Source organism: Lathyrus oleraceus, chromosome 2 (assembly GCF_024323335.1).
Source record: "Lathyrus oleraceus cultivar Zhongwan6 chromosome 2, CAAS_Psat_ZW6_1.0, whole genome shotgun sequence".
Lineage (NCBI taxonomy): Eukaryota > Viridiplantae > Streptophyta > Magnoliopsida > Fabales > Fabaceae > Lathyrus > Lathyrus oleraceus.
Window position 1 is genome coordinate 94831319 of NC_066580.1, and position 144179 is coordinate 94975497.

The window sequence follows — 144179 nt, forward strand, 5'->3', positions numbered from 1 at the left end:
ATGAAGATCTGGCAAATGATGTAGCATTGCTGGGAAGACAGTTCAACAGTCTTTTGAAAAAGATGGATGTAAGGTCTAAGGCTAATGTCAAGAACATCTCATCTGACATCAGTAAATCCAACAATGCTGGAAGAAGAACTAGATCAGATGAAAAGCCCAAAGAAGGAAAAGGAGTTTAGTGCCATGAATGTGATGGGTATGGACACATTAGATGTGGAACCTACCTAAAGAAATAGAAGAAGAGTCTTGCTGCTAGTTGGTCTGATGAAAGTGAAACAGAAGAGTCTGCAAATCTTGTGACTGCCTTGACTGGAAGATGGGGTTCTGATGAAGACCCAAGTGATGATGAAGTGACCTTTGATGAGTTAGTCGCTACCTACAGAAAGTTGTGTCACAAAAGTGAAGAAGTGTGTTAACAAGCTGAAAGTCAGAAGAAAGTGATAGCACAATTGGAGAATGAGAAGGCAGAACATTTGGAAACCATCTCTAAGTTAAAAACTGAAGCAGTATTCTTGAATTCTAAACTGGATGAGATGACAAAGTATGTCAAAATGCTGAACAATGGAACTGACACATTAGACAAAATTCTCCAGACTGGACAAATGGCAGGAGACAAGTCTGGCATTCGGTTCAATGAATCTAAACCTGAGTGCAGTCACACTGGTAGCAAACCTAAATCCAAACCTAAGTGCACTCACACTGGTAGCAAACCAGAGATGTCACAGCATATGTCACAACATCATAAAGGAAGACAGCAGAAAGGGAAATATCAAAGATGGAGATGTCATTACTATTGAAAATTTGGCCACATAAAACCATCCTACTATAAGTTATATGGCCATCCTAGTCCTTCTCATCATCAACCTATACCCAAACATCACACTTCCTTCAGAGTTTCAGCCAAAGAAGACTGGTATTTTGACAGTGGATGCTCCAGACACATGACTGGAAATAAAAACCTACTAACTGGCCTTCATCCTCATGCCACCAGCTATGTAACCTTTGGTGATGGAGCAAAGAGTGAGATCAAGGGGATTGGTAAGCTTAACTGCCCTGGAGTTCCTAATTTTGACAATGTCCTACTTATTAAGGGACTGACTGCAAACCCAATAAGCATCACTCAACTATGTGACCAAGGTCTAACTGTAAACTTCATAAAAACTGAATGTATGATTACTAATAAAGAAAATGAAGTGATCATGAAAGGAGTTAGGTCTAAAGACAACTGCTATATGTGGAGTTCTCAAGAAACTGACTATTCCTCAATGTGTACTCTAGCCAAAGAAGAAGAAGTGAAGATATGGCATCAAAGATTGGGCCATCTGCATCTTAAAGGAATGAAGAGGATTATATCTGTTAAAGCTGTTAGAGGAACTCCCAACTTGAAGATTGATGAAGGAAGAGTTTGTGGGGAATGTCAGATTAGAAAACAGACAAAGATGTCACACCAGAAGCTTAGACATGACACCACTTCCAGAGTGCTGGAACTCCTCCATATGGATTTGATGGGACCCATGCAGGTGGAATGTCTTGGTGGGAAGAAGTATGCCTATGTAGTGGTGGATGACTTCTCCAGATACACCTGGGTCAATTTTACAAGAGAAAAATCTGATGTATTTGAAATCTTCAAAGATCTTTGTCTAAGACTTCAAAGAGAAAAGGAATGTTAAGTTATCAAAATAATAAGTGATCATGGGAAGGAATTTGAAAACAACAAATTTGCTGAATTATGTGCATCAGAAGGAATTAGCCATGAGTTCTCATCTCCCATTACTCCCCAGCAAAATGGTATGGTAGAAAGGAAAAATAGAACTCTCAAAGAATCAGCCAGAGCTGTGATTCATACCAAGAAATTGCCCTACCACTTTTGGGATGAAGCTATGAACACAACCTGCTATGTTCATAACAGAGTAACCTTGAAAAAAGGGACTCCTACTACCTTATATGAAGTCTGGAAAGGGAAAAGACCTACAGTCAAATACTTCCATGTGTTTGGTAGTAAATGTTATATCTTGACTGATCGTGAACAAAGAAGGAAGATGGAACCCAAAAGTGATAAAGGAATATTTCTGGGCTACTCAACAAACAACAAAGCATATAGAGTCTTTAATTCCAGAACAAAAGTAATGATGGAATCTATCAATGTTGTGGTTGATGATCAATAGACTGATGTCACAGACGATGTTGAGACATCTCTCAGACAAAAATGATGAGAGTGAACCTCCTCAAATTGAACCTGAAGCTGACAAAATCAACAAGGAACCCTCCATCAGAGTTCAGAAGGATCACCCTAAAGATCTCATTATAGGAGACCCAAATAAAGGGGTCATGACTAGATCAAGGGAAGTGATCTCACATGGGTGTTTTGTGTCCAAGATTGAGCCTAGGAATGTCAAGGAAGCCTTGACTGATGAGTTTTGGACCAATTCAAGAGGAATGAAGTATGGGAACTGGTTCCAAGACCTGAAGGAATAAATGTTATAGGAACAAAGTGGGTGTATAAGAATAAATCTGATGAACAAGGGGTGGTTACTAAAAATAAAGCAAGATTAGTAGCACAAGGATATACTCAATTTGAAGGAGTTGACTTTGATGAAACATTTGCCCTTATAGCTCGCCCTGAGTCCATTAGACTATTGCTTGGAGTGGCATGTATTCTGAAGTTCAAACTGTTCCAAATGGATGTAAAAAGCGCCTTCTTGAATGGCTACTTAAATGAGGAAGTTTATGTTGAACAACCTAAAGGATTTACAGATCCAAATCTTCTAAAGCATGTGTACAAGTTGAGGAAAGCCCTATATGGTTTGAAACAAGCTCCTAGGGCCTGGTATGAGAGACTCACAGTGTTCCTCACTAACAATGGATACAGGAGGGGAGGTATTGACAAAACCCTATTTATTAAGAATGAAGGAGGAAACTCATGGTGGCTCAAATATATGTGGATGATATTATGTTTGGTAGGATGTCAGATCAGATGGTTGAACGTTTTGTTAAACAAATGCAGTCTGAGTTTGAAATGAGCCTTGTTGGAGAGCTGACTTATTTTCTTGGGCTACAAGTCAAGCAGATGGAAGATTCTATCTTTCTATCTCAAAGCAAATATGCCAAAAACATTGTTAAGAAGTTTGGCGTGGAGAATGCAAGTCATAAAAGGACACCTGCTCCTACACATCTAAAAGTCTCCAAAGATGAAAATGGTGTTAGTGTAGATCAAAGTCTATATAGAAGCATGATAGGAAGTCTACTATATCTCACAGCAAGCAGACCTGACATTGCTTTTGTTGTAGGTGTTTATGCTAGGTATCAAGCTGAACCAAAAGTCAGTCACATAAACCAAGTGAAGAGGATACTGAAATATGTCAATGGCACTGTAAGACCCCAATTTTGACCCTAAGATCCCTCATGGCATCATAACATTGCATTTGCAAAGCCTCAAGGATCATAAGCATCTTGGTTCCCTTTACCTTTGGGTAGGACCTCTTGTGAGTGGTTTGAGATCACCAAGCATGCTTAAATTGTACATTATTGCTTTTCTTATTTTGTTTACTAACCAAAAGCACAAAAAATATGTCACTAACATCTTTTGTTTGTATCTTGAGCAATCACAAGGTCAAAAGCTTCAAGGAGACCATTGGTACAAAGATATGGTCAAAAGAAGAGGAAAGCAAGCATGGTAATAGTTCCCAAAGCTTCCCTCCATCAAATGTGCTTCCCTAGCATCTGAATTCATCATTTTGATCAAAGCAAGTCAAAGGGTTTGAGGTTTGTTCCCCAAAGAAACCCTAATTCATATGTGCACCACAATGCCTTGCTCTTGAAGCAACCTCAGCCCATGATCAAATACAATCAAGGGAAGTTCTTTAACTCATCATTTCATGCATATTTGAACTTATTTGAGTATCCTCAATCATCAATTCATCAAGATATGAGTCATGGACTTGAGAAGTTGATCAGTCAATTCATTTGATTATTTTGAAATACACTGAGACCTAACTTTTTATGTCTTGGTCAAATGGAGATGATCCCAAAAGCAAAAATATTCTTAAGGACAATATGAACAATTTTCATGTTCATCAAAAATTGATTTGAAGCTTGGAAGGTCATCTCCTATTCCAAGACATTATAGGTCATTTTGACTGAAACCCTAATTTTGGGTCAACTTCCCAAGGACATAACTCATTCATTTTTTATGATTTTGAGGTGGGATCAAATGAATTAGAAATCTTAAGATGTCTACTTCAAATGTTATGTTGAACAAAATTTCAAAATCTCAAAGGAAATACATGTGATAATGCAAAACATTATAGGTCACTTTGGACCAAATGCATTGAAAGGCAAAAAAGTCTAACTTCAAGTGCCCATAACTCTTTCATAAAAAATCCAAATGATGCAAACGTTAAGTCCATTTTGATTGTCTTGAAAATATATACAACTTTTATGTTAGAGGTTTTTTCATTTGAAGTTTTCATCATCAAAAAAGAGGGGCTTGAACATTGGCTAAAATTAGAAACTTTGCCTTTACATGTTTTGCACCTTGCACTTTAAATTCCAATTTCACCAATTTCCACACTTCAAATGGATTTTTGCCCAACATAACAATTGTTCCTTGCATCAAAACCTTTCCAACCATTACTCACATGCTCATAATTGGATTTGGAAAATGGCATTTTCGAAGAGGAGAAGTTTTAGGCATGATTATGCATAACATGTTGAAACTCATTATACAAGCTTGTGCATTGCCAATTCCACGACCATTTCAGCTCAGTTATGCTTCAGAGTGCATTTGGCATTGAATTTGGGCCTTTTGAATGATCATGCAAGCCCATGTAATGAATATCCAATTCCATGCACACGGCTTTGATCAAACTTACGTTGCCTTTCCATCTATAAATAAGAGCCTCACTCCATTCAAATTTCATCCATGAATCAACCTGAAATGCTGCTGAACTGAAAACCGAGCCACACCTAAAGGAACTATTCCAATTTTCTTCAATTTCTCAGATCTAAAATTCAACTAAATCAGGTTGAATTTCTAGATCTAAAGTTCCTAGACCTCTCTCTCATACTCTATTGATCTTCTATTTGGCCAAAGGAAGCAAGGAAGCAAGCTCAAATCTCCAGAATCCAAGGTTGTTCTTCAACTGGTTTTTTCTTCGAAACTCACCATTTATTGATCTATTTGCTTGGATATTGCGTTGGTTGAAGTCCTCTTCATAGAGGCAATTGTTTTGAGTGCTTAATTGTTGAAATCCATGAAGTTCACATGAACACCACAGAATTTCCATCTCCGATTTCTCTCAATATAGAGATCTAGAGTGGAATTGAGTGGTACAGGGATGATGTACATCATCTCAGCTTTCCAATGATGTATGGATCATGTATTTTGGTTAAGCTTTTGAAACCTGCAATTTCTGGACTTCGCCGGAGCTCGCCGGAGAAGACGGTGGTGTACACCACTGTCCACCTTTCCAGTTTGAATTTAGGCCGTTGATGATGATTTCCAGATTGAATCATGGCCTTCCATTGTTATGACTTATTTTAATGTTGTGTGTGGTGCTGTTGACTTGGACTCATGGTGAGCGCGCGCCTCTGGACCATTAGATGCGCCACGCCAATTAATGAAACCACATCCAACGCTTCCTGATTTTTCTTATTTCCTATTTTCTGATTTTTATTTCTTTTATTTCCATTATTTTCCAAAATTCATATCTTCTTCATTTTAAATCCAAAAAATATGGGACCAATTGCATTTTTCTCCAAATAATTTCTATTTTCTAATTTTGATTTTTAATATTTTTTATTTTGTCATTTGATATTTTTTGTGAATTTTCTCTTTTCTGGTTATTTTTAATTCATTTTAAATAGTTTTTGATATTCAAAAAATACAAAAAATATTTTTCTAACCTATTTGAATGATGATGAATCTATGAAAAATATTCTCATCAATTTTTTAATTGATTTGAGATTTATTTGAGATTTTAGTTCAATTAGGTTATTTTTATTCATTTTTAATTGATTAAAAATAGTTCCTGACTTTTAAAAATGCTGAAATTTTTTGTCAAACTTTGTTTGACCTTATTGAACTTAGGATAAATCACTTGGACCTTTCAAGGTTGATTTGAAGTGATTTTGAAGTTTGGCCTTTCTTTTATTTTTTATTCAAGTTTATTTTAATATTAAAAATGCCAAAAATATTTTGCTTATTGTTTGACCTCCAATCTTCATCTCATTTCTGATTTCTCATTGTTTGACTTTGACTTTCAATGTCATTTGGTCAACACACATGGATTGGTATATTTTATTTCACCTTATGCACTTTATTCTTTCCTTTTTCCTTTTTCATTATTCATCTCTTTCTTCTTCTTCTTCTTTTTCTTTTTTTGATCAATGAATTGAAGGTTGATAAGTTAGCATTGATTAGGGAGACTTAACCTTCCTTGATTCAAATCTAATTCATCTCGATCAATTGATCAAGTGAATGGCTTTGCATTAAGGATATGTTGTTTCCTAAATTATGCAAAAGACTTAAACCAATACAAGATCAATTCTCTTCTTCTTTTTGGCATGGCAAGTTGTTGGAACTTGGTTCACTAATCAAGACTTATAACTTGTGTTGTTGCCTACATTATTATTGACCGGCCTCAGATAGTTGTGACTTCTACATAAGTCCAATTACGATTGCTTAACATAGCGCTAAATTTGCCTTATGGCACACTAACTACTAACACTAACCATTAACAATTAACACTTACTTTTTGCTCTTTACTTTTAATGCAATTTACTATTCTTGCACATATTATCCATTTGCTTTTCCCTTTGCTCACTTGAGCACATGCTTATGTTAATGCCATTTGCCTTTTTGCTCACTTGAGCACATAATTGTGTATATACTATTGTGCTTGTGTTTTGTTTTGATTGTTGTGAACCAAATGCAAAGAATTGGACAAAATGGACTTAGATCTTAGGACTTTGCCTAAGCTAATGGAGTTTGAAGAGCAACTAGGCCTCATGCCTTTAGAATGCTTAAATGTCAAAGAGCAACTAGACCTCATGCCTTTAGAATGCTTAAAGCTTGAAGATGAACATTGAAAGGATCATATTCTAAACTCCCTCTTGTCCATTCTTTGATTGTATTATAGAACCTTTTGATGTGTGTTTTCTTGTGCTAGGAGTTCCAACTTGAGCTTAATTGAGGAACCATTACCATGAGCTTCCAAGAAAGAGAGATCCAAGATACATTGAGGAGTCTTTCCAAGAGTTCATTTGACTGTTGATTGCTTGAGTTTATGCTTATGTGATTGCTTATTCCAAAGGATGGGAGCTACTTGGATCATCAATATGATCTCAAGAGAGGAACTCCATTGTGGTTTTGTTTCTTATTCCTTACCTCTTACATGCTTAGGACTTTAGCCCTTCTTCTTCTTCTCTCCACTCTAACCCAAGCCAAAACTTTTGTGCAAACATCTAACACTTGTTTTCAACATTAGAAACCTAAGCCTTATGCTTTTGATTTTCAAACTTTCTTTTCATAATAATTATTTTGAATTGAATCTTTAAGTCAACTTTGACCATTTTGTATATACTTCTAATTGGTAAATATAACCTATTCAAATGTCTTTTTGGTGGTTTCAATGGCCACTTTCTAATCAAAACTTTTTCATAACCTTTAGCTATTAGGTTTGAGTTATCTTTGTGGTAGATGTAATACTCACTTATATCCTTAGTGATGGACAATGAGACTTCCATGCTTATTATAGGGTTAACCCCTTACTAGCATGTTGAAGCTCTCCTCACATGGTGGATTTGTGGTTTTAGGTTGAGTTTTCTCCCTTTGATAACAAAAGACCTTAAGGCTTTTGGATCAATCAATTCACCCACTCATTTTTTGAGATTTTTACCCCGAACTACGAGGTTTTGATCCTAATCTTTTTAAGATGGTACGTAGGCAATGGGTTTATCCATCCAAACACAAAAAATATAAATAACTTGTATATTCTCTTCTCATCTCTTCAATCATGTTTGCACAAACAAATTTTCATAAAACAACAACCTTACCACAAATATGAAAAGGGCTCCCTAGGAGTACCTAGGATGTTTTGGGTGCCTAACACCTTCCCATTGCATAACCACCCCCCTTACCCAGATCTCTGACTCTCTTTTACTAGTTTTTGATTCGATAAAACTTTTAGGTTTTTGTTCGCTTTCTAACCATTCCTTTGGATAAATAGAAGTGCGGTGGCGACTCGACTTGTATGATTTACCTTGGATTTAGTCAATATCTCTAATGGTAACGAATACCCCGCTACAGGCACCAGTGACTATGGGATGTTGTATACTCATGGTTCTGGATCTATGCTGACTGGATATTGTGATGCTGACTGGGCTGGAAGTGTTGATGATAGGAAAAGCACATCAGGAGGATGTTTCTTCTTGGGGAACAACTTGATATCATGGTTTAGTAAGAAACAAAATTGTGTGTCCCTATCCACTGCTGAAGCTGAATACATAGCAGCTAGGAGTAGTTGTTCTCAACTAGTTTGGATGAAACAAATGTTGACTGAATACAATGTCACACAAGATGTCATGACATTGTACTATGACAACCTGAGTGCTATAAATATTTCTAAGAATCCTATTCAGCACAGCATGACAAAGCACATTGATATTCGTCATCACTTTATTAAAGAACTAGTGGAAGAGAAAATTATAGCCTTGGAGCATGTTACTACTGAAATGAAATTAGCTGACATATTTACAAAGGCTTTGGATGCTAATCAATTTGAATGTTTAAGAGGGAAATTAGGGATTTGTATCCATGAGAATTTATAGCAATTAATTTGGAGTGGAAAAGGTAATAAAAATATTGTCTGCCCACTTAAAAGAAAGTGTCCTGTTTATGGTAAATCATTACCTAGTATTGGAACTATCATTTATAGCATTCTCACACGCAACCTCAGCTCAACCACTTCTTGGTATCAGAGCTATATCAGCTGAGATAAAAAGAAATCCAGAGAAATCACAAAGAGAACCCAAAAATTACATCATGGCATCAAACAAGACTTCCAAAAAAAACATCAAACATCAAATCATCAAGGCATCCATAATAGCATATCATCATAACAGGGGGACCATCTTCACCACAACTCAGTCAGAGGAGGTAGCATCTTCATCAGCTTCAGATCCAGAACTGCCACTTGATTTATCTTGAGATTCAGACCTCTCACTTGAGGTGTGGGCATCTGTTTCCTTGGCTTCACCAACATTATCCATGTCTCCTTGCTCCAAGCTATTAATCAGAACCTCCAAAGCTTATTTCCTAGCTTTAGCCACCCTAATCCCAGTCTCCAATTCCTTACAGGTCTCTTTCAGTTCAAAAATTAGGCCACCTTAAGAGGCAGGCTTCTTCATAGCAGATGTCATGACAATGTCATTGACATGACTGCCTTCAAATAACTTGTAATGAACTGACAATGGAGGTTTTCTTTTATTAGGGATATCACTTGTGTTCAGTATTCCAGGTTGCTGGCTTAGGATTATCCCACAAATTATTGAGGGAAAAGCAATGGGCAACTTCACTGCATTTGTGGAAGCATGTTTGACAATTTGTTCAAACATGAACCTTCCATAATCAAAATTAAGCTTGGTCCTAATATCAAATATGATCCTTCCAAGAGCATTAGAGATTATAGATATGTGATTTGTTGGTACCCAGTTTGCTGACCCTATCTTATGCAAGATAGCATATTTCACAGTTAATTTACCAGCAGAGAGATGTTTTTTGCTTGGCCACTCCTTGACCTGTCCAACTGTGATTTTCCTACATACCTCATTGTCTGTGGCCTCTAATTCAACAACACCTTTTGTTCCTCTTCCTAGGAACTTATTGATCACAGTAGGAGAGAACCTTACACACCTTCCTCTAACAAACACCTTACAAAACTCTTTGTTGTTCTTGTCAACAATGTCCTCAGGGATGTTCACCACAAACTCCTTAACAAGACCTTCAAAACATTGGGGTAACCCACTAACTGTTTTCATTAAACCAGCAGACTTGATCAGATCCATAACCTCCTTAACTTCCACAACATCCTTCCCCAGTTCTCTTTCCACAGCTACTCTCCTCTGTATTACAAATTTCCACTTGGCTGCACCATCTTCCAGATGGAAGGAAATGTTATTCAAATGCACAATAGCAACCTTAGCAGGAGATTTTCTAATAGTAGACCTTTTGATAGGAGAGATGTCTGGGACATCGTCTTCAACATCATCCTTTGAATCAAAGCTTTCTCTTACCTTTCTCTTCTTTACCTCCACTTTACTCCATGACTTTGAAGGGCCTGGGATGACTGATAGGGGAATCACTTCCAAAATGTCTTCATAAAGAAAATCCATGGATGGTGTTCTTGCTTTGTGCGCAGGTTTTGAACTAGAAGATGAAGGATGTTGTGACATCTTGTTGAGCTTGTGAAATAATTTTCGTTGCCCTAGCAGAGATGATCGATAAAGTTTAAGGAAGATGCTATCTCCTCTGACTGAGTTGTGGTGAAGATGGTCCCCCTGTTATGATGATATGCTGTTCTGGATGCCTTGATGATTTTGATGTTTGATGTTTTTTTTTGCAGTCTTGTTTGATGCCATGATGTAATTTTTGGGTTCTCTTTGTGATTTCTCTGGATTTCTTTTTATCTCAGTTGATATAGCTGTGTATAATTATGGTTTTGTAACACCTGACATTATGTTTTATCATTTTATATGTTATAACATTCTATGTGACATTCTCTGTTGGACTAATTGACATTTATTTTGTCTAATTGGTCTCTTTAGTCTATTTTGACTAAAAAGGGGGAGAATTTAATATGTGGAGAGCTACAGTTAATATGTAGAGGAGAGTTGTAGTTAATATGTGATGACAACTGATGTTGAACAAAATGATGTTCTGTGTTGTAAAGGTGACGTTGAAGGAGATGTCAGATGGGGTGATTCTGAATGTTACAGGTATTATTGAAGGAGATGTTTATGTTGAACAGACTTAGGGAAAGAAAAAGCACATATGTATTTAATGTGTGTTTACTAGTTGCTATTATAGCTAGTAATTGTGTGGTTATTACTTTTGCTGCTGCTTAACTGCTGATATGTTTTTTACTCTTGTGAACAAATGGACTGATATATGTTTTAGCCAAAATTTGCCAAAGGGGGAGTTTGTTGGTTCTTGTGTTGGAAGCAATTTTGGTAAAACCTAGAGTGTTCACAAGTTGTCACATGTGTTGTCTTGACATAAGACAACATGTACCTGCGGGATGTTTAAAATGTGATTATGCAGGATTTTACTGAGATGTCAGACCCGATGTCATGAAATCTGTATACAGAACATTCAGTCTAAATGTTATGTATTATGTGATTGCGTTTTTAATGCAAATCTGTGTATGATTGATGAGATGATTGAACACACTATCAATCAGTAATTACAACTAGATTGACTTATTTTCCAAAGAGATATAATCAACTGTCATGAGAAGATATGAATGGAAAATAGTTTTAGGGTTTTATGATGTTCAAGCCCAACCAATTGCTTATATATAAAGGACATGGAAAACCTGGTTTTATACACAAGAAATAACGAACGAAATATTGAGAGAGAATAAGGGTTTTAGTCTTATGTGGTCGTGTGAATTGTAAGCCATTCAATTCATCCATAGATGATTGAATTGGTCTGATTTTTTAGTTGTAATTTGTCCACTCTAAGCTTTGAAGCATGAGTGTGTGTTTACTTGATTGAAGCTTTTAAGTAGGATCAAGTATGTGTCTTTGAAGAGTGTCTTCTTCTCATTGTAATTCTTGTTTTATATCACTGTTGCGATTGAGGGGGAGTGAGTAGGATCTCATATCTAAGAGTTCTTAGGTAGAAGTCACACGGGTATAGATTAGGTGAAAATACTGTAACTTGAAGTTGTTTACTGAGAGTCTTTGAACTGATTCTGTTTAGTGGATTTCCTTCCTGGCTTGGTAGCCCCCAGACGTAGGTGAGTTTGCACCGAACTGGGTTAACAATTGCTTGTGTCTCTTGCATTACTGTTCTTTATCTTTTATCCTATTTGTATTATTCAGATATTAGTGTCGTGACATTACCTTCGACATCTCATATCTGATACCAGAATTTCAGATCAAACGGTATACAGAGGTATGATTGGATCTCTCTTATACTTAACTGCTTCTAGACCTGGTATTTTTCTTTAGTGTATATCTTTGTGCTAGATTCTAATCAGATCCTAGAGAGTCCCACTTAATTGATATTAAAAGGATCTTTAGATTTTTGAAAGACACTACTAATCTTAGTTTGTTTTATAGAAAATCCAAAGATCACTAGTTAGTATGTTATTGTGATATTGATCATGCTGAAGATAGACTATAAAGGAATAATACCAGTGGAAGTTGTCAATTTCTAACATATGCACCACTCAGATTCTCTGGATGAAAAGTCAGCTAGAAGATTATCAATTATATGAGAGTAATACTCATATTCTTTGTGATAATACTTTTGCATTTTTCTTATCAAAGAATCCTATTTTGCACTCCAGAGCTAAACACATTGAAATCAAACATCATTTTATAAGAGATTATGTTCAAAAGGGTGTAATTAATTTAAAATTTATAGATACAGACCATTAATGGGCTGGCATCTTTGAAAAACCCTTTGCTAAAGATAGATTTGTTTTTATTATGAAAAATCTTAAAATGGAACTTTGTCCAGAATAAAACAAAATCTTTTCAAGTGTGTAGCCTCTAAAGAGTAATGACTCTGAATCAGCTAGCCCTCTGAAGTTTGAAGGCTCTTTAGGTTAGAAGGTCCAAAGTTAGAGTCCTTATGGGACTTTCTATCTTTTGTACTCTGAGTTGAAAATTTTAATGGTGTAATCAAGCATTTTTGCATGGATATAAAGTAAGACAAACTTCATATGTTAAAGTCATCTAAAATGTTTGATGTGACTCTTTGGGATAATATTTCTTGGTTCAAGAGAAAATCTTTTCACTTACCTCCTTTTACTAGTTTGCGTGTGATTTTGAAAAACTTTATTTTTTTATCTGCTCTCTCTTTTCTTTTTAAAAAAATCAGCTTCTTTTGTATTATTTTGTTCTTCAATAAAAAAAATATTTCTCTCGTTTTTACTCCTTATTCTGCATTTTCTTTTTCTTTTGTTATTACGTCTTTAATTTTTTGTTAATGAAAAAGGGAGAGAAAATGATTATGATTTCAATATATCTTGTGACCCTAATATAACCCAAACATAGTTAAAATCATATTGATCATCATATATTTTTCTAAGTCTCAACTCAAGAGGAACTTACAAACCTCACTCTGAATAAACTAAGAAAATGTGATAAGTACTTAGAGAAAGCTTGTAAACCTTATTATGAATTTTAGCATACATATATGAATTGAATTTTTATTGAAGCCAAGACTATTTTGAATCTTAAAATCAATGGGAGTTTGTAAATCTCACTCTGTAGATTTAAGTTGAAGAAATAATTTTGAAAATATAAAACTCAGAAGGAGCTTATAAACCTATCTCTGAAGTTTTGTAAATATTTTTATCCAAGTAAAAATTAGTCATTAAAATACATGAATTTGTCATCATCAAAAAAAGGAAGATTGTTGAAACAAGATTGATTCTACAACTATCCTTGAGTTTTGATGATAACAAAATGTAGTGACCAATTTTGTACTCTAACCATTTTGCCAAGTGTGCAGTAAACTGGAAATAAACTCTGACTCTGAAGATGTCTAGATTCTGAACCAAAGGATAAAAGCGTGTGAATAATCAAGTCAACTCTTATGTATGAAGTCAGACTCTGATATTAAAGGCTCTAAAGTCTGGACGTCATCAATATCTGAATCAATGTCTTTAGACTCTGATAGATTCTGAACTCTAGAAATTTCACCACATATGCTAAAACATTATTTTAGAGTATTTTAATGGGTGAAGAGTTATTATGCATTATGCTAATCAAACATTAAATCAATAAGTACTTCTTGAAACAACTAGAAAAATCTTTTCTACCTTCCCAAGATTTTATGTTGTACCTACCTACTATACAATAAAGGTGTACCTCGAAGAAGGCACTAATCCTTTTTTCCAATGGATTGATAATTCCTATATGAAAAGGTCAAAGGATTTACATTAAATGAGGATGGATGATTAAAAAAGAAAAAGGCTTCAAAGATGAAACTTTGTAATGAAGAAGATCCATTAAAGAAAATCATTTATGCAAAAAATAAAAGAGAAAAGAGAAACTTTATTCTCAAGCACTTAAAGTTATTTATTTCATATCTTGCTTAAGCGTGAAACTCTCGTTCTAATTTTGTGCAAACTGCTTATCAAGAAGCAAACTCTATAAACATAAAACTTATTATTGTAACTCTGATTCCTAAAGCGACCAGGTTGGTCAGGCTTTTGAGAAGTCAATGATCGTCAAATTCATTAAGCGACCACTTGGGTTAGAACTCTTGCAAAATCAGTGACAGGTAATCCTTGATGATTAAATCTTCTTAAACGACTAGGTTGGTTCGGATCTTAAGGAGACAATGACCGTTAGATTTCTCAGGGGATCAGTTGGGTCAAAATTATTGAGAAATCAGTGACAAGTAGTCATTGTTGAGGATTAAATCTCCTTAAGTGACCAGGTTGATCAAGATCTTAAGGAGTAAGTGACCGTCAAATTTCTTAGGGTACCAGTTGGATCAAAATCTTAAGAAATCATTGTCATGTTGTCATTGCTCTTGCAATTAGTTTGGTTATTGGATTAGGTCCCTTCCTAAGGCGAAATCACTTTAACAAGTGGACTGGAGCTAACCTAGTTAACGGTGAACCATGATAAAAATCCTTGAGTACTTTATCATTATGTTCATTTTTTAAAGATTTTATTTTGGGTCGCAAAAAACTATCATACTAGAAATCTAATCTAAACCCCCTTTCTTGTGTTTCTTGCTCATTGAACTATATGCAGCTAAGATAATTTGAGTAGATGATATTCCATATGTCCTTTGGGAATACTAGACTACACCCAAATTAAAGATGGGTGAAACACCCTTTCAGCTTACCTACGAAACTGAAACTTTTATTTATATTAAAGTAAACGAGATTATCTAGAGGACAACATAACCCTTACTAGAGAAAGATGATACCCATGTAATCAAATAAGAAGTCAACCTTTTAGAAAAAAAGAAGACCATTTACCGCCCTGATGAGTGTTATTGTGAATCAAATAATTGCATTCATACATACAACAAGAAAATCTGACCTCAAAAGTTCCAACCTGAAGACCTTACGTTAAAGTGTCCCAATGTCGAAGGGTAACATGTTAGGGATGGGAAACTTGCAACCAACTGGGAAGAACCATACATAATAAAAGTTATTACGGGGAACAAAACATATATCCTATAAATCCTTACCATGGAACCAATCGCCAACATGGAATGCAACGCTCAAATGGTACTTTAGTTGAATACCACCCAGGTTGCCCAAACATGAAGTGATTATGTACCATCTGATGTAATGCTTTGAGATAAATAATACAATAACCTTTTGTTGAACTTTACAGGACCGTCTCCTGTAAGAAAGTTGGATCAAAGACGATTTTGTCACATAAATCCATATTTGGTACACCCCATTTGGTAGTTAGCCATTTCAGAGCGCAAATGGAGAAGCTTATGATACTTCAACCTCAAAGTGGACCTTCATATGAGAATAGGGAAGAAGAACTGACCTTTGGTTGGACACGGTTCCCATAGACGTCAAACTACACTATAATCCTTAACTCATATAAGGTGAATAAATGATGAAATAAAATCATGGAGAATAAAATGATGAAACAAAATTGTAGGCAAATAAATGATGAAATAAAATCATAAAAGACAAGGCGATTAAATGAAATCATGAACGACTAAGTGATAAAACTAAATTACGCAAGACAAAATAAAATCAAGACAAAACACTTAATTGAAGAAAAGGGCAAATCATTGTAATTTCATAACTTGTTCGATACAAATATAGTACAAGCCCGACAATTGTCTTTAAATTATAAAGACTCGTCATAAGAGCTATGAAGCTTCCTCCCCACATACAACAATTATTTTCCAGTCCACAACAATTATTGGACCATTCATGCAATTAAACTAATAAGAACCGACGTAAATCAGACAAACCTAGTTAATTAAGGATTTTTTTAAATCAAAATTTTAATATTTGTTCTAATTTTTCTTCTTCTTACAAAACAAGGTTGTTTTATACTATATTTTTTAGAAAATACGAATACAACTTCAAAATAAAAAATAAGTTCTAAAATTTAGAAAATAGTATAAAATATAACTAAGTTAAAGAGAATTATTTAAAAAATTAATATCCACGTAAAATTGATCTGGTCTATAATATTTTTTGACATTTTTTAAGTGTCTTGATTTTTTAAAAAACTTTTTAAAGATTAAATTATTCTCCATAACTCAATTTAATATCTATATAACTTTATTATCAATTTATATGTCTGAGTAATCTACTTGTATCAAAGTCAATTATAGTTTTCAAAGAATGACTCTTTGATCCAATAACCAACCCCCGACTATGTGACCTTGTCAGATCAATTGTCGAGATGATTTTTAATACATATCTTAACCAAGAGTTGAGTTACAAAATTGTACGACAATAATAAATTTTATTCTTTTAATTTCATATTGTTAATGGTGGTTGGATCTAATAGGATATAATAAATTCTCATCACTTAATTAATTGTAATTTATCCATTAATAAATATAAAATACTAAAACAATCAAATTTAATGTAACAAGTAATTCACATGTATCCATTTATTTTTCACTATTACAGGTAAAATAAATACAAAAAATAATTGAGTGTTCAAATTTCACCTCATTCACGCTAAAGTTTACGTTTAAACGAGTTGACCCCGACTATTTGAGATTTACTATTTATTGTATATTGAACATATTATTTTCTCTAAAATCTTGGTCTATAAAAATATATTTGACTTGTTTCCATATTCTCTCCACTATCATTATTCAATTACTTATATATTTTTACTTTAAAAAAATTATTTATTTAAAGCATACATTTTTATAAGGATAGACTTGAAATAATATTTTAAAAATTAAAATAGTATAATACAATTGTTAGTAGAAAATTGTATACTCATAAATGACTGAACTACATATATTTTATCTTTTATTTAAAATATTTATTTAGAGTAATTGATAAACACTTTTGTCTCTAAAATATAATCAAACTTATAATTCACTCATTTTTCCATTTTGTATTCATAATATTATAACTGTCTTATAAATTATAACATATTAAAGTAAAAATAATGGACAAAATACTACACAATTTTTACTAATTTTAATTTATTTAATAATTTCATATCAAAAATATCATTCAATAATATATAATTCACTTTTTAGTGACTTTTTATTTCAATAAAACAAAATTATGTGAATGATGCTTTTTAGAATATATTTTTATAAAATTTAAAAATAAATTTTTCAATAACAATAAAAAATATTTGATATAATATAAATAATACAACTTATTTTAATTATTTATCTCAATGATAAATAGCCTTTATTTTTACTTTTTCGTTAATAACACAGATAAAATTTTAAAAAAATTAGAAGAAATGAAAGTAATAAATAATAAAGGATAGAATAGAAACAAATCATTAATATTGTATTGGTAATTAATATTGTATTAGTAATGTAAAATAATTTATAGCTTGAGATTTTTTTAAGTGACTTTGAATTTAAGATAGAGGGAGTAATACTTAGAATAATGATAAATTTTTATTTAGTATTAATATATAATAGATATATATATAATACACAAACGCAATGTAGGTTAAATTTTACAATCATTTTATATTTCAAATGTATATAATATTCACTCTAAGATTAAATTGATAATTTCAATAATTATATTTAATTTATAAAACTATAAGACATTAAATTCTTTTATATTTATATTGGTAGTAGTTGGTGTTTTTCTTATGGTATTCAAACATGAAAATTATTAGAATATATATATATATATATATATATATATATATATATATATATATATATATATATATATATATATATATATATATATATATATATATATATATATATATATATATATATATATATATATATATTATATATATATATATATATATATATATATATATATATATATATATATATATATATATATATATATATATATATATATATATATATATATATATATATATATTGTAGTTTATGTGTGTGGGTAGGTGACTTGAAAATGCATGACTTTGGAATCATATTTAATACACAAAAGTGATAAATAATAAATTATGTATGATTTATTTAATATTAAAAAAAGAATCTTTTTATTTAAATTCAATCTTATATTAATTTTGATTTATCTTTTTATAAATTATTAGTTATATATAAAATTATAATTTAAATGTAAAATTCACATATTTAAATTAAATTAAATATTAAATTACTGATAAAAAATATTCATATTTGCTCTCCAGTTTAAGCAATATTTAATATGTTTCACTTTTATTCCAATTTAATTTTAAATTAAAAAAATTCTTAAGTTGGAGGGAAATTATGGATACTTAAATTGATGTCTAACTTTCAAATTTAAAATATTAATATTATGATATGAAAAACAGTTGTGTGTTGTATATGTGTTATATTTAGAAAAGAAACTAATTTGTTTAAACAAATAAATGTCAATCCATACTTTGTCCCTGCTATTTGAAGTGAAATCGGATGAAAAATTCATAAAAAACACAAAATTTCTCTTTTTTTATGAATTCTCTAGTTTTGATATTTCATTAAAATTATTTACCATTTTCTATGACATGTCATTGACACATTAACATTTATTTAATTTTTTACTTAGTATTGCTTCCATTTGACGATATATATTAATAAAATTAATTCAAACATAACATTTTAACTTAATGAGTTAAAATAAAATATTTTATATTTTCGAGCGTCTCATCATTAAATATGTGATCCTTGGTATTCCAAAAACCAATTTTATTCTATTTCACCATTGTTGAATAAATCAACAAGACTTTGACATTTTTGTTTTTGCATTAATTAATTGAATTTGAATGGTCTTTTTTATCTCAACAATTTTAAAAATTATAATAAAATAAGTTAAACTAAGTCAAACCAAAATTAAAATAAAAGAAGATAATAGTGACAAAACTTAGAAGTTTGTATGGTTGTAAAAAAATATGTAATTCTTTTTTGTGATTGAGGAATGTATCTTAAGTTTTAATATTGACATGTTAATTTTTAAATTTTTTATTTACAAAATGGTCAATTTGATGCATTTTTTGAACTAAACGGTTTTACAAAATCGACTTTGATTCTTTGGTTCGAATGGTTTTGGACGGTTCAGTATGATTTTTCCGGTTTTACTCCGGTTTTGACCCACTAACGATTTTGAAAAGTTGATCCAATTAGATTCATCTTCGGTTCCCAGTACAACCGTTTGAACCAGCCGGTTCGGTCCAGTTTTAAAAACATTGACGGAAAGTGATATTAGAATGCACTTATATACTTCTTTGTGTTTAAAAATTGAATGTGCATAATGTCCATTAATTGATAATTAATTCAATCCTTATATTAAAACTAAATGTGCATAATACACAATATATTAGAACCAAAATATAATATGTATTACAATCAAATAAAGCACATAACGTGCATTAAGTAGGAATATTCTTAAAACACATTTCAACACTTATAATGCATTACAATCTTAAATTTCCTCCAAAACCTTCCAATAAACGTCAACAAGTTAATTTTTCACCATCATAACTTCATTTTAAAAGCACAAGTCTCTAACTTAGGGCCTTCTTAAGTATGCATATTTTTATCTTTTAGTTTTTTATCAATACCAAATGGTTGATTTCTACTCAACTTGGGTCTTACAATGTTCATTCGTCTCTATATAGTCATAAATTTCTCACTAGTCACTAATGGAGTTTTAGTTTATTTTTTGTATAAGGTTCAGGAGCAACAATTTTCTATTTATGTGTAGTTTTCTTACATTCTCGAGCTCAACATTAGATGTTTGATTAATAATTTGAGAATATTGTTCTTCAAAAGTACTCATAAGCTCTTCAATAGTTGCATCATTCATGGTCGTTCCTAGCATTTGTAATTCAAACATCCTCGAGATTTGTATCTTTAACATTCTCAATGTTTACTCAAAGCATTTGAAACCTTTTCATTATTTGTATCTCATCCACCTTTGTTCCTTTATCAACATTCCTACCTTTTGTTATTGTTTTTTAATCTAAAACAAAAAAGTGATTAACTCAATGATACGCATACATAACGAGTTACAATCTATAGCAGTGAAACACTTATATATTACCTTTCTCTTTGAAGCATCATGCTCTTGTTTTTTTATTTGACATTTATTTGAGTTATGTCTAAATTTATCACACTTGGTGAACCTATAACCAATAACGTGTCTCCTCGTATAAGAATCAACTTTATCATGTTCTTTAAACCTTACTTTTCTAGTCCTACTTCAACCTTTCTCAAATATTCGTGGAAACATATCCTATGCATGACCATTAGGCCACATGCCCATCCCATTAATAGGACATACATTCAAACTATAACATACCACATATGAAACCCATGTGTAATAACCATCAACACATATTGTTTATCTAGTTTTACACAACTCACGATAACTATAACATATCTACATGGAATACCTGAATATTCCAAAAAGCATTATATACATGTTTTTTCTTCAATAATTAATGACTATTATACGAATGGTTAACCTACCATATCAAACCAATAATACATGTATGAATCCACTTACCACTCATTAAGACCTTTTTAGATAACCTTTTCTTAGGCATAAGCATATGTCTTTCATAGTGTTTCTATTTATCAAATATTTAAATTGACAACTACTATATCCATTAATTGATTCATAATCCACTCTCACATGATGACTATTTATTTGTCTCTGCCATTTCAAACATACCAATCTCTAATAGCATATTTAAATCCGACTAATGAGTTAAATTACATACATAATTTAAACTCGTATTTTTGTTAAATAATCTCCTTTAAACTTTTCATATTTAGGAAACCGTTCACTATCACTATCATATGAGTCTTAGCCTCTCAATTCTTCACTTGCATATTCACCATTTTTCATCTCCATAATAACTGGACTTAGAGTATGTTAGACGTTGTGCCAAGATCTAGAGAGTCGGTGAATAGATTCCGAGTTAAAAATTTGATAAAGAATAGTTTTAAAATTTTATGGCGCGAAAGCAAGTTACAAATATCCCGGATGAAAAATCGTTTAACCGAACCCACTATCAAAAAACTTGAATATGCATATTAAAGGCAACAGTGTGATAATGATTCACAAATCAATCAACAACAACTAATCACAACTAGTTGAATCCAAAGTAATGCATATAAGTCTATCTCCAATGATGATTCACACAAAAATACAAGTGAGATAATTCGTCGAACATTTAGTGTGTGATCAATAATGTTCAGAATTCTATGTGGTTTTGTTGTTCTAGAAATTCAATCACAGCCAAATGGTTTGTGATCTACACAACAACATTTATTACAAAATGTGTTGAAAATTATATTCCAAATAATATTGACCAAATGATCCATGTAATCAACAATTTGTAAACCAAAAATAAAAGGGATAAATAGATAGGGAGTACACAAGGATTGGTTTAGGAAGATCTCCAATCGACCTCGCTATGGGTACGCATGCCCTTACTTCGAATTCGAATTGAGATATTATATTATATTTTACTTCGTAAATGTGTAAATATAAGAGATGAATAATTTTAACCCTACAAACCCTAGGTTTGATGTTGGTTCTACCACCTCCGAAACCCTTGATCAAAGATTGATCAAGTAACTATTAATGTTGCTTCAATTTACCGTTCTCACACTACTTCTTTGAATGAAACCCCTTATTCTTCAAAGTTTTTACTAGGTCAAATTAATTGTAAGCGCACACTTGTTGAAACCCAAGATTTACGAATGCGATCCACCGTCTTAGGCTACTCCTTTGCCTAATAACCTATCATTCTGCAAAGACTTCACTAGGTCGAATCTGGATTGCGTGATATTATCCAAAACCTGTATGACCCCAATTTTGGCCCTAAGATCCCCCACGGTGTAACACCTCAAAATTTGCCCTCCTCTCTTGGGACTAGCTTAGCATATTGCATTTCATTTTTTAAGACATTAGGCATTACATCTTTGCATATCATGTGGAAACAATAAGCAAGTCATCCTCCTAGGTCTTTCTCAGAAGATGGAGAGGTTGAGAGATGCAAGCCTGAGGGTCTCATGAATTGATCACTAATCATTTAAGGTTTGTGCTTCAATCAGGGTTTTGGTTCCTCAAGGAGGTTGAGTATTATCTTGGTTGAAATGGTACATCACCATCATCCTGGTCTTATCATCACCAAGAGGTTCATTGTGCCTGATCAGATTCCTTGGGATTAGGGTTTTGACCTCTAGTCAACCCTAATCAGTTGCATTATGCCAATCAGGGTTTTTCAAGGAGATGAGGTCTTTATTGAGGTGGAGATCATCATATGATTTTATTGAGCTTGTATAAGCTAGGGTTTCATCTTGGTGCCATTTCATCAAGTGGTTGAGGTTCAAAATCATCTGTGCATGGCCAAGTCATCTATCAACTACAAAAGTCAACTGCAAGGTCAACTGTTGGATTTGGAGGTGGGAAGTGATTAGAAATACTTCATTCATGTTCAAACAAGTCTCATTTGACATTTCAAACATCAACATTGAAGAATTTAAAGTCAGGACAAAACTTTCCAAAAATAGAAAGTGACCTGTAATTTGAATTTGCCAAAAATGGAAAGGTTTTCAACTCAAGATTACATCATCAAGAAAGATTCAAATGAAATTTTGTTGAACATGAAAGTTGTATATCTTTCTCTCCCATTTCCAAAAAGTCCAAGATCAAGGATTTCTCATGTGTGGTTAAGGAGATATGATCAAAACTTGACAAAGTGTACATGGAGCTTCATATGGGCATAACTTCTCAACCAAAACTCCAATTCAAGTGGTTCTTTTTGCTAAATTCTCCTTTTAACCTCTAGTTTCAAAATCTTGCATCACATTACATCAATTATCATCACATGTTCATTTGCAAATTTTTGGATTTTTGGAGGGAAAGCATGTAGTTTAAAATTGGTGAATTATTTGAACTTTTGGCCATTACAAATGATTTCAAAAAAGCATTTTGAGTGAAATTGGATCCAAATTCGTACTGTTCACCATGCATTTTCATGCATAAGGGTGAAAAACTCAATTTGCCAAAACACTCCCTAACTCATCCATTTCATTAGCATTTGGTTTAAGGCTTAATTAAACATGATTAGTGGAGCATATATAAGCATAACCATAACTGTTTTTGAGATTAACACTCACAATTTTCAGATCTAGAAAAATTCATCAAACTTTTCTCTCAATTTTTCTCTCAAATTCTTCAAACAAATTCCATTTTCTTTGCTTAATTCATCATTCTGAAGCATCATTGATCATTATTGGACTTGGAACCAAGAGAATTCGTGCACATTGAAGCATCTTGAAGCTTGGAAACATTAATGGTGAAATCAAATTCTGTTGAATGCAAGCACGATTGAGCCTCGATCTCTCTTCCAATCAACCATACAAGCATTGTAGAAGAACATTGGAGCATTGCAAGGCTTGAATCCATCAAAATCCAAAGCTGCACTTCAAGAGGTCACAAAATTGATTCTCTTAATTCTCAATTATGCTATGCTAATGTTGTAGATCTTGTTGTTGTGATCATTCTGAGCTTCGAATCATTAATTTCCATGCATTATCGTGTTAGATATGATAGATTAAAGTTTTGATGATGAAATTTGTTTTGCTCGATTCACTTGATGTGTGATGATCCATGCTTAATCAATGCTTGATTCATGATCTGTGATGCTTATGCTATGTGTACATGTGCTTAATTTTAAGATCTGGAACATTTGTTCTTGATGATGATGAAGCTCCATTATTCTTGTGAGCTGCGCGAAGAAGATGAATTGCAGGGATTAGAGAACGGTTTTGATCCGTTTTTGGCCATGCTAAAGCGTTGCCTATTGTTTCCCTAGGGTTTAACGTGATTGGCGCATGAAAATGCCATGCCTGCGTTCCCATTGGCTGCCCCGCGCGTTTGACTTCGTTAACCAGCCAGCACATTAATGAAACGACTGCGTTTCATGTGCTGGCACCACTTTTTAAATTTTAATTAAATAATTCCTTTCATTTCATTTTAATTTGTTTCATTTGATTTCATTTCATTTTGCAACCTTCCAAAATTCATATCAAATCCAAAACACATCCAAAAATTATGGGATTTTTTGCATCATGATCCTGATTCTCTCTAGTGTTTTTTTTATCATTAAAATGAAAATTGTGCTTGGCTGATTAATTTTTGGTGTTAGAAAGTTTGAACATGTGTCCACATTTGACATTGCCTTGCTTCTTCATTTGTGAAATGCTTGATTCTTATCCAATGCTCATGAAATTTTGCATGCTATAACTAGACATCTTTCTGGATATTTTGGTGTTGAGTTTGCATTTTTATCATGTGCCATTGCTGTTTTATGATCATGTTGAGGTAGGTGTGACAATTTGTGTCACACCTTGTGATGTTCAACTTGATTGATGAATTTGCCATGCCAAATGAATTCCAAATGTCCTGATTTTTTGTATGAGGCTTGATATGAATGTTGTGAATGAGCATGATTTTTGTTGGAATTTTTGGGATCATTTCTGATTTAATTAATATTTTTCATTCTGGATGGTCACATTTGAGCTTTTACATTGCCTTGAACTTCATTTGTTTGTGAAATGCTTGTTCCTTATCCAATGAATGTGAAACTTTGCACACTATTTCTAGACATGTTGAATGGTGTTTTAGCTTTGGTTTGAGGTTTTTACCAATTACCATTTCTGTTTTAGGCTTATGCTAAGTTGGTGTGACATTTGGTGTCACACATGTGCTTGTTGTGCTTGTCTTGACTTATGCTATGTGATTGCCATGCCTAATGATGTCCAATGCCTCTAATTTTTGGTTTGATGGTCATGTTGTATGTTCTGTTTACTCATGAATTTTACCAAGGTTATTTGAATCATTTTTGATTTAATGTGCATTTGTTCATTCTGATGTCACAATGTGGTTACAATTTGCATACCTTGCCATGTTTGGTTCATGAAATGAATTTGGTAATTGATATTGATGTGAGACCTTTTGGATTGTTTCAAGATGTGTTTAAAGTTGATTCATGTTAAATTTCATGTTCTGTTTTGGATTTTTTCTCCATCTTTGACCCTAGGCCTTGACCTAGTGGTTGGTTGCTTACCTTTGAGCTTTGATTTCAGGTTTACACATTCAAGTTCCTTAGTTGTTGGTGCTCTATCACTTGAGCCTTTGATGTTTACTTTTGACTACTAACCTTGTGTGTTTTGTAGGGTTATTAACTCATTTGAGTTTGACTGGTTGGCTTATGCCTTTGCTCATTGGGTTTGACTGTTTGATATTCATGATTGTCTGTTTGTCTGTATAGTTGTACTGATTTGTCTGATGTTTCCACAGGTACATTAGTTGCTTTAAGTTCACTTTGAACTTGCTTTTGCTTGGTTGCTTAACCACTGAGGTATAACTCTCTGACTTCATGTAGTCTGGAAGATCTGTCCTGTTATGGGGGCAGGCACCTGTCTGAAGTCCTCCTTAAGAGGCAATGCTTGTGAATGTTTATTTTTTTGTGCCAAGCAGGAAAAGACCTCTTATGAGGCAATTGGCAGATAAAAGAGATGTGTAGTCCATCTCCTGCTATTCAGTGTGTCATCCACTTTGCTCACACACCTTGTGTTGATGCATTGTGGATATTAACCCAAGATCTTTGTTGTGTCAGTCATATGTGGAGAAGAGTTCCAACTTTCTGAACTCACCCTTTCGTTTGTCTGAAGCTCTCCCAGGCCAGGGATAAGAGTTGTGAGGTCTTACCCTCACTTCCCATTTCATATGCTTCACCCTAACTCTCAATGTTAGGGTTAAGAGCTAACTACACCCGATTCCAGTTGGCTTGTGTTTCACAGCCTAACCTTGCATGAGCCCAATTGATTGCATATAGTGTGTGTGATTGTTTATTGTGCTTGTATGTATTTGCCTGTGTTGTTTAGGATAGCTTGCTGCCTGTGCAAGTTAGATAGAAACCTCAACCTAGGACCATTGTGGATTGCATGATAACTATTAGGCTCGAGTTAGTCTCCCTTCTAGTTTGTCATTTCCCAGTCTCTAGTTAGGTTAGAAGTTTCTCCCCTGTTAAGGGGAACTACGTTGCCCTGATCCTCATACCAGATGAGGTACGTAGGCAGGAGATCGTACGAGATCTCTCCGGGCACCCTTTTTCTTTTTGTGTGTGTTTGCTTGACGGCTAGCAGGCTCGAGTACCAGACTCCCTGTTAGCTTGTTTGTTCAACTTCTTTGTTGCTTTTGACGACTCATCGTCCGGTTAACCTCTTGTTTTCTCGGAGTCTGACGTAAGTCCAGCGATTGGCAGTTGGTTTCCTGTGTGTGTTTGTTGGTTCGGAGTCTGATGTAAGTCCAGCAATTGGCATTCGGTTTCCATGTTTGCCTGTTTGTGTGGAGTCTGACGTAAGCCCAGCGATTGGCAGTCGGTTTCTTGTGTGTGTGTTTTGTTTCGGCGTGCGTGAGCCGAACTACGGTAGCTCTGATTCTCATTCCAGATGAGATACGTAGGCATAGGATGCGATATCCTAGCGAGCCCGTTCCACTCTTCTTCCACCTGTGTCTTATTCCAGTGTGTGTGTGCATTCTTTTGAGCAGTGTTTAGCAACCTTTCTTCTATCTTTTTGAGCGTGGATCCCGTCGAGTACGACGGATGCGTAGGGGTGCTAATACGTTCCCTTCGCATAACCGACTCCCGATCCCATCTCTCTTTGGTCGCGAGACCATGTCTTTTCCAGGTTTACTTCGAGCGTTTCTTTTCCCTCTTTTGGGATAAATAACGCACGGTGGCGGCTCTGTTTGTTTTGTTTTTCCCGCCGGTTGATTTTCGCGGATGCGACAGCTGGCGACTCTGCCGGGGACTTAGAAGTTGACCTCTGGCTGGTCCATCTTCCCTAAGCGAGTCTCTCCTAGCGCTCTCTAGGATAGTTTAGGTTGCTTTTATTGCTCTATTTACTGCATTTATGATTATTATATTGTGTATATATTTGCATAAATGTTTGCATGCATCATATTATCTTTGTGTTGTCTTCTGTACAGGTGATTCCTCTGAGTTAGGGGTGGGTGTTCTGAGTGGGGCTAAAACCCCGACCCGAGTATACACCTAGGATTAGTGTGGTCTCACGTTTCCTCACTTGCTTTATCAGCATGTTATTGCGACGTGACATACCACAAGCCGGACGAGGTTCTTCTGAGTGAGCTCTTCCGGGTGGAGTATTCCACTTTGGTTGGGTTATCTCTTTAGGGCTATTGACTTCGGTGACCATGCTTTCCCGGATCTTTGGTTTAGATGATCTTAAGAGAGCTACAACGGCACACCCGAAAGGGCAAACCCGTTGAGTATCTTTGCCCGATTGCTGAGACCATTATCCGCCTTAGGATGACCTGATTAGAATTCACCTGTGAGGGGAGGGTTGATTCTTGCAGATGCATGTTCTGATGGTGACTTTGATGGTGACTAATGGTTCAGTTATTGATCAGAGTTCTATTTATAAGTCAGATTTATGGATTTATTTCCAAGACGCCGGAGTTATGTCCGTGGTATTTATCAGTGGGGATCCATTTATTTCAGGATTCCCTGGGCTGGTTCAGAGGGTCTTATGGTTATTTGTTCAGAATACTTTCTGGTGATGATGGTGATCCGTTCCGTTTATTTCGGAACCCTAAGTCGGATTTGTGGTTACATATTCCCTCAGATGGTTGAGATCAGTTCAGAGACCGTAACTCAGTGCAGTAGATGTTCAGATGACTTGGAGGATGGCACAGTGCATTGCATTCATGCATCAACATCATTCACATTTTGCATTTATCTGCATCTAACACATGTTTATCCATATGCAGGGGACATTCTTGATCGAGATCCTGGTTGAGAGACTTCTTTGTTCCAGATATGAGGACTGGCTTGAAAGACGATGTTGTCTACAGTTTCTTCGACCCAGAGATTGGTGTGTTGAAGGATATGATAGCATTGATTACACCTGACCATGTGGGGTTGTTCCGTGACGCATACGGTGGTATTCTGAAGTTGGTTTTCAGGCTCACAGACAGTGATAGGAGCGCCATCCATACTCTTCTCCAGTTTTATGACCCTGGTTTGAGATGTTTCGTTTTCCCGGATTACCTGTTGGGACCTTTGATGGAAGACTATGTTAGCATCCTGGGTATCCAGATCAGAGATCAGATTCTATTCTATGTCACTAGGGGGGAATCTGATGCTGTTGAGATTTCTCGTGCTCTTTAGTTGAGCCCGGAGGTGACCAAGGGGGGTTTAAAGGAGAAGGGAAAGTTACCTGGTTTTCATCTGAGTTTCTTGGAGGCTAAAGCCAAGGAACATGCTGTTGTAGGTAATTGGAGGACCGTCTGTGCCTTGATTGCTGTGAGCATTTATGGGATCGTCATGTTTCCTAACCAGAAGAACTTTGTGGACATTAATGCTATCAGGTTATTTATGTAGAGGAATCCTATTCCTACTCTGGTTGGGGATGTCTATTACTCGGTCCATAATCGGAACGAGAAGCGGCGTGGGGGATTGATCAGATGTTGTGCTCAACTGTTGCACAAATGGTTTATGGGGTATCTGCCTTCCAGAGGTGTTTTTGTTTCTCTTGATCCTACGGTCAATTGGGCGACCAGATTGATGGGTTTGCGGGCCAAGGACATAGCTTGGACTCACAATGGTATGGCTGGACGAAACTTCATTTATAGTTGTGGGAGCTTTCCCAATGTGCCTCTTATAGGAGTTCAGGGTTGCATTAATTACAACCCGACGCTTCTTAGGAGACAAATGGGGTTTGCTATGGAGGTTCCTCCTCTCGAGTGTGAGATTCAAGAGTCTTTCTACTTCCCAGCTGAGGGTAATTTGTTACAGTTGAGGCAGGTGTCCGGGGCATGGCGAAATATCCAGAGGAAGGGCAAGGTTCCTTTTGGCAAGGTTAATAACAGGTCTCTTCCTCCATTTGATGATTGGCTTAGGAAGAGGATTGAGCTCACACATCTACCATTTCCTGGAGGTGATCCTTGGTGTCTAGTGATTGAGGGGCCACGTTCTTCTGTCAGCATGGAAGAGTTCCTTGAGATGAAGAAAGCCAGAGATCAGCTGCAAGCAGAGAAGACTGAGTTGGAGATGAGTGTTGCTAGGATTCAGATGGCTAATCAGGAAATCAAAGGGAGAATAGAAGACCAGGATAAGAGACATGCCATGGAAGTGAAGCGCTTTGAGATAGACACTGCCTATTACCGCAAGGTCAGCCAGGCTTTAGAGTCATCCACAAAGGAGCACGACATCACCAAGGAGAGGTTGGCTAGAGCTTCGTAGGTCATCGAAGATGAGAAGAGGAGACAAATCCTTGTGAGGGATCAGAGAGATGCCAGAGCCAAGGTCCTTGCTACAGAATGGGAAGCTGAGAAAGCGAAGATCATTGCCGAGAGAGATCACTATCTTGCTGAGAGGGATCATTACTTCAGACAGATGAAGATTCACCAGAAGGAGATAGGGAGATTGCAGCAGGAGAACACTGATCTTAGGTTCGCGGTGAAGTTTACCAAGATGGTTGATGATGCAGAGCCGTCTGTGGGACCTCCTTCAGTGTAGACCTTTCTTATTTGTGTTGGATTACCGTCAGGCCTGTTGACGGAATTCACTTGCTTGTAGTTTCTTTCTGTTTCTGGAGAATTGTATTTGATTGGTATCAGACTTGATGTATGACTCTTGCACATAGGTGTAACACCTCAAAATTTGCCCTCCTCTCTTGGGACTAGCTTAACATATTGCATTGCATTTTTTAGGACATTAGGCATTGCATCTTTGCATATCATGTGGCAACAATAAGCAAGTCATCCTCCTAGGTCTTGATCAGAAGATAAAGAGGTTAAGATGCAAGCTTGAAGGTCTCATTAAATTGATCACTAGCCATCTGAGGGTGTGTGCTTCAAATTAGGGTTTTTTGGTGCCTCAAGGAGATTGATCATCATCTTGGTTGAAATGGTACATCATCATCATCATGGTCTTAGCATCATCAAGAGGTTCATTGTGCTTGAGCATTTTCCTTGGGATTAGGGTTTTGACCTCTGGTCAACCCTAATCATCTGCATTGTGCCATTCAGGGCTTGTCAAGGAGATGAGGTCTTCATTGAGATGGGGATCATTCTATGGTTTCATTGAGCTTGTGGAAGCTAGGGTTTCATGTTTGAGCCATTTCATCAGGAGATTGAGGCTCAAGTTCAACAGTCAAGCTGAAATTCATCTATCAACTGGAAAAGTCAACCACAAGTCCACTGATGGATTTGATGGTGGGAGAGGGTTAGAAACACTTCATTCATGTCCAAACAAGTTTCATTTGACATTTCAAACATCAACATTGAAGAAAATAAAGTCAGATGAAAACTTTCCAAAAATAGAAAGTGACTTGTAATTCAAAATTGCCAAAAATGGAAAGGTTGTCTCCCCAAGATTACATGTCCAAAAATGCTTCAAATGAAATTTTGTCCAACATGAAAGTTGTAGATCTTGTTCTCACCTTTCCAAAAAGTCCAAGAACATTAATTTCTCATGTGTGGTTGGCAAGTTATGGATCAATCTTGGTCAAGAAAATTTGAATTTCAAAAGTGCATAACTTTCACACCAAAAGGCCAAATGGAGTGGGATTTTTTGCCACATTCTTCTTTTGTCATCTACTATCCAAATTACACATCATAACTCATGTATTTTGCTCACAAAAATATTGAACTTTTCATGTGACTTCCATTTGAAAATTGGAGGGAAAAAGGCAATTTGAAAATTAAGCATGGTATTCATTTCCAATCACTTGCATTTGGTCCTAAACAGCATTTGGAGTGTGTTTGGCTCAAAAAACGTGTACTGTAGCAAGGCATTGCATGCATGAAGGTGAATTGACCAATTTGCACATACACTTGCATTTTCATTAATCTTGCATTTTGGCTTAACCTTGATTAACAAAGATCATTAACAGCACATATATAACTCTAATCCTAACCGAATTCACCATTAACACATCATTTGAACCAGATCTAGATCCAAACACAAAATTGCACAAACTTTTTCTCTCCATTTTTCTTCAAAATTCTCCAAAAACCTTGCATTGATCTTGATATATCCTTGATCCATAAGCATTTTGGAGTGGAATTGAAGCAAGATCTCATCATTTTCGTGTTGTTTCAAGAACCGTCAAAGTAAGCTTCATCAATGGCAAATGCGAATTTGAGCTACGTCAAGCATCCTTGAGCCTCGATCCTTCTTCCATTCATCAACTTGAGCATTGAAGAACTTCTGTTTGCACATCACAAGGCCAGAAAACTCCAAATCCAGTTCTGCAATCTTTGAAGGTTAGGAATCAATCCTCATAATTCTTGTAATTGTGATGTGCATTTTGTAGATCTTTGATCCATGAGTACATTGAGCTTCGTGGTTTTGATTTTCATCAAGTATTGAGAAAGTTCTTGTGATTTTAAGTTTGATAGCCAAAACTTCTTCTGCTCGATCCGTTCATTATAGCAAGAATTAGGTTAAGTTGATGCTGGATTGTTGATGTGCATGGAAAGACGAGTCTAGTGATATATCCATTTTGCATTTCTGTGAAAAAATGTTCATGACCTGGAAATCTTTGATGAACATGATGAATATGTGAAGAACCCTAATATTTCATTTGCCAGATCGTGTTTGATCCGTGTTCTCGCCTGTTTGCATGTTTTTTATGTTTCTCGCCCCATGCACCCGTCATAACTTGCCACGTCGTTTAAATGAAACGACGCGTTTCATGTAGTGGGCGCTCAATTCAAATTTTGAGCCGGTTCGATCCTGCTCCAGCGCATTTTCATTTTAGGCTTTGGCATTTTCTTGTACCTTATGTTACCATGTTCATGTACCATTGTGCATTGCATTTTAATTTTTTCCACTCATTAGAAAATTCATAACTCCTAAAATATTTGTCCAAATGAGATGAGATTTTTTCCATAATGATCCTCAAGATCTCTACTATTTTTTGATTATTTTTACAAAAATTGTGCACGTGTGGATTTTAATGTGGCCTAGGGTTTATGTTTGCATGTCATTCCTTGCACCTTGCTTGCTATTTTGGTTGTGAAATGATGATGATTAATCCAATGGAGCTGAAATTTTTCATGTGTAAACTAGAGATCGTAATTGACATTTTGGCATTGAGTTTGCAATTTTTTCATTTCTGGTTTGTGAGATATGATCTGATCAATATAGGTGTGACAATGTGTGTCACACCATTTCTTGTCCAATTTGCTGATTTTATTTACCATGCCAAATAAATGTCAATTAATCTGATTGTTTGCATGTTGATACTTCTGGATGTTAGGATTGAGTGTGAATTTGTTTAGAATTTTTGAGTGCATTTCCAATTTGTTTGAGAATTTATTTTCTGTTTGACCATTTGTGGGCTTTTTGTGAGTCATGAACTTCTAAGATTTGTGAAATGATGGATGTTTATCCTATGGACTTGAAATTTTGTGGATTGATTCTAGACACTTTGAAGTTTGCCATGGCTTTGGTTTGATTCATTTATCATGTGTAGATTCTGTTTTGTGCTTGTGTGAAGTTGATGCATGATTTTGTGCCTCATTTGAGCTTGTTTTGCCTTGCCTTGCCTTATAGAATTTGGTTGCCTTGCTTCCACTTGTCCAATTGACTTGAATTTTGGTATGATGATCATGTTATGAGTGCTGTTTAGCCATGATTTTTCTTGGGATTTATTGGATTATTTTTGAGTGGATGTGAATTGATTCATTCTGTTTGGTTCAATGAGCTTTCAAATTGAATGTTTTGCCTTAGATGCCTTGTGAAATGAAATTGGTGTATGATATGAATGTGAGACAACTTGGACATTGTTCTAACTTGATTGAAATTGATTTGTGCCAATTTTCATGTTCTGTTTTGAATTATTTCTCCCTCATTGACCCTAGGCCTTGTCCTAGGGGTTTGCTTCTCATGTTTGAGCTTGGTTTGCAGGTTAAGAAGCATATGGCATTGAGGGAATTGATTCACATTGCTTGAGTTGACTAATTGGTCAATGTTGAACTAATCTTGAGTTTGTTTTGTAGGTGGCTTCTAAGTCATTTGAGTTGAGCTTGAGCTTTGCCTTGATGCATAGCTTGCTTGTCTGTTTGCTTGTGTACAGTTAACTGTGACTTGTAACTGTCTGTTTGACTGTTTGAGCTGTAAACTGACTGAGTTAGATTGTTTTCAGGTACATTAGTTGCTATAGTTCATTGTGAACTTGCTTTTAATGTTGCTTGGTTGCTTAACCAATTGAGGTAGAATTCTTTGACTTCATGTAGTCTGGAAGACCTGGCCTGTTACTTGGTCAGGCACCTGTCTGAAGTCCTCCTTAAGAGGCAATGCTTGTGATTGTTTATTTTTGTCCCCAAGCAGGAAAAGACCTTGGATAAGGCAATTGGCAGATACAAGAGATGTGCAATCCATCTCCTGCTATTCAGTTGAGTCATCCCTTTGCTCACACAACTGGTGTTGATGCATTGTGGATATTAACCCAAGATCCATGTTGAGTCAGTCATAAGTGTAGAAGGGTTCCAACTTTCTGAACCCACACTTCCTTTGTCTGAAGCTCTCCCTGGCCAGGGATAAGAGCTATGAGGCACACTCCTCACTTCCCATTTCATCTGCTTCACCCTAACTCTCAATGTTAGGGTTAAGAGCTAACATCACCCTGATACAGTTGGCTTGCTTTTGCAGCCTAACCCTTGTATGAGCCCACTTTGTCTGTATATAGTGTGTGCTAATTGTGTATGTTTGCTTTGCTTTGATTATGCTTGCCTGTGTTGCTTTGCCTGTTTAGGATTAGCTTGCTGCCTGTGCAAGTTAGATAGAAAACTTAACCTAGGACCATTGTGGAATACATGATAACTATTAGGCTCGAGTCAGTCTCCCTTCTAGTTGGTCATTTCCCAGTCTCTGGTTAGGAGAAAGTTTCTCCCCTGTTAAGGGGAACTATGTTGCCCTGATCCTCATACCAGATGAGGTACGTAGGCAGGAGGTCGTGCGAGATCTCTCCGGGCACCCTTTTTCTTTTTGTGTGTGTTTGCCTGACAGTTGTTAGGCTCGAGTGCCAGACTCCTTAGTAACTTGTTGTTTGTTGTCCTATTGTTGTGTGCTTGGAGTCCGATATAAGTCCAGCAATTGGCATTTGGTTTCCAGTGTGGGTTTGTTTGGTTCGGAGTCTGATGTAAGTCCAGCGATTGGCATTCGGTTTCCATGTTTGCCTGTTTGCGTGTGTTTTGTTTCGGCGTGCGTGAGCCGAACTACGGTAGCTCTGATTCTCATTCCAGATGAGATACGTAGGCATAGGATGCGATATCCTAGCGAGCCCTCTCCCCTCTTCCTCCACCTGTGTTGTCTTCAGTGTGTGTGTGTGATGTTTGTTTTAGCAACCTTGTTCTATCTTTTGAGCGTGGATCCCGTCGAGTACGACGGATGCGTAGGGGTGCTAATACCTTCCCTTCGCATAACCGACTCCCGATCCCATTCTCTTTGGTCGCGAGACCATGTCTTTTCTAGGTTTACTTCGAGCGTTTCCTTTCCCTCTTTGGGATAAATAACGCACTGTGGCGGCTCTGTGTTGTTTTGTTTTTAGCCTGCCGGTTGTTTTTCGCGGATGCGACAGCTGGCGACTCTGCTGGGGAAAAAGAAGTTGACCTATTGCTGGTCCATCTTCCCTAAGCGAGTCTCTCCTAGCGTTCTAGGATAGTTTAGGTTGCTTGTGTTGCTCTATTTATTGCATTTATTATTCTGTTGTGTATATATTTGTGTCATACGGTGAACTGACTTGGGGTATTTTGCTTTTTATCGCAATGTCGCGGATAGCAAGAGTCGCCACCGACTTTTCTTTTATCCAATAAGGAAAGGTGGAAAAGAACAGGAAAGACCTCAATAGATTTTGGGTTCGGGAGGTACATTATACAAAGGGAAGGTATTAGCACCCTTTGTATCCATGGTTATCCATGGGCTCTTAATTGCTGGATCACTTATATTTTTGTCTGAAAAGTGTTGGTGAATTGTTTAAAAATGTTTCGAAAAGAGAGTTTAACTTTGTAATGATTCTCGTATGAATGTATACAAAGTATTTATCTCGTTTGATTTTGAAAAACAGTTTAGAAAAATATAACTTGGTAATGATTCTAGTATGAATGTATACCAAGTGGTGATTTTCTAGGACTTGCAAAGTGTGAGGGGTGGAAAATGTTTTAGGTTATGATCCAGTAATTGAGAGTTATACCTTCCTAAGGTCGTTATGGGCATTTCCTATCCTTATGAGGGTAAAACTGTCCTTACTAGTGAGAAGTAAGTAGTTTTATCCTTTGGATGTAAAAGGGTCATTGTAGGGTCATCGATAGGTCGTTGAAGGCAACAGTTGTAAGGATACCTTAGCATTCGAAGGGACGATCATCATTTAACCGTAGGCTACACCGAAGGGTCATCGAGGGACAAAATCGTATTTTCGAAGGCAACATCCGAGGGACCATGATTTATTTTATGATGATTTAACCGAAGGGTCTTTGCTAAGTGTATCCCTACATTCGCGGGACACGACCGTTATACCGTAATACCGTAGGGCAGCAAAGAGAGGTCCAAGATCACATATTTAAAGGCCGTATTTTACAATCAATTAGGCAATTAGGATGAATCTCCACATTAAAATCAATACATTAAAATCAGCTAAGTAATTGAGGGTGGATCTCCACATTAAAATTAATACATTAAAATTAATTAGGTAATTTAGGGTGAAACTCCACAAAGGGCATCCCACAAATAAAGTGGAATACCTATCTAGCTAGCTTTCCCGGCGATGTGTGAACCTTTGCAAAACTCAGCAAACATGTCAGAATACCAAATCAGGGTGCAATCGAGAATTACACCACAAAAGAAACCAGAACAGCAGTAGGGTCAGATAAACAATGCATGGCTATGATAAAAACATGACAGGTGGGCAAAAGTCAGAACAGAAAAGTCGGCTGCTGTCGCGTTCGCTCCTGCTTCGCCTAGCGAAGTCTTAGCGAACACTCGTTGCATGCTCGCTTAGCGATGTGCTAGCGAGCGGCTGCGGATTCCGGTTTTAATAACGATATAATGGCAGCAAGCTTCACACCTTATAGCATTCATTACAGAGATTATGTGGTTAGACATTCAGATGTTCATGCATACTTAAATTCATATGTAAAACTTAAGATAGTTTCATAAATTCAATCATGATACCATGTGCAAATTAAGAACATAAGGTAGTAATAGCAATGCCAACCTGTTTGTAATCGAATTGTAACCTTGAATTGGCCGATCGGATCGAATTGAGCGGAAGTGACCTTGCTGCCGCCGGCTTTTCCTTCAGGGTTTCCTTTAGGGTTACTCGGAATTCTCAGGGTTAGCCTCCAGGGTTTTCCGTCTGTGAGCGCTAGGGTTGGCTTGCTAGGGTTCTCCTTTCGTCCTTTTTCGTCCTTTTTCGTCCTCCCTTTTTCTGACTGGAGTTGTGGTATTTATAATGCCTTTTTTTCATGACCTAATGGGCTCAGAGTGAAGCCCAGAATTTTCTGTTATCTGCCAGCTTCGCTAGGCGAGCGTGTAGCGAACGTTCGCTAGGCGAGCGTGCAGCGAACGTTCGCTAGGCGAAGGATTTGCTCGCCTAGCGAGCAGGCCAGTTTGGGCCATTTTCTGGATTGGGCCACTCGTGAGCTGGGCCTTTGTTCCTTTAAGATCAGTGTCATAAAAATGAGTCGGAGTGCCCTGAAAAATGTCTTGAAATATTAATGGGCAAATTTTGGGGTATGACAGCTGCCCCTGTTCAATATTCTTGAACCGAGAGAGTCAGAATGGTATGTACGCCATTCGTGGTCTGGAGGTGGAAGATTATTGAACACTTAGGATGCCCCAAAAATTTGCACTTGTCAATTAGTTAGTCTTGATGGAGATGGGTTTAAAGATGCCATCTAGGAAGTTTGATGATGAGAGCTTCAGAGTACGTCGTACGTTAGAAGATATCTGAAGTCAAGGGTGTCACTGGGTCATACGCTAGACCGTATAGTGAGTCATTCATTAGGCCGTCGACTTCACTGGGGAGTTAGAATGGGTCATACGCCGCTGGGGATAACAGATCAGAATGGATCATACGCTAGATCGTATCTGAGTTGCAGAATGGGCCGTCTGTTAGGCTGTATCTGACGAAAAGTAGTCGTACGCTAGACTACACCTCGGGATGTACCGTACGCTAGGTAGTATCTGAGGAATGAAGATCCGAATGGGTCATACGCTAGACCGTATTGTTGGAGGAGTAATATGTTATGCCGAATCAAAATGAGATAAGAATCCGAATGAGTCATACACTGCTGGGGATAAAGGATCAAAATGGATCATACGCTAGATCGTATCTGAGTTGCGGAACGAGCCGTCCGTTAGGCTGTATCGTTACCGGGGGTGAAGGATTAGAATGGATCGTATACTAGATCGTATCTGAGTTGTAGACTGAGCCGTCCGTTAGGCTATACCTGATGATGAAGGGGGTAGTCATACGCCAGACTACACTTCAGAATGTACCGTACGCTAGGTAGCATTTGAGGCCTTGAAGGTCCAAATGGGTCGTATGCTAGACCGTATTGGAGTTGTTGAAGGTCGGAATGGATCGTACGTTAGATCGCATCTGAGTTGAAAGAGTCATATGTTGAGCTGAATCAGAATGAACCGTACGCTAGGCTATATCTGATAGTATTTGTATATGTTGTATTTGCAATAAATGTCTGGGATGGGCTTATAGATGCCATCGTTAGGAGGATGTCAGAATGAATGTTGACATGGAGTATATCTGAAAGATGTAGTTGAATCCTGAACGTAATTGATGAGGATGTCCGTCTGAATGGACCTTTGTTTTGACTGTATCAGGGGAATAATTAACCTGAAAAATAAAGTTAGCTTCATGCCATGTCATGATGCATGAGATGTTTTATGCTTTCGAAAATAACTGCGAACGATGTATGCATGCGTATGCTGTGAAATGATGTAATGAATGAATTATGCATCTGAAAAGTTCTTCCAGAGGACTCTACTGGGGAAAACAAATCTCAATCTTCTGGTTGGAAGATACTGGTATCGATGACCCTTTCTTAGCCGAGGATGCTTGATTTCTGTCTGATGGTAGAAATGTTCAACAGAAGCCTGGCTGGGGGTGGAAGAGATGACCCATTTGTCTAGTAATGCCACTCTCTTCTGGGAATGACTGGCTTTGCTGGGGGATAGGATTAGCAACGGATTCATTGGAAAGCATGGTTAGACCTTCTCCTCGATCCTGAAGTCTTTCGTAATTGCTACTTCTATTTTATGCATGCATTTTTGGTAAACATCGATCATATTCACATGCACATATCAATTCAAATTAAATCAATGGACGTTTATGCAAGCAAAACAGAGAAAGTAAAACAAAACACCTTTTTGGAAATGAAATTGTATTGATTTTGGAAGAGGGCCTATAGACAGGCAATTTTGTGTACAAGGAGACAGAAATCCTAGTAAGAGGAAATTGCCAAGAAAACGAAGAGAAAGCTATGCAGAAAAAGTCCTATTGATTCTAATTCTGCTACTGTCATTATGTCTTCAAGCATCTCATCTCCTGCTGTCGGATAGAAGTGATTGGCTTGTTCAGTCCCATTGACTTGGGTGAAGCTGACCGAGAACGGGACATAGTCATACGCTTTAATCCCTAATTTTTGCCTGGACCGTCTTTTCAGGTTTTCAGTCCACCAGGATACCCTTTTTTTTGCCCAAGCCGCCTTTTCAGGTTTTCGACTTGCCGGGTGTACATGCGTAGTATTTTTTAACTATGTTCGTGTTCACGGGATGCGGGGACTCTTTGTCATCCACTGTAGCAAGCATCATGGCTCCACCAGAGAATACCTTCTTAACTACAAATGGCCCTTCGTATGTGGGAGTCCATTTGCCTCTAGAATCACCTTGTGGTAGAATGATACGCTTTATTACCAAGTCGCCACTTCAGAATTATGGTGTTTTATTTTGAACTGCGTGCAGAGTTCAGTAATCATCTGGTTGTTCAAATTAGCACCATTATCAGTGATAGCTCTTTCAGGAGACAACAGATTTCGCAAATGTGTATTTGATAAGATCCATCTTAGAAATCAATAAAGCGGTACGATTCAACATATACTGTCTTAGTCGACGGGCAGCCCAAGCCAAAGCACAGCAAACTTTCTCGAGCCGTGAGTATCTTGTTTCACAGTCGGTACCTTTTGCTAAGGTGGTATATTGCATGCTCTTTTCGACCAGACTCGTCATGTTGCCCCAGCACACACCCCATTGAATTGTCTAACACGGTCAAGTACATGATTAGGGGTCCTCCTTCAACTGGTGGCGTCAGAATTGAAGGTTCTTGGAGATACTTCTTGATTTTGTCTCGGTAATTTGAAGATGGATTTGCAAGTAGCGGTCAAAATGGGAGCTAAATCGGGCGACGTGGTCCAGATTTACGATTTCGATCGATGCCTCATGCGGTTGAATAGTCCTTTCTTCTTGCAGTAGTCTGGCAAGCTCTCCAGGTACTTCACAATCTTCCTCACTTCCATCCTCGGCTTGGTAGATCGGATTTTCAAAGTCATAACGAACAGTAGCAGAATTACTATCAATAGGATCCAGAGTGGATATGGATCGGTAATTTGTTACGTGAGTGTGTGTAAGAAAGCATAGCTTGTTTGAAAAATGACAAGAAAGATAAAGAGCGCAATAATTGAATGCAAAAAGGTCCATTGATTTATTGAATGTGAATATGCTTATAAAAATGACAAAACCTTTAACAAAATTTAATACATTAAAATAAGCAATAACAATTACTCCTGACTAAAGGAAATCGGGATAGTGTCTTCAGCCTTCCAATTGGAGTCCGTCACCAATTGTTGGGAAAATCCAGCTATCCAAGTCATAATCGTTATCAGTATCTTCCACAGCATTGACAGTCTCGTCATGATTAGGCAGAGGAGCAATGATGACATTAGGAGTCTCCGAAGGATCAGAGGTAGCCGCCTGTATCTTTCCACTTCGAATGCCGCTTTCAACATGTTCACCTGTTAATATAAGTTCAGTGAAACCCAATGAGGAACTCCTCAATAGATGGCTGTAGAATGGGCCAGTCAGTGTACTCATGAACATGTCCACTAATTCTCGATCAGTCATGGGGGGTTTGACTCTGCCAGCCAAATCTCTCCATTTCTGAGCATATTCTTTGAAGCCTTCTTTAGATCCCATAGTCATATTATGCAACTGTAACCGAGTAGGTGCTAATTCAGAATTATACTGGTAATGCTTGTAAAAAGTTGTCGCTAAGTCAGTCCAGGTGTGGATGTCAGAGCTCTCGAGCTGATAATACCATTCTAACTGTGTGCCAGACAGACTCTCTTGGAAGAAATGGATCCATAGTTTCCTATTAGTGGTATACGGCTGAATCTTTCTCACATAAGCTTTCAGATGCATCTGAGGACAAGATGCCCCATCGTATATAGTGAAAGTGGGGATCTTGAATTTGCGAGGAATGACCACATCAGAGACCAGTCCCAAGCTTTCGAAATCCAGACCGGGCGCCTTTTGACCCTCCATAGCTAGCATGCGTTCTTCCAGCAAGTTATACTTATCATCTTTTGGAGAGTACTGTTCATTTTCATAATCTTCATCGTCGTCCTCAGAGTTGAAGAGATCGACATTCTCTTCTCCTGAATCATTTTCTGTCTCCTCTTCTTGATCCTTCGGAAGTCTAATCTTGACTCCCGCAACCTGTCCTTTAAGCCTTCTTCCCAGGTTAATGTAACTCACAGGTTTCTTGTCTTTCTTCTTCTCGAGCAAGAGAGCCTTCAGTTCCTCCTGCCCCTTGGATAAGTTCAAGATCATCTCCTGGAGTTGAGCATTCTGAGCATGGAGATCTTTGACAGTTTGTTCGAGAGCCATTTTTCTGTTTAAGAGGCAGACCGTGAGAATGTGGTCTTTTGGAATACCTGTTATGCAATGTTATGTCATGCTATGCAATGTATGAAATGATTTCAATGTTTAAAGTCCTTGAAATGGTTAGTACAATGCCATGACGTTAGGATGTTATGATGTTATGATGTTATGATGTTATGATGTTATGATGTTAAATAAATAACAAGCACAAACAAGTCACACAACAATCATCCTTAGGTTTTAAGGCTTGCATGAGTTCCATAGGTAAGTACCCTCCCCACTGAAGTTTGGTTGGTTCAACCTGTCCTAGAATAGTAACCGGGTTCTAGAAGGATCTCAAATCATTGACCTTCCTTCAAGTCCACTTCAGTGCAACACCAAGTGGTTGACCGAAGCTTCCCCAAAGTCCAATCTCAAAGAGTGTAGTATCGAGTCTCAACCAACCCCAGTCGGAACCGAAGTCAGTTATCTCACTACTTTCTAATGGCTAAGATGAGTCAATTAGGGTTCTAAAGGTCTGGTTAATGCTTTAATGACACCACGCAGATGCCAAATTTTTCCTCAAGTAAACATGAGGAACATCAGGACATCCAAAGTGTCACATTAACCGTAGCCATCATTTTAACCATTCCAGTATACGCCGGATAGTCGCGATGATCTATTGCTACTTACCTAAGGTACACTAGATCCGGGTGTAGGATCTTTCACTCAAGAATACCCAAGCAATCCCTTAAAAGTAAATCAGACAATTTTAAATAAGTGATCTTGTTTTTTAAGGTAACCTCTCTTGTAATCGTCCCCAGCAGAGTCGCCAGTTCTGTCATACGGTGAACTGACTTGGGGTATTTTGCTTTTTATCGCAATGTCGCGGATAGCAAGAGTCGCCACCGACTTTTCTTTTATCCAATAAGGAAAGGTGGAAAAGAACAGGAAAGACCTCAATAGATTTTGGGTTCGGGAGGTACATTATACAAAGGGAAGGTATTAGCACCCTTTGTATCCATGGTTATCCATGGGCTCTTAATTGCTGGATCACTTATATTTTTTTTCTGAAAAGTGTTGGTGAATTGTTTAAAAATGTTTCGAAAAGAGAGTTTAACTTTGTAATGATTCTCGTATGAATGTATACAAAGTATTTATCTCGTTTGATTTTGAAAAACAGTTTAGAAAAATATAACTTGGTAATGATTCTAGTATGAATGTATACCAAGTGGTGATTTTCTAGGACTTGCAAAGTGTGAGGGGTGGAAAATGTTTTAGGTTATGATCCAGTAATTGAGAGTTATACCTTCCTAAGGTCGTTATGGGCATTTCCTATCCTTATGAGGGTAAAACTGTCCTTACTAGTGAGAAGTAAGTAGTTTTATCCTTTGGATGTAAAAGGGTCATTGTAGGGTCATCGATAGGTCGTTGAAGGCAACAGTTGTAAGGATACCTTAGCATTCGAAGGGACGATCATCATTTAACCGTAGGCTACACCGAAGGGTCATCGAGGGACAAAATCGTATTTTCGAAGGCAACATCCGAGGGACCATGATTTATTTTATGATGATTTAACCGAAGGGTCTTTGCTAAGTGTATCCCTACATTCGCGGGACACGACCGTTATACCGTAATACCGTAGGGCAGCAAAGAGAGGTCCAAGATCACATATTTAAAGGCCGTATTTTACAATCAATTAGGCAATTAGGATGAATCTCCACATTAAAATCAATACATTAAAATCAGCTAAGTAATTGAGGGTGGATCTCCACATTAAAATTAATACATTAAAATTAATTAGGTAATTTAGGGTGAAACTCCACAAAGGGCATCCCACAAATAAAGTGGAATACCTATCTAGCTAGCTTTCCCGGCGATGTGTGAACCTTTGCAAAACTCAGCAAACATGTCAGAATACCAAATCAGGGTGCAATCGAGAATTACACCACAAAAGAAACCAGAACAGCAGTAGGGTCAGATAAACAATGCATGGCTATGATAAAAACATGACAGGTGGGCAAAAGTCAGAACAGAAAAGTCGGCTGCTATCGCGTTCGCTCCTGCTTCGCCTAGCGAAGTCTTAGCGAAGTCTTAGCGAACACTCGTTGCATGCTCGCTTAGCGATGTGCTAGCGAGCGGCTGCGGATTCCGGTTTTAATAACGATATAATGGCAGCAAGCTTCACACCTTATAGCATTCATTACAGAGATTATGTGGTTAGACATTCAGATGTTCATGCATACTTAAATTCATATGTAAAACTTAAGATAGTTTCATAAATTCAATCATGATACCATGTGCAAATTAAGAACATAAGGTAGTAATAGCAATGCCAACCTGTTTGTAATCGAATTGTAACCTTGAATTGGCCGATCGGATCGAATTGAGCGGAAGTGACCTTGCTGCCGCCGGCTTTTCCTTCAGGGTTTCCTTTAGGGTTACTCGGAATTCTCAGGGTTAGCCTCCAGGGTTTTCCGTCTGTGAGCGCTAGGGTTGGCTTGCTAGGGTTCTCCTTTCGTCCTTTTTCGTCCTCTTTCGTCCTCCTTCGTCCTCTTTCGTCCTTTTTCGTCCTCTTTCGTCCTCCCTTTTTCTGACTGGAGTTGTGGTATTTATAATGCCTTTTTTTCATGACCTAATGGGCTCAGAGTGAAGCCCAGAATTTTCTGTTATCTGCCAGCTTCGCTAGGCGAGCGTGGAGCGAACGTTCGCTAGGCGAGCGTGCAGCGAACGTTCGCTAGGCGAAGGATTTGCTCGCCTAGCGAGCAGGCCAGTTTGGGCCATTTTCTGGATTGGGCCACTCGTGAGCTGGGCCTTTGTTCCTTTAAGATCAGTGTCATAAAAATGAGTCGGAGTGCCCTGAAAAATGTCTTGAAATATTAATGGGCAAATTTTGGGGTATGACAATTTGCATAAATATTTGCATGCATCATACTATCATGTTGTTGTCCTCTGTACAGGTGGTTCCTCTGTTTTGGGGTGGGTGTTCTGAGTGGGGCTAAAACCCAGGCCCGAGTATACACCTAGGATTAGTGTGGTCTCAGGTTGCCTCTCATGTTAGGTCAACATGATCTTGGCGACTTGACATACCACAAGCCGGACGAGGTTCTTTTGAGGGAGCTTTTCCTTTGTGGAGTATCCACTTTGGTTGAGTTACCTCATCTGAGCTATTGACTTCGGTGACCGATCTTTCCCGGATCTTTGGTTTAGACGATCTTAAGGGAGCTGCAACGGCACACCCGAAATGGCAAACCCGTTGAGTATCTTTGCCCGATTGTCGAGACTATTATCTGCCTTAGGATGACCTGTTTAGAATTTACCTGTGAGGGGAGGGTGATTCTTACAGATGCATGTTCAGATGGTGACTTTGATGGTGACTATTGGTTCCGTGGATCAGAGTCCTATTTATAAGTCGGATTTATGGGCATTTATTTCTGAAACGCCGGAGTGCTGTCCGTGTTATTTATCAGTGGGGATCCGTTTATTTCAGGATTCCCCGGGCCGATTCAGAGATTGTTGTGGTTATCTGCTTAGAGATTGTCTGATGATGATGGTGATGTATCTTTCAGTTCCGTTTATTTCGGAACCCTTGAGTTGGATTTATGGTTAATCAGTACCTCAGATGGTTGTGATCAGTTCAAAGATCAGGGTTTCAGAGCAACAGATGTTCAGATGACTTGGAGGATGGCTATGCATTGCATTCATTCATCAGCATCATCACATTTTGCATTTACCTGCATCTAACACATGTTTATCCATATGCAGGGACATTTTTGATTGAGATCCTGGTTGAGAGACTTCTCTGCTCAGACATGAGGACCGGTTTGAAGGATGATGTTGTCTACAGCTTCTTTGACCCAGAGATCAGTGTGCTGAGAGATATGATAACATTGATTACACCCGACCATGTGGGGATGTTTCGTGAGACCTATGGGGGTATTCTGAAGATGGTTTTCAGACTCACAGACAGTGATATGAGCGCCATTCATACTCTTCTCCAGTTCTACGACCCGGGTTTGAGATGTTTTGTGTTCCCGGATTATTTGTTGGGACCTCTGATGGAGGACTATGCTAGCATCTTGGGTATTCAGATCCGAGATCAGATTCCTTTCTGTGCCATTAGGGGAGAGCCTGACATCCTTGAGATTTCTCGTGCTCTTTATTTGAGCCCGGAGGTGACCAAGGGGGGTTTGAAGGAAAAAGGTAAATTACCTGGTTTTCATTTGAGTTTCTTGGAGGCTAAAGCCAAGGAACATGCTGTTGTGGATAATTGGAAGACCGTCTGTGCCTTGATTGCTGTGAGCATTTATGGGACCATTCTGTTTCCTAATCAAAAGAGCTTTGTGGACCATAATGCTATCAGATTGTTCATGTAGAGAAACCCTATTCCTACTCTGGTTGGAAATGTCTATTACTCGGTTCATAACAGGAACGAGAAGCGGCGTGGGGGTTTGATCAGGTGTTGTGCTCAGTTGTTGTACAAGTGGTTTATGGGGTATTTGCCTTCCCGATGTGCCTTTGCTTTTCTCGATCCTACGGTCAAGTGGTCAGTCAGGTTGATGGGTTTGCGAGCCACTGATATAGCTTGGACTCATAATGGTATGGCAGGACAAGATTTCATATGCAGTTGTGGGAGTCTTCCCAATGTGCCTCTTATAGGAGTTCAGGGTTGCATCAATTACAACCCGGTGCTTCTCAGGAGACAGATGGGGTTTACCGTGGAGGGTCCTCCTCTCGGGCGAGAGATTCAGGAGTCCTTCTACTTCCCGATTGAGGGCAATCAGGCCAAGTTGAGGCAAGTGTTGGATGAGTGGCGTGATATTCAGAGAAAGGGCAAGGTTCCTTTTGGCAAGGTCAACAACATGTCTCTTCCTCCGTTTGATGATTGGCTTAGGAAGAGAATCGAGCTTACGTATCTACCATTTCCTGGAGGTGATCCTTGGTGTCCTTTGATTGAGGGTCCGCGTTCTTCTGTCGGCATGGAAGAATTCCTCGAGATGAAGAGAGCCAGAGATCAGTTGCTTGCAGAGAAAGCTGAAGTGGAGATGAGTGTTGCTCGGATTCAGATGGCTAATCAGGAGATCAGAGTGAGGATGGAAGATCAGGATAAGTGACATGCCATGGAAGCAAAGCGCTTTGAGATGGATACTGCCTACTATGGGAAGATCAGCCAAGCCTTAGCGTCATCCACAAGGGAGCACGACATCACTAAGGAGAAGCTAGCCAGAGCTTCAAGGGTCATTGAAGATGAGAAGAGGAGGCAAATCCTCGTGAGAGATCAGAGAGATGCCAGAGCCAGAGTCCTTGCTGCGGAATGGGAAGCGGAGAAAGCGAAGATCATCACCGAGAGAGATCATTACATTGCTGAGAGAGATCATTATTTCAGGCAGATGAAGATTCACCAGAAGGAGGTGGGGAGATTACAGCAAGAGAACACCGAACTCAGGTTCGCCGCAGAGTTTGTGAAGATGTTTGATGATGTAGGGCCTTCTGTGGGACCTTCGTCAGGCTAGACCTTTCTCATTTGTGTGGATTACCGTCAGGCCTGTTGACGGAATTCATTTGCTTGTATTTCCTTCCTGAGTCTGGAGGATTGTATTTGAATTGTATCAGCTTTGATGTATGACTATGGCGCTTATTGTGCACTCTTGATATGCATGGTTATTTTTCATTCAGTGATCGATCTTCAAGCTTTATTTGCTTTACTGTATGCACTCACACAGCACACACATGGTTGGGTAGTATTTTTGCTAAATCATATATATCTGATCTGTATGATGAAGTCAAATGATGAATATCAGAATAATGCTACCGGATTATTATCTGTCTCGATGAAGCCAGGATCAAGAGACAAAGTGTCCCTCATGAGGATAAACACTGCATTCATGCATGATCATAATAACTTGTTTTTTATTTTGTACGTATCAGTTCTAACGTGCTTGATTGTTTCAGGAATCATTGCTCGTGCTCGTAGAGTTGTACCTTTGCACTCAACACGTCCTCATAGATATTTCACCAGACGCAACACTCCCAGACTGATGGATCTCCCTAATACAGACGTTCTCGAGCTGAAAGAGAAAATGAACGAATTGATCAACATCATGCAAGGGTTTGCAGTTGGTCAGAAAGCACTGGCTGACAAAGTTGAGAAGCTCGAGCGGGCTTCAGCTGCTAACAGTGGTGTTAACCTGGATGGTGTCTCCAACCAGGGGCTGGGTGGTTCTCGAGAAGGCGGAAAAAGAACAACTGTGGGCGTGGTGAACAATGTTGGTGGTTTTGGTGCTGCCACAGGGGGTCAACCTGGTCCGGTGGGTCATAATCTAAAGGAAAGTTTGTTTCCTCCGTTCTTTGGAGTTGATGATGACAGAGAGGAAGACAGGGAAGCTGACCAATTCTCTATGCACAATGAGCCGTTTGGGCAATATGGTGTCCAGACACCCAACAAAGAAATCCAATTGCTGGTAGAGAAAATCAGAGCTCTCGAGAGCTATGCCACTCCCGGGGTTGCAAATATGTCAAATATGGGCCTAGTTGAGGGGATTGTGATCCCACAGAAGTTCAAGGCGCCCGCGTTTGACAAATATAATGGGAGTTCCTGCCCGGAAACTCATCTTCAAGCTTTTGTCTGCAAGATCTCCGCATACACTATGGACCAAAAGCTGTGGATGTACTTCTTCCAGGACAGTCTGTCTGGAGGATCCTTGGAGTGGTACACCAGTCTGTCTGGAGGATCTTGGTGACGCATTCTTTAAACAGTATCAATTTAACGCTGACATGGCTCCTAGTCGTACCCAGCTGCAGGGCATGTCTCAGAAGTCAAACGAGGGGTTTAAAGAGTACGCGCAAAGATGAAGGGAGTTGGCTGCCAGAGTGCAACCTCCATTAGTAGACAGGGAGATGTCGGATTTGTTCATGGGTACCCTACAGGGGGCATTCGCTGAGAGGATGGTCGGCTGTCCAGTGACCAACTTTGCAGACATTGTCGTGGCCGGTGAAAGGATAGAGAGTTGGCTGAAGCTTGGGAAAATCCAGGGTGGTAACGCTTCGTCATCAGGATCGAAGAAGCCCTTCGGAAATGGCCAAAGGAAGAAGGAGGGTGATACAAGTGCAGTATACACTCAAAGAGGACCGAGTAGGGATCGTTACTTTCAGCACACCGCTGCGGTAACTATTCCTGCTGATAATCAGCCTGCACAACAACAACAACAACAACAACAACAACCGCAACAACAAAGACAACCCTTTCAGCAGAGGCCACAGAGGGCTGGATATCAAGTCAGGGGGAGGATGAATGACCGACAGTTCGATAGGCCGCCTGTGACCTATTCTTTCCTGTTGAAAAAGTTGAAAGATCTGGGGTTGGTACAACTGAGAACTCTGGCACCTTTGAGACCTGATCAGAGGCCGGCCAGTTTTGATGAGAATGCGAAGTGTGAATTTCACTCAGGTGCTCCTGGGCATACCGTAGAGGACTGTAAAGCTTTTAAGCATGTAGTTCAAGACCTGGTGGATTCAAAAGCTATTAACTTTGCACCATCTCCCAATGTGAATGCTAATCCCATGCCCGCGCATGGTCAAAGGGGGGTGAATGCTATCTCTGAGGAGAACAGAATCGGGTTGTTGAATGTTGATCAGTTGAAGACTCCGTTGGTTGAGGTTAAGCGGCAATTGTTGTTGAATGGGGTCTTTCCGGGCTGTGGTGATGATTGTGCTGCGTGCATAGTTGCTCTAAGTGGGTGTGTATTCTTGAAGGAAACTGTCCAGAGACTGATGGACGAAGGAAGCCTTCGGGTTGAAAAGGCTGATTTGGGGAAGGATGATGTCTCCACCATAACTATTTACTTCGACCCGGTTGATTTGTCAACTCTGGCTGAGGCGGCTCCAGTTACTATCACGGTACCTGGGCCAATTCCCTATGACAAAGATGATGTCGTGCCGTGGCATTATGGTGGGGAAGTTTATTGCAACGGGGAGAAAGTGGAGGATCAAGCTGCTAGTGAAACCACCGTTTCAAAGGTGGATAATGCCGGACCCAGTGGTTTCACTCGCAGTGGAAGACTGTTTGCTCCTGATGCTCTGAGGGGAGGAGAAGGAGAAAAAGAGAAAAAAGAAAAGGCCGAGGCTTTAGCCAGGGAGAAAGGAAAACAAGCAGTAGTGAATGAAGGTACTCCAGTGGTGACACCGGCGCCTGTGGGGTCGGAGAGAGAACTTGATGATGAAGCAAAAGAATTCCTTAGAATCATCAAGAAGTCTGAGTACAAGCTTGTTGACCATCTGCAGCAGACTCCGTCTAAGATCTCGATTCTATCTTTGCTGCTGAGCTCTGAGGGGCACAGGGAGGCTTTGTTGAGAATACTGAAGAGAGCCTATGTTCCTCAGGAGATAACGATCAATCAACTGGAGACGGTGGTGTCTAATGTTCATGCCAGCCATGGGCTGGGGTTCACTGATATGGATCTGACTGTGGATGGAAGAAATCACAACCGGGCTTTACACATCGCAATGGAATGCAAAGGGGCCGTGCTCTCGCACGTGTTGGTTGATACTGGCTCCTCCTTAAATGTGTTGCCAAAGAAAGCCTTGGCTAAGCTGAATTGTGAAGGGTTGATCCTGACGCCCACTGATCTGATCGTGAGGGTTTTTGATGGGTCGAAGCGGGCTGTACTCGGAGAGGTTGAGCTCTTGGTGAAGATTGGCCCTGAGGTGTTTAAGTCAGTTTTCTACGTCATGGATATTCAGCCGGCATACAGTTGCCTGTTGGGTCGCCCATGGATTCATGCTGCTGGGGCAGTGACTTCGACTTTGCACCAGAAATTAAAGTATATTTGGGAAGGACAGGTTATCACCGTGTGTGGAGAAGAGGATATCTTCGTTAGCCACCTGTCCTCGTTCAAATACGTGGAAATGGACGGTGAGATATGGGAGACGCCGAGTCAAGCATTTGAAACCGTTAAGGTGGAGAATGCTCTTTTTGCAAAAGAATAGGAGAAACCGTCCATTTCTTCATACAAGCAGGCCGCCGAGGTGGTGAAGAATGGAGAAGCTCCTGGTTGGGGGAAGATGATGGACATCTCCGCCAAGAAAGACCGCTTTGGAGTGGGTTATCAGCCGGGCCGAGGCTCGTCAGGACAGGGCAGAGGACGCCGTATGTCGTTCACATTCACCAGTGCTGGAATGCTGGATCCAGATCACATCGGTATGGTGGGTGATGAAGCTGATAGTGACTGCGAATTGGATCAATGGATAAAGCCGTGCGCACCAGGGATGGGAATCCAGAACTGGAAGGCTGAAAAGATCATCAGGGTCACTCTACTCGAAGAGTAATAATTTTTGTTTCAATTTTATTTGCATGAAAGCCATACGTGTTGCCCGACACGTAATGGTTCATTGTAAGGGCCACCTCATGTTCATTTTTGCAAAATTTTGCATCATAAATAAACGGATGTTTTTCAATTAAAAGCGGTGTTCCCTGTTTTTCATTTATTTTTGTAGTTTAAAATAACAAAAAAAAAATAAAAATAGCAATGTTTTCATTTTTCTTTCCAATTTGTCTCGCTCCGGTTCTAAAGCAATGCATGAATCAACATTCATGCAGATGCGATTTCTCTCTGGATCTCATTGATAACGATCCTGTTACACCCTCATATGACTTCGACAATCCGATCTATCATGCCGAAGAAGAAAGCGAAGAAGATTGCGAACTGCCAGGGGAGTTAGCCAGGTTGTTAAAACAAGAGGAGAAGGTGATTCAGCCGCACGAAGAGCAGATTGAAATTGTGAACCTGGGTACCGACGAGGTCAAGAAAGAAGTGAAAATCGGGGCTGCTTTGGAGGAAAGTGTTAAGAGCAGAATGGTAGCATTGTTGAAAGAGTATGTCGACATCTTTGCCTGGTCGTATCAAGATATGCCAGGGTTGGATACCGATATTGTTGTGCACAAGCTACCGTTGAGAGCAGATCATCCTCCAGTAAAACAGAAGTTGCGCAGAACTCGACCTGACATGGCGATGAAAATTAAAGAGGAAGTGCAGAAGCAGTGGGATGCTGGTTTCCTTGCTGTCACTAATTATCCGCCTTGGGTCGCAAATATTGTGCCAGTGCCGAAGAAAGATGGGAAGGTGAGAATGTGTGTGGACTACCGGGATCTGAACAGAGCTAGTCCGAAAGATGATTTTCCATTACCTCACATTGATGTGTTGGTAGATAATACAGCTCAGTTCTCGGTGTTTTCCTTCATGGATGGCTTTTCTGGCTATAATCAAATCAAAATGTCGCCAGATGATATGGAGAAAACAACGTTCATTACACCGTGGAGCACTTTTTGTTACAAGGTGATGCCATTCGGTCTCAAGAACGCCGGTGCTACTTATCAGAGGGCCATGGTGACTTTGTTTCATGATATGATTCATCATGAAATTGAATGCTATGTTGATGACATGATAGCAAAGTCCCAGATAGAAGAGGGGCATTTGGTAGATTTGGCCAAGTTGTTCGACCGGCTGAGACAGTTTAGACTGAGGTTGAATCCGAACAAGTGCACTTTCGGAGTGCGGTCCGGTAAATTGCTGGGGTTCATTGTAAGTGAAAAAGGAATCGAGGTTGATCCTGCTAAAGTAAAAGCAATACGATAAATGCCTGAACCGAGAACGGAGAAGGAGGTTCGTGGTTTCTTAGGTAGATTGAACTACATTTCGCGGTTCATATCTCACCTAACAGCCACGTGTGAACCAATTTTCAAGTTGTTAAGAAAAGATCAAACGGTCAGGTGGAATAATGATTGCCAAGCGGCATTTGAAAAGATAAAAGAATATTTGCATGAGCCTCCGATTCTGATGCCTCCTGTGGAGGGACGACCGTTAATTCTGTACTTGACGGTCCTCGAGGGGTCTATGGGGTGCGTATTGGGGCAGCATGACGAGTCTGGTCGAAAAAAGCATGCCATATACTACCTTAGCAAAAAGTTTACCGACTGTGAAACAAGATATTCACTGCTCGAGAAAACTTGCTGTGCTTTGGTCTGGGCTGCTCGCCGACTGAGGCAGTATATGCTGGTTCATACCACTTTATTGATTTCCAAGATGGATCCAATCAAGTACATTTTTTAGAAGCCAGCATTGACCGGACGGGTTGCGAGATGGCAAATGATTTTGACTGAATATGATATACAATATACCTCTCAGAAAGCAATCAAGGGGAGTGTATTGTCTGATTATCTCGCTCAGCAACCCATTGAGGATTATCAACCGATGAAGTTTGAATTCCCTGATAAGGACATCATGTTTCTCAAATCGAAAGATTGCGAGGAACCGATCCCGGAGGAGGGGCCTGACCCTGAATCCGAGTGGATTCTGATGTTTGATGGGGCCGTTAACGTGAATGGTAGCGGTGTTGGTGCTGTTTTGGTTACGCCGAAAGGATCCCACATTCCTTTTGCTGCCCGGCTAACATTTGAGTGCACCAACAACGTGGCTGAACACGAAGCTTGTATCCTGGGGATTGAAGAGGCGATTGATTTGAGAATCAAGAACCTTGTCATATATGGAGATTCAGCTCTGGTTGTGAATCAGGTTAACGGAAAATGGTATACGCATCAATCTCATTTAATTCCATATCGGGATTATACGAGGAGATTGTTGACGTTTTTTTACCAAGGTGGAGATGCATCATGTGCCCAGAGAAGAGAATCCGTTGGCAGATGCTTTGGCTACTCTGGCTGCCTTGATTAAGGTGCAGTGGTGGAATCAGTTCCCCAATGTTGAGGTGGGACGTCTGGATAGACCGACTTATGTGTTTGCTGTTGACACAGCGCCTGATGATGAGAAGCCGTGGTATTACGATATCAAGCGCTATCTGGAAACCCAAGAGTATCCTGAGGGAGCATCCAAGAAGGACCGAAAGACTCTGCGGAGGTTGACCATGGTGTTCTACCTGAATAAGGATGGAGTTTTGTACAAGAGGAACTTCGATTGGGTCTTGCTCAGATGTGTTGATGATAGAGAAGCAAGCCAATTGATGAAAGAGGTTCACGAAGGATCGTTCGGTACCCATGCCAGTGGGAATGCAATGGTGAAAAAGCTGCTGAGAGCATGTTATTATTGGATGACAATGGAGGCCCAATGTTTCAATTTCGTGCGGAAGTGTCATAAATGCCAGATTTATGCTGACAAGGTGCACGTGCCTCCAAATCCGTTGAGTTTGATATCGTCTCCGTGGCCGTTTGCTATGTGGGGCATTGATATGATTGGAAAGATAGAGCCTACGGCTTCGAATGGGCATCGGTTCATATTAGTGGCTATTGATTACTTCACCAAGTGGGTGGAAGCAGCCTCTTATACGAACGTGACGAAGCAGGTCGTTGCCCGATTTCTCAAGAGAGACATCATTTGTAGATATGGGGTTCCCGAAAGAATCATTACTGATAATGGTTCTAATTTGAACAATAAGATGATGGCAGAACTGTGCTGGGAATTCAAGATCGAACATCACAATTCTTCTCCCTATCGTCCGAAGATGAATGGGGCGGTTGAGGCAGCCAATAAGAATATTAAGAAGATTATGCAGAAGATGGTTGTGACCTATAAAGACTGGCATGAGATGTTGCCATTTGCATTGCATGGGTATCGAACCTCGGTGCATACATCTACTGGGGCAACGCCTTTCTCGTTGGTATATGGAATGGAAGCCGTGCTACCGGTTGAGGTCCAGATTCCCTCTTTGAGAGTCCTGATGGACGTGAAATTGCAAGAGGCTGAATGGGTAACGACCCGGTACGAAGAGTTGAGCTTGATTGAGGAAAAGAGGCTGGCAGCCATCTGTCATGGGCAGTTGTACCAGCAGCGGATGAAGCGTGCTTTTGACCGAAAGGTGCGACCCCGGGTATATCATGTAGGTGATATGGTGCTGAAAAGGATCCTTCCTCCTCAAAACGATCGAAGGGGCAAATGGACACCCAATTATGAAGGTCCATTCGTGGTCAAGAAGGTTTTCTCTGGCGGAGCCTTGTTGCTAACGACCATGGATGGTGAGGATTTTCCATCCCCTGTGAATGCGGACGCAGTTAAAAAATACTTCGTATAAGAGACCCGCTGGACGAAAAGAATAAAATAGTCCAGGCAAAAATGGGCATCCCGACGAACCAAAAAAACAGAAAGAAAAGGTTCGGGGAAAAATTAGGGATAAAAAGAAAACCTGAAAAGGCGACTTGGGCAAAAAAGGGTATCCCGGTGGACCAAAAACCCGAAAGGGCGGTCCAGGAAAAAGAGGGATTGAAACGAACAACTGCGTCCAGCATGATCGTTTGTGCTTTGGTTAAGGCATATGGATAATCCCCGGTAGGGATCGGTCGGAAACGTCTTGTTCAGAAGGCAGGAAGCAAGGAGAGTCTGAGGACATATGGGGTGTAACCGAGTTGGAACTTGATGAGATCACGGGTTTCACATTGCCATTAGGATAATTTTTCCTTTTGTGCGCAATTACCTCTTTTCAGGAATTGCTTCTTTTGTATTGCTCAGTTTGAGCCACACCTTTTCAATCAATAAAATGCATATTCAGTCAAATAATCTTGTTTTTGTTTTCATTACGCTTTGATTGCGAAAACATCCAATTGTTTGTGATAAAGAATTTTGCATTTTAAGACATACAAGTCCCTTCCAATACATGTTTATAAGATTGAAAGCTTGAAATCTTATTCGGAAGGTTGAGTGACCCAAGTGTTGAAATCTTGACACGCCTAGGGCACGTTTTTATCTAACGATCTCTTTTGCAGGTACTGTTAGATATTTTCCCTCACTTGCAGGTTGTGATGTGGAGGCTTTTGATAAAGAATCCCCGTGGAGTCCAATCAGGGACGAATGGATTGAGAAACGGTGAAGAGACGGCTAAGGACGTACGATGCTCCTGGATATTAATCAAGAAGACTCTTCAAAGTCTGAAGATTAAAAAGTTTGTATAAATCCCAGGAGTTCGCTCTCCGTCGAGTGCGGAGCGATCGGGAATACAAGGTGATGAATCAGAAAAGTCCAGATGAGTTTGGGAGTTCTCAAAATTGGAAAGATGACAGTGGGTTTAGATGATGAATACTAAGGTTCGACGAGTCGACGGGTGTTCCGTATCAGATTTTCCTCATCTCCCCGAGTCAGGATGACTAATTCCCCAGCAGATCCAAGGTCTGTGACTTCCTTAGCAGGGTCCGGATGGTTATCCCCCAGCAGGTTTGAGATTGATAGTTCCTCAGCAGCCAGGCCCGAAGGTTGCTAGTTCCCAGCAGAGGTGTCTGTGGGTGGTGGTTTACCAAGCAGAGTCGGGATTGTTATATCCCCAGCAAGTCAAAGACCGTTGTATCCCCACAGGGTGCTGGTGGTTCTTTCCCCAGCGATGTCCCCAAGCGGATCGGGTTCAGTGGAATTTATCCCCAGCAAGGGTTGCCTGTTGCCCAGTAGCATTACTATTCCCCAGCCGAGTGGAGATTGGAGTGTTTGCGAGTTCCTCAGCAGAGTGTCTCGAGCTCCCCAGAAGAGTCCCTTGAGGGGGATACTTTTTATACATTCATCATGTAGAAAAACATAGCATATTGCATAATAAACTGCGTAGCATTTCCATGATTATGGAGCATTACGCTAAAAAATCAATCATGCATCATTATTGCAAGCATAAGCTAGTCTCAAACCGTGGTTATTGTTTGAGAGGTGGTTTCGCCCGAAGGTGAAGGTGTTACTCCGAGGAGTTTAGCATCATGATTGTCAAACAAAAGCAAAAAGGTAAAACAAGAAAGAGATAATCCCCAGCTAAACGCAAAGTGTTCGTTGGCTAGGGTTGAATGGAGAATAGCCGGTTTGTGGCTTGCTATCCCCGGCATGGGTCGTTGGCATGCGTGCCATCTCATGTATCACTGTTTTGTTATCTCTGCCGATGCTGACGGGCAAGATGAGTTCCCGGTGATCATACCGAGGTGGTATTCAGGCCAGTTTCCGATTTCCAGATCGAAGAAGTTCTCTACAATCAGGATGAAGAACTTGTGGCGCTCAGGCCGATTTCCGATTTCCAGATCGAAGAAGTTCTCAACAATCAGGATGAAGAACTTGTGGCGCTCAGGCCAGTTGATGGGTATTCAGACCACGTTTCCGATTTCCAGATCGAAGAAGTTCTCAACAATCAGGACGAAGAACTTGTGGCGCTCAGGCCCGTTTCCGATTTCCAGATCGAAGAAGTTTCCAACAAATCATGTTGAAGTACTTGTGGCATCCAGGCCAATCTTCCGGTGATCAGACCGAGGCGGGTATTCAGACCGATGCGGCATTCAGGTCAGTTCCGATTTTCAGATCGAAGAAGCTTCCGACGATTAGATCGATGCAGCTTGCGGCAGTCAGGCCAGTTTTCCGGTATTCAGACCGAAGTGGTATTCAGACCGAAGTGGTATTCAGACCGAAATGGTATCCAGACCGAAGTGGTGTTCAGACCAAGGTGGTGTTCAGGCCAATCTCCCGGTATTCAGACTGATATCAATACTCTCATATTCCGATGCGCAGTATTCAGACTGACGAGCGGCGTTCAGGCCATGGTTATCTCTGTGGTTCCGTTTATTCAGACATATTCCTGTTTCGGTATTCAGGCCGACTTTTTTTTTCGTACCAGACGGATTCTTCTTTCAAGATTGCTTCTTTGCTAATTCTGACAGGCATTGTTAATTATCTTCCCATCAGAGTGCAAATTGTTCGTCTGTTCTTGGTATTCAATCACTCTTCATCCTGATCATCTGAAAGCCGAGGCTATTCATATCGACAGGTTCACAGTGGATTGAATAGGGGCAGCTGTAACACCTCAAAATTTGCTCTCCTCTCTTGGGACTAGCTTAACATATTGCATTGCATTTTTTAGGACATTAGGCATTGCATCTTTGCATATCATATGGCAACAATAAGCAAGTCATCCTCCTAGGTCTTGATCAGAAGATAAAGAGGTTAAGATGCAAGCTTGAAGGTCTCATTGAATTGATCACTAGCCATCTGGGGGTGTGTGCTTCAAATTAGGGTTTTTTGGTGCCTCAAGGAGATTGATCATCATCTTGGTTGAAATGGTACATCATCATCATCATGGTCTTATCATCATCAAGAGGTTCATTGTGCTTGAGCATTTTCCTTGGGATTAGGGTTTTGACCTCTGGTCAACCCTAATCATCTGCATTGTGCCATTCAGGGCTTGTCAAGGAGATGAGGTCTTCATTGAGATGGGGATCATTCTATGGTTTCATTGAGCTTGTGGAAGCTAGGGTTTCATGTTTGAGCCATTTCATCAGGAGATTGAGGCTCAAGTTCAACAGTCAAGCTGAAATTCATCTATCAACTGGAAAAGTCAACCACAAGTCCACTGATGGATTTGATGGTGGGAGAGGGTTAGAAACACTTCATTCATGTCCAAACAAGTTTCATTTGACATTTCAAACATCAACGTTGAAGAAAATAAAGTCAGATGAAAACTTTCCAAAAATAGAAAGTGACTTGTAATTCAAAATTGCCAAAAATGGAAAGGTTGTCTCCTCAAGATTACATGTCCAAAAATGCTTCAAATGAAATTTTGTCCAACATGAAAGTTGTAGATCTTGTTCTCACCTTTCCAAAAAGTCCAAGAACATGAATTTATCATGTGTGGTTGGCAAGTTATGGATCAATCTTGGTCGAGAAAATTTGAATTTCAAAAGTGCATAACTTTCACACCAAAAGGCCAAATGGAGTGGGATTTTTTGCCACATTCTTCTTTTGTCATCTACTATCCAAATTACACATCATAACTCATGCATTTTGCTCACAAAAATATTGAACTTTTCATGTGACTTCCATTTGGAGTGTGTTTGGCTCAAAAAACGTGTACTGTAGCATTTGGTCCTAAACAGCATTTGGAGTGTGTTTGGCTCAAAAAACGTGTACTGTAGCAAGGCATTGCATGCATGAAGGTGAATTGACCAATTTGCACATACACTTGCATTTTCATTAATCTTGCATTTTGGCTTAACCTTGATTAACAAAGATCATTAACACCACATATATAACTCTAATCCTAACCGAATTCACCATTAACACATCATTTGAACCAGATCTAGATCCAAACACAAAATTGCACAAACTTTTTCTCTCCATTTTTCTTCAAAATTCTCCAAAAACCTTGCATTGATCTTGATATATCCTTGATCCATAAGCATTTTGGAGTGGAATTGAAGCAAGATCTCATCATTTTCGTGTTGTTTCAAGAACTGTCAAAGTAAGCTTCATCAATGGCAAATGCGAATTTGAGCTACGTCAAGCATCCTTGAGCCTCGATCCTTCTTCCATTCATCAACTTGAGCATTGAAGAACTTTTGTTTGCATATCACAAGGCCAGAAAACTCCAAATCCAGTTCTGCAATCTTTGAAGGTTAGGAATCAATCCTCATAATTCTTGTAATTGTGATGTGCATTCTGTAGATCTTTGATCCATGAGTACATTGAGCTTCGTGGTTTTGATTTTCATCAAGTATTGAGAAAGTTCTTGTGATTTTAAGTTTGATAGCCAAAACTTCTTCTGCTCGATCCGTTCATTATAGCAAGAATTAGGTTAAGTTGATGCTGGATTGTTGATGTGCATGGAAAGACGAGTCTAGTGATATATCCATTTTGCATTTCTATGAAAAAATGTTCATGAGCTGGAAATCTTTGATGAACATGATGAATATGTGAAGAACCCTAATATTTCATTTGCCAGATCGTGTTTGATCCGTGTTCTCGCCTGTTTGCATGTTTTTTATGTTTCTCGCCCCATGCACCAGTCATAACTTGCCACGTCGTTTAAATGAAACGACGCGTTTCATGTAGTGGGTGCTCAATTCAAATTTTGAGCCGGTTCGATCCTGCTCCAGCGCATTTTCATTTTAGGCTTTGGCATTTTCTTGTACCTTATGTTACCATGTTCATGTACCATTGTGCATTGCATTTTAATTTTTTCCACTCATTAGAAAATTCATAACTCCTAAAATATTTGTCCAAATGAGATGAGATTTTTTCCACAATGATCCTCAAGGTCTCTACTATTTTTTGATTATTTTTACAAAAATTGTGCACGTGTGGATTTTAATGTGGCCTAGGGTTTATGTTTGCATGTCATTCCTTGCACCTTGCTTGCTATTTTGGTTGTGAAATGATGATGATTAATCCAATGGAGCTGAAATCTTTCATGTGTAAACTAGAGATCTTAATTGACATTTTGGCATTGAGTTTGCAATTTTTGCATTTCTGGTTTGTGAGATATGATCTGATCAATATAGGTGTGACAATGTGTGTCACACCATTTCTTGTCCAATTTGCTGATTTTATTTACCATGCCAAATAAATGTCAATTAATCTGATTTTTTGCATGTTGATACTTCTGGATGTTAGGATTGAGTTTGAATTTTTGTAGAATGTTTGAGTGCATTTCCAATTTGTTTGAGAATTTCTTTTGTGTTTGACCATTTGTGGGCTTTTTGTGAGTCATGAACTTCTAAGATTTGTGAAATGATGGATGTTTATCCTATGGACTTGAAATTTTGTGGATTGATTCTAGACACTTTGAAGTTTTCCATGGCTTTGGTTTGATTCATTTATCATGTGTAGATTCTGTTTTGTGCTTGTGTGAAGTTGATGCATGATTTTGTGCCTCATTTGAGCTTGTTTTGCCTTGCCTTTCCTTATAGAATTTGGTTTCCTTGCTTCCACTTGTCCAATTGACTTGAATTTTGGTATGATGATCATGTTATGAGTGATGTTTAGCCATGATTTTTCTTGGGATTTATTGGATTATGTTTGATTGGATGTGAATTGATTCATTCTGTTTGGTTCAATGAGCTTTCAAATTGCATGTTTTGCCTTAGATGCCTTGTGAAATGAAATTGGTGTATGATATGAATGTAAGACCACTTGGACATTGTTCTAATTTGATTGAACTTGATTTGTGCCAACTTTCATGTTCTGTTTTGAATTATTTCTCCCTCATTGACCCTAGGCCTTGTCCTAGGGGTTTGCTTCTCATGTTTGAGCTTGGTTTGCAGGTTAAGAAGCATATGGCATTGAGGGAATTGATTCACATTGCTTGAGTTGACTAATTGGTCAATGTTGAACTAATCTTGAGTTTGTTTTGTAGGTGGCTTCTAAGTCATTTGAGTTGAGCTTGAGCTTTGCCTTGATGCATAGCTTGGTTGTCTATTTGCTTGTGTACAGTTAACTGTGATTTGTAACTGTCTATTTGAGCTGTAAACTGACTGAGTTAGATTGTTTTCAGGTACATTAGTTGCTATAGTTCATTGTGAACTTGCTTTTGCTGTTGCTTGGTTGCTTAACCAATTGAGGTAGAATTCTTTGACTTCATGTAGTCTGGAAGACCTGGCCTGTTACTTGGTCAGGCACCTGTCTGAAGTCCTCCTTAAGAGGCAATGCTTGTGATTGTTTATTTTTGTCCCCAAGCAGGAAAAGACCTTGGATAAGGCAATTGGCAGATACAAGAGATGTGCAATCCATCTCCTGCTATTCAGTTGAGTCATCCCTTTGCTCACACAACTGGTGTTGATGCATTGTGGATATTAACCCAAGATCCATGTTGAGTCAGTCATAAGTGTAGAAGGGTTCCAACTTTCTGAACCCACACTTCCTTTGTCTGAAGCTCTCCCTGGCTAGGGATAAGAGCTGTGAGGCACACTCCTCACTTCCCATTTCATCTGCTTCACCCTAACTCTCAATGTTAGGGTTAAGAGCTAACATCACCCTGATACAGTTGGCTTGCTTTTGCAGCCTAACCCTTGTATGAGCCCACTTTGTCTGTATATAGTGTGTGCTAATTGTGTATGTTTGCTTTGCTTTGATTATGCTTGCCTGTGTTGCTTTGCCTGTTTAGGATTAGCTTGCTGCCTGTGCAAGTTAGATAGAAAACTTAACCTAGGACCATTGTGGAATACATGATAACTATTAGGCTCGAGTCAGTCTCCCTTCTAGGTGGTCATTTCCCAGTCTCTGGTTAGGAGAAAGTTTCTCCCCTGTTAAGGGGAACTACGTTGCCCTGATCCTCATACCAGATGAGGTACGTAGGCAGGAGGTCGTGCGAGATCTCTCCGGGCACCCTTTTTCTTTTTGTGTGTGTTTGCCTGACAGTTGCTAGGCTCGAGTGCCAAACTCCTTAGTAACTTGTTGTTTGTTGTCCTATTGTTGTGTGCTTGGAGTTCGATATAAGTCCAGCAATTGGCATTTGGTTTCCAGTGTGGGTTTGTTTGGTTCGGAGTCTGATGTAAGTCCAGCGATTGGCATTCGGTTTCCATGTTTGCCTGTTTGCGTGTGTTTTGTTTCGGCGTGCGTGAGCCGAACTACGGTAGCTCTGATTCTCATTCCAGATGAGATACGTAGGCATAGGATGCGATATCCTAGCGAGCCCTCTCCCCTCTTCCTCCACCTGTGTTGTCTTCAGTGTGTGTGTGATGTTTGTTTTAGCAACCTTGTTCTATCTTTTGAGCGTGGATCCCGTCGAGTACGACGGATGCGTAGGGGTGCTAATACCTTCCCTTCGTATAACCGACTCCCGATCCCATTCTCTTTGGTCGCGAGACCATGTCTTTTCCAAGTTTACTTCGAGCATTTCCTTTCCCTCTTTGGGATAAATAACGCACGGTGGCGGCTCTGTGTTGTTTTGTTTTTAGCCCGCCGGTTATTTTTCGCGGATGAGACAATAGGGTGCGCTTTTAATATGCCATGGTTATTTTTCACTCAGTGATTGATCTTCAAGCTTTATTTGCTTTCCTGTATGCACTCACATAGCACACACATGGTTGGGTGGTATCTTTGCTAACTCATATATCTCGGATCTGTATGGTGAAATCAGATGATGAATGTTAGAATATTGTTGCCGAATTATTATCTGTCTCGATGAAGCCAGGATCGAAAGACAGAATGTTCCTCATATGGATAGACATTGCATTCATGCATAATCATAATAACTTGTCTTCTATTTTGCAGGTGTCAGTTTCTAATGTGCTTGGTTGTTACAGGAATCATTGCTCGTGCTCGTAGAGTCATTCCCTTGCACACAACCCGTCCACACAGATACTTTACCAGACGCAACACACCCAGGCTGATGGATCTACCCAATGCAGATTTTCTCGAACTGAAGGAAAAGATGAATGAACTGATCAATGTCATGCAAGGGTTTGCCGTGGGGCAAAAAGCGCTTGCTGATAAAGTGGAGAAGCTCGAGCGGGCTTCAGCTGCTAACAGTGGTGTCAACTTGGAGGGTGTCTCTAACCATGGCCTTGGTGGTTCCAGGGATGGAGGAGATCTCGGGAAGAGGACAACTGTTGGTGTAGTGACTAATAATGCTGGGGGTTTTGGTGCTGCCCCAAGTGGTAGACCAGGTCCGATGGGCAATAATCTGAAGGACAGTATGTTTCCTCCTTTCTTTGGGGCGGAAGAGGATAGGGAGGAAGACAGAGAAGCAGATGAATTCTCCATGATAAATGAGCCATTTGGTCAGTATGGTGTCTAACCACCCAACAAAGAAATTCAGGTGCTGGCGGAGAAAATTAGGGCCTTGGAAAGCCATGCTACTCCAAGGTTTGTTAATATGTCTAATATGGGGCTTGTTGAGGGGATTGTGATCCCACAAAAGTTCAAGGCGCCTGCGTTTGACAAGTACAATGGGAGTTCCTGCCCAAAAACTCACCTCCAGGCCTTCGTCCGTAAGATCTCTGCTTATACGATGGATCAGAAGCTGTGGATGTATTTCTTCCAGGACAGTTTGTCTGGAGGGTCTCTGGAATGGTACACCAAGCTGAAGTCTTCTGACGTTAAAAGCTGGCAAGATCTTGGAGATGCATTCTTTAAACAGTACCAGTTCAACGCTGATATGGCTCCTAGCCGTACCCAATTGCAGGGTATGTCTCAGAAGCCTAGTGAGGGGTTTAAAGAATATGCCCAGAGGTGGAGGGAGCTGGCTGCCCGAGTCCAACCTCCGTTGGTAGACCGAGAAATGTCGGATCTGTTTATGGGTACCCTGCAGGGGACATTTGCAGAAAGGATGGTTGGTTTTCCGATTACTAACCTCGCTGATATTGTGGTGGCCGGAGAAAGAATTGAAAGTTGGTTGAAGCTGGGGAAGATCCAGGGTAATGCTTCGTCGTCTAGATCGAAGAAGCCCTTTGGTAGTGGTCAGAGAAAAAGAGAGGGTGATACTAGTGCCGTATATACCCAAAGAGGACAGAGTAGGGATCGTTACTACCAGCACACTGCTGCGGTAACCATTCCTGCTGATAATCAGCCTGCACAACAACAACAGCAACAACCGCAACAACAACGACAACCATTTCAACAGAGACCGCAGAGGGCTGGGTATCAGGTGCGAGGACGAATGAATGATCGTCAGTTTGATAGACCACCTGTGACCTATTCTTTCTTGCTGAAGAAGTTGAAGGATTTGGGGTTGGTTCAACTGAGGACGTTGGCTCCGTTGAGACCTGATCAGAGGCCTCCCAGTTTTGATGAGAATGCCAAATGTGAGTTTCACTCAGGTGCTCCTGGACACAACGTAGAAAATTGTAAAGCTTTTAAGCATGTGGTCCAGGACTTGGTGGATTCTAAGGCAATCAACTTTGCACCATCTCCAAATGTTAACGCTAATCCCATGCCCGCGCATGGTCAAATGGGGGTGAATGCAATTTCTGGAGAGGGCAGAATTGGGCTGTTGAATGTGGATCAACTGAGGACTCCGTTGGCTGAGGTCAAGAGACAACTGTTGAAGAATGGGGTCTTTCCGGGTTGTGATGACTGTTGTGCTGCGTGCACTGTTGTTCCTAATGGGTGTATATTGTTGAGGGAGGCTGTCCAGAGACTGATGGACGAGGGAAGCCTCAGAATTGAGAATACTGATTTGGGGAAGGAAGATGTCTCTACCATAACCATCTACTTCGACCCGGTTGATTTGTCAACGCGGGCAGATGCGACTCCAGTTACTATCACGGTACCTGGGCCAATTCCTTATGACAAAGATGATGTCGTGCCGTGGCATTATGGTGGGGAGGTGTACTGTAATGGGGAGAAGTTGGAGGATCAGACTGCAAGTGAAGCCGCCGTTTCAAAGGTGGATAATGCCGGACCTAGTGGTTTCACTCGCAGTGGAAGGTTGTTTGCTCCTGATGCTTTGAGAAGCGGGGAAGGAGAAAAAGAAAAGAAAGAAAAGGCCGAGGCTTTAGCCAGGGCAAGAGGAAAACAAGTAGTAAATGAAGGTACTCCTGTGGTGACACCGGCGCCTGGTGGGTCGGAGAAAGAACTTGATGATGAAGCTGAAGAATTTCTGAGAATCATCAAGAAGTCAGAGTACAAGCTTGTTGATCATTTGCAGCAGACCCCATCTAAGATCTCAATCTTGTCCTTGTTGTTAAGCTCCGAGGGGCATAGAGAGGCTTTATTGAAAATTCTAAAGATAGCCTATGTTCCCCAAGAGATCACAATCGATCAGTTAGAGACGGTGGTGTCCAATGTCAATGCCAGTCATGGGTTGGGTTTCACCGACCTTGATCTAACTGTGGATGGGAGGAATCATAATCGGGCTTTACACATTGCTATGGAATATAAAGGAGCCGTGCTCTCGCACGTGTTGGTTGATATCGGCTCATCTTTGAATGTGTTGCCAAAGAAAGCCTTGGCAAAGCTGAACTGTGAAGGGTTGATTTTGACGCCCACTGACCTGATAGTGAGAGCTTTCGACGGTTCGAAGCGGGCTGTGTTTGGGGAAGTGGAGCTCCCGGTGAAGATCGGGCCCGAGGTGTTCAAGTCGGTATTCTATGTCATGGATATTCAGCCGGCATACAGTTGCCTGTTGGGTCGCCCATGGATTCATGCTGCTGGGGCAGTGACTTCGACTTTGCACCAGAAATTGAAGTATATCTGGGACGGGCAGGTCGTCACAGTCTGCGGAGAGGAGGATATCTTTGTCAGCCACTTATCATCGTTCGAATACGTTGAAATGGATGGTGAGATATGGGAAACGCCAAGTCAAGCATTCGAAACCGTTAAGGTGGAGAATGCTCTTTTTGCTAAAGAAGAGGAGAAGCCGTCCATTTCTTCGTATAAACAGGCTGCTGAGGTGGTGTAGAGTGGGGAAGCTCCAGGTTGGGGGAAGATGATGGACATCGCCGCCAAGAAAGACCGATTTGGAGTGGGTTATCAGCCGGGCCGAGGCTTGTCTGGACAAGGTAGAGGACGTCGTCCGTCATTCACATTCACCAGTGCTGGAATGCTGGATCCAAATCACATCTGTATGGTGGGTGAAGAAGTTGACAACGACTGTGAGATGGATCGATGGATAAAGCCGTGCGTACCAGGGTTGGAAGTCCAGAACTGGAAAGCCGAGAAGATCATCACTGTCACTCTACTTGAAGAGTAATATTCTCTGTTTTCAATTTTATTTGCATGGAAACCATACGTTTTGCCCGAAACATAATGGTTCATTGTAAGGGCCACCTCATGTTTCATTTTGCAAATTTTGCATCATAAATAAATGGATGTTTTTCAATTAAAAGCGGTGTTCCCTGTTTTTCATTTATTTTTGCAGTTTAATAAAAACAAAAATAAAAATGGCAATATTTTCATTTTTCTTTTTCAATTTGTTTCACTCCGGTTCTAAAGCAATGCATGAATCAACATTCATGCAGATGCGATATTTCTCCGGATCTCATTGATAACAATCTTGTTACACCCTCATATGACTTCGACAATCCGATCTATCATGCCGAAGAAGAAGGCGAAGAAGATTGTGAACTATCAGAGGAATTAGCCAGGTTGTTGAAACAAAAGGAGAAGGTGATTCAGCCGCATGAGGAACCAGTTGAGATTGTGAATCTGGGTACCGACGAGGTCAGGAAAGAAGTGAAAATCGGGGCTGCTTTGGAGGGGAGTGTCAAGAGCAGACTGGTAGTGTTGTTGAAAGAGTATGTTGATATCTTTGCCTGGTCTTATCAAGATATGCCAGGGTTGGATACCGATATCGTTGTGCACAAGTTACCATTGAGAGCAGATTGTCCTTCAGTGAAGCAGAAGTTGCGCAGAACTCGACCTGAGATGGCGATGAAAATTAAAGAGGAGGTTCAGAAACAGTGGGATGCTGGTTTCCTAGTTGTCACTAATTATCCGCCGTGGGTCGCGAATATTGTGCCGGTCCCGAAGAAGGATGGGAAGGTGAGAATGTGTGTGGATTACCGGGATCTGAACAGAGCTAGCCCGAAGGATGATTTCCCATTACCTCACATTGATGTGTTGGTAGATAATACAGCTCAATTCTCGGTGTTTTCCTTCATGGATGGCTTTTCTGGCTATAATCAAATCAAAATGTCGCCAGATGATATGGAGAAAACAACGTTCATCACACCGTGGGGCACTTTCTGTTACAAGGTGATGCCATTTGGTCTCAAGAACGCCGACGCTACTTATCAGAGGTCCATGGTGACTTTGTTTCATGATATGATTCATCATGAAATTGAATGTTATGTTGATGACATGATAGCAAAGTCCCAGACAGAGGAAGGACATTTGGTAGATCTGGCCAAGTTATTTGACCGGCTGAGACAGTTCAGACTGAGGTTGAATCCGAACAAGTGCACTTTCGGAGTGCGGTCCGGTAAATTGCTGGGGTTCATTGTAAGTGAAAAAGGAATCGAGGTTGATCCTGCTAAAGTAAAAGCAATACGAGAAATGCCTGAACCGAGAACAGAGAAGGAGGTTCATGGTTTCTTAGGTAGATTGAACTACATTTCACGGTTCATATCTCATCTAACAGCCACGTGCGAACCTATATTCAAGTTGTTAAGAAAGGATCAAACGGTCAGGTGGAATAATGATTGCCAAGCGACATTTAAAAAGATAAAAGAGTATTTGCAGGAGCCTCCGATTCTGATGCCTCCTGTGGAGGGACGACCGTTAATCCTGCTTGACGGTCCTTGAGGGGTCTATGGGGTGTGTATTGGGGCAGCATGACGAGTCTGGTCGAAAAGAGCATGCCATATACTACCTTAGCAAAAAGTTTACCGACTATGAAACAAGATATTCACTGCTCGAGAAAACTTGTTGTGCTTTGGTCTGGGCTGCTCGCCGACTAAGGCAGTATATGCTGGTTCATACCACTTTATTGATTTCCAAAATGGATCCAATCAAGTACATTTTCGAGAAGCCAGCATTGACCGGACGGGTTGCGAGGTGGCCAATGATTTTGACCGAATATGATATACAATATACCTCTCAGAAAGCAATCAAGGGGAGTGTATTGTCTGATTATCTCGCCCAGCAACCTATTAAGGATTATCAACCGATGAAGTTTGAATTCCCTGATGAGGACATCATGTTTCTCAAATCGAAAGATTGCGAGGAACCAATCCCGGAGGAGGGGCCTGACCCTGAATCCGAATAGATTCTAATGTTTGATGGGGCCGTTAACGTGAATGGTAGCGGTGTTGGTGCTGTTTTGGTTACGCCGAAAGGATCCCACATTCCTTTTGCTGCCCGGCTAACATTTGAGTGCACCAACAACGTGGCTGAATACGAAGCTTGTATATTGGGGATTGAAGAGGCGATTGATTTGAGGATCAAGAACCTTGTCATATATGGAGATTTAGCTTTGGTTGTGAATCAGGTTAACGGAAAATGGCATACGCATCAATCTCATTTAGTTCCATACCGGGATTATACGAGGAGATTGTTGACGTTTTTCACCAAGGTGAAATTGCATCATGTGCAGAGAGAAGAGAATCCGTTGGCGGATGCTTTAGCTACTCTGGCTGCCTTGATTAAGGTGCAATGGTGGAATCAGTTCCCCAGTGTTGAGGTGGGACGTCTGGATAGACCGACTTATGTGTTTGTTGTTGACACAACGCCTGATGATGAGAAGCCGTGGTATTACGATATCAAGCGCTATCTGGAGACCCAAGAGTATCCTGAGGGAGCATCCAAGAAGGACTGAAAGACTCTGCGGAGGTTGGCCATGGTGTTTTATTTGAACAAGGATGGGGTTTTGCACAAGAGAAATTTCGATTGGGTCTTGCTCAGATGTGTTGATGATAAAGAAGCAAGCCAGTTGATGAAAGAGGTCCACGAGGGGTCGTTCGGTACCCATGCCAGTGGAAATGCAATGGTGAAGAAGCTGCTGAGGGCATGTTATTATTGGATGACAATGGAGGCCCAATGTTTCAACTTCGTGCGGAAGTGTCATAAATGCCATATTTATGCTGACAAGGTGCACGTGCCTCAAAATCCGGATTTATGGTATTGAAAAGGATCCTTCCTCCTCAGAACGATCGTAGGGGCAAGTGGACACCCAATTATGAAGGTCCATTCGTGGTCAAGAAGGTTTTCTCTGGCGGAGCCTTGTTGTTAATGACCATGGATGGCGAAGATTTTCCATCCCCTGTGAATGCGGACGCAGTTAAAAAATACTTCGTATAAGAGACCCGCTGGACGAAAAGATCAAAATAGTCCAGGCAAAAATGGGCATCTCGGCGAACCGGAAAAAAAAAGAGAAAAAGGTTCGGGCAAAAATTAGGGATAAAAAAGAAAAAAATTGTACACCCGGCAAGTCGAAAACCTGAAAAGGCGGCTTGGGCAAAAAAGGGTATCCCGGTGGACTGAAAACCCGAAAGGGCGGTCCAGGCAAAAGAGGGATTGAAACGAACAACTGCGTCCAGCATGATCATTTGCTTTGGTTAAGATGACATGGATAATCCCTGGCAGGGATCGGTCGGAAGCGTCTTGTTCAGAAGGCAGAAAGCACGGAGAGTCTGAGGACATATGGGGTGTAACCGAGTTGGAACTCGATGAGATCGCGGTTTCATATTGCCATTAGGATAGATTTTTCCTTTTGTGCGCAATTACCTCTTTTCAGGAATTGCTTCCTTTGTATTGCTCAGTTTGAGCCACACCTTTTCAATCAATAAAATGCATATTCAATCAAATAATTTTGTTTTTGTTTTCATTTTCGCTTTGATTGCAAAAACATCAGTTTATTTTGATAAAGAATCTTTGCATTTCGAAACATGGAGATCCCTTCCAATGCATGTATATAAGATTGAAAGCTTGAAATCTTATTCGGAAGGTTGGGTGACCCAGGTGTTGAAATCTTGGCACGCCTGGGGCACGTTTTTATCTAACGATCTCTTTTGCAGGTGCTGTTAGATATTTTCACTCACTTGCAGGTTGTGATGTGAAGCTTTTGACAAGAGATCCCCGCGGAGTCCAATCAGGGACAATGAATTGAAGAATGGTGGAAAGACGACGAAAGACGTACGACGATCCTGGATATTAATCAAGAAGACTCTTCAAAGTCTGAGGATTGGAAAATTTGTATAAATCCAAGGAGTTCGATCTCCGTGGAGTACGGAGAAGTCGGGAATACAAGGTGATGAATCAGAAAAGTCCAGACGAGTCTGGGAGCTCTCAAAAGTGGAAAGCTGACACGGGATTTGGATGTTGGATACCAGGGTTCGACGAGTCGACGGGTGTTCTGTGCCAGATTTTCCTTGTTTCCCCAAACAGGGTTGGGATTGTTACCTCCCCAGCAGATTCAAGGTCCGAGTCTTCCCTAGCAGGGTCGGGATGGTTATCTCCCCAGCAGGTTTGAGATCGGTGTTCCTCAGCAGCCAGGCCTGAAGGTTGCTATTTCCCAGCGGAGGTGTCTGTGGGTAGTTGTTTCCCCTAGCATGGCGGAGCTTTTTAATTCCCCAGCAAGTCAGAGACCGTTGTTTCCCCACAGAGTGTGTTGTGGGTTTCTTCCCCAGTGAAGTCCCCAAGTGGATCGGGTTCAGTGGAGGTTATCCCTGGTAAGGGTGGCCTATTTCCCAGCAGCAGTGCTATTCCCCAGCAGGGTGGAGGTTGGAGTGTTAGTGGGTTCCTCAACGGAGTACCTCAAGCTCCCCAGAAGAGTCCCTCGAGGGGGATACTTTTTATGCATTCATCATGTAGATAAGCATAGCATATTGCATAGCTAATTGCGTAGCATTTCCATAATTATGGAGCATTGCGCTAAAAAAAATCATGCATCATTGCAAGCATAAGCTAGTCTCAGGCCGTGGTTACCGTTTGAGATTTGGCTTCGCCAGTGGGTGAAGATGCTACTCAAGCCGTGGTTACCGTTTGAGAAGTGGTTTCGCTAGCTGGAAAATCAGCATCAGCATTGCAAGCATCAGTTACTCGAGCCGTGGTTACCGCTTGAGATTTGGTTTCGCCGGATGGTGAAGATGTTACTCTGAGGAGTTTAGTATCATGACGTTGGAGTAACAATGTTCCCCAGTAGTGCGATATTGGAGGAAATTTTTCTATCGGGCGGAGATGGAAATGAAGATCGAAGAACGTTACGCGATCAGCGCGAAAATCGAAGAATAGAGAAAAGGAAGTGTTGCGGCATTTTCTGGAGAACGGGGTTCAAGCGGAGATTGGAGTTGAAGATTATATCCGGGATGAGGTCCTCAGGATTATCTTCTGATCATGTGTCACCTTAGACTTTGGCTGAGGCCAACAGAGGTCGTTATGGGTGTCTTCTGAGGAAGAGATGCACATGTTACCTTCCTTTCGTGAAGGTGTACCCTCTGATATGTCGCCATCAGAGTGGTGTTTTGGTGTTATTTTCGGCGTTGCCAGCGGAATTATCACAAGAAAACAGAGAACGGGGTTCAAATGGAGAGAAGGAGATGCTGGGCATTTTCTGGAGAGCGGGGTCCAAATGGAGAAAGGGAAGTGTTGCGGCATTTTCTGGAGAACGGGGTTCAAATGGAGAAAGGGAGACACAGGGTGTTTTCCGGAGAGCGGGGTTCACAACGGCGATCATAAGCTATCGTCAGGCGACTGGGGTTCAATTGGAGAACGGGGTTCATTGTTTGGCAAACAAGACTGCTATGAAGATGTCGGGGTTCAACTGTGGTGATCCGGGATCATCTGCACGAAAGAAAATATTCGTTCGGGGTTCAAGAAAAGCAAAAAGAGATTATCAATCAGAAAGTTTCGGGGTTCAAGAAAAAGTAAAGGGAATGATAATATAATCCCCAGCGGATGCGGTGTTCAGGCCATGGTTATTCCTGTGTTACCATTTATTTTGGTATCCAGGTCAACATTCTGTTTCGGTATTCAGGCCGACTTTCTCCATACCAGACGGATTCTTCTTTTGAGATTGCTTCTTCGCCGATTCTGACAGGCATGGTTAATTATTTTCCAGCGGAGTGCAAATTGTTCGTCTGTTCTTGGTATTCACCCACTCTTCACCCTGATCATCTGAAAGCCGAGGCTATTCATATTGACAGGTTCACAGTGGATTGAATAGGGGCAGCTGTAACACCTCAAAATTTGCCCTCCTCTCTTGGGACTAGCTTAGCATATTGCATTTCATTTTTTAAGACATTAGGCATTACATCTTTGCATATCATGTGGAAACAATAAGCAAGTCATCCTCCTAGGTCTTTCTCAGAAGATGGAGAGGTTGAGAGATGCAAGCCTGAGGGTCTCATGAATTGATCACTAATCATCTGAGGTTTATGCTTCAATCAGGGTTTTTGGTTCCTCAAGGAGGTTGAGTATTATCTTGGTTGAAATGGTACATCACCATCATCCTGGTCTTATCATCACCAAGAGGTTCATTGTGCCTAATCAGATTCCTTGGGATTAGGGTTTTGACCTCTGGTCAACCCTAATCAGTTGCATTATGCCAATCAGGGTTTTTCAAGGAGATGAGGTCTTTATTGAGGTGGAGATCATCATATGATTTTATTGAGCTTGTATAAGCTAGGGTTTCATCTTGGTGCCATTTCATCAAGTGGTTGAGGTTCAAAATCATCTGTGCATGGCCAAGTCATCTATCAACTGCAAAAGTCAACTGCAAGGTCAACTGTTGGATTTGGAGGTGGGAAGTGATTAGAAATACTTCATTCATGTTCAAACAAGTCTCATTTGACATTTCAAACATCAACATTGGAGAATTTAAAGTCAGGACAAAACTTTCCAAAAATAGAAAGTGACATGTAATTTGAATTTGCCAAAAATGGAAAGGTTTTCAACTCAAGATTACATCATCAAGAAAGCTTCAAATTAAATTTTGTTGAACATGAAAGTTGTAGATCTTTCTCTCCCATTTCCAAAAAGTCCAAGATCAAGGATTCCTCATGTTTGGTTAAGGAGATATGATCAAAACTTGACAAAGTGTACATGGAGCTTCAAATGGGCATAACTTCTCAACCAAAACTCCAATTCAAGTGGTTCTTTTTGATAAATTCTCCTTTTAACCTCTAGTTTCAAAATCTTGCATCACATTACATCAATTATCATCACATGTTCATTTGCAAATTTTTGGATTTTTGGAGGGAAAGCATGTAGTTTAAAATTGGTGAATTATTTGAACTTTTGGCCATTACAAATGATTTCAAAACAGCATTTTGAGTGAAATTGGATCCAAATTCGTACTGTTCACCATGCATTTTCATGCATAAGGGTGAAAAACTCAATTTGCCAAAACACTCCCTAACTCATCCATTTCATTAGCATTTGGTTTAAGGCTTAATTAAACATGATTAGTGGAGCATATATAAGCATAACCATAACTGTTTTTGAGATTAACACTCACAATTTTCAGATCTAGAAAAATTCATCAAACTTTTCTCTCAATTTTTCTCTCAAATTCTTCAAACAAATTCCATTTCCTTTGCTTAATTCATCATTCTGAAGCATCATTGATCATTATTGGACTTGGAACCAAGAAAATTCGTGCACATTGAAGCATCTTGAAGCTTGGAAGCATTAATGGTGAAATCAAATTCTGTTGAATGCAAGCACGATTGAGCCTCGATCTCTCTTCCAATCAACCATACAAGCATTGTAGAAGAACATTGGAGCATTGCAAGGCTTGAATCCATCAAAATCCAAAGCTGCACTTCAAGAGGTCACAAAATTGATTCTCTTAATTCTCAATTATGTTATGCTAATGTTGTAGATCTTGTTGTTGTGATCATTCTGAGCTTCGAATCATTAATTTCCATGCATTATCGTGTTAGATATGGTAGATTAAAGTTTTGATGATGAAATTTGTTTTGCTCGATTCACTTGATGTGTGATGATCCATGCTTAATCAATGCTTGATTCATGATCTGTGATGCTTATGCTATGTGTACATGTGCTTAATTTTAAGATCTGGAACATTTGTTCTTGATGATGATGAAGCTCCACTGTTCTTGTGAGCTGCGCGAAGAAGATGAATTGCAGGGATTAGAGAACAGTTTTGATCCGTTTTTGCCCATGCTAAAGCGTTGCCTATTGTTTCCCTAGGGTTTAACGTGATTGGCGCATGAAAATGCCATGCCTGCGTTCCCATTGGCTGCCCCGCGCGTTTGACTTCGTTGACTAGCCAGGACATTAATGAAACGACTGCGTTTCATGTGCTGGCGCCACTTTTTAAATTTTAATTAAATAATTCCTTTCATTTCATTTTAATTTGTTTCATTTGATTTCATTTCATTTTGCAACCTTCCAAAATTCATATCAAATCCAAAACACATCCAAAAATTATGGGACTTTTTGCATCATGATCCTGATTCTCTCTAGTATTTTTTGATCATTAAAATGAAAATTGTGCTTGGCTGATTAATTTTTGGTGTTAGAAAGTTTGAACATGTGTCCACATTTGACATTGCCTTGCTTCTTCATTTGTGAAATGCTTGATTCTTATCCAATGCTCATGAAATTTTGCATGCTATAACTAGACATCTTGCTGGACATTTTGGTGTTGAGTTTGCATTTTTATCACGTGCCATTGCTATTTTATGATCATGTTAAGGTAGGTGTGACAATTTGTGTCACACCTTGTGATGTTCAACTTGATTGATGAATTTGCCATGCCAAATGAATTCCAAATGTCCTGATTTTTTGTATGAGGCTTGATATGAATGTTGTGAATGAGCATGATGTTTGTTGGAATTTTTGGGATCATTTCTGATTTAATTAATATTTTTCATTCTGGATGGTCACATTTGAGCTTTTACATTGCCTTGAACTTCATTTGTTTGTGAAATGCTTGTTCCTTATCCAATGAATGTGAAACTTTGCACACTATTTCTAGACATGTTGAATGGTGTTTTGGCTTTGGTTTGAGGTTTTTACCAATTACCATTTCTGTTTTAGGCTTATGCTAAGTTGGTGTGACATTTGGTGTCACACATGTGCTTGTTGTGCTTGTCTTGACTTATGCTATGTGATTGCCATGCCTAATGATGTCCAATGCCTCTAATTTTTGGTGTGATGGTCATCTTGTATGTTCTGTTTACTCATGAATTTTACCAAGGTTATTTGAATCATTTTTGATTTAATGTGCATTTGTTCATTCTGATGTCACAATGTGGTTACAATTTGCATACCTTGCCATGTTTGGTTCATGAAATGAATTTGGTAATTGATATTGATGTGAGACCTTTTGGATTGTTTCAAGATGTGTTTGAAGTTGATTCATGTTAAATTTCATGTTCTGTTTTGGATTTTTTCTCCATCTTTGACCCTAGGCCTTGACCTAGTGGTTGGTTGCTTACCTTTGAGCTTTGATTTCAGGTTTACACATTCAAGTTCCTTAGTTGTTGGTGCTCTATCACTTGAGCCTTTGATGTTTACTTTTGACTACTAACCTTGTGTGTTTTGTAGGGTTATTAACTCATTTGAGTTTGACTGGTTGGCTTATGCCTTTGCTCATTGAGTTTGACTGTTTGATATTCATGATTGTCTGTTTGTCTGTATAGTTGTACTGATTTGTCTGATGTTTCCACAGGTACATTAGTTGCTTTAAGTTCACTTTGAACTTGCTTTTGCTTGGTTGCTTAACCACTGAGGTATAACTCTCTGACTTCATGTAGTCTGGAAGACCTGTCCTGTTATGGGGGCAGGCACCTGTCTGAAGTCCTCCTTAAGAGGCAATGCTTGTGAATGTTTATTTTTTTGTGCCAAGCAGGAAAAGACCTCTTATGAGGCAATTGGCAGATAAAAGAGATGTGTAGTCCATCTCCTGCTATTCAGTGTGTTATCCACTTTGCTCACACACCTTGTGTTGATGCATTGTGGATATTAACCCAAGATCTTTATTGTGTCAGTCATATGTGGAGAAGAGTTCCAACTTTCTGAACTCACCCTTTCGTTTGTCTGAAGCTCTCCCAGGCCAGGGATAAGAGCTGTGAGGTCTTACCCTCACTTCCCATTTCATCTGCTTCACCCTAACTCTCAATGTTAAGGTTAAGAGCTAACTACACCCGATTCCAGTTGGCTTGTGTTTCACAGCCTAACCTTGTATGAGCCTAATTGATTGCATATAGTGTGTGTGATTGTTTATTGTGCTTGTATGTATTTGCCTGTGCTGTTTAGGATAGCTTGCTGCCTGTGCAAGTTAGATAGAAACCTCAACCTAGGACCATTGTGGATTGCATGATAACTATTAGGCTCGAGTCAGTCTCCCTTCTAGTTTGTCATTTCCCAGTCTCTGGTTAGGTTAGAAGTTTCTCCCCTGTTAAGGGGAACTACGTTGCCCTGATCCTCATACCAGATGAGGTACGTAGGCAGGAGATCGTACGAGATCTCTCCGGGCACCCTTTTTCTTTTTGTGTGTGTTTGCTTGACGGCTAGCAGGCTCGAGTACCAGACTCCCTGTTAGCTTGTTTGTTCAACTTCTTTGTTGCTTTTGACGACTCAGCGTCCGGTTAACCTCTTGTTTTCTCGGAGTCTGACGTAAGTCCAGCGATTGGCAGTTGGTTTCCTGTGTGTGTTTGTTGGTTCGGAGTCTGATGTAAGTCCAACAATTGGCATTCGGTTTCCATGTTTGCCTGTTTGTGTGGAGTCTGACGTAAGCCCAACGATTGGCAGTCGGTTTCTTGTGTGTGTGTTTTGTTTCGGCGTGCGTGAGCCGAACTATGGTAGCTCTGATTCTCATTCCAGATGAGATACATAGGCATAGGATGCGATATCCTAGCGAGCCCGTTCCACTCTTCTTCCACCTGTGTCTTATTCCAATGTGTGTGTGAATTCTTTTGAGCAGTGTTTAGCAACCTTTCTTCTATCTTTTTGAGCGTGGATCCCGTCGAGTACGACGGATGCGTAGGGGTGCTAATACCTTCCCTTCGCATAACCGACTCCCGATCCCATCTCTCTTTGGTCGCGAGACCATGTCTTTCCCAGGTTTACTTCGAGCGTTTCCTTTCCCTCTTTTGGGATAAATAACGCACGGTGGCGGCTCTGTTTGTTTTGTTTTTCCCGCCGGTTGATTTTCGCGGATGCGACACACGACATCATAACATTGCATTTGCAAATCCTTAAGGATCATGAGCATCTTGGCTCCTTCCCTTTGGGTGGGACCTCTTGTGAGTGGTTTGAAGATCACCAAGCATGATTGAATTGTATATCATTACTTTTCTCATCTTATTTTCTAACCAAAAGCACAAAAATATGTCACTAACATTTCTTGTTTGTAGCTTGAGCAGTCACAAGATCCAAAGTTTCTAGGAGATCCTTTATGAAATGATAAGGTCAAGAGGAGATGAAAGCAAACATAGGTAATGGTTCCCAAAGCTCTCATCCATCAAATATGCCTCCCAAGTGTCTCAATTCACCATTTTGATCAAAGCAAATCAAAGGGTTTGAGGCTTGTTTCCCAAGGAAACCCTAATTCATTTGTGTACCAATTATGCCTTGCTCATGAAGCAACCTCAGCCCAAGATCAAATATAATCAAGGGAAGTTATATAATTCATCATTTCATGCACATTTTAATTTATTAGAGTGCCCTCAATCATCAATTCATCAAGGTATGAGTTGTGGACTTGAGAAGTTGATCAGTCAATTCATCTGACTATCTTGAAATGCACTGAGATCTAACTTTTTATGTGTTAGTCAAATGAAGATGACCCCAAGATAAAAAATGTTCTCAAGGACAATATGAACAACTTTCATGTTCATCAAATTTTGATTTGAAGCTTGGAAGATCATCATCCATTCCAAAACATTATAGGTCATTTTGACTGAAACCCTAATTTTAGGTCAACTTCCCAAGAACATAACTCATTCATTTTTCATGATTTTGGGATGAGACTTAATGAATTGGAAAGATTATTGTGTCTACTTCAAATGTTATGTTGAGAAAAATTGCATAATCTCAAAATAAATACATGTGATAATGCAAAACATTATAGGTCACTTTGGGCCAAATGCATTGAAATGTGAAAAAGTCCAACTTCAAGTGCCCATAACTTCTTCATTAAAAATCCAAATGATGCAAATTTTAAGTCCAAATTTATTGTCTTGAAAATATATACAACTTTCATGTTGAAGATTTTATCATTTGGGTCTTTCATCATTAAAACAGAAGGGCTTGAACATTGGCCAAATTTGGAAACCTCACATAAGCATGTTTTGCACCATACACTTCAAGCTCAAATTTCTCTAATTTCCAAGGCCCAATTGGAATTTTAATCAACATATCATTTGTTCCTTATGCAACAAGCTTTCTAACCATTACTCATAAGGTAGCATTTGGAGTTTGGAAGCACTATTTTCGAAGACATGAAGAATTAAGTGCATTTTGTGAAATTCAATTCAATTGCTATGCATGAGCTGATTATACTTAATGTACACGTCCATTTGCCTTTCACATGAACTCAGCAAGTTGTTTCAGCCTTCATTGGGCCTTCCATATAATCACACAAGCTCATGCAATGCAAAATCCATTTGCCATGCACACGAGTTAGCTCATGCATTCAACTCTCTCCATCTATAAATACCTTGCCATAGCTCTTCAATTCTCCAGCCTGAAATGCTGCAAGATTGAATCCCTAGCCATACCTAAAGGAACAAGTTCATTTTTCTCCAAAAATTCAGATCTGAAATTCAATTGCATTTGGTTGAATTTTCAGATCTAAAGTTCCTAGACCTTCATCATTTGATCTATTGAAACTTCTGTTTGCAAAAGGAAACAAGGAGAGTGCCGCAATTCTTCACAATCCAAAGGTTTTGATCAATTGTTTTTGCTTCGAATCTCATCATACTTTGCTCCATTTGCCTTGATATTGTGTTGTCTGAAGTCCTCTCTATAGAGGCATCATTATTGTGTGTTTAATTGTTGGAATCGAGCAAGTTCAGTTGAACACCACCAAACTTCCATCTCTGGTTTCTCTCTTAATAGGAATCTAGAGTGGAAGTGAGTGGCATAGGAGTGATGTACATCACTTCACCTTTCGATTGGTGCCTGGATCATTCATTTTAGTTAGCATTTGAACCTCTGTGTTTTTTGACCTTCGCCGGAGCTCATCGGAGAAGACGGTGGCGCTGGCCACCGTCTCATTGTCAGATTAATTGTGTGTCACACGATGCATTTTCCAGATCTAATCATAGCGCTCCATTGTTATGACTTTTATTTAATATCCATGTGAATTATTGACTGGAGTGTTTGGTGCGCGCGCATGCCATAGCCGTTTGATGATCCAGCTCAATTAATGAGCTTAGATCAACCGCGTGTGGATTTTTCATATTTTCTTATTTCTGATTTTATTTTCTTTATTTCTTTTAATTCCATTTTATTTCTAAAATCCATATCTCTTTTATTATTGGTCCAAAAAATATGGGACCAATTGCATTATTTCTCTTTTAATTTCTAGATTCCAAAAATGATTTTTAATATTTTTTATTTTATCATTTGCTATTTTTTAATAATTTTCTCTTTTCTGGTTATTTTTAATTCATTTTAAATAGTTTTTGATATTCAAAAAATATAAAAATATTTTCTAAACCTCTTTGAATGATGATGGATCTATGAAAAATATTCTCATCAATTTATGAATTGATTTGAGATTTATTTGAGATTTGAGTTCAATTAGGTTATTTTTCTTCATTTTTAATTGATTAAAAATAGTTTCTGACCTTTAAAAATGCTGAAATTTTTTGTCAAACTTTGTTTGACCTTGTTGAACTTGGGATAATTCACTTGGACTTTTCAAAGTTGATTTGAAGTGAATTTGAAGTTTGACCTTTCTTTAATATTTTAATTCAAGTTTATTTTCAAATATTAAAAATGCCAAAAATATTTTGATTATTTCTTGACTTCCAATCTTCATCTCACTTCTGTTTTTTATGGTTTGACCTTGATCTTCCCTATCTTTGGTCAACATTGGTAGATTGGTACATTCCATTTCATCTAATGCACTTTATTTCTTCATTTCCATTATCCATCTTATTCTTCTTCTTCTTTTCTTTTTTTGATCAATGAGTTAAAGGTTGATAAGTTAGCATTGATTGGGGAGGTTTAATCTTCTTTGATTCAAATCTAATTCATCTTGATCAATTAATCAAATGAATGGCTTTGCATTAGGGATAGATTGCTTCTTAAATCATGCAAAGGACTTAAACCAATACAAGATCATCTCTCATCTTCTTTTGGCATGGCAAGTTGTTGGAACTTGGTTCACTAATCAAGACTTCTAACTTGTGTTGTTGCCTACATTATTATTGATCGGCCTCAGATAGTTGTGACTTCTACATAAGTCCAATTACGATTGCTTAACATAGCGCTAAATTTGCCTTATGGCACACTAACTACTAACACTAACCATTAACTATTAACATTTACTTCTTGCTCTTTACATTTATGCAATTTACTATTCTAGTACATATTATTCATTTGTTTTTTTCCTTTGCTCACTTGAGCACATGTTTATGTTAATGCAATTTGCCTTTTGCTCACTTGAGCACATAATTGAATATATATCATTGTGTTTGTGTTTTGTTTTGATTGTTGTGGACCAAATGCAAAGAAATGGACAAATGGACTTAGTTTCTAGGACGTTCCCTATGCAAATTGGAGTAAAAGGACCTTAATGTTGAAGATGGATTAGCAGGACCAAACCTCTAAACTCATTCTTGTCCATTCTTGATTTACCTCATGGAACTTTTGATGTGTGTGCTTTTGTGCTAGGGAATCCTATGAGAGCTCAAATTGAAGAACCATTTCCATGTTCATCCAAAGTGAAAAATACAAGATACTTTGAGGATCTCCTAAGGAGCTTGTTTGGTTATGTTGATTGCTTGAGTTTATATCATGTTGCTTGCATATTCCAAAGGATGGGAGCTACTTGGATCATCAATATGATCTCAAGAGAGGAACTCCATTTATGGTCTTGTTTCTTATCCCTTATCTCTTGTATGATTAGGACTTTATCCATTCTTCTTCTTCCCTCCACTCTAACCCAAGCCAAAACTTTTGTGCAAACATTTAACTTGTTTTTCAAACATTAGAAACCTAAGCCCTATGCTTTTGATTTTCAAACTTTCTTTTCATAACACTTATTTTGAATTGAACTTCTAAGTCAACTTTGACCATATTTTGTACATACTTTTCATTGGTAAACATAACCCATTCAAATGTTTCTTTTTGTGGTTTCAATGGCCACTTTCTTATCAAAACTTTTTCACAATCTTTAGCTATTAGGTTCGAGTTATCCTTGAGGTAGATGTAATACTCACCTATATCCTTAGTGATGGACAATGAGTCTTCCATGCTTATTATAGGGTTAACCCCTCACTAGCATGTTGAAGTTATCCTCACATGGTGGATTTGTGGTTTTAGGTTGAGTTTTCTCCCTTTGATAACAAAAGCCCTTAAGGCTTTTGGACCAATCAATTCACCAACTCATTTTGAGATTTTTACCCCGAACTACGAGGTTTTGATCCTAATCTTTTTAAGATGGTATGTAGGCAATGGGTTCATCCATCCAAACACAAAATGTAAATAAACTTGTATATTCTCTTCTCATCTCTTCAATCATGTTTGCACAAATAAATTTTCAAAAAATACCAACCTTACAACAAGTATGAAAAGGGCTCCCTAGGAGTACCTAGAATGTTTTGGGTGCTTAAAACCTTCCCATCGCATAACCAACCCCCTTACCCAGATCTCTGACATTTTTACTAATTTTTGATTCGATAAAACTTTTAGGTTTTTGTTCGCTTTCTAACCATTCTTTTGGATAAATAGAAATGCGGTGGCGACTCGACTTGTGTGGTTTACCTTGGATTTAATCAATATCTCTAATGGTAACGAATACCCCGCTACAGAAAAGTGGCGACTCTGCTGGGGAAAAGTTGCCTAGTGGGTTTTGCCTACTTTTCACATTTGTTGTATTGTATTGTATATTGTTTTGTGACATATTTTTGTGCAATTTGGGATTACTGTATTGTATGTAATGATTGAATTGCGTGAATATTAATTCCTTGAATGCTTGGTGATCTTTGTGAGATGAGTTCTATACCCGAACTCGAGTGCACTTAGGATAGGAGAATGGTGTAGTCTTGTTGACTTGTGTGGAGTTATTCCTTAGCAAGTTGACCTGCAAGTCCATTCACTTGGTGGAGGTCATGTTGGGATCAATAATGTCACACAAGTAGTTGTGGTTAGACATTACTCTTTCCAATATAGACCTTAGAAGCCAAGGACCTTAGTTTACCAAGCCCATCTTGGCCAATTCTTAGGATGTAGTGCGAAAGTCGTTCAAGTGTAAGATTTGATACGATTTTTATGCGATACTACACTCATAAGAGTCTCTCTTGAGAATATTTTTGGAATACGAGTAGTCGTTTCTTCGATAATATCCGAAAGATGGGATGATGACTATGGGAACCTCTTGTAGAACATGTTTGGCAGGTATAAACCCTAGTACACTCCCTTTGGGTGGTTTTTAACCGAGACTCCATGCTCGTGACTTGCAACAAACCCTTGATTCATGGTTAATCTGTTCATGTATCCTTAATATCAATGGAACTTGGGTGTTGATAAGGTGTAAACCATAATCCACCAAAATGGATGATTGATATTAAGGATGACACGATCCATCCCATGACCTTTGTTTGGTATGCTTTGCTTGATCCTTGAGTGTGATTGTTGCATCCATGCATCCATGCACCCATTTGCATCCATATCATCAAAATAATAAAAAAAATCTTCGAGGAACTTAAGAGGTTTATTTGTAAATTTTCAGACATGGAAAGACAAAGAAGGAATACAAAGAAGTACAGTTTCAGACAACCAGACTTGAAAGAGTTAAGGAATTTGACATCCTATGTATTAGATCCCTTGGGTTTCAAAGCTCGTTTTGGGAAGCTTCTTTCTGTTCTGACTATTCAAGTGGACAAAGGATTGATGAGGGTATTGATGCAGTTTTATGATCCGTTGTACCGTTGCTTCACTTTTCCGGATTTCCAGCTTTTGCCTACACTTGAGGAATATGCCTACCTTATGGGTATACCTATTCTAGACCAATTGTCGTTCAGTGGCATAGAAAGTGTTCCTACTTCTCAAGAGATAGCTGATATGTTGCATATAGATGAATCTCTGGTTGGTGCTCATATGACTACCAAAGGTGGAATTCAAGGTCTCCCTTTTGAGTTCCTCATTGCTCAAGCTACTATGTATGGGAAGGCCATGAGTGAGGATGCTTTTGAGGCCATATTTGTACTTCTCATCTATGGGCTAGTGTTATTCCCCAACATCGACAAGTTTGTGGACGTGAACGCTATTAGGATTTTATCTACTCTTAATCCCGTTCCGACTCTGTTGGGTGACACTTACTTTTCTTTGCATATGAGGAATGCAAAGGGTGGTGGTGCCATTGTGTGATGTTTGCCTCTGTTGTACAAGTGGTTTATTTCTCACTTGCCTCAGACGGTCGCCTTCAAGGAGAACAAATGATGTCTATGGTGGCCCACGAGACTTATGTCTCTCACCAATGATGATATATCTTGGTACAACCGTGTGTACGATGGTGTGCAGATTATTGACTCTTGTGGTGAATTCTCCAATGTGCCTCTTCTCGGTACATGTGGTGGGATTAACTACAACCCTATTTTGGCACGTCGTCAGCTTAGGTTCCCTCTAAAGGATAAACCCGATAACATTCTGTTAGAGGGTGTGTTCTTTCAGCAGGGTAAAGATCCCCAAGGCTTGAAGTCCAGGATGGTCCGCGCTTGGCGCAAGATCCATAAGAAAGGAAGGAAGGAGCTGGGACCAAAGAATTGTATCGCTTTGGAGCCTTATACTTCTTGGGTTAGGAGGAGAGCTTCTGAATACCTCATGCCTTACGAGTATCCGAGACCTACACCTTTGGCTGTGGCTGGGCCTTCAACCCTCCCTGACCAAGGAGTAGAGGAGTTGAAAGATGAAGACTATTCACGTGCCTGGATCCGTGAACGAGAGGAGTTGCTTCAGCAGATCAAGGAGAAGGATGCTTTGATTGAATTCCTCGAGCACCAGGTCATTGATGATCCTGATGATGCGTTGACTTCTCTGCTTCCTCAGTCTTCCAAGTTTTAGAAGAGGAAGTACGATCGACTCGCCAAGGAGAAGGCAGATATGGAGGCAGCCTATGAGGAGGAGGTGAAGAGGCTCCGTGCATCTTATCTTCCAGTCTCTCGAGCTTTGGATGATTGTTTTTAGGGATCCATAGGATAATCATTTTCCTTCTCTCTTGTATTATATTACCAATGTTGTACTTCTTTGGTGTAAAAACATTTCCCAGATATTATTGATATTGTATTTCCATATGTGATAAATGTTTAATATTTTCAAAATTTGCAAATAGAACTCTTAAGTTCCTCTGATATAAAAACAAATCATATGCACAAGCATTGCATGCATCATACGCATAAGCAGGTTTTGCTCCAGGCTTCTTGTCCTATAGTCTAACTCTGTGTTCTTCATTTATTTTAAAGACAAGCTGACTCACCGGTACTATACTAGAGCCAACTCATCGAAACTGATGGATCATCTAGAATAAGAAAACCGCGAGCTGAAGGAGGAAGTAGCCAGATTGACTGCCCTGATGGAGTCATTCATGGCTGCCCAGAGCCAGTCTTCTCCGACACCCTCAACTCCTCCCCAGAGGACGGTCATTTCTGAGATCGCAACTTCTACCGTGCCTGCTGCAATAACCCACTTTGCACCATATATGCCAGCCGGGTTCCCGTGGGGAATGCCCGCCAATTTTATGCCAAAGGGTTTTGCTCCTACTCTTGCTTCTTTGCCGGCATCTAGCCCGGTCCTTTTAGTGCCACCTCCCGTTGTGCACACATTACCAAGAGTTGAAGATACTATCTACCACTCTAAACCATCTGAAGGTCCAGATGTTTATGAGAAGATGGATGACATGAAAGACCAATTCCTTGAGCTTCGCAAGGAACTGAAGATTCTAAGGGGGAAGGACCTCTTTGGTAAAAGTGCTGCTGAGTTGTGCCTTGTGCCCAATGTAAAGATCCCTATTAAATTCAAAGTACCTGACTTTGAGAAGTATAAGGGAAACATGTGCCCTCTTAGCCATCTTGTGATGTATGCCTGCAAGATGTCGACGCAAATTGATAATGACCAATTGCTCATCCACTATTTCCAAGACAGTCTGTCCGGTGCCGCTCTCCGGTGGACACTGGGTCATCATTGAACGTATTGCCAAAGACCACTCTTGTAAAGTTATCATATCAGGGGCCTCCTATGAGGCAGAGTGGGGTAGTTGTGAAGGCTTTTGATGGGTCGCGTGAAACTGTGATTGGAGAGGTTGATCTCCCAGTCAAAATCGGACCAAGTGATTTCCAGATTACCTTCCAGGTTATGGATATTCACCAATCATATAGCTGTCTCTTAGGCAGACCATGGATTCACGAGGCATACGCTGTGACATCCACCCTACACCAGAAACTGAAGTTTGTGAAGAATAAGAAGCTGGTGGTGGTAGGGGGAGAAAAGGCTCTCCTGGTTAGCCATTTGTCTTCCTTCTCCTATATATACGCTGAGGATGAAGTTGGAACCCCGTTCCAAGCTTTATCTATTGCTGAACCTATTAAGAAGGGAACTCCTTAATTTGCTTCCTATAAAGATGCAAAATTGGCCATTAAGCATGGTGCAACTGCTGGTTTGGGGCAAATGATTGAGCTGGAAGACAACAAATCCCGGGTTGGCATAGGCTATTCTTCTGGGGTCTTCAACAAGCAAGGGTTGTTCAAGAGTGGTGGATTTATCCACACTGGTCAAGACGAAGAGGTTGCTGCCGTTCTGGAAGATGATGCAGAGGATTCTGGCAATTTCATCATCCCTGGAGGGATCTGCAATAATTGGGTCGCTGTTGATATTCCGACAGTTATCCATAAGTCAAAGTAATGTTCATTGTGTTTGAAAACCCTTCTCCCATGCCAAAAGGAGGAGTGATGACATTGTTGGCGCATAAATACAATGATATTTTCATTCAATAAATTCATGTTAAATGTTTGTTTTTTCAAATATTTTCCCTTTTCGCTTTTTGCATGAAATTGGTGATCACATAAAACCCTGAAAATAAGAATAAAATCAATCTTTTCATCTGCATAATAATTTGCCTTGTCTGAATTCTAAAATCTTTTTATATCCAAAATCATTATGCAGGTTAATCAAACCCATTGAACATAATGATCCAACACCATCTCCCAACTTTGAATTCTCTGTATTTGAGGCGGAAGAAGATGATGTTGAAGACATTCCTGACGAGATTACCCGTCTACTTGAGCATGAAGAAAAGATCATTCAGTCGCTTCTTGAGAATTTGGAAACAGTCAACTTGGGGTCTGAAGATTGTGTGCGAGAAGTGAAGATCGGGGCACTCCTGGAAGAATCTGTTAAGAAGGGGTTGATTGAGTTACTACGAGAATACGTCGACGTCTTTGCCTGGTCGTATGAAGACATGCCTGGTCTGGATATTGATATCGTGCAACATTTCCTGCCTTTGAAGCCTGAGTGCGTGCTTGTAAAGCAGAAGCTCAGAAAAACTCATCCCGATATGACAGTAAAGATCAAAGAGGAAGTTCAGAAGCAAATTGATGCGGGGTTTCTGGTGACTTCTACATATCCTCAATGGGTGGCCAACATTGTGCCCGTGCCTAAGAAAGATGGAAAAGTCCGAATGTGTGTGGACTGTAAAGACTTGAATAAAGCTAGTCGGAAAGATGATTTCCCTTTACCACATATCGATATGCTGGTAGATAATACAGCTAAATTCAAAGTCTTCTCATTTATGGACGGATCTTCCGGATATAATCATATCAAAATGGCACCCGAGGATATGGAGAAGACAATATTCATCACACCTTGGAGAACATTCTGTTATCGAGTGATGCCCTTCGGTTTGAAGAACGCCGGAGCCACGTATCAACGAGCCATGACTACCTTATTTCACGATATGATGCACAAGGAGATCGAGGTATATGTTGATGATATGATTGCAAAGTCAAGAACGGAAGTTGAACATGTAGAGCACTTGTTAAAGCTTTTTCAGCGCTTGAGGAAGTATAAGCTTCGTCTGAATCCTAACAAGTGTACATTTGGAGTCCGTTCTGGAAAGTTATTGGGTTTCGTTGTCAGTGAAAGAGGTAGTGAGGTTGATCCTGCGAAGGTCAAAGCAATACAAGAGATGCCTGTGCCCAAAACTGAGAAGCAAGTCCGAGGTTTTCTTGGCCGCTTGAATTATATTTCCAGATTTATATCCCACATGACTACCACATGTGCGCCGATATTCAAGCTCCTCCAGAAAGATCAATCTCATGATTGGACCGAGGATTGCCAAAAGGCCTTCGACAGTATCAAAGAGTATTTGTCTGAGCCTTCGATTCTGTCTCCGCCTGTGGAAGGGAGACCATTGATTATGCATCTGATAGTCCTTGAAGACTCAATGGGTTGTGTCCTTGGTCAGCAAGACGAATCAGGAAAGAAAGAATATGCTATCTACTACCTGAGTAAGAAGTTTACTGATTGTGAGTCTCGATACTCAATGCTTGAGAAAACATGTTGTGCTTTGGCTTGGGCTGCTAAGCGCTTACGCCAGTATATGTTGAATCATACGACTTGGTTGATATCCAAAATGGATTCGATCAAGTATATCTTTGAGAAGCCTGCTTTAACTAGGAGGATTGCCCGTTGGCAGATGTTGTTATCCGAGTATGATATTGAGTATCGAGCTCAGAAAGCTATTAAAGGTAGTATCTTGGCTAACCACTTGGCACATCAACCAATTGAAGATTATCAGTCAGTTCAATATGACTTCCCAGACGAGGAGATTCTGTATTTGAAAATGAAAGATTGCGATGAGCCTACGCTTGATGAAGGACCAAAGCCTGGTTCCCGATGGAGCATGGTGTTTGATGGCGCTGTAAATCAATATGGAAATGGTATTGGGGCAGTGATTATTACTCCTCAGGGCATACATTTTCCTTTTACAGCAAGTCTAACTTTCAAATGCACGAATAATATGGCTGTGTATGAAGCCTGTATCATGGGATTGGAAGAATGTATTGATCTAAGGATCAAGCATCTTGATGTTTATGGCGATTCGGCCCTCGTTGTTAATCAGATTAAGGGTGAGTGGGAAACGAATCAGCCTGGCCTCATCCCATATAGAGACCATGCGAGGAGGATTTCAACATTCTTTATTAAGGTTGACTTCCATCATATTCCTCGAGATGAGAATCGGATGGCAGATGCTCTTGCTACACTTGCTTCGATGATTATGGTAAGACTTTGGAATGAAGTTCCCAATATCATTGTGATGCGCTTGGACAAACCATCTCATGTATTTGCAGTAGAGGAGGTGAAGGATGATAAGCCATGGTATCATGATATCAAGTGTTTCCTTCAGAGTCAGATTTACCCGCCTGGGGCATCTGTGAAGGATAGGAAGACTTTAAGGAGATTGTCAGGCAGTTTCTACCTCAATGGCGATGTGCTTTATAAGAGAAATTTTGATATGGTGCTGCTCATATGCGTGGATAGATACGAAGCAGATCTGTGAATGACTGAGGTCCATGAGGGTTCATTTGGTACTCATTCCAATGGACATGCCATGGCTAGAAAGATGTTGAGAGCAGGCTACTATTGGTTGACAATGGAGTCTGACTGCTGCAAATATGTGAAGAAATGCCACAAATGTCAGATTTACGCGGATAAGATTCATATTCCTCTGACACTTCTGAATGTGATTTCATCACCATGGCCTTTATCTATGTGGGGAATCGACATGATTGGCATGATAGAGCCGAAAGCGTCCAACGGTCACAGATTTATTCTCGTAGCAATTGATTACTTCACCAAGTGGGTTGAAGCGACATCGTATGCAAACGTGACCAGTCAGGTGGTTGTGAAGTTTATCAAGAATCAACTCATATGCCGTTATGGTGTGCCAGATAAGATCATTACTGATAATGGATCTAACTTGAACAACAAGATGATGACAAAGCTGTGTAGTGAGTTCAAGATAGCACATCATAATTCTTCTCCTTACAGACCCAAGATGAATGGGGCTGTTGAAGCTGCTAATAAGAACATCAAGAAGATTATCCAGAAGATGGTTGTTACGTACAAAGATTGGCATGAGATGCTGTCATTCGCTTTGCATGGATATCGTACATTTGTCCTCACTTCAACAAGGGCAACCCCTTTCTCTCTTGTTTACGACATGGAGGCTATACTCCCAGTAGAGGTGGAGATCCCATCAATGAGAGTCTTGGTGAAAGCCAAGTTGACTGATGCTGAATGAGCTCAGAGTCGTTATGACCAATTGAATTTGATAGAAGAAAAGAGATTGACTGCCATGTGCCATGGTCAGTTATATCAGCAAAGGATGAAGAAAGCCTTTGATAAGAAGGTCAAACCTCATGTGTTCAGAGAAGGTGATCTTGTGCTCAAGAAAGTTTTGTCTTTCGCGCCCGATTCCAAAGGCAAGTGGACTCCAAACTATGAAGGTCCATATGTTGTTAAGAGAGCCTTTTCAGGCGGTGCTTTGATACTTACAACTATGGATGGGGAGGATTTCACTCGTCCTGTGAATTCAGATGCAGTCAAGAAATACTTCGCCTAAAAATAAAAACAGAATAGCTCGCTAAGTTGAAAACCCGAAGGGGCGGCTTAGGCAAAAATGAGCGTCTCGGTGGATTGAAAACCCGAAAGGGCGATCCAGGCAAAAATTAGAGACATAAAAAATAAATATGTATCCTGCTAGATTGAGTACCTCATCCTTGGGCAATCTAGGCAAAAATTAGGGATTTGGCAAGTAACTGCATCCTGACAAGACTGTGTTCTACAAACTGTCATCCGTCAGAGATTCTCGCTCAGTCATCATCAACCGAAGCTTCAAATACATCGGATTCAGAATTGGTGGAGAAATGGTCATTATGTTCAATGTAGCCCTTTTCCAATATATATCACCAATTTCAAATTTGTAAAGATCTATGGAGTCTTGCCATTTGCAGACTACCATTCCATCAAATAAATTTGAGCCTTTATCCAATTATTTACACTCTTATTTGTTTCTATTCAACAAATGTTTTGCATGTTTTAATTGAGAAATATCATTGTTAAACTTTTCATAATTTGTTTTTAAACAAAGTGAATATTCACGATGATAAAAGGATACTAGGGATGTCTTCAGTGTTCTCCCAAAGATGGTAGGATTCTCGACAGGGTAAGACAATTGTTCGTATTCCTGGCATGTTTGTATCCTCTTCCTCCGGAACCTTTTGTGGTTTTCCCTCCCGAAGCAGAGTATATGGTAAAGGTATTCAGCCTTCTTCCTCAGTAGATGTGAGCTCTTGATTTGGGTGACCTTGGAAGCTTCTGATTGGTGGTTGTTCCCCATGGAAATCCATCCTCCCCTTTGATAATTTCCCCGGTGGAGTGATTTCCCCAGCGAAGCTTATGATCCCGTTCCCAGTTGGAATGGTTGTTGTTCATTCCCCTGCGGAAGTCTTTGTTTCCGGGTACCCTTGATCCCTAGCAGATGGGATGTTCTCCACTGAGCCTGGCTTTCTCTCACGAAATGTAGTACCAGATGTTTATTCAATCGATCAGTGGACCTGTTGGTGTTAGATATGCCTGTTTGTCAGCATTCATCACACATAAACCACGTATATATGCATAGTTTTAACATTCAGATATTCATGTTGCATTCTTTACCATATATCTTTGCTTGTTATCTGTTGCTAGTGGGTAATATGTTTCCCCAAGCAGGTTGTTTTATCTCCCTATGAAGAGTCAACCCCATAAGCAGAAATGTTTATCCTTTCTTCCATATTCCCCACCGAGTTATGTCCTCGTGGATGATGGTTGTTTCTGTTTCCTCCCAACACATATATTGGGATGGAACCCTCCATTGAGATATATCCTCATATGGATGAGTCTTGTTTCATTGTACATCTCTAGTTTGTTCCTAGATTTGGCTTCTGGAGATTATCATTGTGTTTCCCCGTAGTGCGGATGAATGATTACTTAGTAACCAGTAATTATCCATCTTTTCCACGGCGGAGTCTGTGGTTTTCTTCCTTTACACCGGTGGTTGTAAACCCTATTTTTATACCCTTTGCAGAGTTAACCTTTTTGTTCATCCTAACCGATGACGGTTACTCTTCTGTGGTTTTCTACCCAGTATTTGGTAGATGTAATCCCCTCCTTGACGGTTATCTTTATCCAATATTCGGTATTGATAGTCCTTCACCATTTTTTGAGTATATCTCCCGGATCATTGCCTTTGTCAATGTATCCCTAGCAAGTCATCTTTCATTTGCTTATTCGTCAGCAATGATCATTTCTCCCTTTGATTAGGTCATCATTGTATACCCAGCATGTGGTATCCCGATGCCTTCCTTCTTTTCGGTCGATTTATCCTTTATTAACCCAGTAACTGGTTACGGATAATCTTCCATGTGAGTATGTTATCTACGTTCTGACGGTAATAGATAATATATCTCATGCGCTCTTCAGTCGAAGTCTTTGTTCTTCCCCAATCGAGTAAGATTTGTCTTCCCTTGTGGAAACGAATGTCCATCCTGTAATCGAGTTTGCTTTTTGGCCCTCTTTTGGATGATGAGTGTCTTGGCATATTCCCAAATTCACGCCTTGGTTGGTCACCTTTTATATGCCCAGTAACCGGTATCCCTGGTGTTCCTTCCTCTTTGCTCCCTGTTATGACTTTTTGTCCCGTGTGGAGTCAGATTTCCCTGAGTTGAAATATACCTTTTTAGATTTTCCTCAGATGATTTTGGATGTTTGATATCTCTCACCTGTATATTGGTCTTAGATATTCATTCTCCCCGAGCATGTTGTTCTTTCACCCTTATACCGGTGTTTTGATCACATGTTTCCTTGAGCTTATTACCCAGTAACCGGTAATACCTCGCTCTGGTGTTTTCCCGGAGGAGTCCCGCTTGGATGTTCCCCAGCAAGGTCCCCTAGTGGATTCTCCCCATATGAGTGCGGATTTTCATCCGAAGTATCCTTTATGGATAATTCCGCTGTATTGACATGTTCCCCAATACATGCATCTTTGAGTCAACTCGAGCCCTTCCATTGATTTATTCTTTGGAATTCTGCTCGTGTCTTTCACCAAGTTTTATGTCGTGCCCTGCTCACATAATTTATTCTCGTTTCTATCCCCATAAGAGTCCCAGAGTCTCTGCTCCATGGAGTGAATTACTCGTATGGATTGTCGGTTTCTCCGAATTTCTTTTCTTCTTTGTGGACACATATCCCCACAAAGTATTACCCTTTTGCATGCATACATCGGCATCACGAGGTCTCTTAGGGACCAAAATTCGTCTCTTTGTTATTATTTAAGCCCATTCTACCTCGTCGAGATGAATATTTTAACCTTCACTTCTCCAGCTAGAATGACCTTAAATAGGGGCATATGTAAGACCCCAATTTTGGCCCTAAGATCCCCCATGGCATCATAACATTACATTTGCAAAGCCTTAAGGATCATGAGCATCTTGGCTCCTTCCCTTTGGATGGGACCTCTTGTGAGTGGTTTGAAGATCACCAAGCATGCTTGAATTGTACATCGTTGCTTTTCTCATCTTATTTGTTAACCAAAAGCACAAAAATATGTCACTAACATTTCTTGTTTGTAGCTTGAGCAGTCACAAGATCCAAAGTTTCTAGGAGATCCTTTATGAAATGATAAGGTCAAAAGGAGATGAAAGAAATCATAGGTAATGGTTCCCAAAGCTCTCATCCATCAAATATTCCTCCCAAGTGTCTCAATTCACCATTTTGATCAAAGCAAATCAAAGGGTTTGAGGCTTGTTTCCCAAGGAAACCCTAATTCATCTGTGTACCAATTGTGCCTTGCTCATGAAGCAACCTCAGCCCAAGATCAAATACAATCAAGGGAGTTCTATAATTCATCATTTCATTCATATTTGAATTTATTAGAGTTCCCTCAATCATCAATTCATCAAGGTATGAGTTGTGGACTTGAGAAGTTGATCAGTCAATTCATCTGACTATCTTGAAATGCACTTAGACCTAACTTTTTATGTGTTGGTCAAATGAAGATGACCCCAAGAGAAAACATGTTCTTAAGGACAATATGAACAACTTTCATGTTCATCAAATTTTTATTTGAAGCTTGGAAGGTCATCTTCCATTCAAAAACATTATAGGTCATTTTGACTGAAACCCTAATTTTAGGTCAACTTCCCAAGAACATAACTCGTTCATTTTTCATGATTTTGGTATGAGACTTAATGAATTGGAAATCTTATTGTATATACTTCAAATTTTATGTTGATAAAAATTACAAAATCTCAAAAGAAATACATGTGATAATGCAAAACATTATAGGTCACTTTGGACCAAATGCATTGAAATGTGAAAATGTCCAACTTCAAGTGCCCATAACTTTTTCATTAAAAATCAAAATGATGCAAAATTTAAGTTCATATTGATTGCCTTGAAAAGATCTACAACTTTCATGTTGAAGATTTTATCATTTGGAGCTTACATCATTAAAACAGAAGGGCTTGAACATTGGCCAAATTTGGAAACCTCACATAAGCATGTTTTGCACCATACACTTCAAGCTCAAATTTCTCTAATTTCCAAGGCCCAATTGGAATTTTGATCAACATAGAATTTGTTCCTTATCCAACAAGCTTTCTAACCATTACTCATAAGGTAGAATTTGGAGTTTGGAAGCACTATTTTCGAAGACATGAAGAATTAAGTGCATTTTGTGAAATTCAATTCAATTGCTATGCATGAGCTGATTATACTTAATGTACACGTCCATTTGCCTTTCACATGAACTCAGCAAGTTGTTTCAGCCTTCATTGGGCCTTCCACATGATCACACAAGCCCATGCAATGCAAAATCCATTTGCCATGCACACAAGTTAGCTCATGCATTCAGCTCTCTCCATCTGTAAATACCTTGCCATAACTCTTCAATTCTCCAACCTGAAGGCGCCTGAAATGCTGTAAGATTGAATCCCTATCCATACCTAAAGGAACAAGTTCATTTTTCTCCAAAAATTCAGATCTGAAATTCAATTGCATTTGGTTGAATTTTCAGATATAAAGTTCCTAGACCTTCATCATTTGATCTATTGAAACTTCTGTTTGCAAAAGGAACCAAGGAGAGTGCCTCAATTCTTCACAATCCAAAGGTTTTGATTAACTGGTTTTTGCTTCGAATCTCATCATACTTTTCTCCATTTGCCTTGATATTGTGTTGTCTGAAGTCCTCTCTATAGAGGCATCATTATTGTGTGTTTAATTGTTGGAATCGAGCAAGTTCAGTTGAACACCACCAAACTTCCATCTCTGATTTCTCTCTTAATAGGAATCTAGAGTGGAAGTGAGTGGCATAGGAGTGATGTACATCACTTCACCTTTCGATTGGTGCCTGGATCGTTCATTTTAGTTAGCATTTGAACCTTTGTGTTTTTTGACCTTCGCCGGAGCTCACCGGAGAAGACAGTGGCGCTGGCCACCGTCTCATTGCCAGATTGATTGTGAGCCACACGATGCATTTTCCAGATCTAATCCTAGCGCTCCATTGTTATGACTTTTATTTAATATCCATGTGACTCATTGACTGGAGTGTTTGGTGCGCGCGCATGTCATAGCCGTTTGATGATCCAGCTCAATTAATGAGCTTAGATCCAACGCGTGTGGATTTTCCATATTTTCTTATTTCTGATTTTATTTTCTTTATTTCTTTTAAGTCCATTTTATTTCTAAAATCCATATCCCTTTTATTATTGGTCCAAAAAATATGGGACCAATTGCATTATTTCTCTTTTAATTTCTAGATTCTAAAAACGATTTTTAATATTTTTTATTTTATCATTTGCTATTTTTTAATAATTTTCTCTTTTCTGGTTATTTTTAATTCATTTTAAATAGTTTTTGATATTCAAAAAATACAAAAATATTTTCTCAACCTCTTTGAATGATGATGGATCTATGAAAAATATTCTTATCAATTTATGAATTGATTTGAGATTTATTTGAGATTTGAGTTCAATTAGGTTATTTTTCTTCATTTTTAATTGATTAAAAATAGTTTCCGACCTTTAAAAATGCTGAATTTTTTTGTCAAACTTTGTTTGACCTTGTTGAACTTGGGATAATTCACTTGGACTCTTCAAAGTTGATTCGAAGTGAATTTGAAGTTTGACCTTTCTTTAATATTTTAATTCAAGTTTATTTTCAAATATTAAAAATGCCAAAAATATTTTGATTATTTCTTGACTTTCAATCTTCATCTCACTTCTGTTTTTTATGGTTTGACCTTGATCTTCCCTATCTTTGGTCAACATTGGTAGATTGGTACATTCCATTTCATCTAATGCACTTTATTTCTTCATTTCCATTATCCATCTTATTCTTCTTCTTATTTTCTTTTTTTGATCAATGAGTTAAAGGTTGATAAGTTAGCATTGATTGGGGAGGTTTAATCTTCTTTGATTCAAATCTAATTCATCTTGATCAATTGATCAAATGAATGGCTTTGCATTAGGGATAGATTGCTTCTTAAATCATGCAAAGGACTTAAACCAATACAAGATCATTTCTCATCTTCTTTTGGCATGGCAAGTTGTTGGAACTTGGTTCACTAATCAAGACTTCTAACTTGTGTTGTTGCCTACATTATTATTGACCGGCCTCAGATAGTTGTGACTTCTACATAAGTCCAATTTCGATTGCTTAACATAGCGCTAAATTTGCCTTATGGCACACTAACTACTAACACTAACCATTAACTATTAACATTTACTTCTTGCTCTTTACATTTATGCAATTTACTATTCTAGTACATATTATTCATTTTTTTTCCTTTGCTCACTTGAGCACATGTTTATGTTTATGCAATTTGCCTTTTGCTCGCTTGAGCATATAATTGTATATATATCATTGTGTTTGTGTTTTATTTTGATTGTTGTGGACCAAATGCAAAGAAATGGACAAATGGACTTAGTTTCTAGGACTTTCCCTATGCAAATTGGAGTAAAAGGACCTTAATGTTGAAGATGGATTAGCAGGACCAAACCTCTAAACTCATTCTTGTCCATTCTTGATTTACCTCATGGAACTTTTGATGTGTGTGTTTTTGTGCTAGGGAATCCTATGAAAGCTCAAATTGAAGAACCATTGCCATGTTCATCCAAAGTGAAAAATACAAGATACTTTGAGGATCTCCTAAGGAGCTTGTTTGGTTATGTCGATTGCTTGAGTTTATATCATGTTGCTTGCATATTCCAAAGGATGGGAGCTACTTGGATCATCAATATGATCTCAAGAGAGGAACTCCATTTGTTGTCTTGTTTCTTATCCCTTATCTCTTGTATGATTAGGACTTTAGTCATTCTTCTTCTTCCCTCCACTCTAACCCAAGCCAAAACTTTTGTGCAAACATTTAACTAGTTTTTCAAACATTAGAAACCTAAGCCCTATGCTTTTGATTTTCAAACTTTCTATCATAACACTTATTTTGAATTGAACTTCTAAGTCAACTTTGACCATATTTTGTACATACTTTTCATTGGTAAATATAACCCATTCAAATGTTTCTTTTTGTGGTTTTAATGGCCACTTTCTTATCAAAAAATTTTCACAACCTTTAGCTATTAGGTTCGAGTTATCCTTGAGGTAGATGTAATACTCACCTATATCCTTAGTGATGGACAATGAGTCTTCCATGCTTATTATAGGGTTAACCCCTCACTAGCATGTTGAAGCTATCCTCACATGGTGGATTTGTGGTTTTAGGTTGAGTTTTCTCCCTTTGATAACAAAAGACCTTAAGGCTTTTGGACCAATCAATTCACCAACTCATTTTGAGATTTTTACCCCAAACTACGAGGTTTTAATCCTAATCTTTTTAAGATGGTACGTAGGCAATGGGTTCATCCATCCAAACACAAAATGTAAATAAACTTGTATATTCTCTTCTCATCTCTTCAATCATGTTTGCACAAATAAATTTTCACAAAATACCAACCTTACAACAAGTATGAAAAGGGCTCCCTAGGAGTACCTAGGATGTTTTGGGTGCTTAAAACCTTCCCATCGCATAGCCAATCCCCTTACCCAGATCTCTGACATTTTTACTAGTTTTTGATTCGATAAAACTTTTAGGTTTTTGTTCGCTTTCTAACCACTCCTTTGGATAAATAGAAATGCGGTGGCGACTCGACTTGTATGGTTTACCTTGGATTTAATCAATATCTCTAATGGTAACGAATACCCCGCTACAAAACCTTCAAACTCTAACGATCTTGAAGGAAAACCCCGCCTTGTTTTTCTGATTTGAAATCCTCAAAGTTCCCAACCCAATATCAATGGTACAAACAACCTAATTGGATGTTATCAACCCTAATCTAGATGACAGCCAATCTAAAAATTATTATGTGTAGTTTGATTGTGTGTATGCATATAAGAGAGATTGAAGATGATGAGAATGCTTTGAAATTCCGATTTCGTATAGGTTTTACTCACTAGAAATCTTACTAGATAATGATGTATGTATGAAGTATATATATGCATGCATGTTTTGAAGGCAAAACGAATGCATAAGACTTGGAAAAATTATGAATTTTTGAAAAAAATTGTCGTATAGGTTGACCTATGAAAATCATGTGTCGACCTGTTCGATGTATAAGTCGACTTGTATAAGGTCATGTATCGACCTATGTATACCATGTGCTGCCTATGTGTCGACCTGAAAAGGCGGCACATGAGTCAGAGCCTACATACTTCAATATTGCAGCAAGGGTGTCGACCTATGGAATGCATGTGTCGACCTATAGCAGCAAATTATTTTCTATAGGTCAACCTTTAGACGTATGTGTCGACCTATACTAAGTTTTCACAAAAAAAATATTTTTTATGTATTTTTTATGCACGCGACATTTTCCAAGTTATTTCCACGTGCTTTTATACTTCCTAATGCAAATATGCACATAGAGAATCCGTGGAAACTGTCCAATATACATTAACACTAAAGTATCATAGTTTTTATATCTTACAAAATACATCTAACGAAATTTTACATCAAGGCCTTTATTACCTCTCAGTGTCATCTCAGACATGCTCAGCGAAAGATTCTGCACTCACTATCCATGCTCAGTTAGATCATCTCAGTCTTTCCAAACTACATAAGTTAGTGCCAAATTTATTGAAGGTATCTAATTTATTTTGTGAGTCGTGTCAGTTGGGGAAACACACTCGTGGTCAGTTTCCCAATCAAGTCAATAAACGAGCGTCGTCCATTTTTGCTTTAGTTTACATCGATGTTTAGGGTCCCTTGCATACTATATCTACTCTTGAGTTTAGGTATTTTGTCACCTTTATTGATGATTTTTGATGTTGCACGTGGTTATTTTTAATGAAGAATGTATCTGAATTATTTTCTATTTTTGAATAATTCTATCAAGAAATAAGAACTCAATTCAGTGTGTCTATCCGTACCTGAAGAAGTGCCAATGCCCATGAATATTTATCCCAACAATTTCAAAATTTTATGTCACACAATGGTCTTGATAAACTATCAGCTCAATCACTAAAGTGCATCTTTCTTGGTTATCATCGATCCTAAAAAAGTTATAATTGTTATTCATATACTCTACAACGATACCTTATATTTGTCGATGTTACCTTCTTCGAGTCTATTCCATATTTCGAGTCCAGTCACGTAACTCCAGAACCCCTTCAAGAAAGTACTCTCACACCTTTTCCAGTAGTTATTAATGTCCTCTCTACCATTATCCTCCATCAGTCTATGGCTTCTGAGCCCTTCCCCCCACTTCTCGACCACTTCAAACATATCAACATCGTCACCCAGTGCCTGTAGTCCCTGAGGTCATACATGTCCTTGAGGTCATTATAGACTCTCCTCCGACTCCTCCACCATCACCATATCATATCCTGTAACCTAAGTCCGATCTTCTGATTGCCTTTCGAAAAGGTATACGTTAAACACAAAATCCTTTTCCATATTATATTGATTTATGTTATCATCGTCTTTCCCCTTTGTAGTATACTTGTTTGTCTTCTATTTCTATTCCTAAAACGCCAGGTGAAGCATTATCTCACCATGAATGGAGGCAAGCAATGATTGATGAAATGTCTGCTCTTCAAAGTAGCGGTTCCTGGGAACTGGTTCCTCTACCCCCTTGGAAATCTTTAGTAGGTTGTCGTTGGCTTTATTCAATGAAGGTTGGTCCAGATGGTAAAATTGATTATTTTAAAGCTCGCTGGCAGCCAAAGAATACACTCAGATTTTTGGGTTGGATTATAGTGATACCTTATCTCCTGTAGCCAAGATGGCATCTGTTAGACTTCTTATATCCATTGCAGCCATTCTACATTGGCCTCTTCATTAACTTGACATTAAAAGTGATTTTTTACATGGTGATCTTGTAGAGGAAGTATATATGGAGCAACCACTTGGGTTTGTTGCTTAGGGGGAGTCTTCGAATATGGTATGTAGGTTACACAAGTCTCTTTATGGTCTTAAGCAATCTCCGAGAGCTTGGTTCGACAAATTCAGCATTGTAGTATAACAGTTTGGTATGGTCCATAGTGAAGCTGACTATTCTGTTTTTTATCGTCACTCAGTCCAATGGTGTATTTATCTTATTATGTATGTAGATGATATTGTCATATCTGGTAGTGATCATCAAGGAATACTCTAGTTAAAACAATATCTCTCGAATCAATTTCAGACAAAAGGTTCTGGTAAACTCCGTTATTTCTTGGGTATTGAGGTAGCCCAATCTAAAGATGGTTTTGTGATTTCTCAGCGAAAATATGCTATGGATATTTTGGAAGAAACATGTTTGTTGAATGCTAAACCAACTGATACTCTTATGGATCCTAAGTCTCAAACTACTACCAAATATAGGGGAGCCTCTATCTGACTCGGGAAGGTATAAAAGATTGGTAAGAAAGTTAAATCATCTCACTGTCACTCATCCAAACATTTGTTTTGTAGTTAGTGATAAGTCAGTTCTTAAATTTCCCTTGTTAGGAACACATGGATGTTGTTATTCGGATTCTGAGATATATCAAATATGCTTTAAGAAAATGTCTAGTGTATAAAGATAAATGATATACTTAGATAGTTGGATACTCCAATGTTGATTGGGTATGGTCACCTATTGATAGACGATCCACCTCTAGGTATTGTGTACTTCTTGGAGGAAACCTTATATCTTGGAAAAGTAAGAAATAAAACGTAGTTGCAAGATCAAGCGCCGAGGCAAAGTATAGAGCCATGGAAATGACAACATGTGAACTTCTTTGGTTAAAACAGTTGCTTAAGGAACTTCAAATTGAAGAAGCAAAACCATTTACACTTATTTGTGATAATCAAGTTGTGTTGCACATTGCTTCAAATCCAATCTTCCACGAGAGAACTAAACATATTAAGATAAACTGTCACTATGTAAGAGAGAAGATCGAGTCAGGTGACATCGTAATAAACTTTGTCAATTCTAATAATCAATTGGCAGACGTGTTTACAAAATCTATGAGAAGCCCCATTAAAAATTATATACGTATCAAGCTTGATGCATTTGACTTATATGCTCAAACTTTAGGGGGAGTGTTGATATTTGTAAATATATAGTGTTAAGAATATTTATATATAGAATAGTCTCATATCGACTATTTCATGTAATTAGTTATAATATCTCTATATATAATAAAGTCTTTGTAGTCCTTTTCAAAACACACAGTTTATTCAAATGTCACTTAGTCTCTTGTATTTCAATAATAATTATTAAACTCAATGGATCTTTAACGGGTCTAAAAACAACACATTAATAAACATATATGTGAATTGAAAAAACCAAGTCGATATACGCTTACTGATTGAATTAGACCTGATGCATAATGTACCTGAGCTATCCATCAGACCAGACCCGCATCACGGTCCAAACTATTACTATTGGGAAAGTTTAATATTAGGGGTTCCACACTCTTTATAATCAAAGAAAGACTGATAAGCATTGGAAGTGAAGTTCACCACAAGCATATGAATTATTGATAAGATCGAACCTAGTCAAATCATAACCAAAAGAAGCAATTCTCACACAACTCAAATAGTCAACTTTTTTTGTAAAAATAGTTTTTCTTTCTCATCAATTTTGTCATATATGTATAAGATAATATGCATAGGATTTAGTTTAAAGGCATTGATGTAAATATACAAAAATAACAAGAAAATTAGTTATGCCACACAAAAAATTGAGGGTGGTTGAAATATTACATTAAGAGTTACAAAATAAAGGAAACAAATGCATTGGCAGTCACTTGATGCTAAAAAGTTATATTTCTCATGAATTTGTCATTGAATAAGCAAAGTGATGGTAAATCATGCATTTTCTTATTTGTTAGGATTTTTTCTCTCATTTCGTGAAGAATCTCTCTCTCTCTCTCTCTCTCTATATATATATATATATATATATATATATATATATATATATATATATATATATTGGAACTACGCCCCTCCATCTGATGTCCCTGCCCTGCATAACTACCTACTAAGCTAGTTTAATGACACGCTGCCAGTGTACGACTGTGCAAAGTAGTAAAAAGAATTATCGAACCACATAGACCAAATGTTTGATTACCGATTTCTATTATATCGGTGTATATAGAGAGTGACCGAAATTGGTGTTTTATGAAGCATCTTAAATAAAAAGTATTTTTGGAAAAACAACTTAAATGAAAATCACTTAAAATATTATGAGACAAAGAGGACTTAGGATTCATAATCCCTACTATGACATATTCATATGATCATTTCTATTCTTTTACGAATATTTCAAAGTTGTTATATAAAATAGATAAATATGGAAAACACTTACTTTTGTCAGTGTGATGTCTTATCTATGGCGAATAGATCAACTGCTTTCATATGACTGAATTATTTGTCAGAGATTCTTTTCTTTGTGCAACTATAAAAGATGGAATTTTTCTCAATGCGTATGAGCAATTTTATTGTATCAGACTTAATTGTTCAAAACCTCGATTTTGGGTACGGATGCATATCCTTTCAGATTGTGACCGGTACCTGAAAACTCTTTAAGTTGAATGAAATTCAGGTTTTAAAGTAATGCGTGAATGAAATTCTCATAATCGATATGTGAAGGATCATACAGACAGTCATGAGATAAGTCTCATGATCATTAGTAAATTTCAAAGTTGTTATATAAAATAGATAAATATGGACAACACTTACTTTTATCAGTGTGATGTCTTATCTATGGCGAATAAATCGCCTGCTTTCATATGACTGAATTATTCGTCAGAGATTCTTTTCTTTGTGCAACTATAAAAGATGGATTTTTTCTCAATGCGTATGAGCACTTTTATTGTATCAGGCTTAATTGTTCAAAACCTCAATTTTGGGTACGGACGCATATCCTTTAGAATTATGATCGGTACCTGAAAACTCTTTAAGCTGAATGAAATTCAGGTTTTAAAATAATGCATGAATGAAATTCTCATAATCGATATGTGAAGGATCATACAAACAGTCATGAGACAAGTCTCATGATCATTAGTCCCTAGTGGACTACTCACCCATGGTGAGAAATAACACAACCAGAGCAATATTCGTAACTGAAAACATGATCAAAAGTAAAAACGTAAATTAATAGTGACAAATAAAGGTAAATATAACATGACTGATAAGAAATTAGCTTGAATATATAAAGATTCAGGTCCTCCACTAGAGACTTGAGTACAACAATACAGAAGAATACATAAAAGCTAAAACAGAAGAAAAAGTTGGATCCATCAACTCAAGACTACATATGAGTTTTATGATAAAATTCTATTAGTAAACCAAATCCATCAGTTCAATGTCCATCAAAATAGAAATATATCGAATAGAAAGATGCAAAAGTTCCAAAACAATAATAAGAGAGTCGGAAAAGGAAAGAAAGTCGGTGTTTGACCGCACTAAAGGTTGGTATAGTGTTGCCGAGTCCATGGATCACAATGAGGGCATGCCGATGGGATAGTACAGAATCGAACTAGATAGAGGTTGGTGCGACTGCGGAAAGTTCCAAGCCTTTCATACACCCTGCTCCCATGTCATTGCAGCATGTTCAAAGATTCGTATGGATCCATCCTACTTGCTATCTGACGTTTAGAAAGTCATCAGCCTATCAAATGTTTATAAAATTAGTTTTTCCATAGTAGTAAAAGAGGATTATTGGCCAGAATATCAAGGGGACATCATCTGGCACAACGAAGTTATGCGAAGGAAGAAAAATGGTCGCCCAAACAGCACCGCATTCGAACCGAAATGGACACGACAAAAAAAATGGTTAGGTTATATAGTCCATGCTGTCAGCCAGGTCACAATTGTACTAACTGTTCTAGTGTTGGAACAAGCACAACCAGATAAATTCACATGTACCTTGTCGCAACCTGAAAAAGGAATGCGAAAAAGAGACAACCGGCGAAAAAGAAAGAAATGACAGGAGAGTCGCCACCGTGCGTTATTTATCCCAAAGGAGGGAAAGGAAACGCTCGAAGTAAACCTGGAAAAAGGAAAGGAGAAGACAAGGTCTCGCAACCAAATCTTGGGTTCAGGAGTCGATTATGCGAAGGGAAGGTATTAGCACCCCTACGCATCCGTAGTACTCTACGGGATCCACTCTTGTTGTTCTTGTCTAAAGGGTGTGGGTTTATCTAATGTACTATTTACTAAAAGAGGGGTCAAAAGAAAATGACTCGCACGGATGTCGCATCCACTACATACGTATCTCATCTGAATATGAGAATCAGAGTCTTCGTAGCTCGGCTACCTATGGGTTAAAGAGGAGTGTGCTCGCTAAGACATCGTGTCTTATGCCTACGTATCTCATCTGGAATGAGAATCAGAGCAAACCGTAGTTCGGCTGACCTATTTTGTTTGTTTTGTGTTTTTTAGATGAACAACATTACTACGCAATCTACCGGATGCTCGACCTTTGGAGGTTTACTCGCCTGTAGTAGAAGGAGTTAACGTGTTCTTAGGAGAAGAAAAATCAATGAGTTTGTTTGTGTTTTAGGAATGCTCATGCAAAAAGGAAGTCCTAGACGAAGGAACCGTGCTACCTTAATTGACATGCAAACGAGAGACTATACGAAGCCTAGCAATCCTATGGGGAGACGATCGCACCATACAAAACAGACATGCATAAAGTAAATACGCCAACAAGGGGTTCAAACATACATGGGTAGGGCTTTAGTCAAGAGGGGTCATATCAACCTCGACAAACAAGCCATGGAAGGGTAATCAAACGGGCTCTTAACCACTGACATTGAACGTCAGGGTGAGCAGACCAAAAGGGTAATGAGGATAAGACCTCATAGCTCTTAACCCTGGACAGGGTGAGCTCATGACAAAAAGTGGGGATTCAGAAAGATGGAACCCTTTTCACTGACTGACCGGACAAAAGATCTTGGGCTTTTGTTCTGAAGCATCGACACGTATTGCGAGCATAAAGAACGACACATTGAATAACGGGGGATTGACTACTAATCCCTTTTATCCGTCAATTGCCTCTTTATGGAGGTCTTTAGCACTGATGCCTCTTCTCGGAGGTCTTTGGGCACAAAAGTAAACAAACAAAAGAAAACATTGCCTCCTATTGAGGTCTTCCAGCTAAGAAAGCGGTAAAATGCGGGAAAGATGTAAAAGGGATCAAAAGATCTACCCCACGAATAAAGATCCAAAGTAACAACAACTAAAGGAACGAGAAACCCGGAGATCTCTCAAGCTAGCACCATCAAAGAAAGCAAGTCAGCAAAGTAATCAGAATAAATCTCCAAATGGTATCCCACAAATAAAGTGGAATACCAAGCAAGCTATCTCTTCAAGAGTCATGTGAGCCCTCACAAAAAGCTCAACAAACAAGTTAGAATAACAAGATGGGGCGCAATCAAGAGTTGCACCAAACCAGAATCAAAATATAGCCACATGAATCATGCCATTAAAGTTCACAAAAAGCTCACAAAAAGCAACCAAGGACAGGAGGCCTAAACCTCTTGTCAAACAAATGCATCAAAAGGGTATCAAAACTCCAAGTCAGGAGGCAAGGATCCACACATCAAGACATGACATACATACTAAAACATGTGCCCGGATGCAATAGAAAGCATGTCATAACAAACACAAAACAGATTGGAGAGCAAACAGAAAAAACAGCTACTGTCGCGATCGCTACTGCTTCGCTTAGCGAAGGTTTAGCGAAGCTTCGCTGCAGATTCGCCTAGCGAAGGTGCTAGCGAATGCCTGCGGGTTCTGGGTTCTTCTTTGATAACAATACGATTTCTGAAACCCCAAACCCTATGGTATTCCTCTCAAAAGCGAAGTGATTAAACATTCAAGGCATTGTTCTACACATTCATACATATCTAAACCCACATGCAAAACCTAACTATACTCACTCTCCCGGATTCAACCCTAATACCTCATGCTTCAGGAATTTCAAATTGAAAGCGTAAAGTAATGGGAATAAGGCAAACCTGATTGGAGAGATCGAATGAAATTGAATTGCACGGTTGGGTTTGCAGAACAATCTTAGGGTTTATATGAGATGGAATGGGTTTTTTGCAGATAAGTTCCCTTCAGTCTCTGGAAGCTGCTCTGAATTAGTTCTCACTCTCTAGCGTTTTTTCACTGAACTTTTAGAATTTATAACCTAATTTTCGTGGCTTTGTGGGCTCAAATGAGAGAGGTCCAAGTCCAAGATTTTTCTGTTATATTTTTTAAAACGCGTGCGCTTCGCCCAGCGAAGGATTTGTTCGTCTAGCAAGCATGACAGTTCAGATTCGCTAGGCGAACCACGCTGCTCGCCTAGCGAGCATGACAGCTCAGGAACAGACTTTTGCTCCTTCAAGATTAGCATTTTGAATGGTGAATGGACCCCATTTGAACATGTTGGAAGTAACTCAAGTCATTCCCTTGTGTTGACTGATCACCCAGATAGAAATGCAATATGAAATGTTTAAATGACCTAAAAATGAAATGCATGAATGAGGGGGGGGGGGGTAAATTTAGGTGCTACATACCTCTGCTGTAATATATGAAAAACTAAATTTATTTCATATTATATGTTTGTGACGAAAATTCCATTACATAAACAATAACCCAAACAATTAAAACAACTATAATACAAGAACTATGCGAATACAACCATCAAAACAATTTTGAACATGTAATGCATCATCCTATGAACGTTTCGGTCAGTCTTAATATCCACTCATTCACGCACTTCTCTATTTTGGTTGAACATGGACACAAACCATTGTATTCTTCTAATCCTTTCACCATCTCCAATTTCTCCATCTAATCAACTGTTCAACGTTCGATTAAGATGTTCAAACGAATCTATATTCCAAAGTCGAATCTTTATCCGAGATGCAATGACAGAAAATATTAAATCGGAATTGCGCTTGTGAATGTATTTAGACATGGTTAAAACACAAAAACTTGAAGGAGAGTGGAGTTGAATGAAAGAAAATATGGTAGTAGGGGAAGATTTTGTGTGAAAAATATTGCATCTAAGGCAAGGTATTTATAGAGGAGATATAAAATGCATGCGTCAAGAGGCTAGGCGCCTAACATGGCAACACATGCAGGCGCCAGAGGCATTGACGCCTCCTCTTCAGGCACCCTGCAGGTGCCAGAAGCATTGACGCCTCCTCATGAGGCCCAATGCAGACGCCAAGGGCATTGCCGCCTCCTCATGAGGCTACCAATGCAGGCGCCAATGCCTTAGGTGCCTCCTCTTGATCCATAACGGATGTGTTGGTTCATCTGGCGCATCCTCTTTTAAATATGGTTATTTTGGAAAAAAAATTGAAAATTTTGTTATTTTGGAATTATTTTTGAAAATGTTGGTAATTTAAAAAAAATCACGATTATAACTGTTTAAAAAAATTTAATTTAATATTTAACATTCTTTCAAACTATTACCAATACTGATATAAAAGTTTTTTCAAAAAACATAAAACGATGGAAGTGTTGTAATATATTATAACAGTTGGGGCAACTATTTTTCAATCTGTCGCTGAATGGGTTCGTCGCACAAGATTTTGCAATAGTTGGCAAATAATCACAATCAGGTGTTGTTGACAGTTAGAATTGTTGCAACACCCCCAAAACTTAGATGCAAGACCCTTTTTCTTGTAGTGTAATAAAACAAATACATAAATTAATTTATTACTAAATATCAATTATATTATAATAATTTTGAATAGAATTTTGAAAGAAGATAAATAATTTTGAAAAATTAAATAAAATTTAGAATATTTTAATAAATATAATAATTTTGTAAATATCAAAATTAATATTCCATCTCCTATCTTCCTTATCCCCCAACATCCTAAGGGGTGCGAGTTTAATCCCATGTTTATCATAAGCCCTTATAGCTTAATGGTAAAGCATAAGTCTTGTAAATTAGAGGTTCGTAGTTCGATCTAGAATGAGGACATTAAATTTCATTTTTAATCATGAATGGTTGGTTTTGCTATACATAGTGAAACTTTTTCAAATCTCTATGACATGGATCAACTACGAAATAATGTGAATGGTAAATCATTGCTCGTAAGCAATGCGCAATAAGGGTTGAATAATATGCCAAAAGAGCAAGGGTCGTTGCATCACCACCCGAATCTAGTGAAAAATAAGTAAGGGTTCCCATATTTTCGTGAATGGGTATGGGTAAATAAGCTAGTTAATGAGAGAATGATTCATCTTGGATTATGGAATACATGACACTTACGGGAAAATCTATTGAAATAATAGATTTTATGATTAGGAGGAAGATCAGTTTTATGTGCCTACAAGAAACTAAGTGGATATGTGAAAAAGTGAAAGAATTAGATAACTCTGGATTTAAGCTTTGGTACACCAAAAAAGTTATATCGAAGAATGTAGTAGGGATTATTATGGATAATGAGTGGAAGAAGGATATTATGGATGTGAAAAGAGTAGGAGATTTGATCATAACCTTGAATTTATAGTGGAACAAGACACTTTTAATGTTATTAGTGCTTATGCACCTCATCTTGGGTTAGCAAAACACCTTAAGATACATTTTTGGGAGGATTTAGAATGTTTACTTCAGGATATACCCCAATGAGAGAAGTTTTTTATAAGAGGAGATCTTAATGGACATGTAGGTGGCGTAACAACAGGTTTTGAAGTGTGCATGAGGGGTTTGGCGTATGGGAGGTGAATGCGGAGGGTAAATCCATATTGGAGTTTACGATGACTTTGAATCTCAATATAGCAAATACATGGTTTAAGAAAAGAGACGAGTATCTTATCACATATAAAAGTGGGGGGGGCATATTCTTATATAGATTTATCCTTATTAGTAGGTCAGGTAGGAAGATTTGCTTGGACTGTAAAGTTATCCAGGGATATGACTTTACTACCCAACATAAAGTTTTGATTATGGATGTAAGAATTAAGGAGAGAACAAAGAGAATAAGTCGTATGGTAGCGCCAATGATCAAGTGGTGTCATTTTAAGGGTGAAAACAAGGATTTTTCCAACACAAGATCTTGGAGGGGGTTTGAACAACCACAAGGAAATGTAAATGATATATGAAATAAGATGGCCCATGAGATTATAAAAATGGCTAAAGAGACGTTGGGTGGATCATGAGATTTTGGATCTAGGGGTAGAGAATCATGGTGGTGGAACGAACGTGTCTAGACTAAAGTTATAGTAAAAAAAGGGTTGTTTTAAAGTTTGGCCTAGGTGTAAAAATGCCAAAACATGGGGAAAGTACAAGAAAACTAATAATCATACCAATAAGACGGTGAGTGAAGAAAGAACTCAAGCTTTTGACAAATTATACCAATATCTAGGAACCAAGGACGGAGAAAATAATAATTATATATATATATATATATATATATATATATATATATATATATATATATATATATATATATATATATATATATATATATATATATATATATATATATATATATATAGGCTTGCTAAGGGAAAAGAAAGAAATACTAGAGATTTAGATCAAGTGGAGTGTGTAACGGTAAGTTCATGACCATCAAGCTACGGATAAACTTGACGTCAATAAAACCAGAGTCGCCACCGCGCTTTTATTGTTTCCAAAGGAAATGGCAAAAGTATGAATAATACCCAAAGATAAGAAGTTTTCAAATTAAAACTAAGTAAATGTCAGAGATTACATGTAAGGGGGTTGGTTACACAGAGGGAAGATGTTAGCACCCAAAGTATCTTATGTACTCCTAGGGAGCCATTTTTTGTGCGCGGGTGATTTGGTCAAAATGATGTTTGATGAAATATAGAGTGAGGGGATGAGAGAAGAATTCATTAATAGTAACCTGCTCGCAACATCTTCTTTGTCATGGGGAGGAAATAATGTTCAACAGTGTCGGAGGAACATGAATCTTTTATCCACATATATTTGACACTTGTGGCATTTCTTCACAAACTTGCAACAGTCAGATTCCATTGTCAACCAATAGTAACCTGTTCGCAACATCTTCTTTGTCATTGCATGTCCATTGGAATGAGTATCAAAGGAACCTTCATGGACTTCAGTCATCAACAGGTCTGCTTCGTGTCTATCCACGCATCTGAGCAGAACCATGTCGAAGTTTCTCTTGTACAATACCTCACCATTCAGGTAGAAGTTTCCGGCTAATCTTCTCAAAGTCTTCTTATCTTTCAAAGATTCCCCAGGCGGGTAAATCTGACTTTGGAAGAAACATTTGATGTCGTAATACCACGGCTTCTCGTCCTTGACCTCTTCAATGGCAAACACATGAGTTAGTCTATCAAGACACATCATGGTAAAATTGGGAACTTCATTCCAATACTTCACTACAATCATCGAAGCCAACGTTGCAAGAACATCTGCCATCCGATTTTCATCTCGAGGGATATGATGAAATTCAACCTTGGTAAAGAAAGTTGAAATCCTCCTCACATAATCTCTATATGGTATCAAACCGGGTTGATTCGTCTCCCATTCACCTTTGATTTGATTCACCACCAAAGCTGAATCTCCAAAGACATCTAAATGCTTGATTCTGAGATCAATGTCCTCTTCGAGCCCTATAATGCAAGCTTCATATTTTGCCATGTTGTTTGTACATTTGAAAGTCAATCTGGCTGTAAATGGAAAGTGTGTGCCTTGAGGAGTAATAATCACTGCCCCAATGCCATTACCATATTGGTTAACAACTCAATCAAATACCATGCCCCAAAGGGAACCAGGTTCTGGCCCTTCTTCAAGAAATGGTTCATCACAATCTTTCATTTTCAAGTACAAGATCTATTCATCAAGAAAATCATATTGTACTAACTGATAATCTTCAATTGGTTGGTGAGCCAAATGGTCAGCCAAGATACTACCTTTGATCGCTTTCTGAGATCGGTATTCAATATCATACTCTGATAATAACGTCTGCCAACGGGCAATCCTCCCAGTTAAAGCAGGCTTCTCAAATATATACTTGATTGGATCCATTTTGGATATAAACCAAGTGGTATGATTCAACATATACTGACGCAGACGCTTAGCAGCCCAAGCCAATGTGCAACAAGTCTTCTCAAGCATAGAATACCGAGTCTCATAGTCGGTGAACTTCTTACTGAGGTAGTAAATTGCAAATTCTTTCTTTCCAGTCTCATCTTGTTGACCTAGAATACAACCCATACTATCTTCAAGCACAGTCAAATACATGATCAACGATCTTCCTTCAACAGGTGGAGATAAAATCCAGGGTTCAAGTAGATACTCTTTGATACTATCAAAAGCTTTCTGGCAGTCTTCGGTCCAATCACATGACTGATCTTTCCGAAGAAGCTTGAATATAGGCACATATGTGGCAGTTATGTATGAAATGAATCTTGAGATATAATTCAAGCGGCCGAGAAAACCCCTGACTTGCTTCTCAGTTTTTGGCGCATGCATCTCTTGTACTGGTTTGACCTTGGCAGGATCAACCTCAATACCCTTCTCGCTGACAATAAAACCCAACAACTTACCATAACGAACACCAAAAGTACACTTATTGGGATTCAAGCGGAGTTTATACTTCCTCAAACGCTGGAATAGCTTTAATAAATGTTCAACATGTTCCTTTTCATCAATTGATTTAGCAATCATGTCATCGACATAAACTTCAATCTCTTTATGCATCAAGTCATACGGTGAACTATCTTTGTGTGTTTTTGCTTTGGAAAGCAAATGTCGCGGATAGCAAGAGTCGCCACCGACTTTTCTTTTATCCCATAAGGAAAGGTGGAAAAGAACAGGAAAGACCTTAATTAGATTTTGGGTTCGGGAGGTACATTATACAAAGGGAAGGTGTTAGCACCCTTTGTATCCATGGTTATCCATGGGCTCTTAATTGCTAGATCACTTATGTTTGTCTGAAAAAGTGTTTGTGAATTGCTTAGAAAATGTTTTGAAAAGAGAGTTTAACTTTGTAATGATTCTCGTACGAATGTATACAAAGTGTTTATCTCGTTTAATTTTGAAAGCGGTTTAGAAAAATATAACTTGGCAATGATTCTAGTACAAATGTATACCGAGTGGTGATTTTCTAGTATTTGCAAAGCGTGAGGTATGAAAAATGTTTTAGGTTGTGAGCCAGCAATTAAGAGTTATACCTACCCAAGGTCTTTATGGGCATTTCCTATCCTTATGAGGGTAAAACTGTCCTTACTATTGAGAAGTAAGTAGTCTTATCCCTTTGGATGTAAAGGGACATCGTAGGGTCATTGTTTGGTCATTGAAGGCAACATTTGTAAGGATACCTTAGCATTCGAAGGGACGATCATCATTTAACCGTAGGCTACAACGAAGGGTCATCGAGGGGAAAAATCATATATTCGCAGGCATCATCCGAGGGACTATGATTTATCTTATAGGGACATGATGATTTAATCGAAGGGTCTTTGCTAAGTGTATCCCCACATTCGCGGGACATGACCATAATACCGTAATATCGTAAGGCAACAAAGAGAGGTCCAAGATCACATATTCAAAAGCAATATTTTACAATCAATTAGGCAATTGGGGTGAATCCCCACATTATAATCAATTAGGTAATTAGGTCCACATTAAAATCAATTAAGTAATTAGGATGAATCTCCACATTAAAATCAATTAGGTAATTAGGATGAATCTCCCCAAGGGTATCCCACAAATAAAGTGGAATACCTTAGCCAGCTACCTTTTCTGGGAGTATGTGAACCCTTACAAAATTCAGCAAACAGGTCAGAATACCAAATAAGGGTGCAACCGAGAGTTGCACCTCAAAAGAAACACAACGGTAGGAATGTCAGGAAAAATAACGCACGGTTAGAATAAAACAGATCAGATAAGCATAGAACAGGACAGAAAAATCAGCGACTGTCACGTTCGCTCCTGCCTCGCCTAGCGAAGGCTTAGCGAATGCTCGCTGCATGCTCGCTTAGCGATGTGCTAGCGAGCGGCTGCGGGTTCTGGTTTTGATAACAGTACATTTCCGGAAAGCTTCACACCCTATGGCATCCATCACAAAAATTACATGGTTAAACGTTCAAGACATTCGTATATACTTAAACTCACATGCAAGACTTAAGATATTTTTATAAATTCAATCATAATGCCACATGCAAATTGAGAATATAAAGCGGTAATGGTAATGCAAACCTATTTGCAATTGAATTGCAACCTTGAATTGGCAAGTCGGATTGAGTTGGGCGGAGGTAACCTTGATGCAGATGAGTTTCCTTCAGGGTTTCCTTTAGGGTTGCTCTGAATTCTCTGGGTTAGCCTCCAGGGTTTGCTGTCTGTGAGTGTTTTCCTTTCTCCTCCGTTTTCGTCCTTTTCTTTTCTGAATGAAGTCCTTGGTATTTATAATGCTTTTCCGTGACCTAATGGGCTCAGAATTAAGCCCAGAATTTTCTGGTATTCGCGAGCTTCGCTAGGCGAGCGGTGTAGCGAAGGGTTCGCTAGGCGAAGGAGTTGCTCGCCTAGCGAGCAAGCCAGTTTAGGCCATTTTCTGGATTTGGCCATCTGTGTGCTGGGTCTTTGTTCCTTTAAGACCAATGCCTTGAAAAATAAGTCGGTGTGCCTTGAAAAATGCCTTGTAATACTAACGGGCAAATTTTAGGGTATGACAGCTGCCCCTGTTCAATATTCTTGAACCGAGAGAGTTAGAATGGTATGTATGCCATTCGTGGTCTGGAGGTGGAAGATTATTGAACACTAGAATGCCCCAAAAATTTGCACTTGTTAATCAAAGGTTAGTCTTGATGGAGATGGGATTAAAGATGCCATCCAGGAAGTTTGATGATGAAAGATCAGAATGGGTCATACGCTGCTAGGGATAAAGGATCAGAATGGATCATACACTAGATCGTATCTGGATCGCAGAATGACCCGTCTATTAGGCTGCCTCTGGAGAGGTAAAGATCAGAATGGATCGTACGCTAGATCGTATCTGAGTAGCAGGATGAGTCATCCATTAGGTGGGTGACTTCGCTGGGGATGAAAGATCAGAATGGATCGTACGCTAGATCGTATCTGAGTTGCAGAATGAGCCGTACGTTAGGCTGTACCTGAAGAAGAAAGTAGTCGTACGCTAGACTACACCCCGGAATGTACTGTACGCTAGGCAGCATCTGAGGATTTGAAGATCCAAATGGGTCGTACGTTAGACCATATTGGAGTTGCAGAATGAGCCGTACGTTAGGCTGTATCTGAAGAAGAAAGTAGTCGTACGCTAGACTACACCCCGGAATGTACCGTACGCTAGGCCGTATCTGAGGATTTGAAGGTCCAAATGGGTCGTACGCTAGACCGTATTGGAGTTGCAGAATGAGCCGTACGTTAGGTTGTATCTGAAGAAGAAAGTAGTCGTACGCTATACTACACCCCGGAATGTACCGTACGCTAGGCCGTATCTGAGGATTTGAAGGTCCAAATGGGTCGTACGCTAGACCGTATTGGAGTTGCAGAATGAGCCGTACGTTAGGCTGTATCTGAATAGGGGTCAGAATGGATCGTACGTTAGATCGTATCTGAGTTGAAGATCCAAATGGGTCGTACGTTAGACCGTATTGGAGTTGCAGAATGAGTCGTACGTTAGGCTGTATCTGAAGAGGGGTCAGAATGGATTGTACGTTAGATCGTATCTGAGTTGAAGATCCAAATGGGTCGTACGTTAGACCGTATTGGAGTTGCAGAATGAGTCGTACGTTAGGCTGTATCTGAAGAGGGGTCAGAATGGATCGTACGTTAGATCGTATCTGAGTTGAAGGAGTCATATGTTGAGCTGAATCAGAATGAACCGTACGCTAGGCTATATCTGATAGTATTTGTATATGTTGTATTTGCAATGAATATCCGGGGTGGGCTTAAAGATGCCACCATCAGAGTGCTTGTCGGAATAAATGTCCATATGGATTGTATCTGAGAGATATAATTAAATCTTGAATGTAATTGATAAAGATGTCCGTCTGAATGGACCTTTGTTTTGACTGTACCAGGAGGATAATTAACCTGAAAAATAAAGTTAGCTTCATGCCATGTCATGATGCATGAGATATTTTATGCTTATGAAAATAAATGCGAACAATGTATGCATGCGTATGCTGTGAAATGATGTAATGAATGAATTATGCGTCTGAAAAGTTTTTTCTGGCGACTCCCTGGGGAAAATAAATCCCCATCTTCTGGTTGGAGATACTTGTATTGATGACCCTTTCTCAGCTAGGGATACTTGATTTCTGTCTGATGGTAGAAATATTTAACAGAAGCCTGGCTGGGGATGGAAGAGATGACCAGTTTGTCTGGTGATGCCAACCTCTTCTGGGAAATAGCTGCTTTTGTTGGGGAATGGAATTAGCAACCGGATTCATTGGAACGCATGGTTAGACCTTCTCCTCGATCCTGAAGTCTTTTGTAATTGCTATTTCCGTTTTATGCATGTATTTTTTATAAACCTCGATCATATTCAAATGCATATGCCAATTCAATCTAAATCAATGGACGTTTACGCAAACAAAACAAAGAAAGTAAAACAAAAGCATTTTTTTTGGAAACAAAATTGCATTGACTTTGAAAGAAGGCCTATAAACAGGCAATTTGTGTACAAGGAGACAGAAATCCTAGTAAGAGGAAATCGTCGAGACAACAAAGAAAAGTTATGAAGAAAAAGTCCTATTGATTTTAATTCTACTACTGTCATTATGTCTTCAAGCATCTCATCTCCTGCTGTCGGATAGAAGTGATTGGCTTGTTCAGTCCCTTGAACTTGGATGAAGTCGTCTGAGAATGGGACATAGTCGTACGCTTTTAATCCCTAATTTTTGCCTGGACCGCCTTTTCAGGTTTTCAGTCCACCAGGATACCCTTTTTTGCCCAAGCCGCCTTTTCAGGTTTTCGACTTGCCGGGCGTATATTTTACATGTTTATCCCTAATTTTGCCCGAACCCTTTTGGTTCGCCGGGATGCCCTTACTTTTGCCTAGGTATGTCGACCTAGCGGGTCTCTTTTATGCGTAGTATTTTTTAACTATGTCCGCGTTCACGGGATGCGGGAAGTCTTCGCCATCCATTGTAGCAAGTATCATAGCTCCACCAGAGAATACCTTCTTAACTACAAATGGCCCTTTGTATGTGGGAGTCCATTTGCCTCTAGGATCACCTTGTGGTAGAATGATACGCTTGATCACCAAGTCACCGATTTGATACACCTGTCTCTTGACCTTTTTGTTGAATGCCTGGGTCATGCGCTTCTGATAAATAGCCGCAAGTCTCTTTTCATCAATCAAATTTATCTGATCGAGTCGAGTTTGAATCCATTCATCCTCGTCTAAACCTGTCTCTTTCATGATTCTTAGAGAGGGAATCTGAACTTCCACCGGTAAGACGGCTTCCATTCCGTAGACTAAAGAGAAAGGAGTTGCCCCTGTCGAAGTGCGTACTGAAGTGCGATAACCATGAAGAGCAAACGGTAACATCTCATGCCAATCTTTGTACGTTACTGTCATCTTTTGTATGATCTTCTTGATATTCTTATTAGCAGCCTCCACGGCGTCGTTCATCTTTGGCCGGTACGGAGAAGAGTTATGGTGTTTTATTTTGAACCACGTGCAGAGTTCAGTAATCATCTTGTTGTTCAAATTGGTACCATTATCAGTGGTAACTCTTGTTATTCTTCCGGAGAGAGCAGGTTTTCCAAATGTATATTTGATAAGATCCATCTTAGAAATCAATAAAGTGGTATGATTCAACATATACTGTCTTAGTCGGCGAGCAGCCCAAGCCAAAGCACAGTAAGTCTTCTCAAGCAGTGAATATTTTGTTTCACAGTCGGTACACTTTTTGCTAAGGTGGTATATTGCATGCTCTTTTCGACCAGACTCGTCATGTTGCCCCAACACACACCCCATTGAATCTTCTAACACGGTTGAATACATGATTAGAGGTCTTCCTTCAACTGGTGGCATCAAAATTAGAGGTTCTTGGAGATATTTCTTGATTTTGTCAAAAGCTTCTTGACATTCATCATTCCATATCATCTCTTGATTTTTCCAGCGAAAACCTCTACATAGTCACGTAACATCCGACTCAATCTTTCTTTGACACTGTTTTCCAAGCCTGCTCCTATTTTGACTTCTTTCTTGTCTACTTCAGTACCCAGATTCACAGTTTCAATTGATTATTCCTGCGGCTGTATGGTCTTTTCTTCTTGCAGTAACAGTCTGGCAAGTTCTCAGGTACTTCACAATCTTCCTCACTTCCATCGTCGGTTTGGTAGATCGGATTTTCGAAGTCATAATTAACAGTAGCAGAACTATTATCAACAGGATCCAGAGTGGATATGGATACGCAATTTGTTACGTGAGTGTGTGCAAGAAAACATAGCTTGTTTGAAAAATGACAGGAAAGATAAAGAGCGCAATATTTGAATGCAAAAAAAAGTCCATTGATTTATTGAATGTGAATATGCTTATGAAAATGACAAAACCTTTTAACAAAATTTAATACATTAAAATAAGCAATAACAATTACTCCTGACTAAAGGAAATCAGGATAGTGTCTTCAGCCTTCCAATTATTGAGTCTGTCACCAATTGTTAGGAAAATCCAACTATCCAAGTCACAATCATTATCAGCATCTTCCACAGCATTGACAGTCTCGTCCTGGTTAGGCAGAGGGGCAGTGATGTCATTAGGAGTCTCCGAAGGATCAGAGGTAGTCGCCTGTATCTTTCCACTTCGAATTCCGCTTTCAACATGTTCACCTGTTAATATAAGTTCAGCGAAACCCGATGAGGAACTTCTCAATAGATGGCTGTAGAATGGGCCAGTCAGTGTGCTCATGAACATGTCCACTAATTCTCGATCAGTCATGGGGGGTTTGACTCTGCCAGCCAAATCTCTCCATTTTTTAGCATATTCTTTGAAGCTTTCTTTAGATCCCATAGTCATATTCTGCAACTGTAGCCAAGTAGGCGCCAATTCAGAATTATACTGGTAGTGCTTGTAGAAAGCTGTCGCTAAATCAGTCCAGGTGCGAATGTTAGAGCTCTCAAGCTGATAATACCATTCCAACTGTGTGCCAGATAGACTCTCTTGGAAGAAATGGATCCATAGCTTCCTATCAGTGGTATACGGCTGAATCTTTCTCACATAAGCTCTCAGATGCATCTGAGGACAAGATGCCCCATCATACTTAGTGAAAGCGGGGACCTTGAATTTGCGGGGAATGATCACATCAGAGACCAGACCCAAGCTTTCGAAATCCAGACTGGGTGCCTTCTGACCCTCCATAGCTAGCATACGTTCTTCCAGCAACTTGTACTTATCATCTTTTGGAGAGTACTGTTCATTTTCATAATCTTCGTCGTCGTCCTCAGGGTTGAGAGGATCAGCATTCTCATCTTCCGAATCATTTTCTGTCTCCTCTTCTTGATCCTTCGGAAGTCTAATCTTGACTCATGCAGCCTGTCCTTTAAGCCTTCTTCCCGGGTTAATGTAACTCACAGGTTTCTTGTCTTTCTTCTTCTCGAGCAAGAGAGCCTTCAGTTCTTCCTGCCCCTTGGATAAGTTCAAGATCATCTCCTGGAATTGAGCATTCTGAGCCTGGAGATCTTTGACAGTTTGTTCGAGGTCCATTTTTCTGTTTGCAATAGGAAGATCGTGAGAACATTGATCCCTTTAGAGTACCTGTTATGCAATGTTATGTTATACTATGCAATCTATGTTATGCTATGAAATGTATGAAATGTTTTCAATGTTTAGAGTCCTTGAAATGGTTAGTACAATGCCATGATGTTATGATGTTATGATGTTATGATGTCGTGATGTTATGATGTTAAATAAGTAACAAGCATAAACAAGTCACACAACAATCATTCCTAGGTTTTAAGGCTTGCATGAGTTCCATAGGTAAGTACCCTCCCCACTGAAGTTTGGTTGGTTCAACCTGTCCTAGAATAGTAACCGGGTTCTAGAAGGATCTCAAATCATTGACCTTCCTTTAAGTCCACTTCAGTGCAACACCAAGTGGTTGACCGAAGCTTCCCTAAAGTCCAATCTCAAAGAGTGTAGCATCGAGTCTCAACCAACCCCAGTCGGAACCGAAGTCAGTTATCTCACTACTTTCTAATGGCTAGGATGAGTCAATTAGGGTTCTAAAGGTCTGGTTAATGCTTTGATGACACCACGCGGAAGTCCTCAAGTAAACATGAGGAACATCAGGACATCCAAAGTGTCACATTAACCGTAGCCATCATTTTGACCATTCCAGTATACGCCGGATAGTCGCGATGATCTTTTGCTACTTACCTAAGGTACACTAAATCTGGGTGTAGGATCTTTCACTCAAGCATAAAATACCCAAGCAATCCCTTAAAAGTAAATCAGACAATTTAAATAAATGATCTTGTTTTTTTTTGTTTTTTTTTTAAGGTAACCTCTCTTTATTTTCCCCAGCAGAGTCGCCAGTTCTGTCATACGGTGAACTGACTTTGTGTGTTTTTGCTTTGGAAAGCAAATGTCGCGGATAGCAAGAGTCGCCACCGACTTTTCTTTTATCCCATAAGGAAAGGTGGAAAAGAACAGGAAAGACCTTAATTAGATTTTGGGTTCGGGAGGTACATTATACAAAGGGAAGGTGTTAGCACCCTTTGTATCCATGGTTATCCATGGGCTCTTAATTGCTAGATCACTTATGTTTGTCTGAAAAAGTGTTTGTGAATTGCTTAGAAAATGTTTTGAAAAGAGAGTTTAACTTTGTAATGATTCTCGTACGAATGTATACAAAGTGTTTATCTCGTTTAATTTTGAAAGCGGTTTAGAAAAATATAACTTGGCAATGATTCTAGTACGAATGTATACCGAGTGGTGATTTTCTAGTATTGGCAAAGCGTGAGGTATGAAAAATGTTTTAGGTTGTGAGCCAGCAATTAAGAGTTATACCTACCCAAGGTCTTTATGGGCATTTCCTATCCTTATGAGGGTAAAATTGTCCTTACTATTGAGAAGTAAGTAGTCTTATCCCTTTGGATGTAAAGGGACATCGTAGGGTCATCGTTTGGTCATTGAAGGCAACATTTGTAAGGATACCTTAGCATTCGAAGGGACGATCATCATTTAACCGTAGGCTACAACGAAGGGTCATCGAGGGGCAAAATCATATATTCGCAGGCATCATCCGAGGGACTATGATTTATCTTATAGGGACATGATGATTTAATCGAAGGGTCTTTGCTAAGTGTATCCCCACATTCGCGGGACATGACCATAATACCGTAATATCGTAAGGCAACAAAGAGAGGTCCAAGATCACATATTCAAAAGCAATATTTTACAATCCATTAGGCAATTGGGGTGAATCCCCATATTATAATCAATTAGGTAATTAGGTCCACATTAAAATCAATTAAGTAATTAGGATGAATCTCCACATTAAAATCAATTAGGTAATTAGGATGAATCTCCCCAAGGGTATCCCACAAATAAAGTGGAATACCTTAGCCAGCTACCTTTTCTGGGAGTATGTGAACCCTTACAAAATTCAGCAAACACGTCAGAATACCAAATCAGGGTGCAACCGAGAGTTGCACCACAAAAGAAACACAACGGTAGGAATGTCAGACAAAATAACGCACGGTTAGAATAAAACAGATCAGATAAGCATAGAACAGGACAGAAAAATCAGCGATTGTCACGTTCGCTCCTGCCTCGCCTAGCGAAGGCTTAGCGAATGCTCGCTGCATGCTCGCTTAGCGATGTGCTAGCGAGCGGCTGCGGGTTCTGGTTTTGATAACAGTACAATTCCGGAAAGCTTCACACCCTATGGCATCAATCACATAAATTACATGGTTAAACGTTCAAGACATTCATATATACTTAAACTCACATGCAAGACTTAAGATATTTTTATAAATTCAATCATAATGCCACATGCAAATTGAGAACATAAAGCGGTAATGGTAATGCAAACCTATTTGCAATTGAATTGCAACCTTGAATTGGCAAGTCGGATTGAGTTGGGCGGAGGTAACCTTGGTGCAGATGAGTTTCCTTCAGGGTTTCCTTTAGGGTTGCTCTGAATTCTCTGGGTTAGCCTCCAGGTTTTGCTGTCTGTGAGTGTTTTCCTTTCTCCTCCGTTTTCGTCCTTTTCTTTTCTGAATGAAGTCCTTGGTATTTATAATGCTTTTCCGTGACCTAATGGGCTCAGAATGAAGCCCAGAATTTTCTGGTATTCGCGAGCTTCGCTAGGCGAGCGGTGTAGCGAAGGGTTCGCTAGGCGAAGGAGTTGCTCGCCTAGCGATCAAGCCAGTTTAGGCCATTTTCTGGATTTGGCCATCTGTGTGCTGGGTCTTTGTTCCTTTAAGACCAATGCCTTGAAAAATAAGTTGGAGTGCCTTGAAAAATGCCTTGTAATACTAACGGGCAAATTTTGGGGTATGACACATCATATCATAAAAAAGAGTAGTCATTGCTCTCTCGTAAGTTGCACCAGCATTCTTCAAACCGAAAGACATCACTTTATAACAGAATGTTCCCCAAGGTGTAATGAATGTGGTATTCTCCATATCTTCGGGTGCCATCTTGATCTGATTATATCCGGAAAATCCATCCATAAACGAAAAGACTTTGAATTTAGCAGTATTGTCTACTAACATATCAATGTGTGGCAAAGGGAAATCATCTTTCGGACTGGCTTTATTCAAATCTCTATAGTCAACACACATGCGGACTTCTCCATCTTTCTTCGGCACAGGCACAATATTGGCCATCCGTTGCTGATACTCAACAGTCACAAGGAAACCGATATCAATCTGTTTCTGCACTTCTTCTTTGATTTTCACTGCCATATCAGGATGTGTTCTCCTCAACTTCTGTTTGACTGGCGGGCATTCTAGCTTGAACAGAAATCTATGCTCCACAATCTCAGAATCCAAACCAGGCATGTCTTGATAAGACCAAGCAAACACATCTGAATACTCTCGAAGAAGATCAACCAACCCCTTCTTGACATCTGAACATAGTCGAGACCCAATCTTGACTTCCTTCACATCATCCTCGGAACCCAAGTTGACTAACTCAATTTGCTCTTCGAACGGCTGAATGGTCTTTTCATCATGCTCAAGAAAACGAGATAATTCTTCACTCACTTCTTCATCACTTTCCTCTTCGGCTTCAAATACAAGGAATTTAAAATTTGGAGAAGGAGAATGATCATTGTATTCAATGGGGTTAGAAATCAACCTGTATAATGATTTGATATTTTGATTTTAGAGAAGTGAATTTATGACCAAATGTTATGCAGATGGACAATTATATTATTTATTTATTTATGTTTTTAGTGATTACCATTTTCAGAATAAAGCAAAAAGTAAAAAAAACAAACATCATAGATGTGGATGAATAAAATTAATTTTATTAATGATCAATTTCAAAATGCCCAAACAATGTTCACTTCTCCCTTAGGCATAGGAGAAGGATTTTTGAAAACATATAAAAGCAATTACTTAGATAGATACAAAATAACAAGAATATCAACAGCAATCCAATTGTTGCAAGCCTTTCCATGCGTCACAAAATTGGTGCAGTCTTCCTCTTCGTCATCCTCTAGCACAACAACTAAGTGTTGTTCATTGCCGTGAATGAACCCTCCGCTACGGAAGCTAAGTTGCATATCCTCAGACCTTGCAGTTGACAAACCTTGTTGAAAACCCAAACCGGTTCTACCTTTATTGTCGGAGACCTCTACCATGTGCCCCCATTGATCGATATTGCCTTCTTCAACAATCTTATTTGCATCCTTCAAGGAGGACATAGGTGCCCCGACTCTCTTTTCAGCAGCAATAGATAAGGCTTGGAATGGAGTCCCAACCTCATCCTCAGCCTCAACGTAAGAGAAAGATGACAGGTGACTAACCAACAATGCCTTCTCACCACCAACAATGACAAGCTTCCCATTCTTTACAAATTTGAGCTTCTGATGTAATGTGGAGGTAACAGCCCCCGCCTCATGGATCCATGACCTTCCCAACATACATCTGTAGGCCGGGTGGATATCTATTACTTGAAAAGTAATCTGAAAATCACTCGGACCTATCTTCACTAGAAGGTCCACTTCACCAATAACTGTTTTGTGTGAACCGTCAAAAGCTTTGACGATTACGCCACTATACCTCATGGGCGCTCCTTGATATGACAACTTTGACAGAGTTGACTTCGGCAGCATATTCAATGACAACCCGGTGTCAACAAACACATTTGACAAAGCATCATCTTTGCAATTCATAGAGATATGCAAAGCCAAGTTATGATTCCTACCCTCCTCAAGGAGTTCTTCATCACAAAAACTGAGATTGTTGCAGGAAGTGATGTTAGCCACAATACGATCGAATTAATCCACCGTAACATCATGTTCCACATAAGCTTGTTCAAGAACCCTTTGCAATACTTCTTTGTACGCTTCTGAATTCAGAAGCAGAGACAGTACTAAAATATTTGAGGGGGTTTGAAGCAGCTGCTCCACAACATTAAACTCACTCTTCTTTATCAGACGAAGTATCTCATCGTCATCATTAGCATTCAAATTGTTGGATTCACCAGACTTACCCTTTAAAGCATTAATCGGATCTATAGTAGGCACTTCCACTTCCTTACTGACAGCTGAATCTTCTTTGTCTTTTGGGAACACCGACCCAAACACACGACCACTACGGGTCACCTTGGTAACATCAACAATGCTCACTACAGAGTTGGTCGTAGGCAATGGGACTTCTTGACCATCCTTCATCATTGTTGCATTATACTAATACGGAACAACTTTATCAGATGAATACGGGACTGAACCCGCTAACCGTATAACCAACGACGATACTAATCTGTTGCTGCTGTCGTATTGAATCACCAATCTCTCTGGTTGCTTAAAATGGGTACTATGACATTAACATAGTCATCTACATGACGGGATTGAACGATTTGGATCATGCCTTCATCCATCAGCCGCTGGATGTCCCTTTTCACAACCATAGATCCTCGGGGATTAACACTGCAAATAGCACAACCATCATGGTCATGCTCACAATCACTCACCATACAAATGTCCTTATGCATTTGTACCAAGGACCTTCGGATGAAACAAACATTAAACACTTTAAACTCTCCAGGAAAACCGTCCACCATATTAATAGAAGAGTTCCTATGAGCGGGTAATGGATTTGCTTTCACGTTTGGCGAACGGTCCTCAAAGGACACCATTCTACTCTTTATCAGCTTCTGAACCTCATACTTGAGCGGATATCAGTTTTCTATGTCATGTTCGGGTGCTCCTTGGTGAAAAGCACAACAGAGTTCAGGTTTGTACCATCATGGAAGTGGTTCTGGAATTTGTGGAGGGTTTCTCGGTTGGAGTAGGTTCTTGAGAACCAAAGATGGATACACCTCTACATAAGTCATAGGAATCGGGTCGAAAGAGACCTTCTTCCTCTCAAAGTTTTGTTGATGATGATTGTTGGTATTGTTGTTGTTGTTGTAGGTGTTCGTTCGTTGTTGCGGTTGTTGCTGTTGACATTATTATTGTTGCTGAATTGGTGTTGTTTGATTATTCGAAAATACAGGAATGACTGAAGATACTTGATGATGGTGTTGACAGGGTGGTCGATTCCTTCTAATTCGAGGCCTCCTCTGCCTCCCACTGGTTATTGCATTAGCTTCGCTGTCTTTCTTTTTCCCAAAATTGTTGCCATATCTCTTGCGTGACGATACCTCCTCCTTTGACAAACGTCCTTCACGGACACCTTCCTCAAGTTTCATCCCCGTGTTTACCATTTCGGTAAAGTCACTGGGGCACTAGCAATCATGCGTTCATAATAAAATGAACTCAGGGTCTTCAAAAAGATTTTTGCCATCTCTTTATCCTCCAAAGGAGGAGTGATCTGAGCAGCCAACTCTCTCGACCTCTGTGCGTACTCTTTGAATGTCTCCTTATCCTTCTGAGACATAAACCTCAGCTGGTCTCTATCAGGCGCCATACCCACGTTGTACTTATACTGCTTGAAAAAGCCTCTCCCAAGTCGTTGAAAGTGCGAATACTTGCACTATCCAACCCCATATACCAACGGAGTGCAACACCGGTCAAACTGTCTTGGAAATAGTGAATCAACAATTGATCATTGTCAGTTTGGGTAGATATCTTACGGGCATACAACTTCTGAAATGACAGTCCTCTGAGGAGGAGGAGTTGCAGGCGTTGGAGAAGATTGACTCTGAGCAGCCAACATTGACTCCATCATGGCAGTCAGTCAAGTGATTTCGTCCTTCAACTCTCTGTTCTCTTGCTCAAGATGTTCCATGATCCTCAGATAATTGGCGTGAGTGTTGTCCTGATGAGTCAGCTTGGCTGAAGCACAGAAGAAACACCAATGAGACATCTGGCGAAAGAGAAACCTGCTTATGCAAATGATACATGAAATGCAATACTTGTTTGTTTATTTTCAAGGCACTTACTATATTATATATATATATATATATATATATATATATATATACTTAACAACAATTGCAACAATTTGATATGACCATAAAAATCTCTTTTCATTTATATAATTGGAAGGATTACACTGAGTATACTTTCAGAAACCAAATAAAAAATGCAAGAGAAAATGAGACTAGTCATCCTAAGGATCCCTAACAACAACGTCAGAAGATCTGGCTAAAGGCGCATACTTCCTTCGAATGCATCGAATCTCAGTCTCAAAATAAGCCTTCATCTGAGTCTTCTCGAGGACAAGCTGATCAACAATCTTCTTCCAAGCAACGGAAGGCTGAGGCACGCTAGAAGATGGAACCTCTGGATCTCTCTGTCTCTTCGCCACTCGGTCTTCAAGTAGCTCAATAAGTGCATCTTTGTCCTTAGACTCCAACTGCAATTCTTCATGCTTCTTGCTCAAAGCACGAAAACGTTCTTCCCACATATCTTTCTCTTGCTTCATCTTGGCGAGTGCGTCTTCCAACCCCTCTACATATTGGTTAGGGAGAGTTAATGGCTCAACCACAACCATAGACATATGTCTCTCACAAGGATAAGGCATCTTCAACTCCAAAGCTCTCTTCTTCACCCAAAAAGTGTATGCTTCCAAAGCTACACAGTTGCCCGGACCAAGCTCGGATATTCCCTTCCTATGCACATTATGCCAAGCATGCATAATCTCCTGCTTCAAATGTTGGGGATCTTTACCCTCTTGATAAAAAAGACCTTCTAATAACATGTTATTAGGTTTGTCTCTCAAGGGGAATCCAATTTGACGACGAGCCAAAGCATGGTTGTAGTTAATTCCTCCTTGTGTACCAATGAGAGGCACATTAGAGAATTCACCACAACAATCAATAATCTCCAAACTGCTCAAAGAAGGATCATACCAAACTATATCATCATTAGTGAGAGACATAAGTCTCTGAGACCACCATAGACATTGTTTGTTCTCCACAAAAGCAGGCGTCTGAGGCAAGTGCAAAATAAACCACTTGTACAGAAGAGGAATGCAACAGACAATAGTTTCACCACCTTTAGAATTCCTTAGATGCAAAGAGAAATACATATCACCCAACAAAGTAGTCACAAGATTCCCAATCAAGAAGAGTCTAATGGCGTTAACATCAATAAAACCGTCAATGTTAAGGAACAAAGCTAATCCATAAATGAGCAACACAAAGATAGCTTCAAAAGCGTCCATACTACCGGCTTGAGCAAAAGCGGTAGCTTCCTTGATGAGGAAATCAGATGGCAACCCAAATAAACCTCCTTTCTTCACCCAATGAGCCTCTATCTCAGACTTCTACAAGTGAAGAGCTTCAGCAATAAGATGAGATCTGGGAATCTCTTCCAACCCACTAAATGGCATTCTACTAGAAACGGGTATCCCCAAGAGATGGGCATACTCCTCCAATGTAGGCACAAGCCGATAATCAGCAAAAGTGAAGCAACGGTAGAGAGGATCATAGAACTCCCCCAATACACTCAAAAGTCCTTCAACCATATTAGCAGATAAGATAGACAATAACTTTCCATGACGTTGTTTGAAGTCCAAGGGATCTAATACAAAAGATGCTAGCTACCTTAACTCTTTCAAGTCCGAACACCTGAAACTGTACTTCTTAGTGTTCCTTCGTCCACAATCCATGGTCTGAAAATATTTGCAAATAATACCTCAGTTCCTTGAAATTTTCATATGATGAATGTTATGATGCGCCTGAATGCATGGATGCAACAATCACAAATAAGGGATCACACACAAGGCAAACAAACAAAGGTCAAGGGATGAATCAAGTCTTTGTCAAGATCAATCATCCATTTTGATGGATTATGGTTTGCACCTTATCAACACCCAAGTTCCATTGATATTGACAAGACTTGATTGGATCAACTAAGAATCAAGGGTTTGTTGTAAGTCACGAGCATGGAGTCTGGGTAAGAACCATCCCAAAGGAGTGAACTAAGGATAAAAACCTGTAGATCATGTTTTAAAAAGTTCCCAGAGTCTTAATGCCATCTATCGGATATTACAGGTTAAGATGACTGACTCATCGACCCATAATATTCTCAAGAGAAACTCGTCTGAGTGTAGTATCGCGTAACAACTGTTATCAAGTCTACACCTGAACAGTCTCCACACTACATCCTAAATAGGCCAAGAGGGGGTAAATGTTCTACAATCCTCAACTTCTCGGACCTAAATTAGAGATAGTAATGCCTAACCACAAATACTTGTGTGATATTTCCAAATCCAAAAGAGTCTCCACTGAGCAGATGGATCTCAAGCCAACTTGTTAAGGACTACCCCACACAAGTCGAACATGACTATACCATCCTCCTATCTTAATTGCACTCAAGTTCGAGTTAGAACTTATCTCACCACTCAGAGATCACCAAGCACAACAAGCAAATTATATCACACAAATATACATACATCACATATATACAATTATATACACACAAAAAAGTAGGCTAAACCCACTGGAGACTATTTTCCTTCCCCAACAGAGTCGCCACTTAATTTCTGTAGCGGCAAATTCATGATCATCAAGCTATGGATAAGCAAGACATCAAATAACAAGAATTGCCACTGCGCTTTTATTGTTTCCAAGGGAAAAGGGAAAAAGTACGAACAAAACCCAAAAGTAAGAAGTTTTCAAATCAAAACTAATAAAATGTCAGAGATTACAGGTAAGGGGGGTGGTTACACAGAGGGAAGGTGTTAGCACCCAAAGTGTCCTAGGTACTCTTAGGGAGCCCTTTTTTGTGTGCATATGTATTTTGTACAAAGTGATGTTTACAAACAAATAAAATGGGGGGATGAGAAAAGAATTCATTAATTATATTTTTTTTTTTTGACAAGACCTTCATACTTGTGCCTACGTACCAACATAAAAATGAGGGATCAAAACCTCGTAGTTCATGATACAAATTTCAAAGTGAGTGCATTGCTTTTAACAAAAATTAAGTTTGAAAGGCACAAAGGCCTAAAAAGGGTTTGAATGAGTTAGTTCTTTTTTTGGCTTTTGAAAGTTTAGGTCAAGTATAGTTAAGTCCATTTACAAGTTTGATTAAGAAAAGAAGTTTGAAAATGTAATGGCATAAGGCCAAAGTTTCTAGTTTGCAAAGTGGTCAAAATTTAGAAAATAGCAAGTTCAAACAAAGAAGTTTTTGAAAGGAGGGGGAGATTTTGAAATTAAAGAAATGGGGGAGGAGATGAAGAGACTAATCCTATGCACAAAATTAAAAGTTAAGAGTTGAAAAGATATGATTGATGGGTAGCAATCCAATAGGCAAGAATGCCATATAGAAATCCCAAATTCCCTTGGATATTAGAATCAAGCAACAAATAATGCATACAATATTAACTTGAAGAGCAAGGCATCAAATAAAGATAACACCATCCAAGCTTTAGCCACTCCATAATCTTTTTCAAATTGGCCTATGTAGCAAATGAATTCCACAAGTCACAGGTTCAAAATAACAGCTTCACAATGATCATGTTGCAAATGAACTCAAAGGGATCTTCAATGATGTATCAGATGAAGTTTTAAATTGCAAGCACTTGGTTATATGAAAATTGGCATTGGCCAAGTTCTTTAGCATAGAGAGGTTGCCTAAATTCTAAGTCCAATTGTCCAAGATCAAGCCAACAGTCCACACGAAAGTTTTTTAGGGTTTTTGTTATTATTATGTACATTGATGGTCAAAGACCACACAAACAAACAAAATATACACAAACAAGATATATCACAAATATGGTCCAAATGGACAAAGGGAAAATGACATTTAACATAAACAATTAGAATGGTATGAATAATGTCAAATGAATAAAGCTTAATGATTAAAGTGCATTAAAAGTAAATGGCTTGAAATTAAATGTTAGTTATTAAGGAGTTAGAAGTTAGTATTGTTTTGCTTTTGCTTTTTCTTTTTAAGTCATTCTTTGGAGAACACTCAACCCACTTATCACAAGCATGGATCCTTGAGCCAAGACATCTTCCAAAGGAAGGAGAAAAGATAAAGTTTCCATACAATACCATGAAAGAGGGGAGACCTACAATCTCACTAACTAGAATGTTATGCCTTTTGTGTCAAAAATTTAGCGCTATATTAAGCAATCGTAATTGGACTTATGTAGAAGTCACAACTATTTGAGGTCGGGCAATAGAATTTTGGTGTTAATGCATGTTAGAGACATAGTATAATGGATTATTCTCATGAAACATACCACACACAAAAAGAATATGCAAAAGAGGTTGTCTAATCTCATCCATACTCATGTTGATTTTTCAATCAACTAGCTTTAGGACTTTGAGATATCATATGCCAAAGGAAATGGATGCATAAAGAAGGGGAATTAGATGAAGAGGAAGGGGAATTGATCAAAACTCCAATTGGTCAAAGGAGGACTTTTACCAAATTAATATCATTCGTTCATTTTGGGAGATGGAATGTACATTCCATCAATTCCTTAAATCCAATGATATTAACCTAGCAAAGTCAAATCAACCTTGACCAAGGCCCAACAACATAAGTCAAACTTAGACAAACCATCACAAGAGGTCAACACAAATATTTGGCATTTATTCAATTTAAAAATACTAAAATAATGCATTTAAATTAAATATGGTTTGTCAAATTCCTAAAACCTCATCAAAACACCAAAGAAAGGGCCATGAGATTTATCATAGGTCAAACAAGGTCAAAGGACCTTGGAGAAAAAATTTCAGAATTTTTAAAGACTTGAAAGCATTTTTAAATAATTAAAAATAAACAAAAAATCAATTAAATCATGAAAAATATTAATAATGATCCAAAAAATAATTTTAATTCAGAATATGAAAGAGGAATTTATTTAAAAAGTTTTGGTGAAACTCTCATATTTTTTGGATCAATATTAAAATTAATATGAATTAATGAAAATCAAATGAATTAAAACAAAAATCAAAAAATCAAAAAAACGTGAGCCACTTGATCTCCCTCATTAATTGAGGTGGCAGATCAAGTGGATCAGCATGCGCGTTCCATGGTGGAACCTAGTAAGCGCGCCACACGCGTGGTAATCAAAACCAACGCATAAGATTAAAACAATTTGAATGGATCATGTGGCTGGGAGACGTACCAACACACCGTCGGAGCCATAGCTCTAGTCTTCTTCTCCGGTGGACCTCACCGGACTGGTCCACCCTCAACCATCACCAAAACAAAAAAAGAGGACATGATCTGAAAGAAAAAATGGCGTAGAGCACGAATCTGACCTCAATTTCAACTAACTCCAAATATATAAAAAGACATGAGGAGTTGAATTTTGAGGTGTGATAACTGAGTTGCTTCGATTTGACCTCAAAGCAACTCAATCTTCTTTCCTACATTGGTAGGACTTCAGACAACCAAAGATCCAAGAGAATTGATGATAATTGAGTGAGAATCGAAGAGATGAAGTTTTCTGAAATATACCTTCAATGTTGTGTAGAACTTGATGTTGCTTGCTTCAAACTTGATCTGATCACACTTGAGAAGCTTGTAGGAGAGGTTTGGCAATGGTACAAAGCTTTGGGTCTGGAGTTCTTGAATCTCCAAACAGTGAGATTCAAACTCAATTTTCAAGTTAAAAATTATCAGGTTTTCCTTTGAAATGTGAGGGTTTCAATTGGGGGGCAAAGATGGCGTGCAAGGTGTGTTTGAATTGAGCTCCAAGGGCATGTATTTATAGCAATTGGGACTGATATTTGCACACTTGAAAAATTGCTAAATTTGGACATTTCATGCACAAGCTTGCATAGGCGTGTACAGGCCCATGAAGCAATCCAATTTGGTCCACTTGCATCTGTTCTGAAGTTCAAATGAGGCTTGGATGTCAAGGCAATATGAAATGTGATTTTTGGCATTTGATTTCTTCCAATCATGCAGCTTTGTTAAAGCCATGCGGAGACCTAGAAAATCTCATCCAAAATGCATGAGCTTAGGTTCTTTGGAAAGCTTAGATCAAGGGGGACAAGTTTGATGTTGAACACTTTTCCATTTGGAGCTTGGATCATGGTGAATTTGATGGTGGAAGTTTGGAAATTTCAACATCATGAATTTTTTTCTAAGTGTCAAGTCATATATCTCAATATTCCATCTTGCTTAACTTTTCATGTGAGCTTCAAATGAGAAAATTGTATTCATCAAAGTTGTATCTCTTTCAAATACCTTCAAAATGGTCACAAATTTCATGTCATTTGGATTTAGAATGATATAGTTATGCATTTTTGAAGTTTGGAAAAATCACTTGTTCAATGGTATAGGTCAAAAATGACCTATAATGTATCCTCATATCACATGCTCATAAAAGTTGAATTAGCTCTCACTCCAAACACAAAAGTTTAATTAGACATCTTGAATTTGATTGTGCAACTTTTCTCTTTGAAGAATTACACATCATAAAAATTGAAGAATTCATTTAGAGTAACTTTTCTCTTTGAATAATTTTCATATGGTGAAAATTGTAGGAGATAGGGTTTAGGGAGACCCAATTTTGATAAGATGAATTCATCTGGCAAACCACCATCAACCAACTTGCTAACCTTCAATTATCTTGACTTTTTAGGCTCATGGTAGATCATATATACATAATATGATGAATTTTGAAGTGTTCCTCAAGAAATTTTATCAATTGGTGAGATAGCTTGTTGGAGAAGTTACTCAAGATACCCAGTCAAACTAGGGTTTCCAAGGCAGATCACCTCCAAACTCTTGAAGAATACTTGATCAATATAACATGTAGAGATCAATGGGACCCATATATGATGATTTGAGACATTGTGGATCAATCTTTGATTGTGCTTTTAGCCATGAGGGTCTTAAACCCTAAATGTGAACTTGATGAGTTTTGATGATCATGCCCTACCTACAAAAGAGTTAGGCAAATACAAAGACATATTTTTGGTATTTTGGTTAGTAAAAATGATGATATACAAGTATGATATTATCACATGGTGCTTGGTGATCTCTCACAAAACAAACCCAATGAAAGAGGGGTAAGGAGGATGCCAAGGTGTGATCCCAATGCTAATGCATATGATGAAATTGCATGAAGGGTCTTATGGTCAAAATTGGGGTCTTACAATTTCCTTTTCTTCCAGAGGCGGACTAATTTGAGCGACCAACTCCCTCCATCTTTGAGCATATTCTTTGAATGTCTATTTGTTCTTTTGAGACATTGATCGAAGTTGGTCACGACTTGGTGCCATATCAACATTGTACTTGTATTTTTTGACAAAGGCCTCGCCCAAGTCATTAAAAGTACAAACACTAGCACTTTCCAGGCCCATATACCATTTGAGGGCAGCTCTAGTCAGACTATCTTGGAAGTAGTGAATAAGCAGCTGATCGTTATTGGTTTGAGTAGACATCTTTCTAGAATACATGACAAGATGACTCAACGAACAAGTATTCCCCTTATATTTTTCAAAGTCTGGGACCTTGAACTTCACCAAAATCTTGACATTGGGAGCTAAACACAATTTAGCAGCACTCGTACTAAATAAATCCTTTCCCTTTAGGGTCTTCAATTCCTTGCGCAGTTCAAGAAACTGATCCTTCATCTCATCCATCTTCTCATAAACATCTGGACCTTTAGACAACTCAGAATGGTAAATGGTATCCTCGACACGGAGCAGAGTATAAACAATAGGAGGAGGCACTAACAAGACCAGGCAAGATGCCGACACATAAGCAAAAGTTGGCGTGTACCCTTCAAGCACAAAATTTTGTGGCATACCCTACGGGAACCCAGCAGGCATGGAAGGAACAGACTGGCTAGCAATGACAGGCACAGATGATGAAGAAATCTCTAAAATGACAATCCTCTAAGGAGGAGGAGTTGCAAGAGGTGGAGACGGTTGGTTCTGAGCAGTTATCACAGACTCCGTCAAGGCTATGAGTATGGCAATTTCATCCTTCAGCTCTTTGTTCTCTTGTTTAAGATGCTCCATTTTTTTCAGTTGATTAGCTCGAGTGTTATATTGATGAGTCAGCTTGGCTTATACACAAAAGAAGAACTGATAAGATATATGACGAAAGAAACCTGTCATGCAAATGATGCATGAAGTGCAATATTTTTTTGATTGTTTTTAATTTCAAGGAACATATGAAGTCTCATTTTCAAATATTTTCAATTAGTAATAACAATAATCAATAATAACAATTCAATTGACCATAAAATCTCTTTTTATTCATAAAATTTGGAAGGATTACACCGAGTACAATTTCAGAAACCAAAATACAAATACAAGAGAAAAGGAAACTATCATTTTAAGGATCCCTAACAACTGGTTAGATGATCTGGCTATGGGATCATACTTCTTTCGGATGCGTCGAATCTCTGACTCACAGGACGTCTTCATCTGAGCCTTCTCAAGGACAAGCTGATCAACAATATTCTTCCAAGCACCGGAAGGTTGAGGCATTCTAGAGGAAACTAAACCCCCTGGTTCTCCTGGTCTCTTCACTGCACGATCCTCAAGAATCTCAATAAGCGCATCTTTGTCTTTTGACTCAAGCTGCAACTCCTTATTCTTTGAGTTTAAAGCATGGACCCGCTCTTCCCACAAGTCTGTCTCTTGTTTCATCTTGGTAAGTGCGTCTTCCAACTCCTCTACGTCTTGGTTAGGGAGAGTTGATGGGTCAGCCACAACCATAGACATAGGTCTCTCACAAGCGTACGATATCTTGAGCTCAAAGCTCTCTTCTTCCCCCAAATAATGTAAGCTTCCCAAGCTACACAGTTGCATAGACCAAGCTTGGATCTTCCTCTCCTATGCACATTGTGCCAAGCACGCACCATTCTACTCTTCAAAAGTTAGGGATCTTTACCCTCTTGATAAAATAGACCCTTTAACTGAACACTATTAGGCTTATCTCTTAAGGGGAACCCAAGTTGACAACGAGTCAATGTTGGGTTATAGTTGATTCCTCCACGCGTACCAACAAGGGGCACGTTAGAGAACTCACCATAACTATCAATAACTTCTAAGTTACCTAATGTAGAATTATACCAAACAATATCATTATTAGTCAAGGACATAAGTCTCTGAGACCACCGTAGACATTGTCGGTTCTCCAAAAAAGCAGACGTCTAAGGAAAGTGCGAAATAAACAACTTGTACAGAAGAGGAACATAACACACAATAGTCCCACCACCTTTAGAATTCCTCAAATGCAAAGAGAAATACATGTCACCCAATAGAGTCGGAACAGGATTCCCAATCAAGAAAACTCTAATGGCGTTAACATCAACAAAACTGTCAATGTTAGGGAACAAAGCTAGACCATAAATGAACAATATAAAGATAACTTCAAAACCATACATGCTACCGACTTGAGCAAAAATAGTAGCCTACCAATGGGAAAATTAGAAGTCAACCCAAGAATCCCTCCTTTCTTCACCAAATGAGCATCAATCACAGATTTCTTCAAATGAAGAGCTCCAGCTATGACATGAGATCTCAGGATCTCCTCCAATCCACTGAAAGGTACCTTGTTAGACACCGGCATACCCAAAAGATGGTAATACTCCTCCAACATGGGCACAAGCTGATAGTCGAGAAAGGTGAAACACCGATAAAAAGGGTCATAGAACTAAACCAAAACACTCAGAAGTTCTTCAACCACAGCAGTAGATAATACAAATAAGAGCTTCCCATGACATTGCTTGAAGTCTAAGGGATCAACTGCAAAGGATGACAACTTCCTTAGCTCTTTCAAATCAGGACATCTGAAATCGTAATTCTTAGTGTTCCTTCGTCCATAATCCGTGGTCTGATTTTTTTTGCAAATAAGACCTTAGTTTCCTTGAAAATTATTTTCTGCGATGAATGTTATGATGCGCATGTATGCATGAATGCAACAATCACACACAAGGCAAACATAAATAAAGGTTACATGATGAATCAAGTCATCATCAAGATCAATCATCCATTTTGGTGGATTATGGTTTTCACCTTATCAACACCCAAGTTCCATTGATATTGATGAGACTGATTGGATCAACCAAGAATCAAAGGGTTTGTTGTGAGTCACGAGCATGGAGTCAGGTTTAAGAACCATCCCAAAGGAGTGTACTAAGGGTAAAAACATGTAGATCATGTTCTAGAAAGTTCCCAGAGTCTTAATCCCATCTATCAGGTACTATAGGTTAGGATGATTGACTCATCAACCCATAGTATTCTCAAGAGAAACTCGTCTGAGTATAGTATCGCGTAAAAACTGTTATCAAGTCTACACTTGAACAGTCTCCGCACTACGTCCTAAATAGGCCAAGTTGGGTTAAATGTTCTACGGTCCTTAACTTCTCGAACCCCCAATTTAGAGAAAGTAATGTTTATCCACGACTTACTCGTGTGACATCAGTAACTCTAAAGAGGTCTCCACTAAGTGGGGGATATCATGTCAACTCTTTTAGAACTACTCCTATAAAGCCAACATGACTATACCACCCTCATATCTTAAATTGCACTCAAGTTTGGGTTAGAACTTATCCCACCACACACAGAGATCATCAAGCACAACAGACAAAGTATCACACAACAATATATACAAACAAACATCAAATATAGAAATATACACACAAAAAGTAAGCTAAACCCGTTGAGGCCTACTGTCCCCAGCAGAGTCGCCACTTAATTTTTGTAACGGTAAATTCATGACCATCAAGCTATAGATAAACTTGACGTCAGTAAAACCAGAGTCGCCACCGCACTTTTATTGTTTCCAAAGGAAAAGGGCAAAAGTATGAACAAAACACAAAGTTAAGAAGTTTTCAAATCAAAACTAATAAAAGGCCAGAGATTACAGGTAAGGGGGTTGGTTACACAAAGGGAAGGTGTTAGCACCCAAAGTATCTTAGGTACTCATAGGGAGCCCTTTTTTGTATGCAAGTGATTTGGTCAAAATGATGTTTGATAAAATATAAAGTGAGGGGATGAGAGAAGAATTCATTAATTATATTTTTGTGTTTGACAAGACCTTCGGTCTTATGCCTACGTACCAATATAAAAATGAGGGATCAAAACCCCGTAGTTCGTGGTAAAAATTTCAAAGAAGTTGGTGAAATTATTTTAACAAAAGTTTAAAAGAAAAGGCACAAAAGTTCCAAAGACTTGAATAGGGTTGTTAGTTCTTTTTTTGTCCTTTTGAAATTGAAGTCAATATGGTTAAGTTGATTCACAAGTTTGATTAAGAAAAAGCTTGAAAAATCATTCGCATAAGGCCAAAGTTTCTAATCATTAAAACACGTCTAAGTTGAGAAAACACAAACAAAGAAGGTTTTTGAAAAGAGGGAGAGATTTTTGAAATTTAAGAAGTGGGAGGAGATGAAGGGACTTCCCTATACAAAAAATTAAAAGTTAAGAGTTGAAAAGATCTGACGAATGGGATACGATCCAACAGACAAGAATGTCATATAGAAATCAATTTTCCTTTGGACTTTAGCAAGCAACAAGCATAAGTAATATCCAAGCAAACCATATGAAGACCAAGACATCAAATAAAGATAGCCATAATGTCCAAGCAAGCACTCCAATAACTAGTAGTCTTCAATGTATTCCAATGTATCAGATGAAAATATTCCTTGTGGTGAACTAAGAAGTAATCATCAGACATCAATAATAATAATAGTTTAACATTTAAGCATAAAGTCAAAGTGACAGATGAATCAAGGTCACTCAAGGTCTCGCATCAAATGAAAGGCACATTCAAGGATAGCTCAGTCTCAGATAGTGACATTGGCCAAGTCCTCAAAGCATAAGGGAAGTTGCTTATCCTAAGTCCAAAAGTTCAGATCAAGTTCAAAAGTCCACCAATATGTTTCTTAGGGTTTTTGTTGTTATTAAGTATTTTAAGGCCCTAAAACCACAAGCAAAAGCAAAACAAGCAAAAAATATATACAATCACAAGATATGGCTCAAATGAGCAAAGTGAGAAGGACTGAAGCATAAACAAGTTGCATGAATTGTAAATGGCAGATGAATGATAAAGGTACTGCAATTTAAATTGCATTAAGTAAATGACTTGAAAGTAAATCAACATTAATAAAGAGTTAGTCAAATGTTATTGAAGAGTTTTAATTGTTTAAGTCATTCTTTGGAGAACACTCAACCATTCGTTCACAAGTATGAATTCTTGAACCAAGACATCATCCATGAGAAGGGCTCCAACTTGGATAAATCAACAAGTATGCCACTAGCTCTCATGAAAGGAAAAAAAGGTCAAGTTTTCAGACAATGCCATGAAGAATGGGAGACTTACAGTCTTACTTACAAGAATGTTATGCCTTTTTGGTCAAATTTAGCTTTATGTTAATCAATCGTAATTGGACTTATGTAGAAGTCACAATTATCTGAGGTCGGGCAATAAAAATATAGGTGTTAATGCATGTTAGAGATTTAGTACAAAGAACCAAACTCCTAAAACATACCACACATTAAAAGAAATGGGAAAGACCTATCTCAGTCAGGCCCATGTTGATTCATCTGACACAAGGTCATTAATGAATTAACTAGCATTAGACATGAAGAGAATTCATTGGTCAATGATGGATTGGGGAAGAATATGGATGAAGATAAAGAGGGAAGGGGAAATAGAAACCCAAATTGATCATAGGAGGAATTTCATATGATCAATAATATCCATTCATTTTGGGAGATGAAATATACATTTCATTAAATCCCTAAACCCAATAGTATTGGTCAAATAAAAGTCAAACTAATCACGATCAAGGCTAAACAGAAAGTCAAACATCACAAGACCAATTAAATGGCTCAACAATTTTTTTAAACAATTAACGAATTAATAAACAATTTTAAAATGAATTAAAATTCATTTTTAAATGGACAAAACCTGAAATCCTTTCAAAATACCAAATAAATGGCCAATGGATTTATCCTAGGTCAAACAAGGTCAAAGGACCTTAGACAAAAAAATTCATAATTTTTGGAAAGTTAGAAGTATTTTAAAATATTTAAAAATAATTCTAAAATCATTTAATTTATGAAAAATATCAAAACTAATCCAAAAAATGATTTTAATTCAAAATATGGAAAAGTAAAATATTTAAATATTTTTGGTGAAAGTCCCATATTTTTTGGATTTAAAATGAAGTTTTTATGAATTAAACAAAATAAATGGATTAAACATAAAATCAGAAATTAAAATAAAATTAAAAAAAACAAGGGTCATCAGATCTCCCTCATTAATTGAGGTGGCAGATCTAATGGCCATGCACGCGCTATCTACCATGGTCTCTAGTCAATGCGTTGTAGGAGTGGTAGTCAAAACCAAGGGACGACATTAAAACGTTGGAGCAAGATCATATGGATAGGAACAAGCCACCACATCACCAGAGCTAGGGCTATAGAGGAGAATATGGTGGAAAACAAACTTAGATAGTTTGGGCATGTAGAGAAAAGATCGATAGATTATGTAGCAAGGAGGATAGACCAAATGGATAGAAGGAAAATAATTAGAGGAAGGGAATACCTATAAATACTATCAGAGAAGTTATTAAGAAAGATTTCGAGATTAATGATTTGGATAGAAATATAGTTCTTAATAGAATATTATGGCGAAAGTCGATCCATATAGTTGACCCCAATTTGTGGAATAAGGCTTAGTTATTGTTGTATATTTAATTATAAATATTTCCTCCTCTTCTCTCCCTTCCATTCCATCTACCTCAAACCAAATAGACCATAAGAAAATCACATTATCCATGCAAAAAAATGCATTTATTTCAAATTTGCAAATAAATGTTCTTATCTTGGCACTTCTAATACAATCTTTAAGTGATTAGAATGCTCATTTGACTTTATGTTATGTATTAGCATGTTATCAACATATACAACACCAAATTTATCCAAAATTCTTTTAAAACACGGTTCATTAATCTCACGAAAGTACTAGGTGCATTAATTAACTCAAAAGGCATAACCATCCACTCATTTAAACCATATTTTGTATTAAAAGTATTTATTTCCATTCATCATATTACCTATTTCTTATTTTATGATATCCACTTTTGAAGTCAGTTTTGGAAAACAAACATACACTAAACAATTCATTAAGTAAGTAATCTAACATATAGATAAGATGTTATATTTGATTGTAATGTTATTAATAGCCATACAATTAGTACATATTCTCCAACTGTGCCATTTTTTATGCTATGAAATAACAGGAACAACACATGGACTTAAACATTCTCCTAACCATCATTTACTTACCAATTCAACAATTTGTTTTTGTATGTATTGACTTTGTTGATGGTTGCTTCGGTAGGCTGACATATTATGCAATGATGCTCATAACATAAAGCCAATGCGACACGCAATTCCTCTTGTTGAGTTTGGCTCGTGTTTAAGGGTATTATTGCAATTTGAGTAATTAGTACTCCCATATATATGCTTGTAAAAAAGAAACTCTAATGCATAATTCATAATAAATCAATAAGACAAAACTATATATGATCTATAGTCGCAGACGCATGCAATTTGGCCGAACTGCATGGACAAAACTTTTATGCGTTTCTCTCTACTCTAATTTGTATTTGCGTACATGTTCCAACACCTCTCTTATGGGTAGTAACCCATTTGGTATTTATTTAGGAAACAAGTCATCCAACTTTTGCAAAAGAAACTCAACAGAACTTCAAATTTTTAGTATTAGGAGTGTTAGATAATAAAGTCACCTATTTACAAACTAGTAAATATAAGGATTATTTGTTCAAGATTTCCTCTTTAACCTCTCTTTTTTTGCAACCAAATTCTCTTTATTTTCCCTCTCACCACTATTTCTTTTTTTACAAATATTTATTTTCTTTTTCTCTCTCATTTTCTTTTTCTTTTGCGTTTTCTTTTTCTCTTTTTTCATGCTTATATTTTTCTCTCATTTTATTTTTGTCCTCTTTAACCTCGCTAAGCCTTAATGATGCAAAAATGGTCTTTTGGCCATAATGCATACAAGGGAACTCATTTGTTAAAACCTCATGATGGCCATTTATGTCAAATTTCCAAGGTCTTCCTAACAACAAGTGACTAGCCTCTATTAATACTATATCACACAACAATATCCTCACACTTTTCAATTTTTAAACAAACATCTACTTGTTTGTCATAACCATTTATACACTTTCAATAAGCCATTGAGGTTTGTATGGCATATGGTGAGGTTCTGTTTCCAATTCCAATTTTCAAAACAAATGTGTACTATAAATATTAGTACAACTACATCCATAAATAATGAAATAACATACATTTCATTGCACTTAGCATCTTGTGTGGAAAATATTTTCCCTTTGATTTGTTTCCTTCTTATTGGTTTGGTTTCCCAACATCCTCCTAATCATGAAAAATTCTTCACTTGGTATTTTTCCATCCTAGTCTTCATAATCTTCCTCAAAATATTCATCATACTCTTTGTCCTCATTGTACACAAATAATTTTATTTTGATCTTAGGAAATGAAGTCCATAAGCTAGTTGCCCCTACTTTGGGCGAGGTCACTGATCAGTCTGTTTTAATAGACCATCTTTTACTTTGTGCTATGAAAATTTTATGACTTATCGCGTTAACTTCTTTCCTTTTAGTGTGTTTTTAAAGTTAAGTTTAACTTTTATTTTATTTATGTCGTTTATTTTTTTAATAAGTTGTATTTTGATACCTTCTCACTGTGCAAATCATAACTTAAGCTATGAGAATCTTATTGACGTGTTCAAATATGCATTAGAACACTAAGACAAAAATATATAAGTTTCATGTTGATGTTAGAAGCCAATTTAGAGTGAAGAGTAAAATAATCAGTTTTTCGTTCCAGACTTTATAAAAATAAATTAGTTAGTTTTGGGATAGCTTATGTTTTTTTGGGCCAATGCTCTTAGAACCCATTTATTGTATTATTTAAACTAAACATGAGCAGTAGGGAAAGTTACACAACTTTTATGAATCATAATAGAGAGCATTAGGATTTCATGACCGACTAAACCCTAAGATTGATCTACTATTTCAGGATTTCATTAAGACCTTGAGGTTATTGTTTTGTTCTAATTAAATATGAGTCTGAAGGTGAGTCAAATACTGAAGAACTATCTAAAGAAGATATTGATACATCATACATGCTTCTACACACCAATGATGAAGAAACGTGTTTAACAATAGACAATCAGATTAAAACCATAGGTGTGCTTCCAAAGGAAACAAAGAAGCTTGCCTCAACCATCACAAGTCTAAAAAAAGAGATTTCATCTCTAAACTCCAAACTAGGACACATGATTCAATATAAAAGTAACATGGATATGCTTGATAGAATGATGGAGTTCGGAGAAATGTCTATAGACATGAATAGAATAAATTTTGGGACAAGCATGAAATAACAATACATGAAGATTCCCTCAACGAAGGTTGTTCTGCCTGAAATGAAGATAAAGGTTATACGGTCAGACCACATGTCACAGCTTTGTGTGAGACATAGGTCACCTTTTCACAATAGTAATAGGAAATTACCTCTAAAATGTCACCATTGTGGTAAATTTGGACATATAAGGCTAGTCCATCAAAGTTGATGAATAAAAGATGCAAGAAAGTCCACAGTAAGAAGAAGTGGAAATCCAATATCACTTCAACTAGCCCCATAACTCATACAACACATAGAGGTTCCTCGAGTAAAAGAAGATAGTGTAATAGTGGGTGTACCAAAGACATGTCTAAAGAAAAGACAGTTCATGTCACTCTTGGCAATAAAACAAAGTAAAAAATCAAGGACTTAGGGAAATTGGCCAAGCCTATTCGAAAGTAAGTGTTATTGAGAAAAAAGATCATCTACCAATGTGATCAACATAAACCATATGAGTGATCAAAGGTGAAATATGAACTTCTACAAATCCAAATATGGTGTCACCAACAAATGTAGATAAGTTATTAAGAAGAAGGTTATATTTGAGGAAGAAATCAGAGGCTTGCAAGGTCTCGAGATTGACAAAAAAAAGACCATCCAAGATGTCTTAACATCATACTCAGGATTCTGAATTATCTCATGAGGATTATGCCATTAAAGGGAGGGTTGATGGTTAGGATGAAAGTTATCTCAATTTTGAACAACCTATAGTGGTTCATAAGAATAAGCTAAAGAAGAATAGTGGCTACAAATCAAGTTTTCCTATTAGAATTCCTTCTCATATGACTGGTGTTTTGATTAACGAAAATCATGATATGGTGGTTGGTAAAGCTGGAACTGATGTATTGAAATATAAATATTAGATGTATGAATCATATAATTCTCTCTACAACATTCCTCTTGTAGTTGAGTATGATATACTTTTCAGTGGAAATACGAATGTTCCACTCAGGTTTGGGCCTATGAGAAATCATCATGACATTCTAATGTCTTTTGGTGAAGATTCCCAGGAAACAAATTTGAGTTGTCTAAATGGTGATAAAGATGTGCCTGACATCCTGTCTAATATGTTGACAAAGTCTCAAGTTCATAAGGGGAGTGATGATCATGTCCATGAAGATATTGAGGTTGTTACAGTCGTAGCTAATGATGGTGGTATTGATAACCATGATAATGCATTAGAAGATGTGCAGACATTGGATGAAGGAGTGATAAGTAAGAATGAAAGCATTCTTCTGGTTTTTGCTACAAATAGAAAGGAATATATATTGATTACAACATGCACACAATCTATGAAGGATATGTTTGCCCATATTAAAGAGAATGTTGATCTCATGGAACTTTATGTGGAGCAAGTTACTGCTGCCGAATCAAGAAACATTATGTTATTTACTGATGAAGATAGAAGTGTCTTTAATCTTTTTACCCATCTTGGAGCCATCAGGTTGATTCCAAAACTATCATTCATTATGAAGGTCAAACTTTATCAGATAAATGTGAAAAATGCCTTCTTCAATAGGGACTTGATTGTGGATGTCAGTTTGGATGCTTCTATTGATATCAACAACATGGAGGATGTCCACATGAGATACTGCGAGGATCTGATGATATACATTATGTTGGGAATGATGAAAATGTCATTTATTTTAACAAACGCTAACTGAGTTTGAGTTAAGCATGATAGAAGATGTTAGCTACCTTTTTATTTTCAAGTAAAGCAAATAAAGGACTATACAGGTGATTCCCGAGGTTTGCATGCTGGAAGAAGATGCAGTTAACTCTTGTGGAGTAACCAAATGCACAAAATATGTCATCAAAGATGATAAGGAAGATGCTTTACAAGATGTGACATACATATTAAGTAACATAGTGGTAACCGAGTTCCTAACTCATATGAAGGATGATCAATTTGTTCTTGGTAATTGTGAAGAAACTATAATACTAAAATCAGAGTCAGATGCTAAAGCAGATGCCTTAGTCATTGTATTCAACATACAAAAAAGGATGGATAGCAAATAATTTCTCACAAATAACGAAGAAAGAATGTTGAAGGGGATATGTTTGTATCATATGAGGATAAGCTTTGAAAGGAAGTTGTCAACAAACATTTTGAAATTTGAAGAAGTGGTACAATTGTTGGAGGAAGTCTATGTGATAGACAAGGAGAACCTTATGATAAGTTACACTAGTGATAATGTAGATGATAGGAAAAGTACATATGATGGATGATTATATCTTTTCAACAACATAATATCTTGGGTCAACAAGGAGCAAATCAGTGTAACCTTATATTCTAATGAAGATGAATACACTCCTGCAGGGATAAGTGGTATGCAATTTCTCTGGATGAAGGAAATGTTGAAAAAGTATAATATGGGACAAGATGTCATGACATTGAACTGATATACTTTCTCTAAATCTTTGGATGCAAAACAATTTGAAGAACTAAGGTGTTCCATTGGTATTTTCATCTACAATGGACTATAACAATCAATGCTAATGAGTTATGCCAAAAGAGAAAAATGGTTTCTCTCCCCTAAGACCCCGTTGGCACGAAGAATAGGCGGATTATTTTGTATCAAGTATGGTATAACTAGGTGTTTGTTACAAGCAAGCAAATGGACATCTTTCCTTATCATACTCTTAGATTATTCAAGCTCTTCCTCACAACATGAATCAAAATTATGATGATTCGTCTAAGCAATCTAGTGGGAGTGTACCTGTCAAAGAAATTGAGATTCATAAGGATGTTGGAGTCTTGTTTAAATAAGGCCAAGGAAGTTGGAGATGTTAGGAATAACACCACCATTGTTGAACCTTCTGATGGAACATATGAGACTAAGAAGATAATGATCACAAATTTGAATCCTGGGAAGATAATAAAGATGAAAGTTGTTGTTGGAGAGCTGATGGAAACAAGTGATATCGAGTCAGACAAAGATTGGGATAAATTCATGGATTCAATTAGGTATGAAGTCTGAAGACCCTTCTCTT